Source organism: Micrasema longulum, unplaced genomic scaffold, assembly GCF_059751315.1.
Source record: "Micrasema longulum isolate JH-2025_06_02 unplaced genomic scaffold, ASM5975131v1 h1tg000250l, whole genome shotgun sequence".
In the NCBI taxonomy this organism is placed as follows: Eukaryota; Metazoa; Arthropoda; class Insecta; order Trichoptera; family Brachycentridae; genus Micrasema; species Micrasema longulum.
The window spans coordinates 1,415,636-1,559,814 of record NW_028277455.1 but is presented as its reverse complement, the minus strand read 5'-3'; the positions used below and the strand labels follow the sequence as shown (position 1 = coordinate 1,559,814).

The window sequence follows — 144,179 nt, the reverse complement described above, 5'->3', positions numbered from 1 at the left end:
ATAATGACGGACAACAAATTACGACACTAGGCAAAGACAAAAAACAAAACTTCTGCTACCAAAGAAAAAAACAAATTACGGACAAAGACACTTAAATTTTCTGGCCCCTAAGCTACACAACTTTTTAAGTATGAACATATTGGTAAGCAAAATGAAAAACATTGTTTTTAAAGCTCTTTTAAAGGGACTAGATAGGAAGCTGAGGAATTTGTTTCGTATATCGAAATATAATTTTAATTTCATGTTCTTTCTCATTCTATTTACGTAGGTGTTTTAAGATCTTTTTATAAACGTATATTTTTTAATTTTTGCACCTATAATATTTTGATGTGAATAGTAATGTATGTACTATAATGTATAAAATAAATAATACACAGGCGCTCTGGAACGTGCCTGGGGCCAGTGGAGTGGCTACATACATAAATAAAAAGGAAATGTTATTGAACGTATCTATTAGATAAACATATTTTTTGTAAACTATGTATTTGTGATATGTATTGGATTAAATAAATATGATAATAAAAAAAATCATAGCATCTTCACAGTGTACTGCGCTAGTAAGGCTAGCAACTTTGGTAGTTTTATTCCTTCGATTGAACGCAAACAAAAAGAGGTATCGAAAATGCCTCCTTTCGTCTACATGACATTTCATTTTGAAGGCTTGAAATCAAATAAAATAATATAAGTATCGTAAAAACAAGTTCTGCAGTGCAGATTTGGAAACACAAGATACACACAGATTTGTGTATGTGATGTTTTACATCATAAAAGAAACCGCATCCTCGGGGGACCACTGGTTAAACCAGAAGATGTTAAAGAGGTCACCCCTCACCTAATAGCCCGATACTTTACGGACCTCGGTTTGGAAGGGGAGATTTAGCAAAATGAGAACTCTCGCCTTTCGCACAGTAGCCAGCAGGGGCGAATCGTCCGAGTAAGCGATTATGCAAAGCTTACCATTACACTTATATGTTTATAAATTTGTTTAAACCACTTTAATTAAGAGTTATACTTCGACCGGTTTCGAGGTTACTACCTCATCGTCAGGAATTAAACTAAATTATAATTACTCGCGTTGCTATATATATTATAAATTATTGTATGAAAGAGACAGAAAAATGAAAGAAAGAGAGAGAAAGAAGATAAAATGAATCATAAAGGGAATATTTTTATAAGAGGACTCGAAGTTAAATTTAATTGATTATTTATTATTTAAAGTTTTTGATTAATGGATTTACTAATTTCTAATTGTTCTAATTGTCTAAACGAAAACCATTTTTATTGACATGCAAAATTTCTTCACCCGTTTCTTGATTAAAATTATGGTTTTTTGGAAACCGGTTGAAGTATAATTCTAAATTAAAGTGGTTTATACAAATTTATAAACATTCTCGTATAAGTGTAAAATGTCATACCACAGAGTGAAAAATGTTTTTGATAACAATAAGCTTACCATTGCATTTAATTTTTGATAATAATGTTTAAAAGAAACTATATTCGTGGGAAAATAAATAAAATAATTGTTGTTAATTATAGATCACCGTTGCCGTACTAACGGATATTAATCTTCCAATAAAAAAATATCCATAAAGTGCGCTAACGTGCCCGTTCTCAAAAATCGATGAAACCAGCTGATAACCTAAGCTTATTTCTCGATACAAACAAATTTTTAAAAATATATCAGAAGGAAAAAGTAACCAATGCTATTTATAAAAATACACGATGGATAAATTTTGTGGGCATAAATCCTCCTAAACACAAAAATTTTCTTTCATTTTTTTGTTCCTTGGTCTGTAAACTTTCAAATTGCGATTTCTCAAAATGATGTTTCTTGGGTTAATTACTTTTGCCTGAACGACGCCGATGACTATTTATTAAACAATCTAAAGCAATCGAATAATAAAATGAATGTTAAAGAGTCCTACAACGCCGGTGGTACAATATATCAACGCACGTTTCTATGACACCACAAGTATAATGCGTAATCACTTCTGTAAAAACATACACATCCCACACTGTAGCGTGGGGTAAAGTTGATCGTCCGGGTGAATTTTTTATATTTTTTGGAGATACTTCTTCTTTTAATTATCCGCTATTTACGTACGTAAAATTTTATAATACTTATGGACTTCATTCAAAGCAAAAAGTGGTAAATCAATCTGAAAAATCACACGATCACTACACTAACCAGACGAGACATAAAACGACTGGACCATATACTATTTTTTTATATTATTTTATGGAAACAATATCATAAATAAAAAAAAATGCATCTATTACCTTATTACTGTATGGTCCGAAAGTCATTGCCGTATGTCTTTTGTCATGCGATTAACATTTATGAGTAGGTAATATAGAAGTCTAGGCATTTAGAGATCTAATGTCTTGTCATTGACTAGTTTAAGTGCCCACTTTACTCACTATATTACATTCACCATTTTGCATATATTTGAACGCCCATATTTCTTAAATTATTCTACGTATGAATTTTTGTGGTGTTGTCTGGGTAAAATAATCAGTCGTATGAATCTAACCCGCATCAATAATGGTTTTAGCTCTTCAACTTCACAAAAATCAACACATTAAGGAATTTCAGAATTACGGATGTTCAAACATAGGCAGAATGGTGAATGTTAAACGGTGTGTAAATTGGCCGCTTAAACAAATCAACAATATATCCATAAGCTCTGTAAATGACTAGACATCCATATTTCCTCATCATAAATGTTTTCCATCTCTGTTGTAATACGTTTTTTTTATCCATCCAGTCCTTGTCTACAAAACTTTGGACAAACTCAAAAGATTTATAATAATGGTCGTCTCTATATAATTATAGTAAACGAAAAAAACTATTAAAAGATCATGCACGACTTTTACTGTGCTTAACCAATAAAAACATAATAATTTGATTTAACAATGTCTTAAAAGCAGTTTTTTTTTTCTTATTTGCAGTCTCAATCCTGGGGATTAGTTTGCAGCAAAGTCCTGCATCTCGTCCTAAACTACTCTATATTCTCTGCAGCCCTCTTCGGCTCAACATTTATGAGGTGCAGTTCAAATCCTATCTCACTTGCTCCAAATACTCCCGAATCCGTTTTATATTTGTTTTAACAAAACGATATCGTATTGCCCCTTGAAAAAAAAGTCTCCCCATTGAACGGTAAACTTCGAATTATGATCGTGTCTACAGGTTTCTGCCTTACCGTCCGAGATGTCGGTAGCCAATAATTATGAATTAAACGTACAAAGCATTAATACTAATATGCGATCTCATTTATGAATTTCATTAGAAAGTATTGACTTTATTATCAAAAGAAAATTAATTGGTTTCTATAATTAATTGGGGACTATGAAATATTGTAGTGCAAAACCACATTTTTTAATAAACATTTCGTATCAACATGGCAGGCAAACACGCTGCCTATTGTACCACGAAGCGGACAAATACAATAATACTAATATTAATGAATAAAATAATAGACAAAAGTCCGCATTATTCTGTAGCGGTTGGTGCGTTCGCCAACCATTTTTAGGGTCCCGGGTTCGATTCATGCCAGTATGGAAGTAAAATATTTGTATTTAAGGTTGTTTGAACTGCAATATTTCATTTAACCTGGATTTACCTGGAAGTGTTAGTTACCTTCATATTATAAAAGATGATCGAAATACGATGCATTTTTAAAATTTTTTTTTTATTCATTAATAAAACATAAAATACAAAAAGTTCATATTATATTCCCAGGAGTTATTAAAAAAAATTCATTTGAGACCATACTGCTCATCGGGCAGTTTATTAAATTCGGAATGGCCAATATTTTCCAGTGACCATCTGCCAAACTTTGTTGAGCGAAACTTAGAGACATGAAGATTCCCTGAGTGACGCGTATTGAAATTGTAAATATTAAAACCAAATGTGTATATTAAATTTGTGTGAGCAGAAAAGTTAATGATATTCAAAACAGTATTAGTTATATCATGCAGCGGCATCACCTTGTAAGGAAGTATTTTTGTCCCTCGGTAGATATCCTAGACATGGGAATCCCATTTCAGTCGAAGAATGCTTCTCAGAGCTCTGTTCTGAAGAACTTGTATTTCGGAGATTTGACTTTTGCTAGCAAAATCCCATATACATGTTAGATAGGATAGATGGGAATGAATCATAGCGTAGTAGACCTCAAACAAAACGGAACGAGGAAGCAAGCCACGAAGTCTATGCAATACTGATGATAAAGATATGAACTCTTTTTTTCTATGATTTATTTTGTTGCCCTTTAATAATAAGGAATATTTTTGTGTTTTTTTTAAAAATATATTTATTTTCTTTTTTGATTACTATTAAAAAAATACCATATTATCTTTTACAGAATATTAAAAAAAAAATCTGATGTTACTCAAAAATATTTTAACTGTCCATAATATTATAGGATCAAAAATTCATTAACATTTTCTTGTATACCCACGAACAGGCCATGCCTTTGTGGGATTTTTTTGTTAATTATGCTTTATTTTTTTAATACTTTGTTTTATCACTTATGTTTATTGTAAATAAAAAATACGCAAGTTACCGGAGCAATTTTTGATTTTACATGTACTGTTGCAGAACCCAGTAAAAATAGGTGCGGACAGTATGATAACGACCATAAATATCTCCAACTCATTGCGTTTTTAAAAATAAAATATTTTTTTATGCAAAATAGGGTTTCGTTGCTTTCCGTTCGTTCAATCGATTTACAAGGAAATTGATACTAAAACAGTGCTCTCAATAATGTCAATAAGGTTTAAATTGAATTTAGTCAATTATATTAACTGAACACAAATGGATAAATAATAATAAACCTATTATACTGCCCTCCGTATGAAGAGTACAGTATCTCAGTTAGACATGTTTCTGAGAAAAACGCTATGGCAGAAAAAAAAGTTATTTTCGTTGTGGTTTCGATACTGTGCATGTCATTACTATTTGCCATGGGTATCGTCTTATTGGTACTAGAACTTGGCAGTCGTGTTAATCGAAATGGAGAAAAAACTATTTTGATCAAACTTTCCTTTTTTTATCTTACGAATTTAAAAGTCCAGCAGTAACAACCACCCTTGAACCTGTAGCAATTGCACAGAAATCTTTTATTCGAGTAATTTAAAAAAAACATTTCGTTATCCAAGTGACTTGCTCTTCAAATAATTCCGAGTACAGAATATTATTTAACAGTATATAATGAGAACGGTAGTGGTTACACACATAAATAGAGACATTTACCCAAGCGTCAACCACAACCATAATACAAGATACTCTAATAGGGATCTGATACGAAGTGAAGGGGTCAACACTGTTCTGGCATCGAGACAACGCTATTACGTAGGCAAAAAGGTCCATAACCTTTTGCCAGAATCGTGGAAAGACAGGAGTGTTTTCAAGTTGCGGAAGGTGTTGACCTCGCTCTTTCATGACATTGGTCGTAGGGAGTCAGAAAAGTTGATGCAGGCCACGGATCGGAGATTTTTACTGAATGTCGAAAATAAAATATATTATTTATTTTTTTACGTGTGGTATGATGCGCAGTGGCCATTTCAATATACGCCCCTTTTTCTTTTTTTTTACATTGTTTTTAGTAATGTATAGAAAACTATAATTGGCCAATAATTTTGTTTTATTTGTAAATATTTATTTTTTGTTGTAATGGCTGTTGTTTTCTTTTAATAAATAAAATAAAATAAATTAGTAAATAAATATTTTTTAAAAATATTAATACGCCTGTAAATAAATATTGTTATTTGCATGTCCCTAAATGAGTAAAAGGAGTCCCTAAAGGAGGTTGCAAACTTTGTTTAATACTTTTTGGTTAAAAAGAAGCGTAAAAGCAACCATAGATGAAAATAATAACGAATTAGCCATCCATATTTTGTATGACAAAGGTTACCAGTTAAGTATCCGGAGAACGACAGCGATCGGATAACCTGTTATTATACAAAACGATTCGTTGTACCCCGGGGAGAATTATCGAGAGGAAATGTTTGAGCTGTAAATCAAATTCCTTTAATTCATATATTTGATAATCGGAATAACAATTAGATTTCAATATTTAATTAAGATCGGCTTAATTGATGGTTGTCAGCTGTATGTTGTCTTTGCTGAGAAATTTGGGTATTGAGGGATCAGAAACATTATAAATTCCATATAACATGGATGAAAATTAAAAATGCCATAAAAATACCATTAAAAATATTTTTTAGGTAGATTTATTATTTCTGAGAAAAAAGTAAGGAAGTTTATGCATTAACAGGGCTTATGCGCTGTCGTTGATTACTTTAAGTGATCATTTTACACACTTAGTAATATTTGTCATTATTCCTATCGATATGCCTAAAACATCGATATTTTTTGAATAGTTCCACATGTATTGGTGGCTTCCAAATCATTCCGGTGAGTTGATCATGTCCAATCAATTTAAATCCAGCCGATGAAGAATTTACTTCTCTCTTTTCCTCAATCTAATGAGATACATATTGTGTACTTTGGGATAACCTTATAAAGACGAGGGCATATACGGTGGGTCAAAAACCTGCTCAGAATGTCTTAGATAAAAGAACTAAGGGACAGAATCCGAAATCATAGAATGAGACGGACTAGCGATATCCAAGACATAGTACGGTGGAGCAGAATAAGGAGAAGATTCTGGAGAGATCTCGTCGATCGAATAGACAGCTTCAGTATCTCCTATACCGTGGCCCAAGAAATTCCAGCTGGTCGCCATCTGCCTGGAAGACCACCAAAGGTATGGAAGGACAGCTGGAACTCAGCGTCTCAAGAATCACTCTCTAGCCGACAACAGATCAAACTATCTAAACAGAAAAGAAGGGATAGTCTTCTTTTAGAATAAATGTGCTGAGGCTATTATTCTTATTTATATTATATTGTATTGGGTAGAGTATTGGGACTCAGTGCAATGCAAGCTCCTGATAGCACTGTGACATCTGAAGATCTATTGTGGTGGATCCCTGGGAAAAGTTCTCGCCCTCCAAGCCCAGGTCTGTAAAGAGCCTGGCTACTGTGTGGAAGGCAAGAGTTTACATTTTGCTAAATCTCCCCCTCCAAGAGATCCGTAAAATATCGTCCCTCATCTGTTGATGCATTGCCCATTTTTCAGCATTCAGAGAAAAGAGCTGAAAGCGCGATGCAGAAGCCCGAGTGGTCCATTTTTTTTAAATATAAAGCTTGTTTATTATAAACAAGGTAAATAATAACGAAACTTTCGTATATTTTTTTTTTTTAAGTATCGGGCTTTTAGGTAGGGAGCGAGCTCTCTAACATTCTCGGGTTAAACCAGTGATCCCCTGAGGATGAGGATTCTTTTATGATGTTAAGCATCACCTTCACATATAATGTGTGTAAGTATTTCCTCATCTGCACTGCAGAACCTACATCTAGAAGTTTCGGAAAGGTTCGTTCTATCAAGGTGTTCGTTCAATATTCAGTACCCTTGCCAAGGCTAACAGATTACAGAGAGCTCTTTAAGGCAGCTTTTTTTAGTTTGGCAAAGAGCAATTTTTCTTTTTATGTGGGCACCGCTAAGGAGTCATTAGATGCGGTGTGCGGTGTGTGGTGAAAAAACGATTGATTTCTGTGAAGTAAAAGAGATGACACCCTTATTGATGTGAGTAGGATCCTCCAGATTTTTGTAAATCATTAGAACTTATGTATTTATTTTTCTTTTTAGTCGCCTATTTGGTAGCTCACTAATTTGATTAATTTTTAAAAATATATGTCTAATTAAAGGTAATAATCACCTCGCGTGATCTGAATCCACGAGGGAAGGTATGTGAGTAATGTGTGAATCAGATCTAAATACAAAACCCACACTTCCCCAGCCATTATTTTATGTCTAATCAACCCTAAACCCTAAAACCAGCCCCTTGATTCGAAATATCGTGATTAGTTGAGTAATCATGGAGCAATAACAATATTGAATGCTAAAAACAGTGCCTTCTAGTATTGATGGGAATGTTTTGGGTTTTTTTTTTCTAATTTAATTTTTCTTTATTTTTTAATACATCATCTTCCCCTTTTTTGTATCCGTGGTACATAGGGTATAACATTGGTAAACCAAATGCGGTGTTGTTCGATTACATGTTTAATACAGTTAAGATTATCAGTCTTACGCATCAGATGGTAGTCTAGGAACAATGAAACATTGCAGTTAAAAAACCTGGTAGAGAACCCTGTTCCTATTTTTCACACAAAACTGTATTTTTCATCCATCCAGACTCAGACTAAAAGAACATTGAAGATATGTAAATGTTTCAACATTTGCAGTATGGTAAATATAAAACATTTGTTAAAGTGATCACCGAAACCAGCAAATGAAAAGTAATAAGTATAATTGCTGTAATTTAATATATTTTAATAAACTCTGTAAGGGGTGTTAAATTATGTACCTACACGTTTTACATTTTTTTTCATCATTATTACTAATTACATTTTTTTTAACTATTATACCTTTTTATCTTTTACATCGGCGTTTCCAATTATTTTAAGATTCTTTCCTAACCTATTTTTTTTATTTAAATAAAGGTTTTTTTGTGGTAAAACTTATTCTTAAAACTTTCATTACTAACCTTTTTTTTTCTATTTTGTAACTGTTGTTTTGTTGATATAACGTTTTTATTATGCAACTACATACTTTGTTACATATTTTTTTATTAACGTATACTACTTGATATTTTTTAAAGTAATATTTGATGTAATTTTTCATTTATTATATTTTTGAAAAAAAATTGGCCGAACTACTCTGCTAAGTCGTTTCTAAAAAAAAAACACTTTCCTTTTGTTTTGTTTTAGATATTCCATAGCCTCACATATTTACTAAGCAAACAAGTTATTTCTTTGTAAAAAAAGATGAAGTTAGTCTTTTAGCCTTAGCAGGGCAGTGCATAGGTAGATAAATAAATCAAACGTTTGGCATGCTTATATTAAAATATGTATATTGCTAATGTTCAAAACATTTTAGAAGTTTCAATTTTCTATATTTGTTAATATACATAGTTTTTTTTTTTTTACGAAAAATCGCCCCCCGGGACAAAGAAGCGTGAACGCCCTACAATTTAAAGTAATTTACAATTTATCCTGCTGGAATAAATAATGATTTGATTCACATTCAAACGTCGTCACATTTAAAGCAATTTATTTCCTACTGAATCCACTCACCCCTTTATACATACGTAATACCGTCCTCAGTTGTACTAATCGTCTGTGTTTGATATATCGTCACATGGAGACCACTTCCGCCCTTGCTGTCCTGAGCCGCCAAACCTTTGGAAACAGTAAAATTAGGAAAATAATTATATAACCTACTAAAAAAAATACGTTTCCAATAGAATAAAAACTGTTAGTGAAATTGCAAATAGCAAGATAGAAATATTTCAAGATCCTTTCCCAACTTAATTTAATTAATTAAGGAAGAGGGGACCGCAGATCACGTTATATTTAACTGCAGATTGTTACCTAATGACGAATTTTCGTTAGACATTTTCTTACCGGGTCTATTTTTTGCACTTAATATTCAACATTTTCTTTCCTTGAACTGTCCTACGGTCAATAGTGTGATAGTCAAACATTTAAGGAAATACAAGAAAAATATCTAAGACGAGAAGTATATATTCTTACAAACTAAGTAATTTACGTTATTCAAATTATGGGAATTAAAATTAAATACATTACTTATTATTAGTTTAGTGTTCAGCCCTGTTTTATAGGTTCTTTACGTGTGATCCGCTCGTTAAATGTTGTCAAATCTTTCGTTGATTTGCAACAATTTTGCAATTTTGCAACAAAAACATTGGTAAATTAAGACATGTATCACTCAAAGTTGGGTGCATTGCCGAGAAAGAAAAAAAAATTTAAACTAATAATATTCTACAATTATACATCATGAACAAGTTATTTTATTTAATAGATATTTAAAAAAAAAACAACACTTGAATTTGCAAATATTATTCTATCTATTGCGTGCAATTCCGGAATGAGTACAGTGGTTTGTTTTTTTTTTTTTTGTTAAAATACTATTAAACGAAGCCAAAAAAATATTTTATTTTTCTGTATCGTATAACCAGAGCCATGATTTTTTAAAGTGTTGTATTTTTTAAATTGTTTCGCGTGTGACATATAAAGTTCTCTTCCCCTTCTTCTCGACGAGTTTAACTGATTTGTCAGTTGACTTACCGTAGACCGGAAATCTATTACAACTCTCATATCATTGGTTCATTGATCAAGAATTCAAGCACCATGACATTTAACAGTATTTTGTTGCAAACCAAGAAATTTACATTCTACCTACGTACTTTAAAGGGGATTTTTTATATTATTTTATTGGTAATACTTAAAAAAACGTAATTATCATTATAATGCATTGCTTGAAATAATTTATTTAAAAGGATTTTTTTTCTTCAGCATTAGAGAGGCGTACCTCTGTAAAAAAGGTTCCCTACACATTTCGCTTCGTTCACCCTTCCGCGCTCTTTGTTTGAGCGCTGTTTGCATTCCGAGCAAATAATGCCTAATATGTAAATAAACTCCAACTAATGCTTCTGTAAATATGCGTTTAAACAGTTTAAGTCTGCTTTGAATAAAACGGCACGAGCATCCCTTTGTTTGACAACAGACTGATGTTTTTTATTCAGTAACGTTTTAGACGTGTCAAATTTTGATTTAAGGTCAGACCTCAAAGGCCTCACAAAAGAACACCCAATTTCATACTCATTATTTTTAACGCTTCACTTGAACTACTATTATTCTAGTTCTCATGCTTGTACCTCATGGTGCATGGGGCACTTATTTAGGTGTTAGAAAGTTGCTTAATTTAAACAAGTAGCTACGTATGTATATTGCGCGAAATACATCTCCCATTGTGAATTCAATTCAGAGGTATCGTTTTATTGTATGCAATCCATTACACTAATAGTTGACACTAAATTTAAGCGATGTTAATAATTATAACAATGAAGAAGGTTCAAAATATTAGATTTTTGTTATTTATTGGCAATTCTGATGGAATCCCATTAAAATGATGTAATAGTTTATATTTAAGTACATTTTTTTCAGTATGTCCAAATGCTAACAGGCTGGCTGAATTTCCTTCCTACCGAGTTATTCATATTTTAATTTGTTGCAACAGAGAGGGAAAACATTTTTAAGAAAGGAATATGTAAGTCGAGACATTTACAGCGCTTATGACTGGTTTAAGTGGCCAATTTACACACTGTAAAATCCACCATTCTGCCTTTGTTGGAACATCCACATTTCCTCAACTCTTCTACCTGTTGACTTTTGTGAAGTAAAAGAGCTGAAACCTTTATCATGTGGGTGAGGTTCCTCCGGCTGAACCAATTCACCTACTAGGCAACGCCCGAAAACAATTTTCCATTTTTTATACTTCTTCTTTTACCTGTAGCTCAATCATAAATATCTATCGCCGTGCTTAAAAATATGCTAAGCATTTGAGCGATCACAATGAACAATATTGGACATGCTTAAGTTATCGCGGTCATAAGTCAACGCGTGAGTAATTTTTAAGTCAACGCTCGTGTCGGTTTGTTTTTTTGTTTTCCTCGTAAATAAATACAGTTCATTGCCGAATAATCGGCGTTTACTATAAAAAATAATACAACGTATTGCATTTGTAAAATAGTAAGGGGTATCTTATACAAAAAAAGTTAAAATTAAATTACAATTACTATGGCGACTGCCTTTCTTGACAATGGCTTGCCAATCGCCGGCTAAATGCAATAAATAGCATGATGAATAATAAATAAATAAAAATAGCAGTTTTGGAATGTTTTCCATATTTACACCGGTGAAATTCAAATATGTGATTGCGCAGCAGGATTATACGTCGCGAAACGTAAATATTTTGACATTTAATATTAGGTGTTCACAGATGTTCCATTGTGATCGCCAATACGATAAACAACCATGGTGAGAATATGTTATCACGTTGCTTATTAGCACGTCGATAGTTATTTGTGATTAAGCTACAGCTAGTTAATTCAACAATGTTTTGAGTATGTCCAAATGTTTCTAGACTGGCTGAATTTCCTCCCTAGGGAGTTTCTAATATTTAAATTTGTTGCAACAGAGAGAGAAAACAATTTTGCATACTCAAATTTACAAATTTGTTTAGTCTCACACCAGTCTGATGATGTCGGTCATGACGATACCCGGTCACTGGAATAAAATATAAATAAAGTTTGAATACAACTATATACGTTTTTTTATTATTATAATTGTAATGAATAGATTTTAACGAATTACTTCAACATGTCCATGTTCGAGTTTGGTAGATCTCTAATTGAAATAATTTTAATAAGGTTTGTCACATCGATGAGCTTTGGGACGTCTCTTTGAGGTGCACTCCATTGTAAGTATTTTAGTATTTGTACTGTAGTTTTTGTAGGTGGCTGAAGTATTTGGGAGATTCTCATATCATCCCTTTAGCATATTCCAGTAATTACCATCCCTTTGTGATAAGCAAACCTCCCCCACTCTGTCAAAGATAAAACACCTAACCGATCACCGTGTAGTCCGTTCATTTGTAAAATAAACATAAAATAATTAAAATAAAAAAAAATAAGAAAAATGGAGTTGAGAAAAACGTAGGCACTTTTTTTATCTAAATGATTTCGTCAACTGTTTTATTATTTATTCGTCAAACAATATTCAGAACATTGATGGAAATTGTCAAAAGAAGCTCTCATATTATTTATTTTTTCACATTCAATTCAATATCAAATATTTTATACGTGTTTCAGGCTTGGGAAATGATTGATATACTACATACGTACGACAGTTTTATTTTGTAGTTATACATTAAAAGAAATAAATTAGATTGTTTTATTTTTAATAGAATAATTATACATTTTTACAATTTAAAAAAAAATTCACTTGTTATATTTTTACTAAAACTAAAATCCCACCAAGCCACTTTTTGTAACTTGTTGTAATCACAGATTTATAATAAGTGTAATTTAACCAAAGAAAATGGCTGAAAAACGTTATTTCCTTAATAAATAAAAGAATACAAAATTAAATTCTGAACATAAATAAGTAGGTTATATTGGCAGCGTGCATTGGATTCGTAAAACGTGTAGTTATCCCTTTATATATGTATGTATAAGTATATTGTATATATACTCAAAGTGTTGTTCTCGTTTTTGCTACTGTCTGCAAATTCTTAGCGGTCACCCGAATACCTCATTTTACATTACCCATATTCTACTTTATGGTTTGTGGCTTATGTTTATACCAAAAGCAATAAAATCTCTTAAAAACATTTTAGGTCGTCAATAACAATTTTTGCTGCTACTTGAAGTCAATTTTACTGGAGCTATGATTTTTTTTATGTAGGGCCTTACTTATTAAATTTCCTTATACCAGATTTATACTAAGAAATAACCATACCCGGTTTAATTGTTTATAACCGATATAAAAAAGTCTCACTTATAAAAATATTTATTACCTAGAATAACAATTCACAGGTTATTTCATGTTTATTTTTTTTAAAAGTGAACACTGATATGTGCGCGTGCGCAGTAACTTTTATAACAACACAAACAAAAGTCAAATCGAGACTACTATCAGTGTAATCGAGAACAAACATGGGGAAAACCGTTAAAAAAATAAATCAAAATTAGTAGGAAGAGGAAAAGTAAAAAACGAATTCTATAGTTAATTCGTGTTTCTTTTTTATCACAATGAATTAAAACACATACAAACATATAACATTTTAGATATTATTAAAAGAAATAACTAAAAATCACTTGAATCGCATTGAGAAGGTTGCAGGACTTCGAAATTACTAAATTAAAAAAAAAAACTGATAAACCATCCATTTTGATTACCGAAAAATATGACTTTTGACTGATCGCGTGCTTATTCCAGCGTTATACCCCATAATGTGCAGGTATAAGTTTCTATGGTTGCTATCCCAGATTTAAACTGATTTTACCTCAATGTTTATACTTTATAATTATTTATATTACTCTAGGTTTATAAGTAATACTTTTAGCTATACCATCATGATTCTACCACTATTCTGAAGCTTTACTTTATACCCGATTTATAAGTAAAACCCGTAGAGAATACTATTATACACATGTAAAATACAATGACATACTTGGCAACTCAGTAATAATAACACGAAATAAACATTTACCCTCTATTTAGCAAAAGGTTAAGAGTTATTAACTATCGATATTACATAGCGCAAGTAATTTTATTCTAAACAATCTTCTTACGTATTAGGTAGATAGTTGATAATGTGTTTCAGCTTTTAAAAGTCTGTTATAACAAAAATTGCATCCAAAAAAATGTGTAGTGGTAAGCGCATTCTACTATATTGTATGAGGTATGAGGTACCATTTATTTGTGTATATAAATCTGAAATATTACACAGTACATATTTTATTATTATTCTTAGAAATACCTACGTAAAGTATGTGTGAGTACGCAGTACAAGACAACAATATTTATTTTCCGAAGCGTCTGGCAATAAATATGATTATTTCTGTAAAAAAAAAGCATAAAAAATTCAAAAGAATCTCCTGTATTTCTTTGCAAGTAAAATTAATCAGTTGAGTCTTACACAAATTCACAAAAAAAATAGTTCGTTCAGTTTACAACAGTTTAAAAAAGATGTATTTTTAGCTGTAGAAGTTTAAATATTCGACAGTCGATAGCTTACATTTTAAGCAAAAGACAAGATATAAAAAAAAACCGATATTAAATAACAAAATGTACTTTTTAATAATATATTTTCCAGAACGTATAAAAATGATCTTCTTAAGCACCTTGAATTATAGAACTATATAAGGACATTCAATCCATCTAATCTTCACATTCGTTGGAAAATGCCCTAACAAGGCGAAACAATCGTCACGAAATTTTTGTTTTTATATTTGTAAAAATAAAATAAAGTGTTCAGTAGACTCAAATTAGTGTTTGATTTCTAATATTTTAAATTAAAAAATAATCATATAATTAAGACCTATTATGGAAACATATAACTTTACTATTTTTAAAAAATAAGTATGAAATCTAGCCATGGTTACCAATACAGCAAAAATAGAGAATTGAAAATAATAGTCGCTTTAATTGGATTATTTTTCTGTAACGGACCTTTTAACAAAGTGTTTCGAGGTAACTAATGAGTTGATATAATGATATTTCAATAGGTTTTTATTGTTTATGTATAAAATTATTGTTGTGGTTCAGGTACTTTATTGTCCTATCTCAGTGGGGCTAATGACTGTCAATTACGATGTCTGAAAAGGATTAAAAAATAATTAGTAAAGTTATTATAATGGGAATATACATAGGTTAACTGTCCATTAAGTAATTCTGCATCGGGTTTCTTTAGTCTATTGATTTTAAGAATTTTTAAATTATCTCATTTATGGCCTTTGTGGCAATATGAATTCTCACTCAGGAAAATACTTTGAGAACCAAATTGGTTTCGCATGTTTATTTCATTAATATCAAGTAAACGAACCTACGAAAATATAAGTGATTTTCGAAGTATGTTCCTTAATAGTTTTGAAGACAAAATATTCTTCCGTAAAATACTGTTATGTCAGTACGATGTTTTACCAATCATGGCTCGATGTATAAAATATTTGATTCTATGTAGACTTGAGTGAAATCATAGCCACAGAAGAGTTATATGTAGTTGTTGTCTATAAAACTTTGGAAAAAACTGAAAACATTGTTAAATATTTATACGTTGTTTAAACCTGTTTGGACCAACTCTCTACCAAATCCATATCTACCTACCCATCTTTCTCTTTTCCTAGCGCACTCCACGCAACAATAATTTTACTTGTGAGTGCCGGTAACAACATTCAAATTGTAGTACTAATCGAACATAAACCAAGTTAAGTGTGTGACAAATAATTTATCGAGCGAGCTGTGCCAGCGTCCATTTAGACTGCCAGCTCCATACGAGCTGTGTCAGCGTCTCACGACCGCTTCACCAGCCAGGTTTCAGGTTCCAGCACACATCACATCTCATCATCAGCAGGTTAGTGGAGTTGTGCAACCTTCCTTTTCCAACAATACAGTCCACTTTTTTAATTTTCCTCCTCCTAGGATGAGGTATTCTTCACACCTCGTCCACTCCTCAACAAAACCTATTTTCTGTACGATTTAATACATTTTTTTAAATGCGAACGTACTGTACTCGGCTTAGAACAAATACATACGTTGAATTCAGCAGTCGAGTCGTATCAATGTCCTATAGCAGTGAGTTGATTGTGATGGCATTTGCAATCTGTTCGATTGTCAACTGCGGAGCATCGGGAGCAAACACCAACCACTCTTTGCTTCTCTATGGGGCGCTGATTGCTTTGATGACCCTTTGTGATTAAACAAATGCGTTTTAGATAACCCGAGAATGTCCAAAATGCGCTTTGTACCAAAACCGGCAGAACGTACACAATAATAATACTACATAGTTAACAAACAACAAAAAAATCAGCATCATTACACTCTTATTCATACCTAATAGTGCATAGGGCACTGCACTTATCTCGATAATCTGTTACACGAAAGTAAGGTAATATTTTTTTTAATTTAATTTTTCTTCAATGCAGGTATATTTTATACGCTTATTGAAAAGAAATATCTATATAAATAAACAAAACAACATAAAAAGATAGTCAGGTTTCAATTAAAATTAACAGAAATAAAAAAATATTGTCACCAAATACTGCCGTCTTCCATGTACTCATTTAGTACATAATAGGCCTTTTTTAGAAGTACGCCTTTTATATAAATTTTGAATTTATTTTCCGTCATAATTACGACATTGTCAGGTATTCTATTGTAGAAGCGTACGCAGTGCCCTACAAACGATTTGCTTACCTTACTTAGCTTTGTCTTTATTTTTAGTATTGTAATTATGTTTGTCAATATGTTTTTACGCACACACATAATATTATCATAAATATACTGACTATACACCGTCATAATGTTTATTTCTTTAAAAAGATTTCTTAAGGAATCGGGAAAATGTAAGTTGTACCTCTCACTGCCTCAAAAAAAGTAAATGGTAATAACAAAAATTAAATGGAGTTGAAACGTAATTAAAAATACATATGAAAACAGTGTAAGAAAAGAAGAACAGTTTTGTATCGAATTAAATTAAGCTTCAAACACAGTACTTATTCATGAATAATAGGAAAATATTACACTTATTTGTTTATAAATTTGTATAAACCACTTTAATTTTTTTAACTATACTTCGAATGGTTTCGAGGTTACTACCTCATCGCCAGGAATTTAACTAAATTAAAATGTCATACCACAAAGTGAAAAATGTTTTTGATAAAAATAACATGGAAAATATTACGTTTATTTTAACATTTAAAAAATAATATGGTGTATGAAATACTTTCCAGTAAAAAATATTTAAAAAAAATATATTATTGGTATAATAAAAATACTTTTAAATTTGTAATTTTGAATTCCCGGAAAAACTGTGATTCCATTGGTCACGCCCCCAATACGTCACGATTCATGTTTATTTGTTCTTGCCATTAAAATTTGTGTAGAACAATATCACAAATCTTGAGGTCACAACAACCAAGGCCAAACACGTCGCATTTTTCTACGAACGTATTTTATGTATATGTATGTAAACATGTCTTTACAATATCCATATTAATTTTGAAAATACAATTAATTATTCTTAATCCATTTCATATGTTTTTATTGGGATTCGTAGTATGTGATATTTCCCTAATTTCGTACCAAAAATGTCTATATCTTTAGTCAATTTGTTGTTATTATTATGATAAAGTATGCAGCTGTTTGGCACCGATATTTAAATGAGCTACAACTCCAAATAGAGCATAGTCCTTCAATTTTTATACAAAGTATTTTCCCACGGGCGAATTCAATTTTTATTTCTCAGCAGGAGCGCTATGACGTCTGTGTTAAAGTAGGCAAGCAAAATAATCTCACCCCAAAATCTTCTAAAATCGTGAAATTTGTAAAAACCCCCCACAAAATCAGCCCCTGTATCTGTCACACTCCCTCCCGAATCCAGCAAATCAGCAATGAGCGAGACAGTAGCATAAATATTGGAAGCAGAAGTCAATAATAAATGTATCGATGTCGATCGGTTTTGTTCGTTTATCTTCGTGTGAGATCTACATCGAAACGGAAACCAGAAAAATAAACAACAATTTATTTGTTATCGATGTTACTTTTGTAAATTGTGGATAATGGCGTATAATTGCTTATTTTCTCGGGAAAGACTGATTGCGAAATATAACACAGGTTGGCTAGCTAATCCTGTTTAAATATTAGCGTTCATTTGAATTACTGAACAATTAAGATTATCGGAGTTATTTTTAAACAGTCGTAAATAACCGTGCCAGAAAATAGAAATCAAGCCGTGAAGTGAGATTCAAACCTCAGACCTCTGAGTCGTTAGGAATACGTAATTTTCACACAAAAATCTTTATTATTTAATATTAAATCAATTCAACGCTTGCTTTGGGGTAGTCAAAATGGTTTATTAGAAGCGTTAAGTCGTCATTTTATTTTATGTATCATAGTTTTATGAAGAGTTAAATTAATCATCTTGCCATCAACTAAAACATGATTAATACTACTCACAATGAATGCAGTCAGGTGCATAAATGCCTGAAAGAATGACAAGACATTTAGGTACCACCGTTTTGTAGCAAAAATTCACGGACAGTGTATACTTGTAATGCTGTATTGAACAGACTTCATGAACTCTGCAATAGTTGTTCCCACGTATCGGATATATTTAGTGTAGGGTATGATTCCTATAGAACAAACCTTTTGAACTTTTTTAAACATGATGAATGGTAATTTTATTTATTTATTTATACATTTCATAATATATATACTATTTTTTGTTCACTTTGCCCAGCTGTATGAAACAGTAATATACAATTCTCTTGTTATATTACTTTAAAATATTTTATTATTTAATTTGTTTTTTACATTTATTCTTAAATTCTTTAAACTTTCTACTGCATATGTTGTATAATTTTTAGGTTTATATTTTTTTTTAATCTTGCGTAATGTTTAGGTTTAATTTTTTTATAAATCTTGGGTTAAAGAAAATTTATGTTTTTTTTTTTTTTAAATACTAAGCCAAATATGCTAATATTAGAAATTTTTGTAAATGGCAGATTTGCCGTTTATGTTAATAAAATTTAAAAAAATAACTTTGTAAAAATAAAGCTTCGAAAAAGAATGAAATAATACCAGGATTTCAATAAAAAGTTTTCTTACTTCTATCTTAATAATAAATACATTAAAATCTTTAAAATTACTAATTAATGTCTGTGCTCCCGAAGGCAAACTATTAGTTAAAAGTTACCCATTACCACTACTACGCATTTTAGATTACGCTGATGTTTCCATGAATGATTTAAGCTGTGAGCAACTCGATAAACTTGAACGATTTCAGAATACATGCATAAGGTATATTTTTGGTCTTGATAAATATGACCACATTTCTGATTATCATAGGTAACTGAAATGGCTCAAAATTAGACAGCGGAGAGACTATTACTCCCTTTCACTTCTGCTAACCATACTTTATAGTCCTAACACTCATATATACTTCCGTAAAAAAAATCTACGCTTATCAGTTCATGGTGTACCTATTCGTTCTTATTCTCAAAGTACCCTCTTATTACCTATCCACAATTGAACGTAGTTATGCAGAAAGCAGCCAGTCCACAATTTTGAAAAAATGAGATATTATTGTTATCACGTGCAGTAAGGTCAATTCTATGTCCAGCTAAGAACAGTAAGACCGTTTTCATACAAAAAATGTTTTATTCACCCTTTGAAAATGGTGTCCGTCACAAATGCGGCATTTCTCAATTTGCAGAAAACACCCACAGCACTAGAAAAATCCAAACGAATTTTGAAAATTATTAAAACTGGTCAAATACATAATTACATTCTTGTTTGTAATATAAAAAAAAACTAATATATTCATTGTTTATCATTTGTTTAAGTCAAGAATATTCCAACTGTTGTGTAGATTTGTTTATTCACTCTTTTCACAAAGGTGCTATTAATCTCAGTTTCACTTTTCTATGACTGGCTGCTTTCTGCATAACTACGTTCAATACTTCCTTCTTCTTTTACTCATATAGTGTCCATGCGGCTCGACTGTGGAATCATCTCCCATCCACTATCAGAGATGTTACTACAGTATTTTTGTTTAAATCACGTCTGAAGAAACAACTCCTTTCTCTTCCTTAATCTCTCCTCCTTTCCACTTTCATCTTTATTCCTTTTCTACATTAAGTAAAAGTATTGATTTAAGGTAGTTTATGTACAAATATAATTAATTTATAATTTATTCATTTATTTTTTTATTCACATATTACAATAAAAAAAACGTATCCCAAACTCTATGAGATCAAGGGCCCTGTGTTGAGTTGGAATACAATATAATGGAAAGTAAAGCACGTACATAATAAAAATAATTAAAAAAATACGTAAACTTACAAATATTTTAAAGGCCATCCGGACAACACGCTTGATAGTATATAAATCAATGCAATATCTCGCAGCAGTCTCCTGCAATGCTCTCTTCCCTTAGACAAAATCCATACTTGTATACTCCTCCTGAAAATTAAACAATCATTTCTTTTTTCGTATATCTTTAGCTTTTTTATTTTTATTTTCTATTAAATATGTTTTGCGACTTGAATTATAAAAATCAAAATTTTATTCAATTGGTTGGTTGTAAAAAATTCCATTTGGCAAAAAGCCCGCGGATGTACAATTAATATATTGTACAAAAAGTTAAATAAAAGTTTATCGGGATGAAAATATGTATACTTTAAACATTTTAACAATGTATTTATATGTTTTTCCAAAAAGATAAAAAACTATAAAAAAAATTAAGAATTTAAAATTAAGAGAATCGAAATCCGTTACAGATTTTGAATAGGGATGAATCCAAGTAGCGTGTTTTCCAATCCGGTTTTCAGGTTTTTTAGCCAAACGAACCTTTTAATAACTCGATATCTCCCACCGGGCTCGAGCCAACACCGGTCGCCATCAATCAAAGCCGCACGGAGGGCTAAACCTAATATCCTCAAACCGCACCCTCGCATACGACCAGACGTGTGACCTGCGCGCCCCTAATGAGTGTGGGAATCCCTTATAGACAATCAGCGGAGTCATCGCTAATTCTGCTCAGTCTATCAAATTGGTTAGATCGGTTACTGGGGTATCCCCTGCTTCAAGCTATTTCGGTTTTCCGAAGATTAACGAAGTGATATTGAAAAGGTACTTATAAAATTAAATTTTTTTTATGTATTTTTTTGTACTACAACTGGCTGTAGGCCCAATTACAGTGTTGAATTGCAGCATAGAACACCGAGGCCTAAAAAAAAAAAGTGTTCTCAACTGGAATTGAACCCAAAACCTTCCATATGTAAATCAAACATTTTATCAATTTCACCACAAAATACGTCATATTATCTTTATTTATAAAAAATATACATACATTTAACATCTAAACTGCTACACTTCGTAAACATGGCATTTCTTAGATTCGTTAAAATTCTTTTCATTATTTATAATTTCATCAATTTCATTACACATTTTAATTCTTTTACAAATTCAACCATTTTGAGATGCTGAGTTTCACAAATATGGGAGTAATATTATATTTTTATTTCTGATACCATAATTTTGTAGTTTTTATTACAAACTAATTTATGAATAAAATACGTGGGACCTCGATTGTTATAAATCTTATATACTTTTACCGTTACGTATTCACACAAATCAAAAATGTTTTGAGGATATCCAAATGTTTGTAGACAGGCTAGATTTCCTCCCTAGGGAGCTACTTAGATTCAAATATGTAGCAACAGACAGAGAAAACATATTTGAGAAGGGAATATAGAAGTCTAGGCATCTACGGGGCTTATGACCTGTCATTGGCTGGTTTAAGTGGACACTTTACACACTGTGTAACATTCACCATTCTGCCTATTTTTGAAAATCTATGATCCTTCAAATCTTTCGATGTTTGTAAAGTTAAAGAGTTAAAACTTTTGTTGATGCGAGAAAAATTCATCTGATAAAATTATTTCACCCACATACTAGGCAACACCTGAAAATATTTTGCAATTTTTATACTTATTCTTAGACCAGGTAGATTTATCAACAATGTATTGAGTTTTTCCAAATTTTTGTCTGCTAGAACTGGATTCAATCCCCTAGGGAGCTGTTAATATGAACTTATTACAACAGAGACGGAGAATATGTTAGAGAAGGGAAAATATAAGTCTAGGCATCTACAGGGCTTATCACCTGTCATTGGCTGGGTTAGGTAGGCGCTTTACACACTGGGTAACATTCAACATTCTGCCTATGGTTGAACATCTTTATTCCTTCAATATTTCTATTTGATGAGTTTTGTAGCCAATGACAAGTCCTAAGCCCTGTAGATGCCTAGACTTCTATATTCCCTTCTCTAAAAGGTTCAACATCTCTGTTGTAATACGGTTATATTAACGGCTCCCTATGGGGTTGAATCCAGTTCTTGTCTACCAAAATTTGGAAAAACTAAAAATTTGTTAATTTATTTAGGTTAAATGTCATTATTATACAAAATAAATTCAAGTTTATAACGTCTAAATGCGGGGGTATTAAATCAGATTAATAAACCATCGAGGGTAACCAATCAAAACATTATCAAACCATCGGCAATAGGAGAACATCTCTAATACTCTTATCTACGTCCATCAATTAACCCCGAAGTGACGTAACGATTTTTTATTAGGGCAGACAAAAGGGGGCGCGGTGGACCTCAGCGGCGGCTGTGGGAATCCGCCCCCCTAACAAAGCTACAAGACACCGGATACTTCATTATGTTGTGATGTTTTGTCTGATCGACAAAGGATCTTCTCGTATTTGCGGCAATTCGGATGTAAACCATTGCGTCAAATGGCGCGGATGACAATACAAATTGACATTACACACTCCAACATGACGTAGGCATTATATTTTGATGATCTTTTAACTATGTGATAGTACGCTTAGTAAAACCTCGTCCTTCGGTTGTGGTGGCCATTACATTTTTTAAAACATATTTTTTACTTTTACCTAAGATGTTGTGACGACATAATATGAAATAGTAGCATTGATTAAAACCCTCCATCTCGGCTTTATACAATTCTAACTCTAAATATCTCGAAACAGCAAAAATACGAGTACTTGTATCGTCGGCAGGAGTACCACTAAACATACGAATGAAGAGTTTACGCATTCATGGTAGCTTGAATGTCACTGATAAAAACAGTAAGCTGGAAGACTAAAATTAGTAATAAGTTACTGAGTTACATTTGGTTGTATATAATTCAGCTTTTAGGTAACAGCCTGTGTTGAGCCGAAATGTTTTAAAATTTTTTAATATGATTCAATACTAAATTGGATCAAACATTGTTGATTACAATACAATTAATGAGTTAGAAACTAACTTAAATATATCTTCTCTTCAAGACCGTCGAAATAAATCCGACCTTTTAGTCCTATTTAGAATTCTCAACTCACTCTTTGATGCGCCTAAACAACTCAGTTAAATAAAATTAATTATCCCAACTAGAAACCTCATACAAAACTTACTATTTCATACCGATAACCATAGAACTAACTATGGTTTTCATTCCCCTATGCCTAGAATTCTTAGGTCTGCCAACAAACATACCAGTCTTGATTTCTTTGAAAACAAGTTGTCTTCTTTCAAGCGATCACTGAATCAAATTCAATTATAAACACCTCTCTCCCGCTTCCACACCCACAAAGTCTACTATATACCATTGAGTCTTTCTACTTTTTTATAATAACTTTCTTTGTATGAACATGTCCTTAAAAATGCCCATTAGGGATGCATAATATATATAAATAAATAATACATAATTTTTAAAGGATAGCTTAATTAATCAAACATACATATAAATATACAAAAGAAAACAGAAAATATTATTAAATAAATTATTGCTAATACAATTACCTAACATAAAAAAAAACACAATATTTTTAACAACGATAAAGCAAAATGAAGCCACAAAAAGTAATTATATAAAAATCCTTTTTTGAATACTATTATTAAACTATAAACGGAACTTTCAAGCAACTAATAGCCATACACTTTACAAACTAGAAATTCTCTAAAATAATAGATTAAAAAATAAACTCGACGTGGAATTATTTAATGCACAGATAACACACGTGCATTTTCCATTACTACACCTATTGTAATATTTTTACTAATGACTTTTCATCGTTTGTTTTTCAGAAATCACAATTGTCAAAAATCACACTCACGAAGGATTGGACACTTAAAAAAATAAATAAATATATATATATATACACAATACTAAAACTCCTTAAAATAGCATTATCTCAACTTATTAGTTAACCCGAAAAAAAAAGTAAATGATCCTTAAGATATAATAATATTATTTAATTTGCTTTCATACAATTTTGAATTCTCTATTCTTACCTCTGTTTTGTATAAATACATTGAACTCCTTAATAAAGATACCAGTCTCTAAGATGTCGCAAAAGTAATGAAACCGGTGACTGGATTTTAAAAATTTGTGGATTAAAGTATCACTCGTCTTTTATTTCTATAATAAAGAACTTTCAATTTTTTAATAATTGATGAAAAAATAATTAAATATTTATTTTTAAATACTAAAAGTAATTTAATTTAAGACTATATAATAGTGAAAGAGGAACAAAATAAATTAAATGACCAATAATATCTGTTATCAAAAATGTGAATCAAATGATGAAGCAATTTTACAGTACTATTTTTAAACAAAACAAAGTTGCATATAATTAACGAAACCATCTTCAAATGTTTCATAAAAAGATAGGACAAAAAATAATAACAAACTATAATATCAGTCATTTAAAGCAAAAAAGAATTGTACAACAATAATGAATAAAAACATTTTAAAATGTAATGATATAGAAAAAACATAAATATATATGTATACAAAATACTTCTATATATTAAAAATATACAACAAAATAATTTTAAAAAATAAAAAGATATCGATAGATAGATAAATCAAGCTATGCAGATATAATCGAAATGCAAATTTAAATTACTTTCAGTACACCATTTAGGGACATAAGATGGATAACTCCAGATAATACGGTAAATCAGGCAATGTCTTTGGATCTTTTTCGACAGCTATTCTGAGAAATTCCTGGATAACCTCCAAAATACTGCAAAGGAATGGCTTGAATGAAAGTGACACCCAGAACCGAAGGACATACAACTTGAGAACGAGAAGACTCAACCCCAACAGCCTACCTAGGCAATGAGCTACGACAGTGCAAGGAAGAACATCTTGCATGTGCAGGCAGAATAACAAGTTACACGACACGAGAAACACTAATATCTTTGGATACTGTTTAAGCGTTTTAAAGAGGAGAACGTTACAATTTGTCTGTCCTTTAATTGATAGTACATATCTCATCTTGCCAATAATTCCATTTTGCCTGCAAACAACATGTAATAAGCTATTTCACAAATCCTTTTCATTTGCTGACCGCAAAACTGCGTCTACGAACACACGTCGCCCAAACGAACACGCGTAAAAAGTAATACAATATTTGAACACCCCCTCGATCATAATCGAACACATTCAAGCTGAATACTTCCAATAGATCCGTAATATGAACTCATTGGTAACGGAGCATTATTGACCAATTGTGAATTTTTTACAGATCTGACAGACAATGGCCGACGCGACGCGCGACGAGGAGAATGTGTCCAAATAAAATTTATTGGTCAACCATCAATGGCGGCAGGATTTTGGAGGGAAAACGAAACGGCTCGTTTTTCATGGAGAAAGGTGATTATATTTTATGTTTTTATGTATTTTTTGTGTATTTTAGAATTTCGTGAATATTTAATCAATATACTATTGTAAAAATTATCAGATAGCTTTGAGATTTTATGTAATCGTAAATTTTATTTGGTGATGCTGATTCTGCACAAGTATTATTATTACAGTAATTGCTAATAAAAAATATGTAAATCGAAGCTAAACTGCACAGCGGAATTTAAATTATCTAACATTTATGTTTGGAAGTGAAACATGGGACTGGCAATGTGTACGCGGTCGAAATGCGATCCCTTAGACAAATGTGTGGGAAATCAATGTACGACAGAGATACGAATGATGAAATCAGGCGACAGTGCAAATATGAGAAGGATAATTGATAAGATCAAAAAAGGGTCTCTGAGATGGTTTGGTCATGTAGAACGAATGGACGATGAAATGAATAATGAACGGTAATGGGGGACGAAAACGATCAAGTAAGATGTGGCATGATCTGATAAACAAAAATCTTACGTCTGGTCATGTCAAAAGAAATTTATGCAAGGATAAACGTGGGAGGCAGCTTTATTATTTTACAAAAAATAATCATAAATTAATAATATCTTTACCGTACACTGCGCAAATATCGCGAGCAGCTTTAGTTACATTATTCCCTCGATAAAACGTGAACAAAAAGAGGTATCGAAAAACCTCACTTTCGTCTACGTGACATTGCATTTTTAAGGCTTGTAATCAAATAAAATAATTTATGAAAAATATAAAATAATATAAAAAAAATATTAAAAACTTAGTCAATTTTACCCGTAAAATTTGTCATGAAATTTCGCCGATAATCAGTTTGTTTCGTTCATTGAGGGAGGTGGTATTTTTATTTAATATTATTTTATTATTTTGTTTTATAACTATAAATTATGTTTTTGGAATTATCTATTTCAATAATCCATTTTTAATATTTATAAAGGTTAAATAAATACAGAAATACTAAATGAATAAAAGAGAACAACTAATTAAGAAGTGTTACAACATAATCTAAAGAATAAAAAATAGAAAATGTTTTTAAAAAATTCGTAAAGTTCATGTGTTTCCGGTTGAAACTTGAGTTTAAATCTGACCAGTATATTCATATATGTAAAAAACATCACCTACTGCCTCTGCAAAAACGTCGTGAAATAGCGGATATAATTTATTTACTTAAAATTGCCTCTGGTTCAATTGACTGGTCTGAACTACTTTGCAAACTTTCTATCAATGTTCCTTCCAAAGTTTTAAGAAATAACCCTCTTCTTCACATACCTCTTGTTTCATCTAATTATAGGCAAAATTCATATTTATGGCGAACTTTTAATAATTTTAATGTAATAAATAAATCATTTAACATAGATTTATTTGAAAATAATCTTAATAACGTGCGGCGTTTGCTTTCGAAATAACTCGTAATATATTTTTTTCTTTTCTTTTAAATTTACATTTAATTACTATTTATTTTATGTTCGAGAATCTTTTTTAACTTACTGTGATGCTACTTGTGAAAACCTGTAATTGGCTTATTTGTTATTTGTTTTGTTATATAAATATGAAATAATTATAGCTGTTGGTTATCCAAATAAATAAAAATAAATAAAATAAAATAAATTTTATTAATTAACTAAAAAAAAATTTTTTTATAAAAAAAAAGCCGTATCTGTCAAATACAAAACTTATTTACTTACTAACTACTGACTTCTAATTCTAAGTAACTCTTCACTGGTGATATCTACCTTCTAATAAAATTTACTAACTGTTACTTGGTCAATTCTTTGGATCTTAAATTTACTAATAAAAATGACTGGCGTGTGTTTGTCAGTTTTACTTGTCAAAAATCTGTGAGCTTCTATCAAATGGTCACGCATTTTAAAAACTAAATTCTTTTTGGAGTGTCGGATCGACTGATGTCAAAAAGTCAATTATCTCAATTTCGTCATTTTTGCAAATGGTCACTTTTACTTGTACAACCACGGTATGTGAATGGATCAATACTACATTACGTGTGATCTATATTAAGTAAAACACGGGAAATAAATTGCTTTAAAAACGACCAAAAAATAATTTGCTGCAAAACTTTTAAGCTAGCTCATGCCCAAATCAGAAAGTTACATTAAAAACACATAAGACCTTGAATCAGCATTAAAATAAATCTTTTTTATTACTATTTACTGGTTTTAAAAAAACAGAATCAATCGAACAATGCGGCTGTCAAAAGTATTGGACATGGCTGTTCTTTTGTGAGCGGTAAACGTAAGTATTTGATTTCCATTGTGGTAACCCCTCCTTGTACCACATTATGTGGGGTATTATTGTACCCGGAGCTTTACAGTTTTATATCAACCCGATAGCAACCGGCTCAAAGGCCAGTTACTGCTGGAAAGGGAGAATCGCAACAAATTGGGTGTAAACTACGGATCACAGAAAAACAATTAATATTTTAGTGGCGTATTTTATGTCAAAATTCACGTGTGGAAAATACTAGACATATTTAGTGTTGAAATGAGATGAGTCCGTTGTTTTTTTTTAAAAATTAAATATTGATCACCAGAAGTAAAACAAATGGGAAAGGTTAAACGTCATTACAAAGAAAATTTTCTGATCTATTTCTGTATTTGGTTTTACGTTACATATATTATTTTGTTTGATTGCAAGCCCTCAAAATGGCATGTCAAGTAGACGAAAGTGAGCAGTTTTGACACCTCCTTCTGTTTGCGTTCAATCGAGGGAACAAAGGAGAAAACAAATTAGGAAAATACATTATTGATTCGATTCAACCTTTTTATGTTGTATACAATCCGTTTTCTAGTGAAAATCAATGATTATTTGTTTGTCTTTAATCTTTACTAGGAAACCAATCAATCACGTTAACAATCAATGCAAAATTGTAAAGAACACTCTGGCCTAAAACCTGAATTAAATACATAGGTAAATGACGGTGAAAATCCACGAATCAAAACAATTTACTTTTATTTTATTTTATTTATTTATATATGGGCATTTTTATGGACACATTTATACAAAGAAAATTATTATAACAAAATTAGAAAGACTCAATGGTTTATAGTAGACTTTGTGGGAGTGGAAACGGGAGAGAGGTGTTTATAATTGAATTTGATCCATTGAAAGTTTGAAAGAAGACAACTTGTTATCAAAGAAATCAAGACTGGTATGTTTGTTGGCAGACCTGAGAATTATGAGCACAGGGGAATAAAAACCATAGTTAGTTCTATAGTTATCGGTATGAAAGAGTAAGTTTTGTCTGAGGTTTCTAGTTGGGATATTTAATTTTACTGAGCTCAGTAGTTCAGGCGCATCAAAGAGTGAGTTGAGAATTTTAAATAGGACTATAAGGTCAAATTTATTTCGACGGTCTTGAAAAGAAGATAATATATTCAAGGTAGTTCCTAACTCATTAACGTATATAGGTCTCTGGATAAGCCCAACCTCCAGCCTATCTTTCTTAAAAATCAATGTTGAACTGATGCAATATTCTTGATGTGTACATCATAATATGGAGACCAGATAACAGAGGAATACTCCAGGTGCGGGCGAACTAGGGAACAGAAGAGAGTTTTAAGGGTATTGATATTTTTGAAGTCACCTGTACTTCTGTTAATGAACCCAAGAAGTTTTAAGGATTATTGATAACGTGTTTAATATGAATTGAAAAAGAAAGTTTAGTGTCAAGTATAATTCCCAAATCTCGTATACTAGACACAGATGATAATATTTCATCGTTAAATATATATATAATCACTTCTTAAAATTAAAATGCAAACTATTACCGAATTATGTATTCACAAAGTGGTTCACTTAAGCTCAAGTCATGTAAGTCAGGGTGACAATGTATCCAAACAGGATAGCGGGAAGTACCTTTTCCTCAGGTATAAAGTCAGGAACACGCGACTAGCCAGGTGTTCCATAAGTCACCCGTAACGCGTATTATCTGCGCATGCGTACGGCTGACACGTGTTACTACACGTGAATAAACTAAACATCTTCATAGTACCTATGCATTCGAATGCCATTCTTTTATTATTTTTATTAGAAAAGACAACATTTAAAAAAAAACATTTAAATTTTTTCACAAATATGAATATGGTAGAAAAATTAAAAGTCAAAAAAGTTTAAGGAGCATAAATTCTTAAAAAATCAAGATAAATTTTTAAGATTTATTATCTTTCAACTTTCGATTGAACCTTTGAACTAATTCATTATAATTCAATTAATGTTTAAACTTATTATGCAAAATTATCTAGTGGAAGGATAGTCAGTGATTTGATAATTTTATGTATAATTTTAAATAGCTGGTTGGACGTCTACGAATCTCATAAGTTTTAATGTTTTTAAAATTCGTATACCACATACTCAAGAAGCGCTATTTTATATTAACAAATTTAGTACTGATTACATACATATTATTATATTCACTCGCCTAATCAGAGACTACATTAATTTGGCAATAAATTTAGCTCGATCTTTATTTTTTCATGTGCAATATCAAAACTTTAAGAAAGACTTTTACGAACGGTGAAATAATTTATTGGATCATTTAGCAATTTTGTTTTTTATATTTTTGTATTTACATAATTAAGAAAAAAAACACTTGTATTTTTGTAATTATTTTCTTTGTATATCACTTTGCAGTTTTCAAAGATATAAACCTGCTAATGTAGTATTATTATTTAATGTAAAAGGCCAACAATAGCGTTTAATTTATATAAAATAATAATAAATAAACAAAATAGTTGAAACCTAACCACTGGTGGTTTTCTGAAAAACGAGACGGACCCAACTTGACTCGTTTACCTTTTTTTGGATTTTTATTTAAGAGTAGACATCGAGTCGAAAACGATCTTCCAGGGTTCTGATTTTATTTCAGGTACAGAAAATTGTAAATATTGACATTTTTGTATTCATATCTAAATCCTAATATGCGGTGAAGGGCTGAAGAAATACGAATATTTAAATATATACGAGTACTTCCATATTTTGTACCATTTTCAAAAAAAATATTAGTCGCTGATAATTTATTTGTGCATTTTCCATTTGATTGCCATAATTGCTATGTTTTGTGTGTGTGTCTATTTTAATTTCAAATAACCTCGGTTCCAAACTGTCACATAATAAAATTCTCAGGTATTCTCGAGGTCGTAATAAATGTTTTTACTAGTGCATCTGCTTTTTTCATACCGTGATTTACTAAAATATTTTCACATTAACATTAAATTACAATAAATGCACAAAACGAGGAAACATGTATTCAAACTCTGTGCCTATGAACTTTTCCGACTTGCTAGAATAAACTGTGTTGAGGAAAGGCCTTTTCTATGGTGATTTGCACCCTAACAGTCATAAAGCCGAAAAATTAAAAAAAAGGGAGCAAATGTATTTTTATTTTTTTAACCATGGGCAGAATGGTGAAAGTTACACTATGTAGCAGCTTAAAACAGCCAATGACATGTCATAAGCCTTGTAAACGCCTAGATTTCTATATTCCTGTATTAAAAATATTTTACCTCTTTGTTGCAAGAAATTCAGATATATTTAGTTTTCCATTTTTCCCCTCGTTTGTCGTGTTTGTTTTTTGTTTTTTATAGCAAAAATAAATATTCAATTATTTAATCATATTAATTTGTTACTGTATTTGATTCTAAATAAACACTTATATCTGCAACTGATAACAGATTATTTGTAAAGAAATTCATTGTAAATAAAAAAGATTTTTGGGAATGGAATATGAAAGACTAGGCATTTACAGCTTATGGTCCATCACTAGCCTGTTCAAGTGGCTCCTTTATACGTTGCATAACATTCATCATTTTTCCCGGGTTTGAACATCCACATTTTCTCAACTGTTTTATCTGTTGACTCTTGTAAAGAAAAACAGTTCAAATCTTTATTGACGTGGATGAGATTCATCTGACCGAATTATTTTACCACTTAACTTAATCAACAGTATTTTTAAGATCTACAAATGCTTGTAGACTTTAACAAGGAAAAAAATATGGGAATTAAAGGCATACTCAGAGTATCGTTGATTTATCCAGTCGAAAACTATTTTAGGCCACCGTTTAAGGTTTTTGTAAAAAAAAATGATCGACATAATTTTTTTTTTGAAATAAGACTAAAAAAAACTTCACCAAATGTGATATAAATAACTCCATGTCAATACATGCACATAATTTTGAGAATTTAATTCATTTATGTCGCCGGAGTAATTTTTCTCTCTTAATTCATTAAACGTGAACAAAATTGAACTAACATTTTTCACTCATACGTAAAAATTTCAATTTTATCGCAAAAAGATAATATTATTTGATGATGATCTATTTAACTGTTGACCAACACAAATATAGTAATTAATAAAAGCTTTTATATTAAGGATGACGTGCTTATTTTAGTACTTCTTACCCTCTTTTATTTCAATTTGATTAATTCAAGACTACAATGAAAACTGACAAGCGATAAAATTGAAGTAAATTTCGGAAAACAAAATGAGTTTACGCTCCCGTTCATGTGATCATGGATTTGATTCCCGCCAAGGTTGAAATTTAATTGATTCCATATTATATTAAATTTTTGTTTGGTTAGTTAGAGGTAAAAAATTAGACGTTTTTAGGAATTCTTTTGAACTGCTTTACAATGATTTCTAGCAAACCAAGAGTTCTGGACGTAATAAAAACTTCTTTTAAAGGAGATCTGGCTTAAGGTTCCGTCATTTTACCTCTAAAAACCTCTATTAAAGTAAACGGGAAAAACTCCGTATAACAGAGTCGTTGTATTTGAATTGACCTTTATATAAGAGAGAGCTGAAACCGCGAAAACAGTGTTTGGTTTGCAGATGTAGCCGCATCATAATTGTTTGTGCACGTGCTAAAAAGTTGACAATTTTTATGATTTATATCGACTTTATGTACCTCTTTCCCCAATACATACATGTGTCATGTACTTTAGTTTTTTTTTGTACCTCCTTTGTAGTACATATTTATATCAATATGAAGACTATTTATGTTTGAAGACCTCTGTAAAAGAAGTATATAGGAATATAAGAAATACCTCCTTACGAGAAAATAATAGCCTGATCCTTAAGTGGTTTATCTAAGATACCGCAGTTTTTTCGTCATTCATTTGTTCTACATTTCTAAGTCAACGCAGAATTTAACAGATTATTTTTTTTAATTCAAAAAGAATTATTTCCGTTCTTATAATTTTTACCAAATATTTTAGGGTCAATATTAGAAAATGGGAATACAGTTGGGGTGGAGAGGGGTTCGAACCTCACTCCTCTGATTTGTGAGTCCGTAATATGTACTATCCACGGGACCACAACCCAGTCTCGTAATACACAGATCTCGATATTTGTGCACCTATAATACATATTTTTACCAAGCATTCGCCAAGGAGATTGCATTACGACTGCATGTAGTCTTTTGTATTGTTGTGTTTTTTTCAATTCAATATTTCACTTCCATACACAAGTGTCGGTATCAGGACACCAGGTATTCGAAGATGTATTGAAAACGTAACAAATACATCATATTATTGCAGTACGCTGTACCTCAACATTCTCGGTATAGGAGAATACTTTTAGACTACTTTTAGGAACAAAAAAGTTAAATGAATTTTGAGAAAACTTAAAAGAAACGGTTCATTGTTAGGTCCTGTGGAAGTGTTGCAGATTTCAGGTCAGATGATCAAGATCAAACTTCGATTATTAACCCAGTTTTTTATGATATACGTACTAAAATGGTCTCAAAGCTTAAATTCGAGTAAATAAAAATCTGTTGTAAAAACGCACGTTTCCTTAAAAACTACTTTCTCAAATAAATTGAAAATATGTTTTTCTCTATGATTGAATTCAATTAAAGAAAAGCTTAATCTTACATAAATTGTTTGAAAATATTGTGGCAAATAATTATAATAATGGGTTAATATTATTTTTAAACATTTAAAGGGTATTCCGTTATTAATATAACAATTGTACCAACGGCTACCCTTTTCTTCTCATTTCTGCATTATAACAAAACGGTTTCACGCAATAGATTAGTGGACGAACTTACCCGCCTCAAACCTCGAATGGCCAGTTTATCGATATTAATTTACCGTTAATAAACATTGAGAAAAACGTGTATGTACATGGCGGCCTCGTGATGTGGTCAGCGTGATTGCCTACCGTGCGAGAGTTCTCGGGTTCGATTCCCGATATGGTCGAAATGAAATATTTATTTAAAAAGGTGTTTTTACACTCGAATATTTCATAGTCTTTGGACTGGCACCTGCAGCGTAAGACTGATCATCTAACCTTCATGAATAAAAAAATATGAAGATACGCTGAAATAGGTGTATTAATGTAGTGTCTTATGCACCATTAGATGCAGAAGTGGAATGATGATGATGTATGCTCATGAGAAACATGTTACGATTACATACTTAGTTTCAAAATATAATATATATATATATATAAAAGGTTGTTATGTTACCCTAACGAGTTTTTAAAATTATAAATAAATATAATAAATTTAAAAAAAAAACAGTTACTTCATATTTTCATGTGCCTATTTTATTTTACACTATTCTTGTAGGTAGTGAATGTTACGCAGTGTGAAATTGTTTGACTACCATGTTTCCTTCTCAAAAATGTTTTTCCTGTTTTTTTGTTTTTTATTTTTGACTGTATTGAATCAGCGTTACACAAACTAGTTAGAAAGTTAAAATAACTCAAAATATTTTTTTGAAATACGATTGAAAAACGCGCCCCTTTCATAACTGTTCACATTGAAAGGGGTAATATGTTGCAACATTGACAGAAAAAACAGATCGGTAAAATAAAAAATACAAATGATTTCTTTGTACTTTATGCGACACAATACATTAGGTAGGTACTGCAGACAGCATACTTGTACATATTATATCAGATCACTCTCAGTCACACAATTATTATTATACGGGTTGAGAATTGATTTTGAATATTAATGAACGATTCAATCATTGAATCTACTTGAAAAATAGTTTATTTACGACAGCAATCAGTATTTATCACCCTGAGAGACGAGACTGGGGTGATGTATTCAGTAATGCATTTACGTATATGAGTTTAATAATATCTCCAACTTTATGGGGTTAATTAAATATTCACGGAAATGATCATCAATTTATTGGTTAATTTGTTATTCAGAAAAAAAAAATATTTACTGCGTTCTTTACAATTTTAAGATTGTTGTTATTTTATTTTAGTTATTAATACAAAGTAACAGATTACCAAAAATAATAACGTATCCCTAACTAAATGAGGCCGAGAGTCTTGACGAAGTGTAAGCTGATTCACGATAGCAAGTAAATAGTATTTTTTAAATGTTACAGCGCAAATGGATAGCAAGAAAATGGTGGGATTAATAACAATAATAATAATGGTTTATTAAAAAAAATTACAATTTCTTTATCTACTATATACATACTTATGTAATAGCTTTCTCTGGATTATGTCTAGTCTTCCTAACTAGGTACAACCTGTTTTAAGGCAGACATTTTTAGGCAAAAATAAACAATTACATGACCACCTACTATTTAATTTATTATGAAGTTATACAATATTTATACCATTTATTATTCTCGATATTTTTTAAATATTTTTTTATATTTTTAGAATGGATTGATATTTTTGTAGATTTTTCTTATTTCTCTTGATTAACTGCTTGAGCGGCAAAACTTTACATTAAATTATCTTAGTTTTCTTTGTCACGGTAAATTTATTTTTATTTATTATTAAATATATTTTTCGCGGTGGTTTGATTAATTTTTTTAAGAAATTTATCCAAATATTTCAATTTTGGGGGCGTTCGAAACGCGGTGTAAATAACTCACTATTACAAAATGGGAATTAAAATTTATTAATTGATTTTGTATTTTGCGATGCGTTCTTGTACCGAAAATCGATTAGCGATTAAACATGTACTTCTGTCGAGGTCAAAGCGGATACTGATTTCAGATGACAAAAAAATATTTTTAATTTGTATTCCGAAATCTCCATACCTATAAAGTCCAATCAAATTAGACAAATTGAGGGAAAATAATTCAACTTTATCACCTTTTATTTTGAAATTGAAATATGTTTCGGCAGCAATGATAATTTCTGAGGTTTATGCGAAAAACTGAAAAACGGTAACTTTAAACTTGAAACCCACCCCCCTCCTCGAGCTCACCCTCCGCCTTTAGGGAATTTCGACACACATCAACCCAAGTCATAAGAAAGCGTTCAAGACCATTTTCAAAACCCTAGGATATTTTGAATGAATGAATATATGAATGATGAAAGAACGGCTAAAAAGATTTATGATGCGAATGTGTCTGGTTGTAGAAGTCGAGGAAGGCCGAGAAAGACATGGCATGATCAAGTACAACAAATTCTTGAAAGTGGTCATGTGAAAAGTCGGAATAATCGTCGTGCGTGCATGAGAAGATGTATGAATGTGAAGGAAGCAAAGGAAGTGTGCCATGACAGAGTGGTGTGGCGTTCTATCCTCTCTGACTACCCCTCCGGGGAAATGGCGTGATGGTTAGTTAGTTAGGATATTTTTCCTAACTTTTCCTTTATTGTCTAATTTGACTGGGTTTATAGATGCGAAAGGGATAGGATTGAGTTTTGGCGAGAGAAAAGGAGACAGGTATAGGAATTAATTCATGCTATGACACATTATCAAAAACGGCCTAACTAAGTATTGTGTTGAGTTGGGATACAATCTAGTGGAAAGTGGAAGCATGCATATTAAATGCATTATTAAAGAATAATAAAAATAAAAATGACTACACAAACATACATTTTAGTAAACATCTGAATAACATGCTTAATAGTATATGAATCTATGCATTGTCTCGCAGCAGTCTCCTGCAATGGTCTCTTCCCTTCAACAAAATCCAAACTTGTACATTTCTGAAAATGGTTTTCGTTTTGGAGAACTTAATATTTTTATCCAGGGCATTGAACGCTCTTGGGGCTATTAGAAGGTAAAAGTACGAAAAAGAAAAAAAGAAACAGGTATTCATTGACTTTTACCATTTAATTAGACCATTTATAATCATTACACATTATCTCCGCATACTTGACTTCACAAAAGTTAACAGATGGAAGAGTTGAGGAAATGTGGATGTTTAAATAGGCGGAATGATGAGTGTAACACAGTGTGTAAAGTGGCCACTTAAACCAGCTAATGACATGTCATAAGCCATGTAAATGCTTAGACTTCTATATTCCCTTCTCGAAAATGTTTTCCCTATTTATTGCAACAAATTTAGAACTAAATAAATCTTTAGGGAGGAAATTCAGCTTGCCTAACATTTGGGCATACTAAAAATATTGTTATTTTGCTATTAATCCTACACGAAGCATAAGGAGGTGTTTTTTAAATGTGAAATTCGCTTCATTTTCTTTATGTGTACTTTTGCCTTATGTATTTATTTTGTAATTTATATAACCGTTAAATAAATCAAATGTGGTTTTCATCCCTGTTGTAAAATAACGTTAAACAAAAATGTTTCTATAATCGCAGGTTTGGGGATTTATAGTGGCACATTCATAAAACAGAGTCAAAAGCTATTTTAAAGACCTCACCAAGTATGAAAGAGTATACTACCCGATAAGTGCTAGTATTTAGTATACCAACCAAACAATAAAAAAAGTATCCAAAAGTCGCATTGTACGCTTGTTATTTTCATTGCCCAATGAACACGTATAAAGTATCACAAAAATACCGTTAAGTGAAATCTAAATTTAAGCATGTTAATGCAAAATTTTGTTCGAGAGTGGCTGTAGCGCCCGCATGACTGAAAAAGATATAGGTACAGACATAAATAATAATATAACATATCCACATTAGTCCCATACTAATGCAGTAATTTAACATAGGTTAGCAACAATTGCACAATGGATGGTCCAAAACGCTAAGGTTTTATTCCCACACTCGGGTTTTGATCAAGGATCTATCGTTTATCGCCCTCGCTACAGATTTAATAAATAATTTAATAGTAACTTAATATTTCTTATTCAAAAATAATGTTTTGTTAATTATTATGACACAATACATTTATTGAATATATTGAGTTTTTCTACTGACATTTCTTTGTTTAACTGCATTTTAATTATAACAATAAAAATACTTTATAGTTTTATTCCACTTTTATTTATAATTATTTTATAATTTTTTTACCAGTGACCGGGTTTTGTCGTGACCGACATCGTCAGACTGGTGGGGGACTAAACAAATTTCTTTGTATATACAAGTGTAAGCAGGGGTTGTAAATCATGATTTTATATAATCATGTAAATAAAAGAATTTAAATTAAAATCATTTAAGTATAAGTTAATAACAATTATAAGAATATAAGTTTTGTTTAAGTGTTTATAATAAAAACTGGTGTAAAATATATAATTTTATGAAGTTTTATAATAAAAATTAATTTTAATTACATGTATTTAAAATTAATTAAAACTATAACAGGGGCCGCTGGTTGGTAGATTTTATATAATTTACATAATTATATAAAATCATGATTTACAACCGCTGCTTGCACTTGTATATAACATAGAAATTTGTTTAGTCCCCCACCAGTCTGACGATGTCGGTCACGACAAAACCCGGTCACTGGTAAAAAGTTAATAAAATAATTATAAATAAAAGTGGAATAAAACTATGAAGTATTTTTATTATTATAATACATTTATTTATTTAACATTATATTTACATATACAATATATTTACATGTAAGGGCGGGCATATTGCCGTAAGGCAATTTCTTCATACCTACCTTACTTACTATTATTGTTTATTAGTGTCATCGTTATTTTATATTTTTGAACAGTGTTACAGTTCTACGCATAGCACGCGTTTTTATTGTACCTTTGACACTGAAATAAAAAAAAACAATCATGACAGTAAGTGGCTGAAATATGCAACACAGATAGAAAACATTTCTGTGAAGGATACATTGAAGTCAAGGCATTCACAGGGCTAATGACCTGTCATTCGCTGGTTAAGGTTAATTCAAAATAAATGCATACTTCAAATAAATCATATTTTCGTAATTTCAGCATATGATAATTTAGTTTTTCTTTTATTCTCCTTTTCTTTTCTTTTCATGGTCATGTCATACCATATATATGTGCTATAAACTTTTTAATAATTAAAAAAGGAATGGCCCACGCTCAGACGCTGTAAGCATTGTGGGCATTTTTTCAAATTCACGTTATAGCTTAATTATAAGATGTATTTTTCTAAAGTGTATTTTTGTAATTACATTTCTATGTAAATATTATGAGTATGGAAAAATAAACAAATAAAAAATAAAAAAATAAAAAAGTGGCCACATTACACAAAATGTAACATTCATCATTATGCCTATATTTGCAGATAACGCACAACATCTAAAAAACAACTAGGGACCGACTGAAGTTTCGGTTTCCGTTTCGGCCAGTTTCGATATCGGCCAAAAATTAGCTGAAACTTCGGCTCAATCGAAACCTGCGTTCGGGTTGTCTCGGATTACGCTCGGCTGTACTCGGGTGCATCTTATGGCTCGTGACTCAAGTTTTCGTGAGTTCTCACATTTGTATATTTGGATTTCCTTTGTATTTCATTCGTTAATGTTCTTAAAGCGTATAGTGAAGAACTGTTATATATAAATTATATCAACAATATTTTGAGTTTGTCCGAATTTTTGTAGACAAGGACTGGATTCAACTCCCTGGGGAGCTGTTAGCTAAAATGTTTTTCAAATATGTTGTAATATGTTAATACAAGTTGTATGTATAATAAAACAATGAACCAAAAAGCGATAAAAATAAACAAACTCGCCCATTAAATTTATGCCTTTTAATTATTGTGTAATTAATTTAACACTTGTTTTAATGAACTCGTAAGGTTTTTTTTTAAAAAAGCGCCTATTTTTGAGCGTTTTGAAGTGAGTTTTAACTTATTGAAATAATTTTCGTTTCCGGCTGAAAATCATGTTTCGGTCGGGAACTAAAAATAACATGACGTGTGAAAGGAGATAGCAATCTTTGTCAGGATAATTGCATAAGGCGTTTCATCCTCTCTTCCTACTCCTATGGGAAATGGCATGATAGTAGCGGTTGTAGTAGAATTATGTAACAATTGCGATGATCAACAAATAAATTTTAATTTTATTTGTGACTTTCGATATTTTCCCAAACCACACTGAGTAACCAAATAACATTATTCGATATAAAAATAACAATGCATCGAGTGTTATTCAACAAAATATGTTTTGATGATGTCAGATTGTGAAAAGGTTCATCAAAAAGACATTTGGGACCCCCGAGGCCCGCGGGGTTGGATACAGGGCAGAGAATAAAGGGAAGTCAACTTAACTACAAACTGCCCCCCACGCCCACGATCAAACTCTATAATAATTCTGCTGTTATGGAATTTATTGTGAAAATATGATAGATAGTACGACATAGGTACTGTTAACAAAAGAAACAGAATAGCCACGCTTATAATCCAAATTGCGTAAAACTTTTCTTAACAAACCGTTAATTTAATGCATTTTGGTTAGGTATTAATGTATTTTAACGCCAAGTAGGCTTTTATATGTTTTACATATGCATGAATTAAGAAGAACAAGAAAAATGTTTTAAAAAAACCATGTTAACATATTAGTAAAAAATATATGAGTACACGGGTACATAGAATATAAACTTACTATATACTGCAGTGCAGAGAACACAATTGCATTTTTTCAGTTATATGAAAAGAATCGTTAAATTAGAAGGGTTAGAAAAATAATCATTAAGAATACAAATATATGTTAGTTTGGGGAGGTAAGAATATATTGCCTTACTGCAATATGCCCACCCTTATGCATGTGTATAAACTGTATATTTTTTTTATTTTTTATTTTTATTTATTTATTTATTTATTTATTTGTTTATTTATTTTTATTTTTTTATTTTTTATTTATTTATTTATTTATTTATTCATTCATTCATTTATTTATTTATTTATTTATTTATTTATTTATTTATTTATTTATTTATTTATTTATTTATTTATTTATTTATTTATTTATTTATTTATTTATTTATTTATTTATTTATTTATTTATTTATTTATTTATTTATTTATTTATTTATTTATTTATTTATTTATTAATTTATTTATTAATTAATTTATTAATTAATTTATTTATTTATTTATTTAATTATTTATTTATTTATTCACACTCTTTATCAAAATACAATTCCATGTTCACTTTGCCCAGCTAACAAGGGTACTACCCCGTTCCAAGCTAGGCAATTACATTTTAATATATTATAATAATTAACAAATAATATAGAGCGCAGACAAACAAAATATAAACTTATTCGGATACACATTTTGATACATATACATACAGACATACATATATATATACATATATATATATATATATACACATATATACACATGTACATACACACACACGTACATACACCCATGCGCATACACATATAAATATAAAGTGTTTAAAACATTTAAGTTTGTAAGTGAAAATTCTTGATGGAAGTTTATTGTAATTTAGTATATAAATAAAATACGAGTGATACTTTAATCCACAAATTTGGAATATCCAGTGACCGGTTTCATCGCTTTCGCGACATCTTCGAGACTGGTACCTTTATTAAGGAGTTCAATGTATTTATACAAAACAGAGGTAAGGATAGATAATTCAAAATTATATAAAAGTAAATTAAATAAAGTTATTTTTATCTTAAGGATCGTTATCAATTTTTTTGTTGGGTGAACTAATGAGTTGATATAATGCTATTTTAATGAGTTTACGCATTTTTACTTTCATATAATTTTGAGTTTTCTATCCTTACCTCTGTTTTGTATAAATACATTGAACTCTTAATAAATATACCAGTTTTAAAGATGTCGCGAAAGCGAAGAAACCGGTCACTAGATATTCCAAATTTGTGGGTAAAAGTATAACTTGTCTTTTAATTATATAATACAGTGTTTAAGTGAATAAATAATTAAATAAGAGGCACACAATTCAAATTAACAAAGAAGTATTAAGTATTTAAATTTGAAGATAATGAATTGACCCTGCCTTTTAATATTCAAACGTGTTTTATTCAATATATCGTTATCATTAGCGTATTCATTTGCAAACGCATGAATTTTAAAATTTCCTTTAATCAATAATATTTTTAATATATTCAAATGTTGTAATTTGTTAATCTTAATAACTCCCTAGGGGGTTAAATCTAGTCTATTGTCTTCAAATATGTTTACGAACTCAACATATTGTAATAATTCACTGCGTTTTTTCATATGTTTCAATTCAGATAACAAATATAAGCATATAATATTACTTCTAAATACAATTTTTATATTAATTCAATACTAATATTTACATTGACGTTTCCCATTACGTAAAATATAAAAAAAAACAATTCTTGTGTACTTAATGGGGAGTGACGTCTTACAATAGTTTATTTATTTTATTTTTAATTTTTAATATTTTTAGATAACATGTAAATTTAAAAAAATAAATAAACGGTGTTTTTAATCAGTTCTACACAAAAAATAATTATAAATATAACTTTTCACTTCTTTCTTAAATATGTTGGATTCCTGACTGCACTTTTAATTTTCTTTGTTTATTTCAGTAAAGAAAAATATTCCTCTGTATGTAAAGGGCTAAGTTTAAATGACCGCGCGTCGCGGGGGTAGCATTCACGAGATAGGATATGTACGCGCGGCAGTCTGGCATCAACATTGATAATTCGCTACTCATTTTTTTTTTATCTATGCGTACGCCCGTCTCAAACTGCGCGGATCAACTGAACAGGTCGATACAACGGTTATGTAGACGATAATTGCAGATCAAATATTTCTGTTTAAACTAGTAAACAACGTCGTAGTCTTCCCTTTACTTACAAATTCTTTATAGTATCTTGTACCCAACAGAAAAAGACTCCATACTCCATTTAATTTGCCAGTACCTAGGACTAACTCAAGGATAAACGATTTTGTCTTTAGAGCGTGTCATTATCATAATACTGTTCTCTCCGATCACGCAGACATTTTTCATCTCTTCTATATGAAATATAGAAGATTCCTTATAGACAGTTTACCCACTTAATTTTATGATGTCAGTAATTATGTATATACTCGTATATTCATTATTATATTTTGTACCTTTTACATTATTATTATATAACTTTTTTTATTTTCTTTCTCTTTAAATTTAAATTTATCTTGTTTCTATATACTTTACTTTTATTACTGTATATAAATATATTTATTTTTTAAATTTTATTTGCATCTTCTAAGTGCTTAAAACTTCTTAATTGTTAAATTGCTTTTATTTTGATACCGATAATGTACTAAATCAAAAGCTTACACCACTGAGGAAAATTTATATTGACTGTTTTCACAATTTTCATTTATATATTCTTATTTTCTGTATGCAGTATATGTAAAAACTGTTGTTTTTTTCCCAAATTAAAATAAATAAATAAATAATACAGCGCGGTCATCTGAACTTAACCTAATGATGTTGTGCTGTAGTTGTTTTTAATTTGGGAATTAAGATGTTACCACTTGTTTTAGGTTGCGTACTTACGTTTTGTGACGTAGAAACAAACGAGTATTATACTATTTATTTTATATTCATGTATTTGAACTAAACAATTCGTTTTAAATAACAATTTTATATCTATAACCTTAATTTTCTTAAATAATTGAACAGTGGGAAAATTAGACAGTTTTTTAAAAATAACAGTTTTAAATTATAACATGTCATAGTTTTGTGTGCAAACATATTTTTTTAACAGTTGCAAGTTACATGCGCTACATCTTATGTCAAATAAATAAATGAAATAATCTGCGTCATAATATAATGAGCCAGACAATGCTTTCCCATAAACATCAATTATGATATTGCGAAACTTTGGACGTGCCACGTGACCCACTGATATTTTAGTGAACGATTGCGTGTTTATGCCCATGTGCTACGTCATCACACCATGCCCATGTGCAACGTCATCACACCGTGCGGTTCTGAAAACCCCATTCGCCGTTGCTCCGTCAGATATCATCCTCCTAAAATCGGGTTGTGGTCTTGTGGCTAGTGTCTAGGACTCACGGACCAATGGTGCGTGGTTCGAATCCCACTCTACTCCAGCCATATTTCCATTTTCTAATAGTGAGTTATTTACAACTCGTTAAAAATGGCCCTAAAAATTAAATATTTGGGTAAATCATAAGAACGCAAATATTTATTTTTATAAAAATTTAAAAAAAAAATTATAATGTGACGAAATGCATTAAAAACTTTTAATCCCTTTTTATCTTATTCCGGTTATTTATAACAATGTCTTTTTTCCTAGTATGAATATAAACAGTTATTTTTCATGTGTCTAGGTCCGTTCCTTCATTATTTTTTTTCATTTTAATTACTTAAGTGTTCAGAAAGTCAATGTATCTTTCCATCGTGGCTTAATTTTTATTACAGTCTAAAATTATAATAAAATAAAATTTAAAACTACTCATTCACGACCAGTCGCCACATCACAATAACAGTCTAAAATTATAATAAAATAACATTTTAAACTACTTATTCACGATCGGTCGCTACATCACAATACGAATTCGGATTATTGTATTTAACCCACGACCTCTACAATAGCTGATCTATGAGAATTCCACCCGTTAGGGGTTAAGTTCAATAAATTCATAAAAAAACTGATGTATCGAAGAACTGTCGTCCCTCTCTCACATACATAAACGGCATTTATACAAAGCGAGAAGTATGTCGGATTTAATAATCTATTTTTCGATTATCAGAGAGTTAAATGATTGATTGAAATAGATTGACACTCATAGAAGAGATTTTGTATTTTTTTCGTATTGGGATACAATAATGGTCGCATTTATTATTTAATGACCATGGCATGTTCAATGGGCTTAGTAGAACGTTAGGACCATGCTCAATTTATTAAATGATTTGATACAATGAATTGCTCATACGGCTAATTTGAAACCACAAAAGGTAAAAATACCATTTAAACTTTTTTCTGGTGTGTGCGATTGACACACTACAAAATGATCTAAACAAAGAATATTATTTGAAAGTAAAAATAGGAAGTAAAAAAGCAGGAGAAGTAGGTGCCAGAAACAGGGTGACCGGCGCAATAAAAACAACCTAGGCGCAGAAGATAAAATAAAAAGTTCACTCTGTATAGTCTTGGTGCCTATCCTTATGTTAGAAAAACGGGGATGAAAGTCGACTATATGCTGTCGAAATGCAATCTCACAGGCAAATGTGTGGTAAAACAATGTATTATAACACTAATAAAACAGTGCCGAAAATATCAATGCTTTATGTAAGACTTTTTTTATATTTTTATGTTAAAGCTGCATTTTTTTCACCTTGCCTATGTACGAGGTTTATATTTACTTCAGGAGGATCGTTATTTATTTGTTTACTTCAAAAATCAATGTTCTTTAATTCAATTCAATATAAAACTTTATATGGTTCTAATTATTATTATTATTTTTTGCACTAAAACAGGCCAGGGGGCCTAATTACAGTGGCAAATTACAATACAGAACACACCTAAGCTTGAGAAAAATCACATTCATCATTTTTTCTTTTCCGCAACTAAAGGTGCATTCGAAGTGCCCTGAATTGGTACGCCAATCTCATTTTTGTTACACGAAGGAAATATGACAAGTCTAACGCTTCAGACGTCATTCCAGGGACTATGAAATATTCTAGTGGTCAAACACCGTTTTGAAATAAATATTTCATATCAACCATGATGGAAATCGAACCTGAGACTTCTTACATGTTAGGCAACTCAAAACTCTCTCACGCACTGACCACTTTCACCACGAAGACGACAAAGTTAATATGTTAATAATATGTCAGAATCTGGTGGGATGTTTAGGCTGTGACCTATTTTAAGAGCTTCTCCGTATATTTGCTCTAGTACGAGAAAACCACAGAAAACTCGCCAGGAGAAGGCGAACTGTTGGAAGGTGTCCTGCATAATGTATATATTCTATTGGCTTTACTATATTTATCACGTTAAATATTACCTCTCTTGACAAGTCCTTATGACTAATCAATATTTGAACATCGTGTACACCCTCATTTAGACTTCTGCATAGCGAAAGAAGGGGCAATGCATCAACAAATGGAAGACATCTTAGGGAGTAACATTATCGCATGGACAGGTGGCTGATAAACCCACCATGTCCCGTCAGAGCTTGTGTAAGTTCATATCCTGCACACTGCAGTTACTAAAATCAAGAGCAAGCTAAATTGATGGAAAAAAACATTATGTAAGACTGAGACACGCATTATCGACAAAACCCAGAAAAAAATGCTGGGTTGGCTTGAACAATTGAACAGATAGAGTGAATAGACAACGAAAGATCGGCTTAAAGGATTTACAATGCAAATGTTGATGGATGCGGAAAAGTATCGAGAATGAAAAAGACATGGAATGACCAAATGCAAAGATAATTAAAGATGGACACGTCAAAACCTGGGTAAATAATCGGCATGCGTGTAAAAGCAGATAAGTCTGTATGCAAAGACATTGATTCAATTCAATTCATTTATTTAAAAATAACACATTCATTCCAAACTAAAATTCAAGACGTACATATTAATTAAAAAAAAATACAATAAGAGGTTCTTGACAAAGTAGTAGAATCCTTCACAGGAAAACCCTTTCAGATACATGGAACAGATCATCCAGAGCAATGTTGTTCAGCATAACGGTAGCCATTCCAACAGGCATAACCATCGGCTTGTTGATCCTGCATATCTTAATATGAAACAATCTATGCTGACGCTGTCTTAGGCAATTATCAGGAACAAACAAACCAATGCTCATCATAATCTCAGGATTATCTATCGACCATCCTCCGCAACAATCGATAAAAATATGTAGTCAAATACTCATTCCTTCTAGTATCCAAACTATTGCTGCAAAGCATACCCTGGAGAAACTCGATCGGGTAGAGCCAAGGATAATACCCGTATTCTCTCATGTAGAGATATCTCAGAAACTTCTTTTGGATTTTCTCTATCACAAGATGTGAGGTTTTACCCTAACGGGGTGATGGTTTGTTTCTGTATATATTATGGTCTGAAGTTCTTTTTCGTTGCTTAATAAACATTATTCTTTAATTAGGATTTTAAAAATACTGTTAATTTCTTTACTTATCATGTACCTAAATTTACTAAATTCTTAGCTATAATAAATATCTATGTATACATGACACTAATTTATTCAAGTTTGATTGTCTATGGTTAACTGTTTCACATAATGCGGGAACAATCTCTTGTAATATTACCTCAATATTTAAAAAGTTATTCACATTTTATGGGTTTGCGTGTAACAGAAACATTATTTTAATGTCTGAAATTATTTCCTAGAATTAATTTTACCTTATTATACATGTAAAAGCTTATGTTCTACGGTATTCTTTAGAATGACTGTAAAAAAAATATAGGTTGTGCTTAGAAAATTATTCTGGTACTATTGCGTTATAAAAAAATCCCACAACGCATACATATCTACTTCATCGTGTTTTGATTTTACATATTTAAAGCATATATATATTTTTTTTTTAACATGAGAATATAGAATTATAGAAAGAAGACACATTGTGTTTTACAGTCATGTTCTATTCCGATCTTATGTGTGTGTAATAGAACCATAATCTTGGTCATCCTTGGCAAATATTTGTGACTCGAAGGCTGCTGTCAGTTAAAGAATTTAAAAAAGGAAATCGAGTAAAAAAACGTTCGCCAACCATGCTTGAGGTCCCGGGTTCCATTCCTGGGAAAGATGCTATTATTTTTTTTGTTTTAAAGGTGCTTTTACATTAAAGTAGTTTATTTGTTGCTAGACCAACACTTGAAGCGTAAGACTGATCACTTTACCTTACTGTAACATATGATCGAGATACGCTGCACTTGATTTTATCATGCAGTGTCCTATGCTTAATTGGGAATGGATAATGGTTTGATGATATAAAAATGAAAGTAAACAATATAGCAGAAACAAAAAATAAGAATAGGCTTCAAAAAAAAAAATATACAAAAAAAACTTTTCTTCACTAAATTTGAAATAAAATTTAAATGAAACAAAACTATTATTTTTTTTCAATTTGTGGTTATTAGCTTATTATTCTTGTCTTGCGGATTAATTATTACAAATTTGAAACAGTTTTGTTATCGGGGAGTGTAGATTTCCAAGTAGAAGCTCCAAAAGTATAAAATACACATCCCTGCAAATCAAATCTGATAGATACCTTATTGTATGACGTTTAGTGTGAACGTTGGTTCTAGATTAGGGGTTTAGTGGTTGATTGGTTCCGGCCATAACTAGACACGTGTACTTTATACTCCATAACAGTATACCACCAGATACATCCATCAATGTTACCCTTAAAAGGTGGTTATACACTTTGTGAGAATTTGATTTTAACACACTATATTTATTAATTCCACGTCACGGGACTAATACATTTATGTATGTACCAAAAAAACACTAAAAAATGTTTATTTAAACACAGTTAAAAATCATCAATTTTAAAATGGCAGTTATAAAGTACAGGATGCAATAGAAGCGACAGTTATTATCATAATTTTCTTAATTTAATCTAGTGGTGGATAATACACTAAATTGGAATTTCGATGGCTGTATAGCTGAGATTATGGTTAATATGATTTCCGATTCAAGCTCTGGTCCAAAGATTTTTCCCAGGATTTATACTAGAGAGTATCCAAACACTCGTTCAGGATTCTGGTTCCCGGCTCTATACATATTTTTAAATTTAATAAATTTTAATGATTTACTAAAAGTAAACTACCCCATAAATATTAATAAATGCACCATAAAATTTTTTATGTATTTTGGCTTTTATTCATAGTTGAGTCGTATGCTTGAAAACTATTTCTGATATTATTAATTTATAGATTGCATATTTTTTGAAATAGTACTTTTTTATTATAATCATGAATTATAAAAAAGGCGTAAGTACGTAAAATCTTGAAATAAAAAAATCTCATACGCTACGTTTAATTTAAAATGAATTGATCGATTTGATTGATCGAAAGCGTTGCATTTATAAGCTTACGAATTTCATTTTGAGGATTATTATTATAAAAAAATATTATATGAATAGTCCAGTAGAAAAAAGGCAATGGCGGTTAGAAAACCCAATTAAATATCAAATAATCGGATTACAAAAGGCAAACACAATACGTATTATTTTTCAATGAGCCCACTAGGCGCCCGTATACTGCAAACTCGATGCTCAATACACGCCAATATTTACTGACCAGTTTCACAAAACGTTTTATGGTGTGAACCAAAATGTTATACAATAATAATTAGGTACGCGTACTGTACGAGCGTGTCAGAAGTTTAAAAAAATATTTTTTATTCTGTACTAAAGACGTTTTACAAAAAGTACAAATAAAATTATGCGTATGACAGTGAAACTATGCATTTAATTTTTAAATATTAATATTGCCTATTTTTTATCAAAAATAATAAATATTTTTCGTGGCGGTGGAATAAAATAAAAGAAAAGTAAATAAATGAAATCACCGAGGAAAAAGGTTACATTTTGAAGAAGCTTTACTATCTTTAAAACCATTTGATTACGTCCGCCCTGCTAGGAATCGAACACAAGACCTCAAGAATGGTAGGTAAATGCGCCAACCACTTCACAACGAGGCGGACTTATCTCGACTTGATATCCTTACTCAGATAAAAACTTGAGAGCAAACATTGAATCGAAAACATTCGCCCATGGTTCTGGTTCTATTTCACACACAGAACTGTATTCTTCATCTGTCTGGACATAGAAAAATACATAATAAACTCGATTGTATTATGATTATTTATTTTTTTCCTAACTACTTTAGATATCCTTTGTTCTGGTTGGCTGATTGGGCATTGCACTATCCGCCCAATTGGGCTAGAATAAAAATATTATCTTTGTGAGCGTGCATATATGTAAGTACTGAAACATATTTTTTTAATAAATATAAATTCCCCATGGATATATTTCGCAATAAAATTGCAAACAGTGACTTTGATTTCCAATAGAATCGTGTGATAATTCAAGGGACATCGTGTTTTCATTGTCTCCTTTATTCTGGGCTTGAACAACAAACATATTCATAGAAATCTCTTCGGGTGCATCAATCTTCATCCCCTGGACAAGAAGCATACGCCCGCCTACCCTCCGCACTGTCACAATACGAGGGGTGGGATCAACCCTAATATTATATTGTATTCCATACAAGTTAGAAGTGGTATAATCCGCCTCGACGGTTATAGACGTTTAGCGGGGGTTGTTTATTTGAATAACTGATTTTTATTCACTAGTAAATAAATACTCTTGCTGTTCATTTAAAGTAAATATTTATGTGTGTATATTAGTTTTTTAAGACAAGAAAACTAATCATCCACTAATTTGAACACAAATATTAATGAAACATTTCTTGTTTCATAATCTTTATGGATTTCATTTTACCCAGAAAAGTCAATATCACCAGACAGAGTAACATCGATTATTTTCACTTTCCAAAAACTTTGCCTGGTAGAGTTTGGCACGCTGATGACACGGTCATTTTTGACGACTCTGTCAGGGACCTTTAAGTCATTGTTGATAGGGTAAAGAAAGGTTAGAAAAATCAACATCATGTGTAAATTTTTGTGCCTGTTTATCATTGAAAGGGTAGAGAGTTTTAAATGAATACCTGAATAGCACCTGTTCTCCTCTATGGATGCGAATCGTGGCACCTGATTATGGCCCAAAACAGCTTTATATTGAATCTTGAGAATAACTGCCTCAGAATAATACTGGGTGTGTGGATGGCTTCGTCTGAAGAGATTCGTGGATCATTGGTTCGTCAATTGAATTTGGACTTACACATTCTAACAGCTCAAGATAATTTCATTTAAATTATTTATTGACAATTCTTGATGGAATTCCATTGTAATGATGTAATAACTTATATTTACATCTAAGTTATTAATTTAAAAGATACTTGGTACACTTTCACTTATTTATTTTGACCAATTAGCGCTTTCACCCTCTAAGGTATTTTTTAAATCAATAACTTATATGTAAATAAAAGTTTTTAAATCATTACAATGGAACTCCATCAAGAATTGTCAATAAATAATTTTAATGAAATTATCTTGAACTGTTAGAATTTGTTAGTCCAAATTCAATTGACGAACCAACGATCCACGAATTTCTTCAGAAGAAGCCATCCACTCACCCAGTATTATTATGTAAATATAAGTTTTTACATGATCAGTTCAAAATAACATTGTAGGAAAAGTCCATATAAAATGTGTGCCGCTTTTGCGAAAAGTAATTTTGGTTGCCGTGAGCAAATGCTCAAACCCATCCAAAATACATTTTTATATAAACGTAGTTATGCAGATAGCGGCCAGCCATAGAAAAATGAAACTGAGATAAAAGCACCTATGTGAAAAGAGTGAATAAACAAATCTCCACAACAGTTGGAATGTTTTTGACTTTAACAAATGATGAACAAGGAAAATATTAGTTTTTTTTTTTTATATCACAAACAAAAGTTTAATTATGTATTTGACCAGTTTTAATGATTTTTAAGTTCCTTAAGATTTTTTAGTGCTGTGAGTGTTTTCTGCAAATTGACAAATACCGTTTTGGTGATTGATACCATTTTCAGGGGGTGATTAAAACAACTTTTTGTATGAAAGCGGTCTGGCTGTTTTCAGCCCAACATAGAATTGACCTTACTGCACCCGATAACAATAATATCAATTTTTTCAAAATTGTGGATTGGCTGCTTTCTGCATAACTGCGTTCTTATTTTACCTTGTATCTGATACACTATTTCTAGTACATGAAATAACTAGTACCGACTTTCAATTATTTAAATGACAATATGTTATTGAATCAACTAATTTATAATTGAATTCAACCCCTAATAGTTCCGCAAGGCATAAATGGCTGCTAATAAAATGGTACATTAAAAAACGTGGTGTTATTTTGTAAAGACCGCCGCTGTTCATCCCCTTACTTCCTACGTCATTATTTTTTTTACTGTAACATTATGGAACTCTTCACAATCGGATATATCGAAATTGTTTTAAAGTAACGGGTGCATTGAAAAAAGAAAACCTTTCTAAAATTCATTTAAATAAATAAATTTTATTCAACTAATTTTTATATTCGCTTTCAGTGCGAGTAATATTATGACTACATTTACATTTTATTCTAGATTATAGATCATTTTGATTTATTAAAAAAAAATTTAAAAAAAATTCAAATATGATATTTATAAAATGTGATCATTACAAATGTTTATTTACTGTATCTCATACTTGGGTCAATTTATGTTAAAAAAGTATTCGGCAGAAAAAATAAAGAATCCATATATTTATTAATAGATACCAAAAATTGATATATAAAATGCAGCTTATTAAATGTCAATAAACGTGCATAATGGCATGGCTTTTGAGCATATGAACACGGGATATGATGCATGAATATAACCCTAGTCAGGCAGTTTTCCCACCACATACGGCACACCGCTTTGAGGACTTTGAGGTTCCTTGCTAGGGCCATGACAATCAAGGAAAGAACCAGTGACGTCCTTCAGAGTAGTACATTTTTATTAAAATCATTTTTTTTTCTAAAGAACTTCGCTGTACAATTTGATGCTTTTGTTTTTACCGCGATAAAGAAAATCCATTTTATATCCAATTTCCTGTAGCACTGAACTTTTTCATTGAAAATACGCATCAATTAAATGACTGAGAACAAAAAAAAAATACAAATGGGAATTACTTTCGTGTGATGTAATGCGTCACAGCGATCCCTGCTTCATTGGTAAAAGTATCAAAATTAATCCGCGTAGTATTTTTGGTCCACACGGTATTTTATTAATATCACTTCTGTGAATTATGCTGGTGTTAAAAAATCTGAGTTATGACCTACAACCGCTTTGATCCGTGTGAATTCGGAGTTGAAGCTCTATCAGCGCGCTAGTGCTCAGTTAGTATATAAAACTAGGGTTGTTCTCAAAACATAAATTAAAACTGAGAGAGCTTAAATCTCCCACCCCGGGGGAGTCAAATGATAAAATATTTTATTGTACTTTTCTCATTAAGAATAATTATGATTCAATTGTCAAAATTACATCTATTTCGAGAGCTTTGTTATTTTTAATGGTATTTTTAAAGGTATCTATAAAATAAACTAGTTTAATAGAAAAACATATTTGTTGATAGAAATATTTTTTACTTTACGACGTAAGTCATATGTAAATATGCACGCTATATTTAACCATACACGCTATATTTACAATAACATATGACGTAAGTCATGGTTAAACCCTGGTTGTGGTTAAACCCTGCCAATAATCAGTATGGCCACGATGATATATTTAGGAAATTTAAAAAAAATATTTTGAATATTTTTTGAATTTGAACTAAAAAAATAATAATTAAAAAACCAAATGGTTGCTTACTTATGGAGGGGAGAAAATAGAAATAAACGTGTTTTTTTACGAACTTATCAAGATCAACTCTGCTTACTTCAATTTAAAGTTTAATTATTATCAACACTTCTTTATTTTGATAATACTCAGAAACACATTTGAATATTTTATTTCTAATTTTTAAACCCGCCCGTAGTAATACAATCAGCGCGGTGCGGTGTTGCACTTAATTAATTAATATTTAGGTAACTATTATGAATATTACCTTAACACGCAAGATTTAAAAAAAAATGTTTGAGTATATTTGGTTGAATGGAATATTTCGTCCATCTCGATCTCCGAAAAAGAAAAAATATCGAGTTGTCTAATTCAATTATGTATATCTATAAAACATTATTTTGAGAAAAAGAGAATCTTTATCTTATTAGATCACTAAACAAGACAAAGATATTTTTATATGTTTTTTAACTTATAATAATTTATTTTTATTAAGCTTTTTTTTCATGAATTTTTTTAATTTTATTTTTATTAATTTAATAAAATAAACAGTTACATGTGTTAACAAAATAAATAAATTTTAAAAAACGTAACGAAGTACCACACCAAAAAAAAGGCAACCTTGCTGTGGGATTGTTTATTTATTTATTTATTTTTGCACCACAACAGACCAGAAGGCCCAATTACAGTGGTGAATTACATCACAGAACACCGAGGCTTGAGAAAAATTAAATTTTAATTTTTGTGTTCTCACCGGGAATCGAACCCGGAACCTTCCGTGCGTGAGTCAAGCGTCTTGAGCACTACACCGTGGAGGCCGCCATTAATATAATATCAAAAGTGATAGTGATTATCAGGCGATCATTTTCTAACCTACTCGTAAGATGACCTACCACGCGATAACTAGAGGGATTTTTTTCACCGTTTATTAAATACTTGACTCCCATTTCGCTTTTACGAAAATAATCTGCAACTTATTTGAAATATGTTATATATAGTTAGGCACGCGTCAATTACACGAGAATAAGTTTTAACATGTTTTTCCGTTAACCCTTTCATAGCTGAATTAATTTCTGGGGATATAAAAAAAAAATATGTTCTGTAATGTAGCGTTGGAATTATTTGAAAAACCTTGGAACGTTTTTTAAATCTTTACCTTAGAAATTATATAAATTTTATTTTTTAAGGAACAACTGGTCTCAAACTGATTATCAATCGGTAATATTCACGAAACATCTGTTGTTATCTTAAGACAAATCGTAATTCCATCAAATTAGTTTTTTTTTAAATTTAATTTCGCTCTAAAATAAATAAAATAGTCAGAAGCCAGACGCGTTTTTTAAAAAATGTAAATTCTAAAAAACGCAAAGTTTTAAAGCAGCGAATTTGTTTTAGAAATGTACAAATCCGAAAAGAGGCCACAAGACCTCTAAAAGACCTCTAAAACCGTATTGTTTGGGACTCGTTGCACATTATTTATTCAGTGCGTATGAATTAAATTAAAAAATAAAATGCTTTTTTTTTAAGAATAATGATTTGAAATTTACCATACTTTAAAAAAACACAATTTATAACATTTCTTGACTTAAATATTTACAAAAATGTTTCGAAAGTAGGTATAAACTAATTTTTTTAAATTAATCAAACTTCCTACCAAGCTCTTTCCTGTACCCGTTTCAATATAATTACAAGTTTTTTTTATATACTTACGCACCCAAACCCCACACACACGCACCATCTCCTTCATTCATTCACACATACACACATGAATACAAACGTCACACACATACAATTACGTAAACTATTATCTTACATAATATTAGATTTACAGTGGATTTTTTTAATTGGCTCTGGTATTGTTCATATATTTCTACTTAATATTTAATGTAATAGCTGTAAAAAATCAAAATAAAATAAAATAAATAAAAATAAAATAAAGCGGATCCGGGTAAGTGGGTAGAAGGTGGTAAAAAGAGTAAGAAGCGTAAGGCTGATTACCTTACCTTGATTTACTTATTTTATTTATTTAAACGTCTTGTTGGCTTTTACATGTTTTACGTATATTTATACATAAAAAACAGACATATATTTTACACAAAAGGAGCAAAAAATTGAAAATGAAGTAATAAGAAAAAGAAAATAAAAATATACATAAAAACTAGTCTTACATATAGTACAAACATACATATATTCCAGTAGAGAGAACAGAAGTTCATTTTTTCCCATCGGTTACATTAAAATAATCTTAAAATTAGAAGAATGTAGAAAAATATTAATTATGAATAACGAAATAAGTTAGTAAAAGGTACACAATATAAAACAATATAATATTATTTTAGTATTTAAATTTGGAGATAATAAATTGATACACTACCTTTTAAAATTCAAAAAAATTGTATTAAATATATCTAAATAATTTGCGTATTCGTTTGCAAACACATGAATTCTTCTTATAGGCGAGTGTGCAGTGTGCACTGTAGTTAGTTGTAGATACATTTGTATAGAATTGAATAACATGATTGGTTGCCCTAAGATTCTGTCACTTATTCATTTTAGAGTCCCAGTAACGCAGACCAGAAACCAATCTCTTTTCAAAATTTCTAAATGTAAAACTAAATCTTTTCAAAATTCATTTGTAAATAGAACCTGCCATATGTGTAATCAGAAATTAAATTGTATTGATATTAATAACATATCTTTAACTTCCTTTAAAAGTGAAATTTCCAAAAATAATTCAAGTTATGATGTTGCGCCTTGAATCCGCAGCCTATATTATGCAGGTTATGTGCAGTTCTGTATGTAGGCACATAATAAATGAACACTGTATGGTCAACTATAGTTGTATTATTTATTATAATGTGCAACTGTGTGACCAATATTCATTTACATTTTTAGTAATATTATAAGTTTTGTATGATTAGTTATTTTATGTTATGTATAATTTTTATGTGACAACATTTACAATAATAATATTATGTGGAAGCCTCTAATTGGACTTTATGATATGTATTTATGGTATAATTGATTCTTATAAATGTACAAATGTCTGTTGGCTTTCCAATGAAATAAAATAAAAATAAAATAGAAGAGTTTATTAAATCGAGTTATCCGGCCAGGCACTCGCAAGTTAATTAGTTTTAACAGTTCGGAAAAGTCAAATATTGTATTTAATATTGTTAATAAAAATAACAAATCATTTAACTTTCTTCTAGTTTTTAATGTGAGTAAATTTAAATATTTATTTTAGTATGTATAATTAATATGTTCAACTGGAATCCATATTTAACGGATGATCGATAAATTGCTTTACTTTTGCTGTGCCAATTTTACCGTCTTCCTATTTGATATATTTACACCCCATTTGAAAATGCACCCGAGCTCAAAGGGATAAGTTTATGACCATAATTTAAAACACGTTATATATTTTGTATTGCACTTTATTATCTAAGTATTAGTGCGCTCGTGCGTGGTGCCTACACAAACTCTCACTTTGTAGTTGCCACGTGGAGTCGCCCGCGCGTTACACCTGTACGAGATACCTGGAGAATTCAGATCAAGAATACTAACTAAGGCCCGGAAGTTTGATCGTCAGTAAAAGTACAGTTTTACTATAGTTTATAGTAGGGCCAATTTCATAGGTCACATTTGACATTATTTGATGTCACTTAAAAACATCAATTTAATTGAATGAATCGATTCGGACTTAAAACATAATATATGTGAATTGAATTCAGTTACAATGAAAAAGTGCTTATAGGTACTGTAATTTTATTTTAAAAATCATAAGTCGAATCCCTGTCCCATTATTATATTCTATCGTAAATTTAAGGAACAAAATAAGATAAGTACATAATTTAACAAAATTATCAACATTCGATTTTTCTGGGTAACTTCCCTAGTGTTTAAAAAGAAAAAGGGTTCACTGATGCAACATTGTAACGACGTTTAGAACAGAAAAAGTTTATTATGTTTAGAAAGGTTTATTAGTGAAAGTAAATAATAAAATTACCTTCTTTTATCATTACTACAATAAATATGTAATCGTAATTGAAAAAAGTTCAGCAATTTTGCAGCTCTAAATTCGAAAAAATAAAAAATATTTTATTACCGCCCTTACAATGTTGTTGAATTTTGATGAAGTATCAAATGTGACCTATTAAATTGACCCTACTGTAATTTACCAACGATTTCGGTTTTACTATCGTTCTACTATCAGTGCGTTGTTTCACCCTCGTTTTTACTTGAGCAAAATGTAACTACTGATTTTTCGATTCCAAAGCTCGAAAATGAAATGTGGCTTTGCAAGCGTCAAAACAGCTAACAAATTAAACCACGTGATAACATGGCGTGGGAAACAAAACAAAATGATATAGGTAAACAGAATCTTTTAACAATTTAATATATTTAAAGCCGAGTTACAACAACAATAATATAATATTTTATTTTAAAACAATAATGATAAGAAAAATTAAATGACAACTAAAACATTGTCAATCCAACAGAGTTATAATTTAAGTTATATTCTTTGTTTATGCCATTATTTATAATTCATAAAAATATGCAATATAATTGTAATGTTTGCTGTATGCACGAGGGGATAGCAAAGACTAATGTGAATTATCATCGAAATAATTTGTCAGAAAAATATTTTTAAAATTTTGACCCGGATTATGCATAAAATTACATCAATATGATTAATGACGAAAAAATATTAATATCGGAATGTTATCTCGGGGACCCTAGATGCACCCCTATTAGGCCCAGCAAAGATTAAAATATTTCAAAGCTCCATAACTTCACTAAAATAAACACAGAAAGCCCCAGCCACTTACCCGGATCTGTTCTAAAGGTCTTGTGGCCTCTTTTCAGATCCGCACAATCCAATAACATTTTTTTTTAGCTGTAATGAACGGTATTTTTTTTTTCTAAAAATCTTTGTTAACAAAAGATTTGCGTTACTTTATTTTTTTAAATTCACATTTACTGTTTTTAATGCCCCGATCGCCGTCAGAGCAACTTGAGTATATACAGTCAATTTGTTTGTCACCCTCAATCAAATTTTCCCAATTCTGACGGCGTACAATGAAAGCATCTACCCCTTTCCCGAAACTGTTCATAAAGACTTAAATCTTTCTTCAGTTTCGCATATCAATATCATTTTTTTTAAAACAAATTAAGCGAAATTTTTTTTACAATCAAACCGCGAAAATAACAAAGCAAATAAACTTCAAAAACTTTCATTGTACCCCTCACTGCAGTATTGTCAGTTTCTGATCAATCAAATACACATGGTCAGCATAATCACCTTTTCCTAATTTCCCAGTATGACAGTGGAGGAATACAGCGAAGGAAATCTGACGGCGTAGGGTATGTCAGTTCCTTAGCGTATTAGTAAACCGGAAAAAACAAGTCTGACGGGGAGAACCAGAACCGTTATCACCCCTCCACCGGCCAAATAATTAAAACCTATTAAGCCAAAAAAAATAAAATTATCGCTCGTAAATTCGCTCTATTCCTAGCACCACCCTATTCAAACTCTAGAACCCTAGTCAAGACCTATCAACTGGCCTATTAACCAAACTAAATCAACAGATGAAAGAATTGAAGAAATATGAATGTTCAAACATGGGCAAAATTGTGAATGTTACATAGTGTGTAAAACGGCTACTTAAACCAGCCAATGACAGGTCATAAGCTCTATACATGCCTAGACTCAAATATTCCCTCCCCTAAAATGTTGTCCACTCCTGTTGTAATTAGTTAATTTCAATTTTGTTGCTATAAGAAGTTGTAAATAACCCACTGATAAAAAATGGAGTCCAAGTCGTAGCAGAGCAGGGTTCGAACTTCGGACCTCTGATCCACGAGTCCGTGGCACTACCACGGGAATTCAACCCGGTTATTGAAGAACATGGTAGTCTTACCATTTGAAACGATTTTAATTCGTAATTGGCTTATTTTGTTGGCTACTTTATACGCTGCGTAGCATTCACTATTAGCCTATGTTTGAACACCGCGTATCTTTAATTCTTCAAACTTTGTAGTTCGAAGAATTCAATTTTTGTAATAACATTTGACTAATGTTCTTTTGTTCGCAAAAATACATACATCCATAATTTTTGCAGGGAAAATAATCCTTTGTCATTTCCTACGCGAGTTATCAATGCAGCTCGCGACAAAAATGACAAACGAATTAACGACACCTGGATCTCCGAATGATAATAATATTATGCAGGTAAAGAGGCACAGGGGTGATTATGCACTGCATAACTGCAACAGAATAATGCATTGTAATAAATGTATTATATTTTTACTAGAGAACTTTAATGGTAAAGGTACACGCGTTTGGCGTGCGCCAGACATAACATTTTTTGTATCTACCTACTTGGGTTCATACATTATAATCATCATCATACCCTCCCTTTTCACTAAAATAAAATAAAATTGAGTGGAAATAAATATGCTTTGTGGTGTAGCTGTTGGCGCGTTCGCTTACCATGCTTAAAAATCATGGTTACATTGTTTTTTTTTCGAACTTTAAGTTGTAGGTAAATTGGTTCAGCCGGAAAAATTTTACGCACATTATAAAGGATTCAGCTCTTTTACTTGACAAAAGTCAACAGATGGAAGCACAAAGGTAATGTGAATCCTTAAACGCAGGCAGAATGGTAAATGTAAAATAAGCCAATGACAGGTCATAAGTCTTATAAATCCCTACACTTCCTTATTCCCTTCTCAAAAATGTTTTCCCGCTCAGTTGCAACAAAGTTAGATGTAAATAGCTCCCTAATATTCAGCCAGTCTGCAAACATTTTGACATACTCAAAACATTGTTGAATCAACTAACTGGGAAAAGGAGAAGTATGAAAATTTAAAAATTGTTTTCAAGCGTTGCCAAGTGGGTGAATTGGTTCATCCGGATGAATCTCACCCAAATGATAAAGGTTTTAGCTCTTTTATTTATTTATTTATACTTTAAAAATTTTGTTTTTTTTAGTCGAATAATGTTCCCTTACTGGGATGTCCCGTGCCGAGAGAAACATTTTACAAGCGGTATAATGAAGCATGCCTTGAATTAGATATTTAACATAGTTAACATAATAAGAAAATAAAAACGTAATTAATCTAATAAACTTAATTATCAAAACATTTTTGTGAAGGAAATATAGAGGTCTGGGCATTTACAGGGCTTATGACATGCGATTGGCTGATTTAAGTGCCCACTATATACACTGCGCAACTTTCCCCATTCTGAATATTTTTGAACATCGAAAATTCTGCAATATTATTCTGTATAAAAAAAATATTGAATTATTCTTATGCGGGCTAAATCCATAACTGACTTGTTTATAAGGATTTAGACCTGCTTAAAAAACTGTTAATGTAGAAATCCATCCATTGAGGGGCCGGTTTCTACACAGTTAAATTGTGTATCCGAATCTGCGAGTCTCCGACCGGAAATAAAAAAGGTTTTATTTCAATTATAAAGAGAAGCAAACGCCTTGCACCCGCATGGTGATGTCTGGTGGAGTGACGTCACAGGAGTGGGGAGAGGACGCAAGTGGCTGGTGCCATTGTTGCTCCCTCAACAACCCTTGCAAACAATTAAGATAATTTCCGTTACTAGCACAAGATAAAAACTTTGCAAAGGGTACGTTTTATACGACGATACATCATTGCATGCGCGTTCATTTTATAAATTTTGATATCAATATTTTTTCCGTGTCTGGCCATATGAAAAATATAGTTTTAGGTAGAAAGTAGAACCAGGATTTAGATTTGATGTATTGAGTTCGATTCCTGGATACAAAAAATATAAAAAAACTGAATATTTTCGAGTTGACGTTTTTTGCCAGTATACCCACGATATTGTGTTGTGTACATATTGAGTGCTGTATGGGCTAATGCGTTTTGTAATATTTTCTAAAAATAATATCAATGGTGCACAATATAATGTGTACATAAAATAAAAATGAACACTTTAATTTTTCAAAAACAAAAGTAATCTTCAGGTGGAATATTCAAAAGCAAATTTCGTACATGGGAAGAGACGGAAGAGATCATTGCAGGAGACTACCGCGGGAAGTTGAAAAATTAGTTTATTTTAAATCTTAAAATAGCACATATAAACTATTTAAGGGTTTGAAATTTACCCGATTTTTAATAATGATAAAGAGGCATTTCAAACAAACAAATAAACCATCACGCCGTTTCCCCGTAGGGATAGGCAGAGAGGATAGAACACCATTCACTCTATCTTGGCATACAGACCTCGTTTCCTCTACATTCATAACTCTTCTTATGCACGCACGCCGATTATTCTTACTTTTGACATGTCTATCTTCAACTCATTGGTGGACTTGATCGTGCCATATCTTTCGCGGTCTTCTTCGTTTGCTGCATCGTTGTGAACTGCTAGTTAAGCCTCCAGCGATAAACATTTGTTTGCCAAAGTAGATTTCGGTGCACCGTTCACCCTGTTCCCGACACTCCTTTTAATATCTTTCTCGGTCTTTCCATCCCCAGTAAACCATACTTCCCAGATACACAAATTCTTCTACCTGATTCAGAATATCTTGGTTCACACCCAACTATGCCACGGCGCCTTTCACTTGTTATTTTTATTATTCTCTGCACAGTAAAACAAGACATATTTTTATTATATTTTTAATATAATAAAAATTAATATAATTTTTAGATTTAATTTTATAATTTTTTAATATATTTTTTATCGTTCCCCACATTGATTATTGCTCCAGTATTTTATATTTAAGTAATGAAGGAGATCTAAAAAGACTCCAAATAATACAAAACAAAGCGATGAGGATAATATTAAGATGTGGGAGACGAACAAATGTTAAGAAAATGATTCAACTTCTAGATATCATGACAATTGATCAAAGAATCAAATTCAATGTTGCCAATGAAATAAACAAAATTATTAAAGGAAGAGTTCCGAGATATTTTCAAAATAAACTAAAAAATAATGAGTTCTTTCATAACTATGCAACAAGAGGATCTAAAAATATAAGACTGGAAAAGAAATCAAAAGCAATGTCCCAGAACTGCCTTATGTACAAGGGAATAAAACTATTTGAAGAAATGCCAGAAAGCATAAAAGATGAAATTAATGTAAATATATTTAAAATTAAATGTAAAAAGTATATATGTGAAAAATATTAGGTAGTAAATAGTGTAAATAGTGAATATAATTAATGAAAATGTACATATGAAACAGTTAATATTATAAATTAGGATACTAAGTGTATAAGAGTGATAAATAATGTTGGAATAAGTATAGATGTAAATATTGTGTTGTAAATATATATTAGACTATGTAATACATAGAACTAAATAAATAATAAATAATAATAATAAAAGGGTATTTAAAAAATATGTTTAACACAAATGTTGTACGATTTAATTTTAGGTTTTCATTATTTATATTCATACTTCATACGTGTTTTTTAATATATAAAAAATGTCTTTATTACCCAAAATGTTTAAATTCATATTTTTGTATTTTAAAATATGTTTCCGCTTTTTATTGTTTAAAGGTAATATAGGTAGGAATATTATTAAATAACTTACTTGAAATGTTGCGCCTTTTACTTTATATTATACATTGAGTGACGATATTTACGAAACAAATAGCTTAAGACTGAACACTGAACACCCTCGACTGGAGTTTGCTTAATTTCCCACCAATATCAATTAAGCTCAGTTGGGGAGAGCCTCAAAGCTCTCGTTACTTTAATAAGGAAACAATGAAACGCCTTTGTTGTGAAGATCTACTTCAACCTTACACAACTTTATTATGACAACTTTTTCCAGAGGAGTTTATACGGACAAAAACTGTATGCGTTTTCGTTCGCTTGTAATGTATCATAAAAATATTGCTTCCAATAATATTTATAGACGATCGCTGGATTTTAAACGTTAGCAATTTATTTTATTAAAATTTATTTAATTCACTATATGGCTATTTAAAATTCGGGAATTACACTGGCTACGCTTTAAACAGTGGGTGGAATGCTAACTCTGTTGGGTTATGTACAGGTCATTGCAAAATGCTGCAAAGATTTAATTTTTTTAAATCCATATCCGTCTGACCGTATATGTAAGCAGCTCAATCACATTTTTTTAACAATCCAATGGAACATTGGCTAAATTTATCGATCGGGAATATTATTTTTTTAATATTGCAACACTTCAACCTCATGCGTGGCAACACTCTTATTAAATGTCATCACTCAAAAAATTAACATTTTCCAAATTGCGATATATGGCACCATTTTATAATAGTATATTATAGTATCTTCTATTTATTTAAATAATTAAACGTTGTAATTGTGCGCAATTTATCATATTATATATTATACTTTTTAAACTCAATTTGAAACGGAAATAAAATGAAACAATAGTTAATCACGGTACATGATATTATAACGACAATGTCTTCTTTCTTCTTCTTCTTCTTCTTTCTGAAACACGATTTTCAGCCGAAAGCAAAACCGAAATTAATTTAAACAAGTTAAAAGTAATTTTTTCCGTGTCTGGCCATATTTGGGACGCCACAAACAACTTTTTTTTTCAAACTTTAAGAATTACTCATTAACATAAACGTTAAATGAAATACACAATGAAATAAAAGGCAAAAAATTAACTAGCAGGCAACAGTCGGCTATCGCCGACCGTTACGTGATAGGGTAATCGGCCCTTCGGGCCTCACTTTATCAGCCCTGCGGGCCTCAGTTGATCGGCCCTTTAGGCCTTAGTTGATTAATTAGGATCTCGGGCACTGTGAAATTTCACCCATTGGGGAAATAAAATTAACAGACAAACAAAAAAGTTATTGTGCATATGATATTTTTTATCTCCACAGGATGAAGGAAAATTAGACTTAACGCTCCACCACAACTTGGTTCCCATTTTCTAATAGTTAGTTATTGATGGCTATTTATTGTCTAATAGCGAAACTGACCCGTACATGACAGGCGCAATCAGTCATTTTAGAATAAAAATATATAAGATGAGTAAATTTGTTTATTTTTAGTGGTTTTTTGGTTCGTTGTTATGTAATAAATAATATAACTTTTACAGCCAAAGTTAATCCGGCCGCTAGTTTCGGCTGAGCCGAAGTTCCAATCAATGTTTAGTTAAAACTCAAACCGCAGCCAAAACTCGTTTCATTAGCTGAAACTGATCGAAACCGAAACTTCTGTCGGTCACTATTTGGCATTTGACCACGTAGCCACGATTAGCTAATCCGCTTCCACTGTGATCGGTCAAGTTAGGTTAGGATTTTTTATCGACGTGACGAACATCTGTCATTGAGTTACAAGCGGGTTGAGAAAACAGGTTTGGGTGTGAAATAGAATCAGAACCCTTGGTGAGCGTTTTGGACTTGATGGCTACTATGAGGTAAAAATATAAGAAATGTAAATCGACTGACGATATATCTCCCTGGACTGGCACCGGAGGCATTAGATCACCTCACTCTAGTGTAACAGAAGATGGAAATACGCTGCATTTAGTGCTCTGATGCAGTGCCCTATGCATCACTTAGTGCGAAAAGGGAGATAAATGACAATGGTGAAATTTTCATACTAGATAAGTTGTTCAACAGTAAAAAACACAAATTAAGCGCTTTAAATATTTGTTTAATTTATATATTCATAATAGAAAAAACTGAACATAACTACGCGTAGCAAAGATACTGTAGTCTAGGACAGTAAAATAATGGTTTGCACGTTTACGCTACATAAAATTATTTAAATAAAACACCATATACATTTGGTGGTGATAAAAAAAAAACCATATACACAACGTTTATCGCAGGAGGCAAAACTAGCAAATCAAAATGGAGTTCTAGTGCCAACTCTTATATATGGGAGCGGAATGTGGAATTTGAAAAATAATGATGATAGTAGGTCAAATGCAGTTGAAATGTGATCCCTCAGGCGAATGTGTGGTAATACGATGTATGATAGGTGCACAAATACCGAAATCCGTGAACTATGTAAGGCTAAGACTTGCATTATCGAATCAAGAAAGGGGTGCTGCGTTGGTTTGGACATGTAGAGCGAATGGACAGCGAAAGAACGGCTAAAAAGATCTACGATGCAAATGTTGATGGATGCAGAAAAGAAGAACGAGAGTAAGACCGAGAAAGACATGGCACGATCAAGTCCATCGGATACTTGAAGATGGACATTTCAAGAGTAGGAATAATCGCCGTGCGTGCATGAGAAGATGTATGAGGAAGCGAGGTCAGTATGCAAAGACAGAGTGATATTGCGTTCTTACGTCTCTGCTAACCCCTACGGGGAAACGTGTAATGGTTTGTTTGTTTGACCATATACATATGAAATCGTATGTGTCTCGGACTCACGGACCAAAGGTCCGTGGTTCGAATCCTACTCTACCCCAACTTGATTCCCATTTTTTAATAGTAAGTTATTTACATCTCGTTGAAAATGGCCATCAAAATTAAAAATTTGCGTAAATCATAAGAACGCAAAAATTTCTCTTTAAAAAAATAAATAATAAAATCTCGAGTTAAGCCATGTCAATCCTTCTTTTATTTTCTATTTTATCTATTTATTCAAATTAAATTGAGCGACAGTATAACTTTAAAACTTTTAGTTACGTAGACTGTTATTTAGATAAAATGTTTTTTTTTTTTGCAATTAGCTTTCAATTACATAAAAAATGACTAACAAATTAAACCGTTTTGTAAAATAACTCTTGGTCATACGAGTACTTTTAAACAGCATCCTTGAACGGGTTTATCTCCCAATTGACGCTATATTAATCATGTGAAATGAAAGCCATTATTACTGTAATTTCTGCTCCCTCATTACACTGGCGACAGGTAGCACCGAGTCGATAATTTGATAATTTCCGCGATAATTTAATTTAAATTCCTGGCACGCTTAAACTCGTTACTTTTTAATAAATTATATATAATTTGATTGCGCTTATTATACGCGGACATTAAGATAATGGGAGAATGACATAGGATTGAGATTCTTTACAATTATCAGTAAATTGTCAACATCCTTACCTTGTTAAAAGTGACCTATCACACATGTATAATTATGTCCTCACAATAATAATTTCTCTGAATTCGCAAATCACCTAATCAATTTAAATCATGACTTTAATAAAAATGCAGGAGTTAAAATTTTACATACAAATAATAAAGGGTTAAAAGTAAATAGTATGGAATTATTTCACATTAGGAAAGCTTTAAAAAATAATATTCCTTTGATCAATAATTAAACAAACTTCTAATACAGTCCTATAAACGATGTTCCACTGTAATGGTCACCCTATTAAATCTATAAACCTTACCCCCTCCCTCCATCTCCTCTACTTATTTCATAAATTCTCAAACAAAATAATAGTTTCAAAATTTAATCAGTGCATGTTTGTCCTAATCAGTGCATGTGCTTATCAAAATGCATGTCGTGTTGGTTTTATATTTTTGTGCAACAACTATGGTGAAGGTGTACAGTGGGTTTTGCATGTTGGTTTGCATGTTGGTTTGATTGGTGTCCTGACAAAGAGACGGGTACGTCTCGAAACCGGTAGACATAGAAAAGTCGGTAAGTGGTTATGTACAAATATTTAATAACATTTATTATAATTATTTGTTATGCGAAAATACCACGCGAACATTTTCTGTTCGACTCTGATAAAAAAATGTGTAATTTTGAAAAAAACATGTCAAATTTATTCTGCTTCTTCTTGTGTCATAGGTGTCTCTGGCGATGGAAATCACTTCTAAAAAGGCCTCTGTCTTGCGCTGCTCGGAACAATTCTTCCACACATCTAAATCCGGCCAGACTCTGATGTTGATTTTATGTTGCGCAGCCAAGACGTTTGCCTTCTGCTAGGTCCATGTTGTCCTTCAATCTTGCCTATTAGAATAAGTCGGAGGATTTTATACTTCTCTCCACGCAGGATGTGACTCAGATAGGAGATCTCACAGACCTTACATTTTACGATTGTCTGTTGTAATTACATATGTTGCTATCCTCAAGACCCCTTCATTACTGACCAAATCTGTCCACGGGATACGAAGCATTCTTCTGTGAAGCCACATCTCGAATGCCTCCAACCAGTTAATAGTGCGTGCTTTTAAAGTCCAGTTTTCTGATCCATACAACAAAACAGACCAAATATAGCACTTTACCGTTATCTGCCTAAGTTTTAAATTCAATTTATTATCGCAGAACATTGTTCTCATTTTGTTGAATGTATGAATTTAAATGAATTTATTTATTTAAGAAAACTAGGAGGTAGCTTTAAAAAAAATCAGATGCTAAATGCAAAAAGCGATGAAAGCGGTCACCGGTTATTCCAAATTTGTGGATTTATGTAGAATCACTTGTCTTTTATTTCTATCATAAATTAATTTACGTTACTAACAAATCAAAATAAGCAATAAAAAAATACTATTTAAACAGGTACGTACGCATTATTTAATTAGTGTATCATAATACAGATAATGAGAAAACACAGGTGAATTCAGTTCACAAAAGGAACAAACTTTTAATAAACATACCTAGATAGAAAATAGGTATCAAACAAATGCTTTGTAAAGGCTTCTATTACGGCTGCCTTTTGTTCAAACAAAAACTTCTAACGCGCCCTTCTCCCCGGTATTTCAAAGCTCCAACCAATGCGGAACGAGCAAGGGTGTGGCTTAAAAAACACTCGAATTCGATTGGTTAGTTAAATAAAGGGGTGCGAATAGGCAGTGCCGCCGTAAGAGCCTTCGACTTGCGTCAGTTGACGCGCAGCTCCGCTCGCCGAATGTTGCGTTCGTTGTTACTGTCCACACGGAACTGTTATTTTACTTCGTAACTATTATTTATTAATTGAATTTCCATACATTATAAAGATGTTTGGACTCGTATGTACCATGGACATGCTGTGAATATATATATATATTATCTTCGGGTGAAAAATTAAGACTTTTCTTATTCTAATGTTGTGACGTTTTGAAGGAAATAAGTGTCATCAAGGATATTATTTCAAAAGACCCTGCAATGGTCATTTTGTAAGTACATTTAATTATATAATCAAAAGTATTTAAGAATTTATATTATCTAATTGAAGTTTGCACTTATCTTCGCTGGATATTTCAAATGGCATTATATTTGATTTTTTAAAAACTTACTTTAGATATATTTACGTACCTCATAACTAATCACTTAATTGCAGAAAAAATAAAATATGTATTGAATAAAATAAATAAATATCCAATCATTTGAAATTAAAAAGAATTACATTATTTTGGAATTTCGGAAAGTACCTACCGCGAAAGGTAACTTAAAAATGGCAAAAAATATGCATAAATAATGCAAAAAAAAAATACTTGTCTATGTCCACGTGCACGAGAAGACACATTAATGTAAAGAAATAAAGATCTTGGATAACTATAGAAAGGTGTGACATTTTTTGCTCTTTACCTACCCCTACAGAGATACGACGCGATTATTTATTGTTAAAAAAAATCTTTACATTTTTAATTGATTTTTGTCCCTTAGGTGAATTGAAATTTCGACGAAATGTTTTGATAATTGCAATATTAAAAATTACATTTAAATACAATATAAATTTTGGTCTTTACAAATTTAAATGGTAACATTTTTGGTACGTGTTTTCACTTTTTTCGTAAGATTGGTTACGTGAAAAATATATTTTTTAATGTTCTTTTTAGTTGTATGTTTTTACTTATTTTTTTTAATATCTGCCTTTTGATGTCTGTTATACCCAAATATTTCGAATGTTGGGTATATTATTAGTTCTTAATAAGTCTTACTCCACTATTAAAATGGCAATCACGGTAGATCGGGGTTCGAACATCATTTGATTCGTAAGCCCGTGACACTAACCACGGGACCACAACGCAGTCAATATAATATCATTTTATTTTAGTAAATGTGTTCATATTTCACAGGGGGTTCCAATGAAACCGGACATGCGTGGGTGGACATGGGGGGTGGACAAGGGGGGGTGGTATGGACATGCTATAGTAATCGACACTCTAAATCTGATGGTCAAAAATAAGTAAACGTATGAGTTTATCTCCACCATAAAATATACACTTTTTTGTGTGTTTTCCTTTAAATGAACGCAGTACATTCATTTATTTTTAACCTTTAGATTTCGAATGTCCAATTACTGTAGCATGAACAATTACGATAGCGCTCACCCAAGTAAACTTTTATGTTTATTGAAATAGTATTTTTATTAACAACAACAACAACGAACCATCACGCCGTTTCCCCGTAGGGGTAGGCAGAGAGGATAGAACGCCATAACACTTTATCTTGGCATACAGACCTCGCTTCCTCTATATTCATACATCTCCTCATGCACGCACGCCGATTATTCCTACTTTTGACATGTCCATCTTCAAGTATTTGATGGACTTGAACGTGCCATGTCTTTCTCGGTCTTCCTCGTTTTCTGCATCCATCAACATTTGCATCGTAGATCCTTTTAGCCGTTCTTTCGCTGTCCATTCGTTCTACATGTCCAAACCAACGCAGCACCCCTTTCTTGATTCTGTCAATAATGCATGTCTCAGCCTTACACACTTCACAGATCTCGACATTTGTGCACCTATCATACATCGTTTTACCACACATTCACCTGAGGGATCGCATTTCGACAGCATTCAACCTACTTTCATCATTATTTTTCCAATTCCATACTTCGCTCCCATACATAAATGAAATTTTTATTAAAATTTCATAAAATTATAACTTATTAATACGTAACATCTTATCCCTAATTAAACTCAAACAATTATATTTTATTTTATGTAACTCAATTATAACTTATGGCATAATAGGATGGGGAGGCACTGATAAATCAATATTAAAACCTCTCGAATCTTCTCAAAAATAAATAGTTGATATAATTTTTAAAAGGCCCTTCAGATACCCCAGCGCCAAGTTATTGGAAGAATTGGAGATCTTAGATATAAGGCACTTATTACATATTATTAAAATAATAATGTTTGTGAAAGCAAATTATTCTACCAAATCCCAAAAGAAACACTCCCCACTACCAGAAGTCAAACTGGAGGGTGGGTCATGGGGTCTACCATAAACTCTGAATCGGGCAAAGAAATTTCAGGTTTCTGGGCCCCAAAATATTTTATATGTTACCCGAACATTGTAAAACCATAACCCGGATTCAATTTTTTTTAAATTATAAAAAATTGTTAATAGGTAGAGAAAAATCGAAAAATTTACTCAAAATACATTCTTAAATAATAAATGGTATAAATTGATATTGTATAACTGTATAGTAAATTAACTAGTAGATAGTAATGTTATTATTTACTTTTGCATAAAAATGTCTGCCTTAAAACAGGTTGTACCTAGTTAGGTAGACTAGACATGATCCAGAGAAATCTATTACCTAAGTGTGTATGTAGTAGATAAAGTAATTGTTATTTTGGTAATAAACTTTGATTTATTATTATTGTTATAATTTCATGAACTTTCAGGACTCGTTTAAATTAAAGTTATTCATAGTTATTACATAACGAGCGTTGTAATCCCGTGAAATAAATATTTTCTCGCAGTTTCGGGATAGAAAAACCCCTTTAAAAATAATATTTTTTCATACATACTAGAACTTACATACTTACTTAGTTTTCTACATACAGTTAGATAGATGGATATAACAAATAATTTGTCATACGATCAGTTTGAAATAACATATGTAACTGAAAAAAAAAAACATAGTTCAGTATTTTTACACCAGTTTTTATTAATTAATTTTAGTAACAACATTTTTGAGGAACGTCCATTTTAAGACCATAATTTACCAACCTAAAAATAGTAAAAAATATATATCTAGTTCAGTAATTTAAGATTCATTTAAGGTATGTTTATGTCCATCCATATGTTTTTCTAAATGTTTTTATATTACAACCAGTTTAACAAATTAACAACAGGATATATGTATGATTTTAAATATAGGTATTTTCCGCTTTTTGTTAAGTAAATTATTGGTACATTTAACATGAACTGTCTTTTTACCTTAATGTAAACTCAGTATCTTTATTATCAAATTGTTAAAAATAATAAATAGGACCATACATTTTTTTAGAGCCTTATGTCCTTAGTTATAAGTAAGAATATATAAAAAAATATTTGAACAGTTACAATGAAATTAAAACTACATAAATTATTAGACCAAATATTACGAAATTTCCTTACGGAAGAATAATTCCTGTCCGCCCTGTCAACGATGACATAAAATACGAGTGCCTATTAGTAACAGCACAAACGCAATAATCCGAACAAAGCCTTTGTAATTCGCGTTGCAACCTTAAAGTCACACGACCGGAAGCATCTGTAAGTTGCACAATCAACACACTTCCTAAACACGCTTCTTCCTTTAATACAATCAAAGTCTACAAACCCGAATGCAGACAACGGTCAAACGTAAAAAGCCCTGCTACAGAAAGCTCAGTTCAAAAGCTCTTGTTATTACGTATTGCATAACTTTAGCACATTGAAATATTTCTTATAATGGTGGTCTTTGATTTCTGAGTATCTATTAAGGGTGTTTAATTGTATAGGATTTAGAAAGGGAATAGCCCCTAACCGCCCTCCATTGCGGACAATAGCAAGGTGGGTATTATGAAGAGGGTTTGGAGTTTGGGGTTTGGCCGAGCCGCAATAAGGAATTTCTTTGAATTGTGAATGAATGAATTATTCCTTGACGATAGTGTCATCAACTAAATGGTAAATATACATGTAAACATTCACGTGCCATTCCGTAGCGTTTTATATAGGACGTGAATTAAAATTTCAATAAAATAAATATACAAAACCAGACAACATCTTTGTCGTTTGGAAACTTTAGGCATATGGAAAATTGGATACATAAAATGTTTTTATAACCGCGGTAAAAAATAGAGCATAAAATAATACAGTAAAGTTTCTTGAAAATGAACGAAAAAAATATTTTCGTCCAAACTAACTACTTTGAACGACGTCACTAGTTCATATGAATCAACCAATATATTATAAGAGAGTTGTGAAAGATTTCCAGTTTACTTACCGTCAAGGGACCAATCAGCAGAACTGACTGGAAGAAGCGGAAGAAAACTTGAGACGTCACACGCGGAGTAATTTCAGAAATACAACACTTAAAAAAACGTAGCGCTGATAATACTACGCATTTTTTTTTTTTAATTGGCTTAGTTTAATAGTCTATTAACAAATTCAAAATTCAAAAAAATGTAGTGAATTTCCTCATTGAAATACAACAAAAGATCATAAATTGTTGGAAAAGTTACCCTGTTCCTCTGAAAAAACAAAACAAGTTGTTTTATAATATATAAAACAGTGATTTATCAATGGTTTTAAAAAAATATATATTTCGTAATAAATAAAATGAAATTACTTTCGGCTTAGACAAATTCGTTATGAGTATTTGCACGAATAAATATTTTCCATTAACAATAAAAATGACAGAATGAATAAATTTGTTGTTTAAATAACAACGCATATGCATAAGAATCATGTCTAAAAGCACGTCGCGAAAAATTTAAATTTTAAATCATTAGGTTCACAACATGACGTATGAATACTTTTATGTTTATTGTCTGCGTCTGGGCGGATGAAGAATGCAGTTTTGCGTGTGAAATAGAACCAGAATACTGAACGAGTGCTTTTGACTCTATAGGTTCTCTCAGGTAAAAATTCCGAAAAAGGAAATCTAGAGAAGAAAAGTCGGTTTTGTAGTGTATTAATTGCGTGTCACCTATCATGCTTGAGATTTTGGATTTAATTCCCGGGAGGGTCAACATGAAACATTTGTTTTTTCGATGGTTTTACAGCGAAATATTTTAATATACCCGGACTTGTACTTAAAGTGTAAGAGTAGTAACCTTACCTTCCTGAAAGGGACGAGTGTATCTGTTTTTTTTCTCGTGATTATTCTTGGAGCTTAGTTTTGTATAATGGTGAACTTGTTTCAAATTTGTCGTGGTTTGGTAGGATAATGTGCCCCTACGGTGGTTGGTGTGTGGTTGTGTTGTAGATGGTTTTCCACGAACCCTTATCAACAATTCTTTTGGTTCTTCCCAAAATCAACATTGTTTCGTTCTCTGCAATCTCTTTTGTTACCACCTTAGTGTTGTGATGAAAAGTTGATAATTAAACAAACAAACCATCACGCCGTTTCTCCGTAGGGGTAGGCAGAGGAGATAGAATGCCACATCACTCTGTTTTTGCGTACAGACCTCGCTTCCTCTACATTCATTCATTCTTCTCATTCACGCATGCCGATTATTCGTCCTCTTGACATGTCCATCTTCAAGTATATGATGGACTTGATCGTGCCATGTCTTTCTCGGTTTTCCTTGTTTTCTGCATCCATCAACATTCGCATCGTAGATCCTTTTGGCTGTTCTTTCGCTGTCCATTCGCTCTACATGTCCAAACCAACGCAGCACTCCTTTCTTGATTCTGTCGATAACACAGTTCACGGATCTCAACATTTGTGCACCTATCATACATCGTTTTACCACGCATTTGCCTGAGGGATCGTATCTCGACAGCATTTAACCTATTTTCATTATTATTTTTACAATTCTCTACTTTGCTCCCTTACATTAGAATTAGCACTAGAAATCCATTGTGAATTGCAATAAACATTTGGTTGCCAAAGTAGATTTGAGTACACGGTTCACTGTTTCCACCCTCCTTTCAATGTCTTTCCATCCCTAGTAAACATACTTCCCAGATACATGAATTCTTCTACCTGATTCAGAATATCTCCGTTCACACTGATCTCACATTTAGTAATATGTAGTTTAATGATAATAAATAATGAAATAAGTTAAATGATATAAGTTAATATTAGGACATTTAGATATTATAATGTTTATACTTTTTAAAGACAAAAAAAACTTTACTTGGCTAATGCAGTGACATATGCACCATAGGTTGCGGTAGGGATGAGATGATGATTATAATGTATTTAAAAAGCTTACGGCTTAAAGGTATTTATTTTGTGGTCGACAAAAAGCAAAAAAAAAAAAAAACTCGAAATTAGTTTTATAAGCCGCTTCCTTCTCAAGTTATCTCCAAGAAGCGAATTTACTGTTATTATTTATGTGCGCATCGCGTAAAATATAAAAGTCAAGCGGGGTAAATAAACCAAATAAACTTTAATCAATTCAGTTATATTAGCAATCCACTTTGGGGTTTAAATGGTTTACCGCTTACCTAAGGATAATGATGCCCTGAAACCAGTTACCGTAAAATCGATTCAATAGACCCCAGCACTTAATATTTTGAATTGTTTAAAAATTATACATCTGTTGCACAAAACATTTATGAATAATAAGTAAGCCATGAATGAATGAATATATTACAATTTTGTTTGTCACACACTGCTTCATCATATTTTTTTTTGTTTTTTTAGATAAAATATGAACATTTTTTTTTCTATTTTTTTTTCTATTTTTTTATAATATAACATCAAAACCTCAAAAAGTTTATTTTTAAACTGCCTATTTGAAAAAGGTGATCAGTTTAACGCTACAGGTGCCAGTAAAACAACAATGAAATTTTGCAATAAAAAACAAATTTATAAGTTTTCGTAGGACTTTTTCAATGTACAATACAAAATTTAACAATATAGATTATACAAACATCACTCTGTCAGATTTAAAATTTACACTAAAAATGTATTATGTAACTTAGTAGACATTATAATAATAAATATGTACATCTCCCCCCCCCCCCTCCTTATCCTCTCTTCAAGCATTTTTGTCCTTATCCCACCCAATTTACAGTAACTTAATGTTCTTAAAATTAATATTTAAAAAATCTTTGATTATTGAGTACATGAAAATAACATTTTTATATGTATAAATTGTATGTATTTATTTGATATGTAATATTTATTTTCTTTACTAACTTTGTATACTATGTGGAAATCTGTTATTAGTTCTGAGTTTATACACTATATCTGTTTGTTTACTCAAAATATGTATGTAGAACTGTTGATATCCCTAATAAAATAAAATATAAAAAAATAAAAGTCTATATTTTACGTTCACACTGACAGGAATCGAATGTAGGATTTTTACTTTTGAGCAGACATCGAATCGCCTATGCTCTTCAAGGATTCTGGTTCTATTTAACACACAACTGTTCATTTAAAAAAAAATACTAACTAAAATATTTAACTGATATGGAAATGGAAGAAAAAATATAAGTCTATGATCTCTACCACCCGAGCAAATATTTTTAAAACGGGGTACTCTTTTAATCAAAAATGTCCGAAAGAATCTTTATTAAATTTTTGTAGGCAAGGCTGGATCACTCCCCGGGAAGTCACCAAGACAATTTTCTTCCAAAACCAATATATTACACTCTTTAAAATGATCTCCATCTCTGTTGTAAATGTTAATCTTCGAGATGAAACATTGTCCTTGTCAACAAAAATTTGATCAAATTTAAAACATTGATGATTAATCCAACTGTGCAAGATGAATGATAAAAAATCAAATATAAATGTTCGAACATAGGTAGAATGGTGAATGTTACACTGTGTTTAAAGTGGCCACTTATACCAGCCAGTGACATATGATAAGCGCTGTAAATGCCTAGACTTCCATATTCCATTTTTTATATGTTATTTATCTCTGTTGTAATATATCCGCTTTTTTTTCCTTTTTCTCTCCTTTTTACAGTGCACATCATTTATTTTTTGAAAACTATTTTATATTTTCTTCATTCATTTCATTAATTATCCCATTTCTGCACCTTATGGTGCATAGGGCACTGTATTGGTTCATTAATCGCAGCGTATCTTGATCAGTTTTGCTACATGAAGGCAAGATGATCAATCTTACGCTACAGGTGCCAGTCCAGGGACTATAAAATATTATTGTGTAAAAACACCTTTTGAATCGGGATGTGGTCCCGTGGTTATTGTCGCGGACTCGCAGATCAGAGGCCATCGATTTGCAACACCCCCAACCTTACTTGATTGCTTGATTCCTACTTTCTAATTTAAGTTAAGTTATTTTCAACTCGCTGAAAATAACCACCAAGATTGAAATATTTGAGAAAATTATTAGAAGGCATTTTTTATTTTATTTATGAGAAAAATCATTTAACCATCGTGAATAAAACCCGAAACCTCTTGAATGGTAGAAAAACGCGTTGACTATTACACTACTTTCGCACAAAAATTATATTCTTAGTGTGTAACTAAATTTCTAAAAAAATATAACTTGGTTGTGGATTGTAGATATGTATGTACTTTTTTTATATATTACGTATAAAATTAACGCATTTGACTAAACTTTAATATTCCCTTGTAAAATATGTTTTAAGTCTTTGTTGCAATCATTTTCAGAATCTTTATCTTTCGGAATAAATATTTATACTCTATTTTATTATTTGTGAATATAAAAAAATACTAGCCGCAATAGCATTGTCACAAGTTAGGCATTTTTCAAACATGTGTCATTTGAATACAACAGATGTCACGGTTTTTCTTAAATTCATTAGGTAAATATGCTGCTTTTTCAAAAAATGTAATTAATATTCTAATTAGCTCATATAATTATTTGCGCGAATTAATTTTCTCTTCATCTGCGTAAATCAAAACGTCTCCATCACATCTTTTAAAACACTTGATACAGATCTGTTGGGGCAATTAATCAAAAAAATAATGGAAATCGTCTAATTAGTATGCGAATTTACTGGAGCGACATTCTTTCTTTATTGCAAAAGCACCTTTGTAAATATTTACTAAACATCTAGTAAGAGTTATTTTATTTTATCGTTGACTTTACATTTATCAGTCAGCGACTTGTTTTGTTAGTCATTATGATTTGGTCATCACATTAAATAATTTTGTTGAAATATGATTAATCAATAAGAAAGGACCGCAAGTATTTAAAGTATTTTTAGGGTGTGAATAAATGTGTCGGTGGATATAAAAATCAGTAAAAAAATAAAAATAAAATAAAGTTATAATATTAGAAATCAAACACTGATTTGATTCTACCATACATTATATTTTATTTTTATAAATTTAAAAAACATAAAAACAAAAATTTCGTGACAATTGTTTCGCCTTGTTAGGGCACTTTCAAACGAATGTGAAGATTAGATGGATTGAATGTACTTATATAGTTATATAACTCAAGGTACTTGAGTAGAAAATAAAAATAATCTTATGAACTATAGCATATACATTAATCATAATTGAGGGAAAAACCAATGGTTAAGGGCGAGGTTAAGTAATTAATAGATAATGGGAATTATAGGTATTTATATTTGAATTTCGGGAAAAATGTAACAAAGCAAGTATTTATTGACAAATCGTACATGTATGTATTGTGAGATAATTAATGAAGCTTTATAGTTTTATAACTTTAGATAATTGTTGTCGAAAAAATATCAATAATATTATAATGGGTTGCTGTTCATTTCAATTTTAAAACATGATTGAAATATTATAAAGTAATTTATATAAACATATTTATTATACAATATTTCTATTTATATTTTTTTATTTTTGTAAAAATAAAATAAAGTGTTCTGTAGAATCAGTGTTTGATTTCTTATATTATAAGTTTAAATATGGAGTTTTACAAAATAAACACCAAATCATTCAATAAAAAAAATATTGATTAATGCAAAAATATGAGAAAATTAGGATTACATAGATTGTTGTTGTTATCTAATTAAGAAAGATCCAAAGTTTTACTCTAGTTATTCAAGTTTAAAATTTAATATAAAATCAAAAATTTTAACCTACATACCTACCATGTTTTATTTCAAAACCATCAACATGCGATGTGGCAGATTACAGTGGTGCATTATTTCAGTATTTTATAAAACAGTATATGTTTGCATTTAACAGTGAGCTCGTGATGACTAGTTGCTTTTGTTTTTAATTTCCTTTTAAGTTAAAATTTGTTTTATTTTATTTCTAAATACGTATTTTGAATAGTGACAACCTTTAAATAGACAAGAAATGACAGGATGAATCAAAGTTCTGTAAGTTGAATAATTATTCTTAATATTTATCTTGTCGGCCTACTGGTCTAGTTGTCAGCGCGTTCGCCTACCATGCAAGAAGTCTCGGGTTCGATTCCCGCCATGGATTACATGAAATATTTTTTTTTTTTTTTTTTTTTTTTTTTTTATTAAGTTTTATTCATTTTAACAAGTAAATAACATACAAAATTGTATTTTTGTTCCCGCAAAGCCGAAGCTTGTCTGCGGGTTACATTACATTATTTTTTTTAAAATTTATAAGTAAGTACATAGTTTAATAATAATTAAAGAATAAGATATATTTATACACTTAAGTTTCACTTGCTGTTTAATAATTTTTTGACTATTTTTTTAAATGAAATTAGGTTTTTTTCTTCACGATTTTTGGCTGGTATTAAATTGTACAGTTTTGGTACTACACTACCCATTGTTCTGTCACCATAGTAGTTTTTTTGTCGTGGTACCATCAGCTGCTGTGCCGATACTTGTCGGGTCGATACTTTAAAAAGATACGTTTACATTTGGATATTTCATAGTCCCCGGACTGGTACCTGAAGCGTAAGACTGATCATCTTAACGTTCTTGCTCTAACTATAATGTATTTTTTCATCTTTTGATATATTTTACATGCCGCTTAATTTATTTAAAAATAAATTAAGACTTATTATTTCTAGCTTGCTATAAAATCCCACTTACTATTTAATGATTCACACGCCTGAACACTTACTCCCACACTAATACACATTAACACACATCTACATTTACTCTCATACAAATACACATAAACAAATCCTTTTGCTGTAACACAATTCAATAATATGTATGATTTTTATTTAGAAACCTTGCTGGTCTGTCTTTACACTGTATTTAAAAAAAAATGTTATTAAATCATTGTCGACTGTTTGTTTTTAAAAAATAAATAAATAAACTTCATGTAACAAAAATGATTAAGATATAATGAGATTGGTGCACCAATGCAATGCCGTATGCACCAACAGGTGCGGAAAGGGAATTTCGAATGTTATTTATTTATTTATTATGGAAATTATACAGTCTTTTAAATAAAATCAAGGTACAAGAAAAAAAAAAAATTAAGACCAATTACAGATTTCACATAATTTTATTATGAATACAGAAAGAGAGGTAATAAATTTAAATACTAAAAAAATAAATATTTAAAAAAATAAACAAATAGTACATAAAAGCAAGAAGATATGGTATAGTTCCAACTTTACCTTCTTCCCCTTTCTCTCTGCTTCCACGAGCATTTATATTTATTATTCAAAAAATCACAACCAACAATAATTAATTAAATACAGGTAGTAGATGTATGTAAAAGTAAAAGTGAAAAGTCAAGCAGGAGATAAATTTGAAATATCTTTAACAGATCTGATAAAACTATAGTAATTACAGTGTAATATGTCGATGTCACTAAAACTGTCATTTTAGGTAGTCTGTATTCTTCGGAGAGTGCTATTCTTCATATTATTAGTCTTTTAGCTCGGAATGTCGAAGAGTACAGAATGACGAGCTCTACGGACAGTTATTGAACAATTTTTCTTAATATCTTTTGAACTATACAAAGAATTACTAAAATAATATAAATATTGAGATGTGACGTTTTTACACTTATTTTGATATTTTTAGTTCATTGATACAACTTCCTTTCAATTTGAGTTTTTCTTAGTATTTTTATATAATTGCCCAAATTTTAACTTCACATAAATTTGTATGAATTTTTTTATTATTAATTCAACCTTTATCATTCCAATTTATGGTTTTAATCACTAGTACTTTTGTACGTGATATCTACATATATTTAAGTAATAACATTTAATTATTTTTTACTTCCTAACCAACAAATCAATGTTGAAATGGTATAACGCAATCTGGCAGAGTCATGAACAAACGATCAATTGCCAATAAATAATTAATTACAGTCGCCCGCCCAAACTTTAACATATGAGTAAATAACGAATATATAATATTGTTTTGATACATTTTACACAAACTTCAACGTCCTACGAACTGTGGTAATTACAATTTAAAAAAAAGATAATGATTCAGGTGTGATGAGGATGAGAATGATCAAAATTAAATAATTTCAAAAGAGTGGCTTTGCATAAATGTATATCTTATACTACTTATTTATATTCGCAAAATAATACCTATGGCTTTATAATTATTTGACTTAAGTTATTAGAAAATGCCCTAGGCCTGCCCCGAATCTTTTTTATATTAAACAACTTTACAGTAAGACATAATTTATTGTGTTTTAGTATGTTTGATTTAATTTGTAAATAAAACCGAGTTTCATAACATTTGGTATAGGTAGTGTTAATTTCGAGTAAGTACTCCCACTGAAGATACCAATTAAAACGTTTGTTAATCAATTTACGTCATAATTATAGCAGGTAGATACGACAAACATATTATCTTCGAATGTACTTATAAAGTTGAAAATGGTAAAAATGAATGATCGTCAATAGGAATAAATTAAATGCATAGTTATTTGAAACATAAACATATCATAAGCATACATTCGCTTGAACAATATTTTTGTAAATTATCTTACGCGGCAGGTTTTAGATCCAAAAGATATGTTTTTCTGGGTTATAATGCTGTGTGTTGTTCGTCCTTCTTGACAACGTTTTGAATAGCATTGCAACATCTATCGTCTGAGGTGATGATATCAGCATTAATAAATGTTTATTGCGTATGCACACAATTGGTAGAATTCCATATTAAATTTGGTAATGTATCCAAAATACAACAAATTTATTTGATTCTTCTTTATTGTTCTATTTTACTTTATCTTTTTTAATATACAAAGGGTATTTTGTGACGCGTTTTGTCTTGTTAGGACATTTTCAAACAAACTAACTTAAATATTTACAAAGTTTCCTTATATCCTAAAAATAATTGCTGCTTCATGATTGTGGATTTCTATACATAAACAATAAACATTTATTAATGCTGATATCATCAGCTCAGACGATTGACGTTGCAATGCTATTTGAAACGTTGTCAATAAAGTAAACTTATAATCCAATAAACTTGTATTTTGGATACATTACCAAATTAAAAAATTAACAAATGTACCGTATTTTTAGACATCAAGAACACTAATCCAATTCATAAATTTGTTCAAAATGAAGATACCTGTATACTCACGCGCCTTTGAAAAGTATTGGGTCTGATACTTATTTAAACTGTTAATAATGCATGATAGATATTGCAACAGAAATAATGAAATTCACTGAAAACGGATGCGCAAACTCGGCCTTTTACATTTTTAATGTATTAGTTTATGTGATCACTTTTCATTATGTAATATTCCTTTTTATCTATCATTGAGCTTCCATGGGGATGTTAAAACACAGAGAGAATGATACATAATGATATTATACAATGTAATAAGTGAATACAAAACCAGCCAATGGCTGCTCTGTCTGCGCCTGGACTTCCATATTTCCGCCTCGTAGTCTCCATTTTATTTATTAATGGACATTGTTCATGTATACAATTTATGGGGTTCAAATATTACAATAAAAGAATAGTTTAAAACATTTTTTAAAAAAGCAGCGTTGACAAACCTTAGGGACATCGAGACAAGATCTGGACTATTTATTTAGAGCTCGTTTAAATCGTTGTAAACTTAAACCAAAAAAGTCCAGATCTTGTCTTGAGTTAACAATACGACAAAAACGGGTCATTGGAGAATTAAGGCCATAGTTTGTTGCAATACGAGACAATCCTTATAAATTCCTTAAATTATTTTAATGCAAATATTTTTACGCAGTCCAAACATTATAAGCAACTTCTTTTATGAAAAAAATGTTGTAACTTTGACACTATTGAATTGAATTTTTATTACCTTTGTTCTTTTTTTAAATTAAAATGATTCAATTTCTCGTTGATAATACAATACCTTAGTTATTGAGTAGAAACCTGTCTTCGTCTTTCAATTATTGTTCTAATAATTAACTAAATTCGATCGTTTCATTTAAAATCGTCAATCAAAAACTAACCACTGGATATTCCTTTTAATACTAAGTCTGTCTGCGCTTTAACAAACATCATTATAAAATACCTTTGATAATTGTTCAAAGAGAATTGGTGAGAGTTCAGAAATAACAAATAGATAAAAATGATCAATGATCTCTCGATCCAAATCAGTTAGTAATGCTAGGTTTGGATTAGAGATTTATGTCTGAGTAATTGTAATGATTTAATTATGACCGATGAAGCTATGAATAAAACAATTATGGTTACCTGTTTGGTTTTCAAAACGTGTTTTAACTATAGTTATATTATTCGGAACGTGGTTCTGGTTTTACCTGAACAAACATGTAATTGAACCAAAATCTTACACCCACAATCCCACACAAAACGATTTATCATGAATCATCATTCTTTTCTCCGTATTTAATGGTGCATATGGCATTTTTACGATCACCGCGTAAACAGTACCATCCGATAGTCGTCCTGGCGGACTCTGTCAGAAGCGCGCAGAGGAAAATTAACAAAATTATTCCTAAGAAATCAAAACTCCATGTAGATGGTAAGAGGGGACGAGGGCATGTGAACAGAGGCTAAAACGTGGGCCCCACCACTCAGATTCTCCAAAAGCCTAAATTACTTATAATTAAAATGAGATACGAAAAACTTACAAAAAATAATAGACTACACCGTCACCGTAAAATGAAAATAACTTACGTTATATTGAATGTGAAAAATATATTCTCCTTTTTTAAATTTGATTACCTAAGCTTAATTAATGTAAACTTCATTTTTTTCCTACACCGGTTGTAATTTTTTATGTATCTACTAATACATTTAATTATGTATATACCTACTTTTGTACAGAATTTTATGTTTGCATAATGTCATTTAATACAAAAAAAAAAGTGTTTTTTTAGATAAGTACTTACATATTAACATGTTATACCAAAAAACATTTGAATTTTGATTGTATACATCTCATAAAAAAGCCCTCTGGGCGCATACAGATAATAAATAAATAAACAAGTAAATAATATAGGAGTAGAAGGGTAGTACCTACCCCGTAGCTCTTAAAATACTCTAAACGTTGAAAAAAATAGCTACCTGGAAATCGGAAATCTATCACAGTACATTATAACGCTATAGTTGATTGATTATCGTTCACAAGAACCTGTGACGTTACAAAGTAGTTCATTTTTATTTAAACCATTTTCATATTTTTTTTCATACATTTTCGATAACTTCACAAATATTTTTTATGTCTAATTTCCCGTAGCACTGAACTTCCTCATTAGGTGCAGTAGTTTTATTGCGAATCAAATCCGAGACTTAAGCATGCAAAGACCAACGCACTAACTACCACGAGGTAAACTATTCGATTTCCTTTTTTACCTAAAAGCAGCTATCGAGTCAAGAACACTCTTCCTTCTATTTCTGAAGAACACAGGACATTTTGTCTGGACACGGGGAAAATAAAAAAGATTTGAGGTCATCCACCATAAAAATACATCAACGCATGGACGAATTCGAAACTCGACGTTTTATTGTTTAATAATATTTATATTTGACGTACAAATGTTTTGTAACATAGATTTGAAGAAAAATCAACAGAATCGTCTATATAGACCCGTAATCGGCAGAACAACGTAAGCGGCAAATAGTGAATTGTACAGGGGAAGGTTTTTTTAAAATTTTGGTTCGATATATATATTTTTTAATAATTCGGTAAATGCCAATACTGAAATTACAACCAAATAGATATTAAATACCTTCAGCTTTTAAGATAGTGGCGGTAACGCTGTTTTGCCTATAATTCTGACAGTGATGCAAGCTAGCGTAACCGCCTACATTCTCGTCGGTTACGTTGTTTTGCTTAGCTTAAAAATAATATGTCAGAATATCTATATTTTTTTAAAGAGTGGAGTGACTCGAAGTAATACATACAAAACTATAATTGGCCTATAATTTTGGTTTATTTGTAAAAAAAAATGTCATAATGGCTGTTGTTTTCTTTCAATAAATAAATTGAATAAAAATAAATATCCTTAAATGTGGCAGGTGATTTTTATAGAGCTATGATGTTTTTAACACTTGTTCAGAGAGCGAAAAGTAAAAGAAAATTCCTTTAAAAAAACGCAATTCTCCAAAAATGACACTTACGTTGTTCTGCCGATTATGGCTCGATATATTATGTTTGTGATTCCGTTTTACAAATCATTATGCCACGATTTTTATTAGGATATTTTACTATAATACAGTTTTGTCGGCTTCTTTCAAAATGAAGTGAATATGAGAACACAACAATTTTGATTTATTAATAACACTTTTACCGTACCCTGCGCAATTTTTTTTGTGTATGTAAATTAATTTTGGTTTCTTTTATTACTTCTTATACCTTTTTATTTTCTCTTTTCTTTTATTTAAAAATAATTAGTCTTTTCAACGATGTTTTGAGTTTGTCCAAATTTTTGTAAACATGGACGTTTGTGAACGTCAACAGATGGAAGAATCGAAGGAATATAGATGTTCAATTATGGGCAGAATGGTGAATGTTACACAGTGTGTATAATGGCCACTTAAACCAGCAAATGACAGGTCATGAGCCCTGTGGATACCTAGACTTCTACATTACCTTCACAAAAAAGTTCTTCATCTCAGTTGTGATATTTTAATGTTAACAGCTCTCTACGGGGCTAAATCCAGTCCTTGTCTACAAAAATTTGGACTAACTCAAAACATTATTGATAAATCCACCTGGTTCAAGAAAAAGTGTAAAAATGAAAAAATATTTTCAGGCGTTGCCTAGTATGTAGATAAAATAATTTAATCATATAAATCTCACCCGCAACAATAAAGGTTTCAGCTCTTTAACTTTACAAACGTCAACAGATGGAAGAATCCAAGGAATGATGTTCAAATTTTAACAGAATGGTAAATGTTGCACAGTGTGTAAAGTGGTCACTTAAACCAGCCAATGACAGGTCATAAGCCCTTTGGATGCCTAGAATTCTACATTCCCTTCCTTAAAAAATTCTTCATCTCTGTTGTAATATGTTAATTAATCTTATCTCAATTTTTATTTTTACTCAAATTGATTCATTTAATCCGCATACTTATTTTATCTAACTTATGAAAGTTGATAAAGTTCTGTAATTGAGGATATATATGAAGACGATACCAATGCTTACTTACAAATTGTATATATTTTATGTATCCTTGTTCAACTTCCGAATGAAATAAAAAAATATAAAATATCCCTCGATTGAATGCGAACAGGAGGTATCGAAAATGCTCATTTTGAAGGCTTGTAAGCCGAAAAAATAATGTATTTAATGTAAAAACAAACACAACATATTGTAAAGGAGAAACATTTCTTTCAAATGATGTTAAACCTTTACCATTTTGTTTCACTTTTGGTGCTCATTTTTATATTTGGAAAAAATGGACCCAACTTATGTTAACATTCAGTATTTGAATTATCCTTTAGCAAAATCTATGAGTCTAAGAAGTCCAAACCCAAAGAAAACATATGTTTCGTAAACATCTGTTACTCAGTCTTAATTACCCAGGTGCGAATATCAATTAATCGAAGAAAATATATTGTATGTAACTACATAATTCACGTGTAGATTTATCATCATCATTCCCTTTCCGCACGTAATGGTGCATAGGGCACTGCATTGGTATTCAAATCGCACCGAATCTTTATGGTTTTTTTTACATGAATTTGTCTTATAGTCCGGGGACTATGAAATATTCAGTGTAAAAATCCCTTTTTAAATAAATATTTCATTACAACCATTTCGAGAATCAAACCCGAGATCTCTTGCGTGGTGGGAAAACGTACCGAATTAATTTATTTTAAAGTTACTTAATTTATTAATTACTGTAAATTAACGATTGAAAAAAGGAAAACCTAATTTATTTCAAATGAAACACTTTGTAATTTTTACCACATAAGAGTTTAATATATTATAACAACTAGTTTCAGGTATTCTAAATTACCCATTATTCATCATATAGGTAATATGTTTATATGTACACCTGATGATGGATAATTCAAAATACCTAAAACTAGTTGTGTTATAATATATTTTATCCGGTTGTGGTCCTGTGGCTAGTGTCTCGGACTCACGGACCAAAGGTCCCTGGTTCGAATTCCACTGTATCCCAACTTGAAACCCATTTTCTAATAGTGAGTTATTAAAAACTCGTTGAAAACGGCCCAGAAAATGAAATATTTGGGTTAATTATAAGAACGCAAGTATTTCTTTTAAAAAAACATTATATACATTAAACTCTTATGTGGTAAAAATTACTAAGTGTTTTCATTTTAAATAAATTCAAAATGTTTTTCCACAAAGTAAATGCTGAACCAATAAATAATGTAAGGAAAATTTAATAAAACAAAAATTATTAATTTCTTTCCAGGAAGCGCACCCTGTCTCCCGTCACGTCGATGAGCACCCCCCGGGCGTCCCCGCAGCGCGCCCCCCAAGGAGCAGGGGCGGGCGTCGGGAGCGCCGCCCCCGACTGGGACATCAACGACACGGCCGTGCCCCGCGTGTCCTCCTTCGACACCTTCGGCGAGTGGGCGGACGGACACTGCCGCCTCGTCTACCCGCCGCACAGCGAGGAGGCGAAAAGACACGCGTCAGGTAAGGAAGACCAATCCCATTTCTACTTTAATCTTAAAACTGGCCACGTTGTCTTCATGTCGATCCTCCAGTTAATTAGCTAACGTTAGTGAACCGGGTTGTGGTCCTCTGGTATTGTTGAGGACTCACGGATCCAAATGATTGTCCTCACATACCCTTAGCCACCAAGGCGCTCTTGGGCTTATTGGGTTGGAATGTTTTGAACCACCTAAACCACAATAAAACCAACTGGTACAAGAAGAAGTTCAAAAATAGGAAAATTCGATTAGATAAATATCTTCGCAAAAATAAAGGTTTCAGCTCTTACACTTCACTAAAATCAACAGATGGAAGAATCGAATAAATATGGATGCACAGACATAGGCAAAATGATGAATTACACAGTGTGTAAAGTGGCCACTATAACCATCCACCATAACCATAAACTCTATATTTAATTCCTGAATATTAATATTATTGGATATAATAGGTCACTTTTTCGCAAGGATTTTTTCCAATCCTCGAAACATTTCTGCTTTCAGTCTATCAGCGATTCAGTCTTTATCTCCTCTATAGTCGCGAAACGTCAGCCGTTTTTAGGCCTCTTCATATTTTCGAACAGAAAAAAGTCGCAGGGGGCTAAGTCCGGTGAATGCGGTGGCTAGGTCATCAATGCAGTCTTCCGTCATTTTGTTCTGGATCCTGAAAATTCGCCGATCACACTGAAATTCGTCTTCCTAGTTTGTCTGTCGAAAACCAACTTCATCGCCCAAAATTGCACAAAATTGACATATTAATAATTATAAAAACACGCTCAACCAATCTGTGAAAGAAAAAGGCTCTTACAATGACGTATTTAATTCGAAATTAATATGGTCCAATTTTTTTTTATCAAACCTCGCGTATAGATACTTATCCGCATAATTCTGGCACATTTTATTGACAACGTTAGATTTTAGGCGATAATATGTACGAATTATTGTTTTTAATATATTACTTTTATTAAAGCGTTTATTATAAAATTTCACCTATGATACAACGTGTAATAAGTAAATAATGTGTAATTTTTTTTTTCAGGCTGGGCGATGCGGAACACGAATAATCACAATGTCCACATCCTGAAGAAGAGCTGTTTGGGTGTCCTTGTCTGTTCTGTGCGCTGCAAGCTTCCCAGTGGAGACAGAGTACACTTGAGGCCCGCAATTTGTGATAAGGCCAGAAAAAAGCAACAAGGTATATTTAATATCAAAATTACTTTTTATTGTTTGATTTTTCGTGGGTCTGTTAAGAGTCATGTTGAATATACAGATCTGGTGGCTTCTGAAAAAATTCAAGGCGTTTAAAAAGTTCAATCAATTTAATCTCAGTCAGTGAAAAATTCACTTTCCTCTTTCCTCAATCCAACGAAGTGCATATTATGTACTTCTGGATTACCTTCTTTCAGCACAAGGATGCTAAGGCTACCAGATTACTGAGAGCTCCTTCTGGCAGCTTTTATCGATCGGTGACGAGCAACTTTTCCGTGTATGTGGCAGGGGCGAATCGTCAAAGTAAGCAATTATGCACAGCTTACCATTATATTTGACTTTAAATAATAATAAGTTATAGTAACCATGTTTATGGGGAAAAAAATTAAGTAATTGTCATTTATTATAAATCACCGTTTATATCTTTCTACAAAAAAATATCTATGGAGCGCGCCCAGCGCCAGCGCCCAGCCCATTCTTACTGAACGATGAAACTAGCCGATTACCTCAGCTTATTCTTCCATACAAAAAAGTACACTGTATTTTTTGTCTTTAACCCAAGTCGGCTTTTTAAGTACTAAAACAAACTTGCAGATTACAAATATTTTTAGAAGATTCTCTATTTGGAAACTAGTATTTCGAACATTATTTCCGAAGGACTATTTTTCTTTGATGGGATACCGTTGACATATTATGTATCACATAGGACAGGTGGCGTTCGCAGTGGCCGTTTTAGGCATTATTCATTTTAAAAGAAATCGGGCAGTGCTCAAGTCTTGACAGTACTGTCAATGACAGATCATAATGGAAATACCTGCGGAATGTCATTGTGGTATTTGTTAATAAACTTTTGTGCAAGTATGGTATTAAAATAGTGTAGAATAAAACTACGTTTATCGCGTGTTTAATAATAATTGTTGTTTGAGTTGATTTTCACAGAATTACAAAAAAATAGTCATTTATAATTACATTACTTACGTGATATGTAAGTACTTATATGTAGTATAAATTAATGAACATTTTTAATAGATTACCTATAAAATAAAGCACGGCTCGCCACTGGTATGTGGGCACCTCCAAGGAGACTTATGTCCTCAAATGTGTGCGGTATGTGGTGGGCAAGCTGTAATTAAATAGTACAGCTTGAAGCTGATATGTACACCTTGTTTTTTTTTTGTATTTTATATAAAACAACATAGTTTTTTCGATTAGATTAAATTCTTTAACAAACTTTTGATTTATGTTAAATTTAAAATCAATTCAACCTCTAAAGAAATGACCATACCAAAGCATTGGTTTTAGACTAAATGATTAATAAAATTAATAAAACAACTTTGTTTTTAACCACTATTTTTTTTTCCACCGACCGGTTTCAAAGCTTAACAAGCTTACTTTCTCAAGGTATACTTAACTAATGAATTCCTTCCCATTTTATTTTATCAGTAAGCTGCCAATGAAATTGATAAATCAAGTATTTTTCAATTTTTCAAGAATTACCATCATTTCCAGACCAAAACATTTGTAAAATTAATATCTCGGCAGCTACTATGAATATTACCATGATTTTTTGTAATCTTCAAAACACACAAGAAAAAAATTATATCATATTTTTAGGAAGATTAAGTAATTTTAAATTAAATGTTTTGTCCATCAAGATATCCGAAAATGACAAAATATCGAGTAACAATTTAAAAAACAATCATTTTAATGCAAGAGATGAGATATAATTAGATCACTTAGCAACAAACATATAATTTTAATAAGATGAAAAGAGACAGTGATTATCAGGCGATCATTTCCTAACCTCAGGTTATCACACAGTGACTCGAAGGAGTTTTTTCACAGAGTATGTTAAAGGTTCAACCAATTTACAAATTAAATATCGGTTACCACTCACTTCTACCTAGAATTCAAAGAACATTTAATCATTTATACAAAGTTGATTAGAGGTTAGATATCTTTGAGGAATCTAGTCAGTTATTAATAAATACATTGTGTTTTTTACTAAATCTATTTGCTAAATATTTTGTATCTTCTGTATTTGGGAACATGTGGGCAAGATGTTTTCCCTATCATACAGGAAAAAAAAACTTTGCAATTGTAAAACTATTGCAATTTGTATTGCATTGCATTTTTTATCGCTATGCGCGAACAGGGGTGTCGGGTCATAATAAATAGGATTTTAGATAATATTAGCTGATTTGGAATGCAATTGGAGCTCCTACACAATCTCCCCGGAAATACGGTGGTTTCGTATCAACGCAGACCATCCAAATGAGGCGGCGCGGCGGTGGAGCAGTAAACATTCCACTCGCACTGCAGAGTAGAATTGTGTGAAGTTTTTTTTTTGGTTTTTGGACATCAACTAGTAAAAAGTAAAAATTATTTTTAAAAGTATTCCATACTACTTTTGGCCCTTAACCGAGGTTTGAAGTTTATCGCTGTCTGAACATTTTGTTAATTATCTAGATTGATAAAATTATTTTTTTGTTAGTTAAGATATAACTTATTCACATCACAAATTCGAACACGTTATAGAACTACCGAAATGCAAAAAGTTTACACTCCGCGGAACTGATTCCATTGAGCGCCTGGCTAATATAGACGAAAACAATGGCTCATTAAAACAATGTTATTACGAAACAAAGTGCAACGCACGCCCTTAGATGCTTATTTAATAAGGTTTAGTGCACAACATTAAATTTAATTCGACTGATTTTCTTACTTAAATATGAAATGACAGCCGATTTAGCGCAAAAATCGACTTTTTCATAAACTTCAAGCTCTGGTTGAGGGCCAAAGGGATTATCGAATATTTTTTTTGCATTCCGAGTAATCCAAAAGGCAACTTTTAAGACCCCTTTCATTTCAAAATTCGGAAGAGAAAAATATCGGTCCACCCTTCTGCAGAGTCGTCTAAACAACGAAATTTTGCTATTGCAGGAAAGCCGTGCCCGAACCGGCTGTGCTCGGGAGGGCGGCTGGAGGTGCTGGCGTGCCGCGGCCACTGCGGGTACCCCGTCACGCACTTCTGGCGGCACACGGAGCACGCCGTGTTCTTCCAGGCCAAGGGCGCGCACGACCACCCGCGGCCCGAAGCCAAGGGCGCCAGCGAGGCGCGCCGCTCGCTGGGCGCTGGCCGCCGCGTGCGCTCGCTCGCCGTGCTGCTGGCCAGGGAGACTGCGCTCAGCAATAAGGTAAATAATAACAGAAGAATATTTGTGACCTTAATCTTGTGATGTTTATGACATTCAAGACCGTCAATAAATAACATAATAATAATGCGTCCTAAATATTTTGAGGTTAAAAACATTCAAGGCCACCCATGAATAACATAATTACAGTTTGACCTTAATCTTGAGAGGTTTTGAACATTCAAGGCCGTCAACGAATAACATAATTACAGTTTGACCTAAATCTTGTGAGGTTTAGGACTTTCAAGGCCGTCAATGAATAACATAATAACAGTTCGTCCTAAATCTTATGAGGTTTTGAACATTCAAGGCCGCCCACGAATCACATAATTACAGTTCGACCTAAATCTTGTGAGGTTTTTAACATTCAAACAATAGCACGCATCCTATCAACACGTTGACGTTGATTTAAAATATTTGTGTGACTACTATGGTCCACCATCTTCAGATGTGCAGTGGGATTTACATGTTAGTGTAATTAGTGTCCTGACGAAGAAACGGGTACGTTTCGAAATTGGTAGATCCAAAAAGTCGGTTACATATAAATATTTACTAATATTTATATATTTTTGTTTATATCTGCGATAATTTATTTTATTTCATGAAAGCAACACAGTCAATTTAATAAATAATGCATACAAAATAACAAGAACAAAAATATGAAAAAACAAAACGTACAGTTCGCTAGGAGAGAAACGCGTTTAAGAAAAACGATTATTTTAAGTATGTCCGAATGTTTGTAGACAAGGCTGGAAGATTGATATTTATTGCAACAGAGAAGGAAAATATTTTACAAAGAAAATAGAGAAAAGTGAATGTTTGAACATAGGTAGAATAGTGAATGTTACAGTGTGTAAAGTGACCACTTTAACCAGTCAATGTCCGTCGTGAACTCCGTAAAAGCATACACTTCCATATTCCCTTCTCAAAAAGGTTTTCCCTCTCTTTTGCAATATATTACAATAAAAACGATTATTTATTTTCTTAGTCCTGCGCCATATAGCTACTAAATGCGAACGATCCATTCATTACAATGGAATACATGAATATCCAAGTAGGAATGTCGGTAAATATCGGCTTTCCGAGCGATCAACTAATGAATTACAAATGTAAAACGAGAGTCAAATGCCTCACGTGGTAGGCCGAGCAATCGACACTTTAATTACACACTGCTCCTCGCTATTTATGGCGCCAAATCTCATAATTCGAACGATTCTCAGAATGGATATTGGGTGTAGATGTTTTTCTAGCATTGTAATTGTGGGGTTCTTTTCCAAAACCGACTATTTCCAAATTTGAAATTTTTACTTTTATTTTTGAAGTAAAAAATGAAGATGCGAATATTGTTGACTTTTATCTTGGCAGAACGAATAAATTATTTTTTTACGTATTTGATGGTTGAAAAGACTTCCAAAAAAAAAAAATATTTAGTTTTAATAAAAAAATACTATGAATGGGGAAATATCACTTAGTACCTACGAATACCGATAAAAATATGTGAAATGGATTTAGAAAAAAAAATGTGTTCTAAAAGTTAACATGGACAGTGTGAAAAAATGTTTTCATACATAACTTTTAAAATAACATTTTCGTCCGGATTACCGCGATCACCGAATAAGATCCGGATTAGCGAAGCACTACTGTATTTCAAAATTTGAACTTTTTCAAGAATCGAGCTATTTTTTTTCGTTAGTACTGCTTAAAGTAAAAAATATACAAAATGCGGATACTGTTAGGAAGACATTACAAGTATTTTTAGTTCCTAAAATGATTAGGCTGGGCCACTAAATACAAGAAAAAATATTTTAAAAAAATAAATTTTTTTCCCCAAAACTGACTAATTTCCGGAAATCATCAGGGGCGCTATTCTGAATCTTCTCGCGGGGGTAGAAAATAAAGAAATTATGGCGACTTTAAGAATTACCTAGAAGACTTTATCGGGTTTTTTTTACTTATTATAATTTCTCTTTTGCATTTACAATAGGTATAAATTAATAACAAATTAAAAAAATAATATTACATTAATGTGGCCTTAAGCGGGCAAAAAATAAAAATCCACAAGTCAACCCCCGTGAGAAGATTCAGAAAACCACCCCAATTACATAGATTTTTTTTTCCATGGCAAATTATTTCTTATATCTCCGTATCGGAAATAGTTTTAAAAATAATCAATTTAAACTAAAAATACGTAGATTGTGCGTTTTGGTAAAAATTAAATAAATCAACATGTTTTGCGTCCCCTAACCCAGTTGATGTGATACAAAACTCGACATGCCATATTTTGGGTATAGTCAACTTTGGAAAAGAACCGCACAACTTGCCTAAAGCACAGAATCGTAATATTTACATATACTACCGTGAGACAAACATTCGATTCTTTCCTAGGTAAAACGCCTGCCTATTAAAAAACAAGAATAGTATTTGGTTAAGAATTCCACCTTACTGTTTTATTAGACATAAATCATAGAAAATTGTTTCTCCAGTAAAAAAACCTCAGCGCGATTTCATGTTAAAAAAATAAAAAATATTGTTAATGAGGTGCCGAAATTTTACTTTTGAATGGCGCGTTCGTCAACCATGCTCGAGGTTCGATTCCTAGCAGGGTCAACGTGAAATATTCATTCTAACAGATGATCGAAATACGCTGCATTATTATACCAATACAGTGCCCTATGCACCACTGGATGCGGAATGGGAAATGATGATGATTAATGGATATTTTTTTACTTATATGTGTGTAACCGTAAACATATTTATATTATAACAGAGATAAAACATTTTAGAGAAGGAAAGTCTAAGCATTAGCAGCCATTGGCTGGTGTAAGTGGTCACTTTATTTACTGTGTAACAATCATCATTCTGCCTATGTTTTAATATTCATATCTGTTGATTTTTGTGAAGTTAAAGAGCTGAAACCATTAACTCATAAATTTTTTCATCTGTTGTTATATAGACGCTAAAACATGAGCAAAATGGTGAAATTTACACAGTATGTAAAGTGGCCATGTAAGTCAGCCAATTATTCTTATTATTAAATATAGACAGGCGCCATGGCGCAGTTGGTTAGACGGCTAACTGTGAGACTGGCGTCGCGGGTTCGATTCCCGCCAGTTGCAAGAAACAAATCCAAGAAAGATTTTTTCCTCAATTGGTCTGGGTGTTGTGGTGTATTTTTTATTGCTTCCATCCATATCCCCTCTTTCCTACCTGCTGACAAGCCTTTGAAATAAAGGCTTAGCGGGTTATTCCTTTAAAAAAAAAAAAAAAATAAAAAGAAAAAAAAAAACTTTATATTGGATTCATTGAATCTCTTATAATCGTCAATAAAATTATAACTATAAGATATAAATCAATAATTCGTAATTTAAACCTATCAAACGAATAAATTTGAATCAAAAACACAATTAAGATCAGAAAACTAAAATCAATAAATTAAAATCAACAATCACGAATCTAATGCCGAGCTGTCTTGTTCCGCAAATATTATTCGACTCTATAGTAGCTCTTTCCAAACAGGCTGTGCTAGACAAATCTTAAACTTTTTTGTTGGCAAAGCCTAATTTTCTAGAGGTACCTTATTCTACAATATTCTAGAATAGACAATGACAAGTCATAAGCCCACATAATTCCACATCCCTTATTTAAAATGTACTCCACCCTAAAGGGGAGAATTTCAGTTTAAGTCTACAAAAATTGGACAAACTAAAAATATTTTTTCTATCAATGATTTAATTGTCCCCACATAGAATAGTCCCCACCATACGAACTAAAAAAAAACAACAAAAAAAAAATTCCACGCAAAATGGTACATATAGCAATGAGGTACCATCGACAATCATTGAATTTTGCGAAATAAGTTTTGTTTTAAAAAAACAGCAAAATTGACTTAGCTTTGCCCAAAAGTTTTTGTTCAATTACTCTAAAAAAAAACAGAATCACATATGTAATGTAATGTATTTATTTAGATAGTTGTAGGAATTTTTTTTTAACACCTAGTTATACTACGTGGGCATAATTCAATTATTTATAGAATATTATTAACAATTATTTATTTATTTTCCAGCTTTTATCATTGCGGGTCCCAAAAAGGCAGAGAGAGAACACAACTGCCATACTGATGCCTCCGCCATTAATAGCTGATAGCTCAAAAGGTTTGTATTTTTTTTACCGAGGTATATTTATAATTAAAAACAGTAATTAAGGAGAAAAACTTACCTGTGGTCCATTAAAATCTTTAATATCCTCTGCTTTACGTGTGCGTAGCAATAAGTTTTCATAGAAATCATTCTGGTGTTCCTACTAACATTCTAACACCCTGTACCTGGGATTTTTTAAGCCAATCAACAGGCTTATGAAAGTCACAATAGATTTGCATTAATGATATATATTACAATGAATTGACTTAGCCTTAACAATCTTACAATCTACTTAAATGTACAATAGGTATAGTCATGGCATGATCTAGGCAGACATGGCTAGTGTGTCATCTCAAGTCAGAAGTGATAACGCCGCTTGCTTCTTGAATGCTTGCCTTTGCCATAGGAACACAACGACAGTACTGTTTAGTGAGATTTTGTTAACTGTTCTGAGGATCCTTAGCAGAGGGGAAAATAATCCGATGTTAGTTCTAAAATTTCCCACAGCATTGGTACGCAAGTTACAGTGAGGTACATTGAGGTTGATCTGGGCTGGTATTCCAAACGCTCTCGTGGCCGTATTATCTCAAGTATTTACATACAAAATACACGAGAAAAACTGTTTTCTCGTGCCATGAGAGTGGTTCAGAATAGCACCCCTAAGCGAGGATATAATGGGCATCTATATAGTTAGATATTAATTTGTGAAAGAATATTAAACCAGCCAAAACCCTTCTGAATTCTAAACTGAAAGTGTGAAAGTATTCTAGTTTATCTTTGATACATATCAAATTTTAAAATATACATTTCATACCCATATTCATTAAACATCTCTTACACCAGCCAATGTTAGGATAAGGGTCAGAAGAACCAAAAAAACGTAATCGTAAACAATTTACTTTGTCCATTTTGGCAAAAATTAAAAAATTATTTAACTTTAAACTTTTCTGACTTTACTTTTTATGGTGCACCAGTTGCAACTGGGCCAAAGTCCTACGAAAGTCTAGCTAGACCAGCGGTTCCTAAAAGGTGTTCCGCGGAGCCCGGGGTCCTGTGGAAGGGTCACAGGGGTTCTGCAAGTTAAGGCATATTGTCGTAGAAAACAGGCAGTCGACCACCAAAAAATTTCATTATTTGTAAAGATTTTTAATTCGAAACATATTCTTTATTTTCAAGTCTTACATTACAACATGCAAACAGTAAGGTGTCACGGGTCTTAAAAATATCATTTTTGTCAATTTGCTTTTTTATTGTCGAGATGGGGTTCCGTCAAAAGAAGGTAGGTCAATTTAGGGTTTCATAGCCAAAAAAATTGTGATCCGCAGGTCTAGACTTCCATTTTGACTTCCCAAATAGGCTTTTCATCTTCGTTGAAATATCTTTCAAGGTTCATTATTAGTTAATTAAAACCAAAATAGTTTTTGAAATAGGCAGATAAGTAAATATGTGAACATAAGAGATTTATAAAACAAATATTTTAATGAATGACGCTTTAATCCACTTAATTTGATAGACCAATAACCGGTTTTATAGCTCTCGCAACCAGGTAACAATAGTATGCTTTTTAAGAACTAGGTACAAACTATACTATACTTACACTGTAAAATTTAAGTATGCATGGAGGGGGTGATAATTTTATAAAGTAGTTAGAACATATTGGCCAGTTTAAAAATGTTTACTACAGGGCAAAACTGTTCATTAGTCAAATAAATAAACGCAATTGTACCTACAGAGTATTTTATTAATAACTTGTACGCAAATATATAAAAATTATAATGTTTATTCTAGGTTACTCATGCTCCTGTTCCCCATTCGAGTGTATGTGCGGACAAAATAATCAGAATAATAATAGCCAATATTATTCGCACAACAACTTGTCTCCAAACTACATGCAGCACCAACAAGTTGACACCGCTTACTGGAGCGCACAAGATCAGCCAATTCACCCTCAAAATGAACAAATCCTCCCTAATTACCAATACCACACGACGAATAATGAGCCAGTTGAGAATCAGAATTTCGACTTTGTGCCAATGACCGGCGACATATTCCAACCGGAGGAAATCTTTCAACTAGACCAGCCTCTTCGACCGGACTATCCTAACTTTCCGGAACATAATAGTGAACTCGCCAACTCCCCACCGACGTTCATCGACCTCGGCAGTGGAGCCATACACAAAGAGAACTTCAAGGCCGAGGAAACTTACTGGATGCAATGCCAACAGAATTCCCAACACTTTATCATATCAAACGACGACTCGAATAATTCGAGTCAACTTAATACCAGCTGCTCTCCGGAAAGCTACATCCAAAATGATGTTCTCGAACACCAACCGGCCGCTCTCTCTTGTAATACGAGACTGCAGTTCAACCCGGACGAAATCCACCAGAGTAAAAACATGAATATGGTACCAAATAACTATTATTCTCAATTTCCAGGCAGTGAACAAGGAATAACATCACCGAGAACAATGGAGAGCCTGCCCCAAGACCAAAAATACTTTTGTTCGAATGCTGAACAATATTCTGATAGCTACATTAGAAATGATTACCAGTTAAATAATTGCGAAGATAAATACAGATTTTCCTTTGATAATAGATTACTAAGTAACAAAATGGAGGGAATAGCAAACATCCCCATTGAATCGGAGATTGATATACCGACCATAGATTACCACCAGTCGGGAAACGGGCAGTATGTCTATGAATCTATGGTCCATAACATAGAAACGCCTAATTTGATCTCCGAGAGCTGTGAACCTCTCATGGACGCGTGTTACCAAACTCAATTTCGATCTCCCCACCATTTTAGTCAATTCGCGGCAGTCAGCCATAATTAGATGTTATTAATTTTAAACCATGTAAATACTAGATTATAAGATGTTGAAAAGGAAAAATAAAAGAAATATTAATTTGTATAAAAATTTATTGTTTTTTTCAAGGTATATCACATACCCTTCACTCTATATTAGCTACATTGCGATTATTGTACCACTGTTTATAAGAGTAAAATTTCAATATTTTCGAATGCCAGCTATCATGCAGGTGTAAAAACTTACTTTGGAACAGTGATAAGTGGAAAATGTATTAATAATCAATAATAAAATAGCATTTACCAGTCAGGATCATAGTTCAAATGTGAGTAATTACTATTATTATATCTATTGAAGAACAAGCAATTGAAGAGACTTGAAAATGAAGAAACTCTAAGGACATGCATATGTAAAGGTGTACATAATAAGTTTGTCAAATATACTGGTATATATATATAAATTTATAAGCAATCATTTGAATATTATATGTATTAACAAATGTGAAATATGTATTATGATATGTTTTATTGCGATTTCCATAATGATTTGAAAGGAGAAATGGAATACATATTGTTAAGAAAAAAAGGTGCAAAAAACTATTTTTTCCTGACTGGTGAGTCAAACAAAATATTTCTTTTTAATGGGTTTAATAAAAAGACAGAATTTATGAGTCATTGAATTTTTCGGATAATTCTAATTTAAAACTAACATAAAGGGTAAAAAAAGACCATCGAAACACCTATGTTCCATAAAGCATGAATTTTGAAAATATTGTGATTTCGACTAAAAGTTAGAAATGTAAGATAAAAAAAAAACAATATTTCAATCAACGATTTTTAACCGCGTGAAATTCTTAGCAGCTTCTACACAACCAAACACAAAACATGTATGACACGTGTTGCATACATTTGACAACAGTGTTAAGAACTATATTACATGCAGTAAGCTACGGAGGCACAATGTTTCATACATAATACAATACACGATACAAAGTGAAGCCGGCCGAAATCAAATCCTACCTTAAAGTTTATTAAACCACATACAAATATCAGTGAGAAGTAAACTGATGATCCTAAGTGCCGATATTCAAAAGGACGAGGAAACAGTATAAATCAATTTATAACTCAATAAATAAAACTTAAGGGATCAACAAGGAAATATATTATAAATATGTGACCCTTAAAGTTTGAACTAATATTTCTATTTTATCATGGTTAAATCATTTAGTGGCTATGTTTCGTTCAAACACAACCCCCGAAAAGGCGTACAACAAATACATATATATATTCTGAAATTTTGAAAATACACAAATAATTACATGTCGATTTTTATATCTATAAAAATATACATTACTCTGTAGTCAATCACATACACGTAACACAATCATTTCTGCATATGATTGCACTGGAATATTAAAAGTAAATTGAAAAGTTCCCATTTAAAAACGGGATGCAAAAATCTAAGAGTGTAAGTGGTATTTTAAATTGTGAATATTATTTGAGTAGTCTTAGACTCGATTGCGTTTTAGAACAATGTGATGAATTCAAAAGACGCGTTTAATTTTATTTTCACACTCATGCTTTATTTGACAATCACAAGATTCAACTATGCAACTATTTCACAAATATCACAAGAAATCAAAAAATGAGTGATCGATTGTTTGTTTATTTATGGTTACAAAACCAGGCAGCACTCTTCTGAAATCTAGGTGTAAGAATATCAGGTTAAGCCACAGCCATTTGAATTTGAAGGTATGTAGTAACTTATATTAAATTAGTGTAAATAAAAATACATTGTGTTATTGACTATCCTTCTTTATACACATTCGTCTTTAACTTATTAATAATATTAGTCATAAAGAAGAAAAATTGAATGAATATGGAATTGTGAGGTCAATAGAGATTACAATGATTTCTTAAAATAGAGAAATTCAGTAATGTCATGAAGATAGTGTACTTGAGAGGAAAAAATTAAGCACTAACTAAATAAACACTTATTCGACGTCTCTAATTTTCCAGGTCAAAAAAAGTCATATTCCTTAAAAGAAAAATGTTAAATTTGGGTGTTGTAAATAGGCAAATGAAAGCTTATTCTAAGGTCTGAATTTTACACAAGGTTTTGAGTATTGAAAATGATTATTAAATTGATATTTTGGCACAATCAGTGTAAAGCTATGGTTTCCTAGGAAAGCGGTGCCGGTGTCATAATATACCGTGATTTGGAGGGCGTAATAAGTTGCCCGTCTTAGCAGTGTCCAGAGATGTAAAGTTTAAAAAAGCAGTGTTATTATGCGGTGGCTGTGACTACTTATTTTGCGTATTTTTGACAAATTTGCGCTGGAATACGAATGAAACGCTCTCTAGGAAACTAGCGGCATTGCTTTGTACAGGCAACGTTTTAATGACGTCATCCACCGCTACATGACGGCCACTAGATGACAACACTGCTCTCTCAGGAAACCATAGCTTAAGTCAAAACTGTCTAGAGACAAATTTCGAGTTTAGAAGGCCTAAACTTACAATACTGATAGAAACAATATGTACCGTACCATACAAAAGTAAACTGGCGACAAAATATTATTATGTTAAAGAAAAGAGTTTTTTAAACCAGCAACTAAATGAGGGTACTACTTGCAAACCCGGCAAAATCCATCTTTCTTTATTTTGAGCAAATCGCAATAAACTGATACAATACTTGACTTCAACTTTTTTTTAACTTCAATTTTTTATTATAATCAGTAAATGTTTTACACGTAAGCAGTGGTGACATAAGCATGATTATGTCAAGAAACAGTAGTGAAATGATACATTTAAATCATACATTCCAACTTCACAATACTCAAGTAGAGGTTGCCATGTTTGCAACAAACCCTACAATTTAAAAGTAAAGTTATTACAAATAAAGCCGTATTTTTAACTGACAATGTTATTGTAAAAAATTGTATTCTGAATAAGTTTCAATTAATATCTCACTTTTTTTAGATTGTGGATTTTGCCAGGTTTGCAAGTAGTACACTCAAATGGAAATGGACTATTTTGAATTTAAACCCCACAATCGCAACTGACACAAAAGTTTAAAAAAACAATGTCATATACAACAAGTCAAATCGCTACAGCGAGCACAAGATAAAATAAAACATGTCTCTTTTTCTATCACAAAAAAAAGATTAAATACGCATCAAACAATATTCCAAGCAGTCTTTCATACATACTATATTGCGAGTAAATTGTTTTGTTTGGCGATCCGTTCAAAAAGACCAAACTGCACTTTATATAATTATTTTTTGTTAACAAGCAAGATTACCAATATTTAAAAAGAATATGATTTAAAGTAAAAACGGTGAGAATACTGATACACAAAAAATAAGAATGTGGATAATGCGGTTAATTCTAGAAGAAAACGTAACCTAGTATTACACAAACATTCTCTATCTCCGAGTTATTTCAGAATTACATTTACAATAAAATTACGTAATTGCATAGTTGAGATATCACGTCCATTGAGAATAATTATTATCACTCACCATACATCAAGCTGGATTTCAGTTTGATATAAAAATTAGAAAATTAATGCCAAAAATGACTTCAAAAATCACTTATACTGTTTAAGATACCCAAAAAAATGTGATAAGAATATTTTAATCCAATATGTTTATTTACTTAATTGTTTTTTTTAAATATTCAATAGAATTCTAAATGAAAAATAATCGCTCCAGCACACACTTAGTAAACCGTATCTAAAAAAAAACTCTAGAAATTCCTTCAAAGTGAATAACAAATTTTAAGCATAAGACATTTTTATTAAGATCAGTCACTTTATGCTGCTCAATGACCAGCATTAAGAAATACCAATAACCGAAAGCACCATCAGATTTGGGTACAAGAGACGCGAGACGAGGAATTTCGAGAGGATTATTATCACTTTACGGAGTGGCTTCCTCGGCCACTTCAGAAATTAAATCTTCGTTAACACGACTGTCCTTGGAAATTTCATAAGGCACACTTTCTTCGGGGGTGGGAATGGTAGTCTGGATACTGCGGGAGAGCTGGGACATCGAGGATCTGTCGATTTGGGAGCAGGGAACTAGCTGGTCATCGTTGGCGGGACAAGGATCCGGATTATTGATTTCTATGGAATCAGGCTGCTCGCTGCGATGCTGTTCTTCTGAATCTTCGGAGATGATGACTTCGTTGGTAGTTTCGTCCGTGCGTTTCGTGGACTGGGATGACTCGGCAAGGATTGAGTAAAGGCTCTTGGTCATGGCGGAGTCTCGATTCCTTGAAGTGCCCGGAGCAAAACTTGCGATGGCTGACACGCTCATGCCCCTAGAGTGACTAGATTCTGCAATAAGAATTAGTAATAATTATTAACCTATTATTTTTTAATTTAAAAAGTTTTTTATGACATGACTGATGACTTTATTTTTTAATCGCGATAATTTCCTTATCCACACCTAATGGTGCATACGGGACTATGAAATATTAGTGTAAAACCACCCTCGAATAAATTTTGACTTTGCCACAGGAATTCAACCCGAGATCTTGAGCATATGTACATAGAATGCATTGACCACTGCATTAAGAAGTGAACTAATTTCCCCCCACTTTGCTTTTCCTTGATTCCCATTTTCTAATAGTGAGTTATTTTTAATTCGTTGAAAATGAACCCAGAATTGAAATATAAGGGTTCTAAGAATGCAAATTTCTTTTTTTTTTAAGAAGATGCAATACTTTATTCATTTTTAAATAAATAAGAAATTTTACAAACCTTTTTCTTTTAATAAAGATATATCACATCTAAACAGTTGATCCTTGTCAACGATCTCGGAAGATTTTAAAGGTCTAACCTTTACTCTATAGAAACGGGAACCTTGAGCAATATTGTATCTATTGCGAACCTGAAAAATGATATTATTTTATTGATACTGGTATTACCGAGTTACAATCATAAAAAACATGATTTTGGATCATATTATGACACTAATTAATGAGATTTATTAGGGTACCCGGTAGCAGAACAAGACGGAAGTCTTTGTTCTTGGAGGTGCCCGGTTAAGGCGGTAGTCTAGTAAAAAGTAAGGAAATAATACAATTTAGCCATTTTAAAAAAATTAAGTTAACATGCACTTAATAAAAATAATATATTTTTTAGGCATTCTACCAAATGGCTTGATGGTTTGTGTTACTTTTACACGATAATAAAGAATAGATTTTATCAAGAATGTTTAAAGAGGCAGGATGTGATAGAAAAATATTTAAAATTTTACTTTTACGGTATAGAGAGGTCTGTATTCTTACTACATTTTACAGAACATAAAACCTTAAATTATTATTAAAAAATTAAGTAAAAAAAAAGAAACAGATAAATACCTTGACAGCGACACAAAAGTCCTTGCTTTCAACCTTGCCGATATAATAGTGAGTTTTAGTTGCATCCTTAGATGGTATTTTGAGGTCTAAAGTTGTTAAACAATCTATATGGAGAAGGAAGAGAGACGGTGAATCCTGGAAAACATAATTAAACTAATATTTCTTATCCATATTATATTCTGAATTCATTTTGATGAAATAATAGTAGATATATTTTTTTCATAATAAGGTACGTATGTAATAAAACTTAAGTCTAATTCTTTTTAAAAAGGATTTTCAAAACAGTCATTCAATAATTAAATTGTTATTTTAGAATTCGGACATCCCAACAATTCATAAAAGTGATGAGGAATCTATTTTTAGTAAATGCAAAAGGAAGATATTTTTAAAGTGAGCCAGAAAAATACTTTTAGGGTAGTATTTATAAATATCGTCTTAAATGACAACACCGCCAAAGTTATTTTTGTTATTTTTACAGGACAACAAAAAAACTGCTTTTTTAATTGAAAGCTCAACTAAATTATGCCTTTCAATATATCAAAATTGGCAGCCTATGTGGTGTAGTGGTTAAGACGCTTAACTCACACACGAAAGGATCCGGGTTCGATTACCGGTGAGAACTCAAAAATTAAATGTGATCTTTCTCAAGCCTAGGTGCTCTGTTTTGTAATTCACCACGTACTGCCATGCTAAGCCTAAAAGTCTTAACTTAAAAAAAAATATTGTTTAGCGTTATCTTTTTCGTAATTGATATTCAACAGTCTCACATATGTATTTACTAAGTCAACAAGTCATTTCTGATTCTAAATATGAGATATTCTCATTAAAAAAAGTTCAGATTGGCACAGCATAGAACAGTAATGTACTGCAAATTTTTCAATTTAGCAGATACGACTTTTAGCCTTAGCAGGGCAGAGTAATTAGGCCTCCGTGAAGAGAAAAAAAATGTTTATTCTTAAACTGTCACCTATTAAAAACCAATTCAATAAAATAACCAGTTTATACTTTTTGTATTAATTCAGTTGTAAATTTTATTGAAAGATAAACACAAATATTTTACCATAAAGTGTGAGTGAATAAAATCTAAATACAGTAAAACACCGTTTTTACGTTTTTCAAGGGAGCAAGAAAAAAAGGTGTAAAACTGATGAAAACGGAAAAGTGAGGAAATTGAAAATGTATGGAAAAAATAGTAATTACATTAAAATAAAATTAATTTGCTACACTATAGTGTACATATACTTCCAGAAAAGTTGTAATAATTGGGGACTGTTCATATTTTTTTGATTTTTCAATGATTTCACTAAAAATATTTTTATACTTTGTATTTTTTCAAACAATATTTTGTAATCTGTTTTTTTGTTTGATTTAAAAACAGCGCGTTAAACATATTTTATGTGTAAATAAAAAATTACAAAATAAAATTTCGGATTTGCATAAAACACAATACAATATATGTACAATATTTTTTCCCCTAAATGTCGAGAAATTTTATTTATACGGTATCACTTTATTTTCTATGGTATCACTAAAAACAACTGTCATATAGATTGCTGCTTAATTGTTTTACCCTTTTATTGCAACTTTTTAAACCAGCTTTTATATAACTTTAAATATTTCATTTGTAATGTTTTAAACCTCGCGATTTATTGATATTAAAACTTTGTGGTTGCTAAACGTTAGTCAACTGCATATCATACAAATCAATATGACGTTTTTGTTCAAATGAAAACTAAAACTAACCCTAAAGGAAGACACTTAATCAAAAATGTAAATTACACTGCATCTGCTTTGAATTTAGGTTGAGACAATAATTTGTCCTTTATTAGTTGTTTACCTGTTTTTATTCTTCACGTTGCGCAGACCGTGGCACCATTATTATGACATAATTTTGGCTTTTTTGATACATCAAATGAATTAGAAAAAAATTTAAACATAAAACCGTGATGATAAAAAATGAGTGCTGAACATTTCGGTGTAAAAAGCGGGCAAACGTAAAATTGAGGAACGTAAAAACGAGGTTTTACTGTGCTATAATTAAATTAATAGATTTATTTATTTACCTGAAGAACGGAAAAATTACTATATTCTTGATCCCAAGTAATGAGAATGATATCTCCATTGCTACAAGAAGTGGAACTGAATATGGATAAGGGAAGGCTAACAGGTATAATACTTTTACAAAGTTTTTGCCGGCTCTTGGAGTCCGGATTGGTGAAGGAATCTTTCAACTCGACGATATCACTAAAATAAACAAATAATTCATTATGACAATAAATTGAGCTGGAATTTTACATATTATTTATCTAACATAAATATCAATGTTATAGTAAGACATCTCAAAAATTGCCATTTTGAGTTAATAGCTAATGGAGGTTATTCGGTCATAACTTAAAAAACTTTATATTAACCACCAAAAGAATGAGTTTTTAGTGAAAAGGGAATTGCTGTAGTTTTATTTTTAAAAAAAGAATTCCACATTTTTCTTTAAATATTTACACCTATCGATGACATTGCTACGTCCTTTTTATGAATAAATGAAATGGAATATTTTTGACAAGCGACGCCGTACAATATATGCCCATACTCCTTTATGCATTAACTATTTGAGACGCACATGGTACAACCATAATCGCTAAAGGTTAATTGTTTCAAGTAATACATAAAACTTGGCCTCACATTCAGCGCCATTTCTTGAAAGTATCTAATTTATGTTTCCGTAAAAATTGAGCTAATTACATATTTTAAACTGACATTTATAATTTATTGATACATTTGCAATGTGAATAAGTTTAGTAGCCGCAATGCCATTTTTTTAAATATTGGCCGCACCTAGTTTTATTTTAAGTTGGTCACTCCAGCATAGAATATTTGGCACCTCTTGTAATAAGTTCGAAAGTATATATGATAAATGGCCATTAATGAATATAACTAGCAACCAAAATAATAAAACAACACAATAGGGAAATATCACATACTACGAATACCGGTAAAAATATATGAAATGGACTTAGAATAATTAATTGTATTTTCAAAATCAATGTGGATATTGCGAAGAAATGTTTTCATACATAAGCTAGGAAAACGGACGTGTTTGGCCTTGGTTGTTGTGACGTCAAGATTTTTGATAATGTTCTTAACAAATTTCAATGGCCAGGAACAAAAAGACATGAATAGTGACGTATTAGGGGCCAAAGGAATGATCGTTTTTGTGGGAATTCAAAATTGAATTTTTTTTTCATGCTATTAGCACAAAATTTTTTTTTTACTGGACAGTATTTCTTAGACCTTTATTACTTTAAAAATGTAAAAGAAAGTGATATTTCCCTATTGTGTTGTTTCATTATTTATTACAATATTTTGTGCAAATTAAAAGATTTTCTACTGTTGCATTGACATAACGATTTCGTTAAATTGGATTTACTCACGTCTGTTGTTCCTTGACAGAAGTAGTGGGGATGATGGATTTCTCTTCAAGTTTCTTTTCTAAGAAAGTTCTCTGAGTTTCTAAAGTATCAACACGCGCCTGAAGAAAGTTGATATTTTGGAAGTCACTCGTTTCGGGATCACTAAGTTGTTGGATAATTTCTTTATACTTCATACACTCCTTCTGCAGATGGAATTCCCTTTCTCGGCTCTGATCCAGTTGGCGTTCCTTCTCATCCATTATTCGCCTGACTGCGTCACTGAGGTTAATAGGTTTCTCGCACTCCGCTGATCGCTTCTTAATTTCTTCTGCCATCTTCTTCTTTGACTCCTCTTCTTGCTTCTCCAATGCCAGTTTTATGGCTTCTTCCCTCTCTATTTCCATGTCTTCCTTGGTTTGGAGAAGTATGGCTTTATGACTGGCGATTTCGATGACGTCGGGCCTTTCTATTTTCTCTAAGCTAGATTCTGAGGGTGAGCGATCCATACTAGTGCAGGCTACAAGTTTGAAGCGAGATCTTAAAGTTTCTATTTGGGCTTTGAAATCGTGGGTAAGTTTCTCTTGTAAATCTTTCATGGCTTTTTGGTGAACGATTTCTAGCTCTTCTATTTTTTTACTATGTTCCTTAGCTGATTCTTCGTGAGTTCTAATAACAGTTTCAAAATCGGAAACTTTGACATTCATTTCTTGTGCCATTTGGGTGTATTTATTTTCTAGGCTTGTATATTCTAGCTTGTGCGTACTTATTTCGTCATCTCTTTGCGTTAAGGTCTTTTTGATATCGTTCATTTCTAATTCGTGGTCTACAGTAAGCCTTTGAAGAGTTTCTCTTTCTCTGACAGCATTTTCAGAGTTACACTTTTCCCACGCTAATAATATTTCGTCACAATGTTTTTTAAACGTTACTTGATTATCTAAAGAATCTGTTTTTAGTTTGCCGAGTTCATTTTTTAATACACATATAGATTGAGAACACACATTTGACACGGAGGACAGTATTTCTCTAAGACTTTCTACTTCACTACGTTGCGATCCGAGGTTCTCCTAAAAAAAGAAAAGAATATTAATGCAGAGTAGTATCTACAAATTTTGGAGGTAATTTACAACTATAAAATTTGGACATTATGTCACTCAAAAGCGATTAAAAATGGTAAAATTTATGCAAATCATGCAAACATAAATAATGCTCGTTTCACATTAAATAAACAATATTTGCAGCACTAATCGAACAATCAGATCAGATTTTGAGGGATAGGAAAAGGATTCTCAGAGTAAGGAAAGGGCCACCAAAGGTAAAAATAATCTCACCGATAAATAACAAAATAAATAAGCCGAACAGCTCAACAGGACGATGCACCAAGGAACTACAGAAAGTTGTGTAAACGCAAAATACGAAAAGGCCAAAATTCATTGCGAGCAGCAAAACTTTTACAGCGAAATATAACATGCGTTTTTTCACCAGTTAAAACAAATCTTATTTACATTGCGTATCAATTTATATTGTAAATGATTGTGAACATACTTACTCGAGTATCTACTCATTTTTAAACACAATTTTATTATGTTTCATTTAAAATCAGACAACGCTATGTTGATTCGTAAAATAAACCCTTTAGAAAAGATTACCCAAATGTAAAAAAAAACTGTGATTTAGGTGCGCTAACTATATTATGGAGATTTGCAAATATAAAAATTGATATGCAAAATATGGGTTGGATGAAAAGTGATTTGTTTAACTGGAGCTTGGAGCGTGCGCGGATGCCAAATGCAGGCTATACGGTGCATCATCGTGATCTGTCTACCTGCAGCAGAGAAGCCAGAGTTTGCGGCTCCAGGGGCGAGGGGGCCCAGTGGAGGCTCGTGGGCGGAGACTCCTCGATATAGAACTCGGCCGGTTCGAAATCGGCACGCTCGCCGAGTGCCCCTGTCGGGGAGGATGGCGAAGGAGGCAGCCCGGGGTGGGGGAAAGAACAACTCTCCGCTTCGAGAGGAGAGAACGAACTCTGGACGAGGAACGGAGACGGAAGAGGGTAATAAGAGCTCGATACTTCCGAACTAGCGTACTGTAAATTCGGCGGGGAGGAACTAGGCGAAAGGAGGCAGTCCACATCTTGTTTTCTCAACGGAGAAAGGATTTCGGGAATGGGAGCGAGACTGTCGATCTCTTTTCTGGGAATAGTCTTTCTCGGGGGTTTAGTTGGCGGGTTTGGTCGCACCTCTGTGAGTGTGGAGACATCGCAAGCGGCGGGTGAGGGAGGAGGTGCAGTTACAGCCGGAGTAGCGGTCGCTCCACTAGACCTATCGAACATCGGACTTTGGCCAACCTTTTCGAATTCCTCCGTATCGGTTTCTGATTCCACACCGCTGAAATCAAAGACAAGATTTAATGCGTTTCATCAATTTGGAAGCGACATTCAAAATTAAAATAAGTTAAGACTTACCGATCTACACCAGCTTCAGCCGATAGTCTTTCATCAACTACTCGGGGTTCAGCAATTTTTATAGTAGTTTTTGTCGGCCTAAAATAAATAACATAATTTTAAAAGTTCGAACTAGTTTTATAGCAACTCCATAAACACCAGTAATAAGTTCTTTTCCAAATATTGTAGCAAATAAAATCAATGTGAACAACTGAATAAAACCAAACTTACATGGATTCAATCAGTACCCTTAAAGTTTTTATCGAAAAATAGATTACAAATTTTCATTGACATTGAAATATCGTTGCCTTAATTTGAATATAACACAAGTAAAAAAAAATGATAATTTTACAGGAGACAAAAAATTTTTAAAGTATCAGTAATTTAGCCGGTCGTATTATGGAGAAAACCATTAACAAAAATGTTAATGAGTGTTTCTTCATTACATCCGAGATCTCGGTATTTATAAATATATATATATTTATAACCAAGTTTAACTACTGTAATTCTGACCACCTACTGACTTACGCTGTATTCCAAGGAATATAGATCTTCCTTAAGATATGTGTTATTAAAAAAATGTGTTTTATCTCTTTTCTGTCAAGAATTTCTTTGTTCAAACGACAGAGATAGATGCTATTTTGTATGATGAAAAACATTCAATCATAATCTCAAATAAAGAAAAAAAAAATTACCGTGTATTTAAATTAAGGCAATGATATGCACATAATCAATGCAGTTTTAATTTATTTGCAGAACTTACCTAATTGCAAAGAATTGAGTTACGCTGCTCATATCGTAAGGGGGTATTTCTGGCGTCAGGTTGGGCATCCTAGTGGTCAGGGTTTGCAGGTCTGAGGCCGAGAGCCGCGGCAGGCGAGAGTCGAACTCGGGCGGGGGCGACGTAGCAAAGGGGGGAGGGTTATCCTCGGTACCGGGAAACAGCCCGTTGAGGAAGTGCCCCGAGAACAGGGTATTAAAGGTCCTGCGACGGGAAGTCTCCTCGTTGTGGATGGTGAGTAAATGGCGAGCCAGATCTGACGCCCACTGGAAGAGAGATATTAAAATTATTACTAACTGATCTATATGGTGTACCAACATTGAATTAAATATTTAAAATCATTAAAATTTAGCACAGCCTTCGTCATATCCAACCCCAAGAAGTACTTTTTAACTAACCTAGCTATAGACTAATTAAACAGTCTTTCTTAAGAAATAATTTTGGTCAATGTACTCTGGATGAAACCTTTTTTAATACGTTGTTTAATTCAATATAAAATTTAAAAAAAAACAAGGTGTACATATCAGTTTCAAGCTATACTATTTAATTACAGCTTGTCCACCACATACCGCACACAGCATCTGAGGACATAAGTCTCCTTAGCGGTGCCCACATACACGGAAAAGTTGCATGTTGCCGAACGAGAAAAGCTGCCTGAAGGAGCTCTCTGTAATCTGGTATCCTTAGCATCTCTATGCTGAAAGCAGGTAATCCAGAAGTACATAATATGCACTTCATTGGAATAAGAAAAGAGGGAAATGAACTATTTAATTACAGTGAAACCTGGAAATTACATCCCCGAAATTGATGCGAAATAATTTTTGAAGTCCTGAAGAATTTAGAATTTTAAATACATTTAAAACCCAGTTTTACATTTTCCTTTTCCCCGCAATTAAAGTCAGAAAAATTTGCCACCCGCACTGAAAACTGACGCTCAAAAGTCTGAAGTTAATCTCCATCATTATAATTTATTATATAAATAAAAGATGAGTGATACTTTAATCCACAAATTTGGAATATCCAGAGTTCCAAATTTGTGGATTAGAGTATCACTTGTCTTTTATTTATATAATAAATTACAATGAACTTCCGTCAAGAATTTTCACTTACAAACTTAAATGTTCCATCATTATACTAATTTGTTGGTACGATAAATCAATACATAGACGAAATGCTGCCATTTTTGTGTTTTTTGGTTGTAATTTTACCAACAGTTAATTGTATTTTAAGAACATTTATTGCTGCCATTTTCATGTTTCAGTTGTAATTTTAAAATTGGTTTATTGTGTTTCAGACATTTATTATTTATGAATACAATATTAAAAAAAGTCGCTGTAAAAAAATGGTTTAAACATTGATCCATAATTTATTTTACTGCCCTCTATTTACCTTTTTTTGTTGGTCCCTTGAAACACATAATTAAGGGTTTTACATTTTAATGAAATTTAAAAAAAAATGTATTCCCTATATATATAAAAAATAATAATTCAATTTTCAAATCATTTTCTCAGTGACCAAAATGTTTTTAAGCCCATAATAGATGGCAATGAAAGTAAGTAAAAACTCACGGCAAGGAAGGCTTGTGAGAACGTTCTCCGCCTGACGATCTCGTGCACCGCTGTACAGAAGAGTTTGGGGGCTTTGTGGAGCTGGCTGATGACGGCAAGGTGACGCTTCAGGCGAGATAGAGACCGGTAGTAGAACAAGAGGCAACTGTCTGTCTCGAACATACGATTTTCTACATACACTATCCATCTGGAAATCAACGTATCATTGTTAGTTTCGTAATGTGTATAAACCACTATTTTGAGATCAACGTCTCAACACAGACGAAGGAAATAATATGATAGAATAGATAGAACTGTGACTATTACTGGTCGTTAAATTTATGTAATAAAATTTACAAGCTAAATAAATAAATATAACTTTTGAACCAAAGATCCATATTTTTTAACAAATGGAAAACAAAGTACCTATAGTTGATTGAAATTCAATACCATTTATGCATGTCACATGAAATTCAATGATTTTCTGTAGTAACATAATTGCATATGAAATGCACTAGTAATTTATTCTGAGAAACCTATTATGTTACTCGTAAATCAAGGTTGGAAAATAACTACAATCTAATAAATTAATGATATAAATACATTTTGTCAGCAAATCTAAGATGATCTGTATTTTTTTTATAAAAAAGAATAGATTTAAAAATAATAAAGCAACTTTTGAAATAAAATAAAAACAGCTATCCAACATTAAAAAGATAATGAAAAATAATCTTAACTGTGTATTTTATGAGGAAAAAAAAAACACCAAACAGTTTTAACCCTTTTGGAGCCGATATAAAAAATATTTTTTATTCCGTGTGTACTAAAAGAAATAGGCAAGGTGTACTATTTGAAAAATTTTGGCACTTTTAATGTTTTTTAATCTTTCATACTTTAGAAATTATATTACATTAATTATATAAACAAAGGGTCTCAAAATGATAAATAGGTTTTATGCTTTTATAAAAATTATTTTTGTATAAGTAGTTTTAGTTGATAAATGAAATAAATTAAATTATTTTGAAGTCAATTTAATAAATAAATAAACATATAAATAGGTGCGAAGGTTTTCACAGCCACTGTTATCAATATGTTTCTTTATTGGGTAAAACCGTGTTTACTTGAAAATGGCTCCTGCAATGGTAGCCGAAACGTCGGAACAAATCCAACACACACGCTTACACCCAAAAAAGAAACATATTAAATAAACTTATCTTGAAAATTTAACTTACTTAAGCCTGTGGTAAAGATTAACGGCGAGTTCTTCTTTAGCCTTGGCGCATCTTCCCCGAACATCCTTCAATTTCTGCTGGTTTTTCAGCATGGATTGAAGCTGTTGGCAATGTGACTCACAGAGCATCCGGAGTACAGACACATCACCGAGGTGAGCAGCTTTCTGCTGGTTCTAAATACAAGAGAAAAATCAGTAGCTGAACCTCCAATTAAAAAGCTGCAGATATAAAATGAACATGAATAAAAAAAAATAAACTGAAAAATGTATACTTTAGTCCTTAAAATATAGCATGATTAGAATAAGAGTTTTCAGCAAAAGAGGTGACATAACTTTGTAGATGACGTAAGTCTAAGGGGTGATTTATATTGACACACGAAAAATCATTAATATCTGGCGTGTTCATTTATTTTTTTTTTTACAATAATGCTTGACATAAAAATCAACATAATTATATAAAATCAGCTTTAAAACTAAAATAAACCTAATTATTAATGACGTTCTTACAAGGTTAAATAATTTTGGACATATTTATCAATGTAAATCGATCGAATAAAAAAAATATTCTTTGACGTTGTTCATGAAAAAGAAGTATGAAATGTCTTATTTTTGGTGAATAATTGTCTTAAACACACTATAACAGGCTTGTTTTTGCGTTTAAATGTACATTTTCAGAACAGAGTTTCATGTTTGCATGAAAAAACAGATAAAATTGATTTGATCAGTACATGGTCCGTGATCAGTACTTTCCCACCACTAGTCACATTAGTTTGGCAGCTGTCATTTTAATCAAGCTATATTTTAAGGACTAAAATGATAATGTACATTTAAATCAATTTGAACCGGCTTAACATTTGGCAGTTTAGAACACAGATTTTATATTAAAAACATATTTAATATAATTGACTTTATGATAGAATGAAAAAATTAAAATATTGGACTTTTTACGTGGGAGGAAAGGTTTGATATAGTCAAAATCATATTACGAGAAAATTTAAAAGAAAATACAGTAAAACCTCGTTTTTACATTCCTTGATTGTACATTTTCCCGCTTTTTACACCGAAATATTTTAGTCCCATTTTTTTCCATACATTCTCATTAAATTTTCCCATTAATTAACGTTTTTTACGTTTTTCATAACCCCAGTTTTACGTCGAATTTTTTTTAATAACTCATTCGATCTGTCAAAAGAGGAGCCGCGCGCCGCCGCGTGAATGGAGAATAAAATCGAGGTAAATAAAAAAATGTGTAAACTATTGTCTCAAACTAAATTCTAAGTAGGTGCAGTGTAATTGATCATTTTGGTTAAGTGTCTAATTTTGACATTTTACAAAATAGTGACATGCAGTTGACGCATGTTTAGGAAGAATAAAGTCTTTACATCAATAAATTACGACGCAGAAAGTTAAAAAAAATTACAATATAGATCATATTCTGATATGGAGAGGTTTTTAAGCATATCAAGTCTTGAAAAACGCAGATGCATTGCAGATATAATCTGCATGTATAAAATTATGAACTGTCTCATTGATGCCCCTGAAATTTTGCAAAAGATTCTTTTTAACGTTCCCACCCGTAGACTAAGAAATAATGAAATGCTTTTCCTCGGTCACTACAGGACCAATTATGGTGCACAGTCGCCTTTGCCCAGAATGATCAGGCGGGTGAACGATCATCAAGATCTTGATTATTATGGTGTAAGGATGTCTTTCTTTACAAATCAGCTAAAGAATCTGTATAGTTAGCCTATGCTTTTTACTTAATCTAAAAATCTATCATCTGTCTTTGCTGCTTATTTCTGTTCCTTATATTTTTTTATTCCTTTGTAAAAATTTCTTTTAATTGTAATGTTTATAATGGACTTTGTCCGTAAATAAATAAATAAATAAATAAATAAATAAATTATTTGATGTTATACACACATAATGTGAAAAGGAGATAGTTGAAAACAGTTATCATAAAAGTGTGAAACAGTCCGCGATGTAAATGTCAGTTGAAATTTTGTGGTGCCATACTAAAAAAAGTGATACCATATAAATAAAATTTCCCAATATTTAGGGAAAAAATCGTTGTATGCATTTTATGCAAATAATTTTTTTTATTTTCGTGTTTTTAAGGCTAAGTACCTAGACAAAATTATTTATGCATGTATTTTTTTTAATTCAATAAAAAATAACACATTGCAGTATTGTTTGAATAAATACAAAATATTTTTAATTATAGCATTGCTAAATATGAATAATCCCCAATCATGACAGATCTGACAATTTTTCTGCAGTATATTTAGTATAGTCTTGTACAGTAATAATATTTTAATGAAATTTATTTTTTCCATACATTTTTCATTTCCTCACTTTAAAGTTTTCCTCAGTTTTACACTTTTTTTGTTGCTCCCTTGAAAAACGTAAAAAAAGGGGTTTTACTGTATAGCGTAGGACTTAAGAATTTGGTTCCACTGAAGCTCCTAATCCTTATTCAGAGTAGCCGAAGACAAAATAAAGGTTTCCTCCATGATGGCTTCCTCATGATAGCAACCTCCAACGAGGAGTGGCACCATAAGAAAAGTATAATATTAAAATTTGAGCAAATAAAACACTATCAATATTATTTCTCCCAAATATTTATGTAGTTCATGCGGTAATTAGTCTAATAAATCTATTTGTTTCATTAGAGTTTAATTCATTAGTGTCAAATAAATAGTGGGGTTTATTTGTAAACAAATTTGTCAAAATCATTGTACAGATTCCACTAATGATTATCAGTGGATTTTTATCTTAGTAATTACAATCGTATGTAGCAATTAATCAATAATAATTATTCAAAAATAGTTCAAAATAATTATCTATCATATCTAATAGTTTCATGACCATGGAGAAGATAAACACGAAATCGCTGATGGAACTGAAGGTCATACAAAAAAGTGATTTCCAGAAGTGTTTCGAGGATCGGAAAAATTGCTGGCTACTAAATTGTATCCGATGGTGATAACTTGAAAGGGGACAATATTAATATTGAGGAATAAATAAAGATTCTTTTTAAATATACACAAATTCCGTGAATTTTTAAATCAAACAACGTATTGCAGCGTATGTTATACATTATAAGATGTTTAATAAATGCATTATTGTCCCCAAACAGTGAGCCCTCATATACAGTTTTAAAAAATGTCCATTCCTGGAAAAAAAAATTGGCAGTTAAAAATAAAATAATTTACGGATAGAATTAGTTCACCAACCAACCTGGACAAAGGAGAAGGCGAGGTCCTTCTGTTCCAACTCGATACGCTTGGCCTCCACCATCAGCTGCTCGAGGCCACTGAGGCGTTCTTCCAGCCCCTTTATCCTCTTCATGCCTTCTTGTCCGGCGCTGTCCCTGGCCTCTGCCACGTCTCCCTGCAGCTTCATCATCACACTGTCATCCAGCTTGGGCGAGAAGAAAAGTTACAAAATAGAAAAAGGTAGTAGAAATGTAACAACTGTTATAAATGCGTGCGATGTTCATTGACAAATAGATTTTATCCCCTAAGGATTTTTTTTTGATTGATAGATATCTGTCAACGAAAAGCGGACTGTATTTTTTATTTTGCTAATTAATTCATTGTTTAAAATATTTCATTTTCTAATTACCGGCCTTATCCATTTTGTTACAAAATAATAATTATTGATTGAAATATTTAAGATAAAGGATAAGACTATGGGAATGGACCTATCTTTAATACGATGACAATTCGCTACGTTCTTTTGGGATGGTGAAACTAAAGAACAATCACTGTAATTTATTGATTTTAATTATGATTTTCACTCGCACCAACGATTAGATCACAATAGTACATTGTCAAATTTGAAAGTGTTCAAAAGTCTTTTCTTTTTTTTTTTTATTTAACAGGTTCAGATTACTCACAAACTCAAGTGCGTCCTTGGAGTACTTGGCTATGTCCTTGAGCGACTCCTGGTTTTCTTTGGCTGTGATCCAGTGCAGCAGAGTGAGGGCCTCCCGGGTACCCCCCCACCCCCTCCCACGGCCTGCCGTGGGCCTGCCCGCCTCCGCGTCTTCGTCCCCCTCGGACGCGGTGCTGCCCCCAGCGCCCCTCAGGCTGGAGGTCTTGGACGACCCGTCGTTGGACCCCGTTGTGCCTGGAGATAACCAAAATTAAATAAGACAAATGTTACAAAAAGGTTCAATTACACAATCTAAATATACAGAAAACCTCGTTTTTACATTCCTCGATTTGACACCGAAATGCTCAGGACCCCCTTTTCTTCATACATTCTCATACAAATATTGCCCCCAATCAACATTTTTCATAACCCCGGTTTCACGCTTAAAAAATTTCAGAATTCATTTGATGTGTCAAAATAGCCAAAATTATGTCGTAATAATGATGCTGTAGCCCGCGCGCCACCGCGTTGTGCCACGCGAATGAAGAATAAAAACAGGTTTACAACTAATAAAATATAAATTATTGTCTTAACCTAAATTCAAAGAAGGGGCAGTGTAATTGACCCTTTTGTTTAAGTGTCTTCCTTTAGGGTTAGTCTTTGTTTTCATTTGAACAAAAACGTCATATTGACTTGTACAAATCATGATACACAGTTGACAAACGTTTAGAAACAATAAAGTTTTAATATCATTGAATTGCGATGTTTAAAACATAACAATAGAAATATTTCAAGTTATAAAAAAGCCGCGAACTATATGACAGTTGTTTTTAGTGATGCCATAGAAAAAAAAGTGTTACCATATAAATAAAATTTCCCAACTTTTAGGGGAAAAATTACTTTATGTTATTTTATGCAAATTAAAAATTCTATTTTCGTTTTTTTTTTTTATTTACACGTAAAATAATTTTAACATGCTGTCTTTAAATCAAATAAAAAAACAGATTAAATAATATTGTTTGAAAAAATATTTTTAGTGAATTCATTGAAAATAGGTAAAAAAAAATATTGACAATTTCCACTTATCACCGTTTTTACCATTTTATGGAAATATATGTACACAATTGTGCAGCAAATCAATTTTATTTTTATGTAATTCCCATTTTTTCAATTCATTTTTCATTTCCTCACTTCAGCGTTTTCCTCAGTTTTACACCTGTTTCTTGCTCTCTTGAAAAACGTAAAAAGGAGGTTTTACTGTACCTGTAACTTATAAGGGTTGAAACAAATATTTTAAATTTTGAATCCTCTTATCAACCACCTGTTTCAACAGAATGCATTCAAAGAGCCATCAAACATATATTTCAAAGAGAAAACCAAATCTATACCTTGTGTGTCCGTTTGCACAATGCTATCACCCGCATTCTCTTTCTGCACGCCCTCCAGTGACGGTAGTTTATTTTCGCTATCCTTATCATCTGACTCGTGTCTCTTGTAAGACTCGCTGTCAGCGTGAAGGTCATCAAAAGCCGTGAAGGGATTAGACGCGGCATTTAGACGCAAAGCGGGCAGAATAGGTATACTGGACAGGGTTTCCAAATCCTCATTGAACCTGTTTCAAATATCACAGTTAAACCACTTAAATAATGATTTGTATAATACATAGTTTTTCAATCATTACAAACCTGAATTGATTCCTGTGGATATAGAAAATACTTAAAAAAATATATGTACGAGTGAGGGCTAAAGGAATTGTTAAAAAATTTAAGTTTTTTAAAAAACTTGTATGTTTTAACATTTTAATGAACATTTAATAAATTAATAAAGTCCATGAAACTGTTTATTAGATAAAAATGCTAAATTAAATTATGTTATAAAAATTATTTAGACGGACGACAGTTCGCTCCCAAACAAACAAGCGAGCCAGCTATCAAACTTAAAACTAAATTTTCTGAGTTATGTAAACTACATATTAACTTAAAAAAGGAAAAAAATAAAAAAATGGAGACATATTTAGAGAGTAAATAAAAAACAAACTCGCCACTTTTAAATTTGGATATAGGATTTATATGGCCCTATTTTGAAGTGAGAATCCTTACATTATATTCAGGAGTAAATAAATCCTTATTGAAGTACAACCCGGGCTGAAGAAATTGAAATATTGAAAGTAAGAAGTTAAGGACTGTAATATATAATTTGTAATATCTTACTTTGAAAGAAATTCAGTGTATTCATCTTTTTTCATAAGATGTTCTCTGAACTTCTGAACAAAATCTTCAGCTCTCTGTTGGAAATCACTTGTAACATCTTCCATATTCGCAACAACAGCTGCCCAGCCCTGGAAAGTATAATGCAAAAATTACACCATTACCATATTCCATTCAAATTTTTTATTTATTTGAAATGTTTTGTAACTCAATTAGTTGGAACAAATTGATGAAACGTGGAATGAAAACTGGTCAAGGTGCCAGGCTCTGGAGTGAAGAATACTTTTGAGAAACAGATAAAACATTACAGTATTTGTTTTTTAATTTTTGTTTAAATTAACAATTCAGCACTGCTGCCAATTAAATTAGATTATAAAGGTCCATAAAAACAATAGTTAACAAAGACGAATAAGTCACTAATACACATTATGATACATAGTTAGAGAGGAAGAGTCTAAAACTGGTAATCCCAGCATGGAAAAGTTCCACCTCTCTCAGTAAGCTGTTCAACAGACTAATCATTCTCCCCACAGGCATCATCAATGGTAAATTTGTCCTGCATTCTGGAAGAACAAATGGTCTGTGTTGCCTAGCTCTTAAAAGGCTTTTGCGAAATCATGATACGAAACATCAACTTGTACCCTGTTATCCAAAGCGGTACACAAATTGTCAGTAACTACCATTAGATTAGTAATTGTCGATCTACCATATCTGAAACCATGTTGTTGGTTAATAATCAATGGTTCGGTCTTCTGATGTACTACAGTTTGGATTATTATTTCAAATAATTTCGCAAGTGAGGACAAAACATATATGTATATCCATTGAACCCTAATTTTCCATCATATCATCTCTTTTGTTTCCTGGTTCTTCTCCATCTCCTTCCAAACTCCTTTCCTGATCTCACATCGCATACATTTCTTAGATCATCACGTTTGTTTTAGTTTTAGACTAGAATGTAATATTTTATCTGCTTAATTAGATTTAGGCAATTACCTGTTGCTGAAGATGTTGGTCATGAACTAGCTTCTCACAGGCGTGCATGTGATCACGGGCTAGTTCGTAGAACCGCTGTGCTAACGCAGAACATTTAGCTACCGTGCTATAGTTGGGGTTAGCCGCCGCCATCGATATGCAGCTTTCCACCTGGTCTCTGAGATCCACATCTACAAAAATAAATATAATGAAAATGGCGATACATAAATTATCCCGACTGTAATGAATGCAAAACAAGTTATTTACAAAGGCTGGAAAGTTTTAAACGAAGAAAGAGAAAGCATCTACTGCTTATAGAGCCTCCCCATATGCACAAAAATTGATCTAAGATTATCAAGTTAGCTACAGATTGCAGCAAAACAATGGGCCGTAGGTACTCAGGTCAGAAATTGACAAATCGGTTTTCATTAAAAGGTAGGTATTATACCTTGTAGCTACATGTCGCTTGGTAACTTTTTTCATTCGAGCATCCATATATTTATTATTGTAGAGTTATTCTGATTCACATTTCTATGAAATTCTTATTTTATTATTATGATAGGAAAATTTCTACATTATTTATGAGCAAAACCAAGCACAGTAACTTTTGTTCTATGTAATAAAGTGAAATGGCATCTCTATAAGCGGGCAGTGCGTTATTACTCTAAGGTCTCCGCTTTAGTAAAAAAAAATACTATTTCAATAAAGAAACGGGCTTAGAAAATTTGTTTAGACAGTCTTGAAAGATTCTAAATAAATAGAACTATAAAAAAAAATTCAACTTCAAGCCCTCTTAAAAATATTCCTGTTTTACTTTAATTATCTTCGTTCTCTCTCTCTCTGCTTCATTATCCTTTTCATTTAATAATATGTAATATAATTCATTCATGTTTTAGATAGTTCATGTAAATTTAGGCATTGGCTCGTCACAAATAAACACATTTAAAATTATCATTTACTAAAAAAAATATGTTTTTATAAAAAAATGTCTCCAAGATGTTGCGAAAGCGATAAAACCGGTCACTGGATATTCCAAATTTGTGGATTAAAGTATCACTTGTCTTTTATTTATATAATAAAATAAATATGTATTTATGTTTATTTTCAAATTTCAAGCTACAATTGGAGAGAAACTCTATTCCACGCCCAGCCTGTACGGCAGTTGAGTGCGTAATAATAAATACTGTTTGTTACCATTTTTCTAAAGTAATTTTAAAAACCAATCCATCATTATTCTTTACTGTATGCTTTTTTAAACAATATTGCATTAAACAAATCCAATGGGAGTCTGGTATAAAATTAAATATTTTCTAAGAAATAAATATTTTTATTTATTGGATCAACTAGGTCTTTCAACTTAGAACTCATTTCTAGACGTGAATGGAAAAAATATTGAGTCATTCACATCACAGCGAAGAATCTTAAAAATAGTAATTTTGCATTAAGGAGAAATAGCCTTTCTTGGGACAGCGCCAAGTGTTTTAGTAATGTCTTAAAATTTACACCCAATGTAAAATAAAGACCACATCTTGTCTGAAGTATTTTGATCCCATATTTAATTCAAAGCATTCTTATGTAACTCTGCACAAAAATAACACTCGAGATAAAATAAATAAACATTCCCCGAGGTTTGTTTTAACTTATTTACGTGAGGAAATGGACAATTTCATTAAAAGGTCAGTTAGAAATGCACCTGTAGATAAATTTATAATCATTCAAAATTATATAATAACGGGTGACTGCCTCTGGCATGAGTATTAATTGTTAAGCAGTGATAAACTGCATATGTGGATTTATTGCAGTTCTTTAATGGTTTAAGGTTGAAGCACTGAAAATCTAAGGAAGTTGATATGGTTTATGGCAACACAAGACAAACTATTATTTATTTATTTTATTTTATTTAATACAATTAAGATGCATCTTTTGGGACATATTTAAGTATTATGTTTTTTTAAAGCTGTTCTCTCCAAAAAGGGGGGACAAGCTATTGTGCGTAGAGGGAGACTTACACTAATTTTTTTTATTTAAATCTTAAAGTAGGGCACACATATCATACATATTGTTATGTGTGTTCTAATAATAACATTGCAAATATATTTAATTTATAAATTGTTTATCACATATGTCTTATGTGATAAACAATTTATATCTAATTATCTAGATCTAATTATCATAATTAACATAGTAAGAATCTATATAATAAAAAATAATAACTATCTTTAATATAATAGTATTTAGTTGATTTCCTTTAATTTTATTTTTAACATATTTATGTCTTTTATTTACTTATTTTCTAAAGGGAGGTTATTAAAGTTATTTATGTATAAATATACGTAATTTTGCTGGAATTGTTAAGTATTTGTAAATCTTAAAGATGAGCTAGTTTTAAATTTTGTTATATCGTTTTCTTTGATCAACTGAATTTTTTTTTCTGTAAATATTGTCTACATCAGGAACTTGGAATAATGAATTGTGTTTTTGTTGAGAATTTTAAAAAAAAATTCTACTTTAAGAATTGTTATCTGTGCTACTTTTAATGAGTTCACTATATAATTATACGCTCCTCCCCACCCAATAATCCCACACTGGAGAAATAAATTCAAAGTAGCATATTTCATAACATAACATAAAATTTAATTTAGAATATAAAAAACACTAACATATGTTGTTTGTTTACTACTGTTGTTGTACTACTTGTATTAAATTTAAATCAAAAGTAATACCTACTAGTCATTTTTTTTTAAAATAATATTTTTTGTGTCAAAAATTGAGTAGGTACTTAGTAATTATTAATTCCGATTATTTATTAATGATCAAACAATTGGTTCTAAGATGATGAGAATAAATAAAAGATTACAAGTTAAAAAAAATAATAACAAATATACAAAATCATAGTGACATCATCATCATTCCCTTTCCGCACCTAATGGTGCATAGGGCACTGCATTGGTGCACCAATCGCAGCGTATCTTGATCATTTTTGTTACATGAAGGTGAGATGATCAGTCTTACGCTTCAGGTACCAGTCCAGGGACTGAAATATTCTAGCGTAAATTACCCTTTTAAATAAACTTTAGCGACAATTAAATAGAAATAATGAATGTTTAATTTGTAGCAAACGAATATTCATATTTTTTCCCATAATTATTAAAAAGAAACCATAAAAATGACCGGTCACATGTGTAATTAATACATAAAATAATAACAGTAGATAAACAAATCCATATTAAGATATTTTACACATAAACAACAATTTATTATAAATAACATTAATCCAAATACTCAGACAGTCCTATAAAACGGTTTCTTTATCTTCCTAGTACTATCAGAGGTAAATGACTGAATAAGAAAAAGTGTACCAGTCCTCCAAGATACAAGTGACTTGTTTATTCACAATAACAGCGATAGTGGGATCAACGAATTCAGAACAAGTAATAGAAATAAGACACCCACTAATCTCGTTCAGCCACGCATTGCAACCGTGATGCAACGAGACTGCATTTAGATGAATGGTGTCAAAAGTCGGACAATGTGCATGTGAACTCTATTTTAATCAATACATTACGGCCTGTTTTGTAACTTAAAACGTGGTTTATTGCTATAAGGAAGTTTATTTTTACGAACGGTTAGAGATATCTTTGCGTGCACTGGTTTTATGCAAAAAATTGTTTGATCTTTGATAACCTATTGATAAAATTTGACACAATATTTATTACAGTTATAATTTATTTATTTCAATTACTAAAATTCCTTTAATGTTTATTTGAGAACTACATAATATTTAGTGCCTAGGTTGTTTTTCAAATGCAATCGAAACACTTAGTGCTATTATTGGTGGTGTCGTTTATGAATAAGAGTTTTCGTCTATCAGAATTTTCTCGCTTCTCCCCTGCAGAAGTAAGCAACCATTTGTTTTTTAAAAATATTTCATTTAAAAAAATCTTTGTTTTAATTTTTTTTTTTAATATGCTTATATGTCTTCTTGCCCATACTGATCATCATGGTTTCGGATGTGACAGGGTTTAAAGAACATCCCGTATATATACATATTCTTATCTCTTAAATTCTATAATATATAAAAAAAACTCTTATTACTATGGAAAAAAAATATATGTATTCCCATGTGCATTGGAAATATGTTACACGTAGAGAAAAAAATTGTAGAAATAAAAAAAGAAAAACACAAAAAAAATAAACAAAAAAAAAGCAGGTTCGAAAATCCTGATTTTTAACATACGTCTTTCTTTTGAGCCTGATAAGTTTTTTTTTATTTTTATATTTAATGGGAGCATATTATACATTTTTGGTAAATTGTACTCAAGTGTTCTTTTCCCGTATTTATTATTGAATTTAGGGAGAGCTAGTCCATCTACAATAGTAAACCGGGTATTATATACATGCTCCAATTTATTTCTATATTCAAATAGAGATGCATGCTGAGAAACCAGCTTAGACCATAATAATGCTCTAACGGATAAAATATTTATAGATTTATACAATAGAATAAGAATTGGCTATGCACTATAAAGCCATTTTGCTGGAATAAAATAAATAAAAAAATAAGGATATTGGAATATCGTGTCGCTGACAGTACAAATTTTTTAACATTAATAATTTGATTATTATTTATTTATTATTGGAAAAAGCCCATGAGGTTATAGCGTATCTTATATTGTCGCTCATTGTTGATACATTATATATTTTTTTCATTCCGGATAAACAATACGTATCCTATTTTATTTCTCACCTCTCCTGTTATTCGTATGCAAAAAAATATGTCAATCGAACGCACCTTCGCATTTATAAAATTAGTATTGATGTTATTTAGCTACTAAAAAAGTTATTAAATTTTTTAGATTTTCATGGCCAATCAGATGCACATTGACGACGTCAACTTGAAGATTGACGCTACAATGCGATCCGAAACATCGTCAAAGAGTGCAAACGACACAATAACACAACACCCAGGAAAAACTTCATTTGTACCAAAAAAGTCATTGCACGCTTCAGAGGCCACATTACAAAGAGAAGGAAAGTGATTTACTGGTGTTAGTCAATTCGATCCTTACAAAAAAGAATGCTCATATGTAATTTTGGTGACTGGTTAATGATTAGTAATTAGTATATAATGGACAAAGATAACTGCAAATTGCATATTGCGAATATTATTATGTCTATATGGCCTGAAGTAACGTGGATTGAATGACAAGTGTAACTCAATCAACCCTGAAGAGTAGGAGACAACTCACCGATTCCAAAGTCGCATGACGAATGTGGGGGTTCGCACGACTCGATGATATTCTTGCTGAACATGTAGATGGGGTTAGTGTCGGTACCGGCGCTGTAGGAGCACACGCGAGCGTCTGGCCGAAGGACCTCGCCACCGCTCACCAGTAACACCTGGGCGCTGGCCGGAATATCACACACTTTCTCGATCTTCGTTTTCAGCGTCACCACGCTGAAACAGAGATTAAAGCTAGCAATCTTCGCACGGTACAAATCAGTAGTGCAATAACGAAAATTGTGGGGTAAAATAGCGCCAAATTTTATATTTTACTTGCAGATTTTCTCACATTTTATGAAAAAATTAATAAAATACAACAGAGATGGAGAACATTTTAGAGAAGGATAAACGGAAGTTTAGGCATTTACGGGGCTTATGGCCTGTCATTGGCTGGTTTAAGTAGACTAACATATTTCCTGCTCTTTTTTCACCTCTGTTGTAATTTGTTAATATCAATTAATCACTAAGGGGTTACTGGCAAACTCAGTTAGTGAAATTATAAAGGTTTATGCCATATTTGATTCTATTAAAAATATAAAATGTGGTAAAGAAAATTGCCAATAATGTAAAGATTACAGAAATTAAGTGCTAAAATTATTTACAATGTATAAGTATAACATAATATAATGTTTACATTGCGAATTTTGTATAGTTTATTTCTTTGTCGTATTTTGAATAACTAACACTTTACTTTAAGACGGTTATGATATATCCTGAAGATGAGTCATTTGACCAGAAACCGATATGAATAATTCAAGTTGTGTAAACAAGCATATAAAATTCATTACAATTAACGTTGCCATTCATCTTGATTCAATAAAAAAAGTTTTGAATGCATATTATTTTATTGCATTGACAATTATTACTTTCTTTAAACATTCAAAGTGATAGATGCCGCAATCGAAAGTTAAGATAACAATGAAGTTCTGCATGAAAAAGGTTAAGGAGCAATTTTACGGTTCATAATATCAAAATACATGAAATCAAAATTACTCAGAAAAATAGTGACTGAAGCAATGAGCAACTGTGGTACAAATGTAATATGCAATGCTTATTATTTATTACTAAACTGGATATGATTTGATGCAAGATAACATATTGTTTCTGTTCAGTAGACATATGATTTTAAGTAATAAAATAACAATTTCATAGCAATACTTATGTATGTAATCTTGTTTTGTAACTCATTATTTCACAACAATATACAAAACCTGCCAAATAGTTTCACCTATTAGAAGGGGACTCAACTAAAAACGATCGCTTCAGATATTAACATATTCACATTATTGCTTTTTTTTTATAACCAAAAATTATGAGCATTGAATAATGCTGATTAATTATGATGATTTTGCTTGGAAAAAAAACACTTTAAATTGAAAACTGTAATGGAAAAATACTTTGTAGTTTGACCTAAAAATGAGATTTTACTGTTATTTATTTATCGTTGATATTTATTCATTTTACAGAAACACAGTCAACAATTATTAATTACATAATAAAGATACGGTTTAAAGACAGACCAGTGAAGTTTCTAAATAAAAATCGTACATATTAAATTATGGTACATTTTTAAAGGTATACAGATAAAATCCTCTAAATCAGGGCTGCCCAAAGCACAGTTCTATATTTGTTGTTGGCTTATATTTGTGCGGCCCGCAACATGTTTTTGATCTACCGCAAATACGAACATTTTTCTTTTGCAAAATTTATTTCATAGAACGTTATTTTATTTTTATCCCAAATAAATTAATGAAATATTCATTCATATGGCAACAAGTTTTCTGTCACTAGTGACTAACGAATCTTGGCTTAAAAATGGGATCGATGATGGGCAGTACCTTTCTTTGTGGAAGTTCAAATACAACTATGAATTTTATAAAATCTAAATATAGATCTTCACTGTCAGATAAGTCACTTACACTTGCGCTGCATATTTACTTTTTCTTTAAAAAGTTGAAGTGTTTGTTTCTGCGGCCTCTAACTTACTAAGTTATTTGGATTGGGTCAGGATCATATCTGATTTGGACAGTCCTGCTCTAAATGTCAAAATTAGAGAAAACAAGTTAAGTATAAATTAATTATCTGTCATTTTTCGAGCTTCATCAACTGGTAAAATCATCTAAATCCTCTGAGGTTTTTTTAAAGTTATCATGTATAAACACTGATCATTTTTTTTTCTGGGTTTTCTGGTTAAAACCATCAATTCTATTTACTAGATATTTTTTTGAAATCTCATCCATTGAAACAATTTTGAAGAACTTATATGGTTTCATGAGTAAGTAACCTATCCAAAATACGTCAAAAAAACTTTTGTTGAGTCAAACATTGTAAACGATTTTTTTCAGTATAGTCAATAATGCATTTAGCGAGTTTACCCTTAGGGCCTTACTTATAAACTTGGTATAAAGTTATTCCTTGGCATAGCGGCAGAATACAGATAAAAAACCTTATTTTACCACTATGGCTAGGCGTAACTTTATACCAGCTACTTTATACTTTTTACGCCACTAATACATACATACATGTAGAGTCTGCATTAGGGACAAAAACCATAAAAAATCAAAAAGTTAGCTACAGTTTACAGCAATACAACGAGCCATAGGTACTCAGGTTGAGAATTTCAAGTGCAAACTGAAAGCGTCCGTTGCACATTTGTTGTTAAACCGAAAACCAAACTAAAAATTTGGAACGCGTTTGTTTTATGCAATACTTTGCAATGCAATGCAAAAATTTTAAGCGGTAGTGAATCATAACTCTTGAGGTTTGACAAACTGACGATATTTAATCTTAAACGAATACGAACATAATTTATGAATGCCCTAATATTAACTTAAATCTAATTAACAAAAAACTATATATTAATAAACAATATCACTACGCAATACACTTTGCACTTTTAAATAAATATTTAATGTCAACCGTGTGGGGAATCTAACCTAAGAATTATAATTTCATATAGATTATAATATTATTTTAGATCACCCTAAAACATTTTTAAGGGATATTTTTCTTTACATTGAAGGACGTAGTCTAAAATTAGATGATGATGAATGTAAAGACTGTAGAGAAAGTATCTCACAAAACTGTGACTTAATAACTTATATTAAGCAACCAGATTTATAGTGTTTTTATTATAAAATAATATCTTTAGTGATTAAAAAAGACATGCAAGAATCTGTGACCAGTTTAGATAGTAAATTGGTAATTGGATGTTAGCTTCAATACGATGGCTATCATTATTGCACATAATAAGCAATAATATGTTGAGCTGCATATAATATGTGCTATATGCATGTGTAATCAAGAAAATTTACAAGAATAAACATTATGATACAATAAATATAAAGCAACTTTGTTTTTAACGGCTTATTTTTTTCTTCTTCTGAACGGTTTCAAAGCAACACAAGATTCTTTATCGAGGTATAATTTAGTAACAAATCTTATTGTATTTTATTTAACAATGTTTACTAAATATTAAATTTAAACACAAGACTGGGATCTCTTTTTTCAGGTGGGATATGTTAAATGCAGTACCGTGTAAAAAAAAGTATACTAAAAAAGAACAACGGTGGATTTTGTTTCCTTGTACAAAAACAAATTCAAGATATCAAAAAAAAAATGTTTATTATTTACTGTACCTTTTTTTTATTAATTACAACAAAATACGATTAAAAATCGTCACTATTATTCCGACCAACTCTCAACAAAATTTATATCTATCTGGGCTGGTATTCCAAACGAAATTATAGCGCGGTATAGCGCGTTTTTACGTACTAAATACGCATTATAGCGCGCTGTAAACGCGTTCGGAATACCAGCCCTGGTGTTCCTAACACAAACTACAAGAGAATTGTGCCAGCGCCCACCCAGGCCGCCAGCTTCTCCATCGGGTTTCAGCACCACGTCACGCCTCAACACAACAGCGGGTTATTTGATTAACCTAACTTTCCCTTTAACCATACAGTCCACTCATTTTCCTCCTCTAAGGCGAGCTATTTCTTCACACGTCATCCACTCCACAACAACTATCATATATTATAACACCTAGTAAGTAAAAGAGCAACGCAGGGAATTTCAAAACCAAACAGTAAAATCATATTAATATAACGCATTGCAGAAGATGGACATTTTTTCTTTTAAAAATTCAACCAATAACTGGGGAGCGATTTATGGTCTGATGCATCTTATCGTCCGCAAAATATGGCAAATTAATGTTCAAAAACTCATTTTAATTTTTACATTAGTTATTTCAAAACAGTGTAAAAAAGGTTCCAGTGTACTAGCATATTAGTATTATACAAATCAACACAACTCACATTTAGATAACAAATTGATTTCTATTTTGAACTGAGAACTTTTATAAGTTAAAGAAATAGATTTTATTGCAATAAGTTATGTATTTAGCAATAGCATTAAACTCCTTCTCTGGGTCAGATAAATAATACCCTTAGCCCCGAACAAGTATTTCCGACTCCGAGGCTCCTTTAAAATAAAAATCCTGGTATAGGCAATCAAGTGGGAATAAGTCAGACTCATTAAAGTGGTTGGCACATTTTTAAGATCCCGGGTTCGATTCCTGGCAGGGCTGACATAAAATATTTGTTTTGAAGGTGTTTTACATATTTTTATTTATGTTACTCTTTTATGTTTAGATGCTGGCTATCAAAATGTAGCTTACTTGACTATAAACAAGGTGTGTTCAGAAAATAAAGGGAATTTTTAAATTTCGCAGGTTTGGAGAGTCCGATTGTCATTTTTTTTTTCCAACCAGCGGCGAATGGAAGTTGCTCAGGTGTCACTAAATGAAGTCAACGATGATGCAGAATTACTGAAACGTGTTATAACAAGTGACAAAACATGGGTTTACGGATATGACGTCACAACTAAGGCTCAATCGTCCCAGTGGAGGCATTCTGAATCGCCAAGACAGAAAAAGGCTCGACAAGTGCGGTCGAACGTGAAGGTGATGCTCACTGTGTTCTTCGATTTTAATGGCATAGTGCATCATGCATTCTTGCGACGAGGTCAAAAGGTCAATAAAAAGAACTAACTACAAGTTCAACGCCGTTTGCGTGAAGCAATCCGAAAAAACGCCCGGCAAAATAATTCATGGCTTTTGTACCACGATAATGCACCGCTCACACTTCATGGCCATTTTGTGAATTTTTGGCCATAAACAATACTGTAACGATGCCCATCCATATTCACCAGACATGGCTCCGTGTGACATTTTCCTATTTAAAAAAATAAAAAGTACCTTAAAGGGCCGTTGTTTTACAAGAATAGATGACATAAAAGTGCATCGCTGAAAGAGCTACAGGCGAGATCGAGTTTAAGAAGTGTTTCGAGGATTGGAAGATGCGCTAGCACGAGTACATAATATCTAATGGGGACTATTTTGAAGGCGACAACATTAATGTAGACAAATAAATTAATATTAAAAAAAAAAAACGAAAATTCCCATTATTTTATGAACTGCCTCGTACACACTAATTTAATTTAGCTTATTAGAGGTAAAAAATGGGCCGTAACAAAGAAAGTGCAATGACATTCAATATCAACACAGGTGAGTCATTTATCACATGATAAGTAGAAAGTAAACAATAAAAAGAAAGAATAAAAACGAGCGGAAATAATTCGCGCTAATAACCTATAAGCAAATTCTATAAATAAACCAGGAATTCTAGAGCAATTGCTATTTTGTTGATTGACCCACTTAACAGTTTGAAATAAAATTCAACATGGCAAAATGTGGATTTAAATAAAAAAGATAGCTCCCTGAAAAAAGTCAGAAGAGTGTATTTTTGGAAATGTTGACTTTCTTTAAGTAAAAGAGCCATAGAAGAGTTGAGGAAATGTAAATGTTCAAATATAGGCAGAATGGTGAATGTTACACAGTGCGTAGTGGCCATTTAAACCAGTCAATTATAGGTCATAAGCCCCGCAGATGCCTAGGCTTCCATACTCCCTCTGTTGCAGTAAATTTCAATATCGACAACTTTCCGGGGAGTAAAATCCAGCCTTGCTTACAAAAATTTGGACATACTCAAAACACGTTTTTTAATATTTTAAGTAAGATGTCCTAATGTTTATGGGCAAGCGTTGAATTCGATCGGCTCTTAAATATTATACGTTTGAAAAAGGAAACAAAAAATAAAATTTGCAATAAAACCATCAGTGATTTCCATCAGATGATTCGTGTGAAAAATATCAATTTCAAACTGTGGTGTAATCTTTAGAAACAATTTTAATGCAGTTAAAATAACATATTACAACAGAGATGGGAATATAGAAGTCTAGACATCTATCTACAAGATGAATCCACCTGGTCCAAGAAGTATAAAAATTGAAAAATATTTTCAGGGGTTGCCTACTACGTAAATGAATCTCTCCCACATCAATGAAGGTTTCAGCTCTTTAACTCAAGACTCTCAAACTAAGTAAAAAATATACATATTTTTATGTATCATATTATCATAGCTATGATTTTTTTAAGTTTCCTAATTTTATAATTACTCTGCCTGTGATGACCCTATTTGTCGTCAGTGAATTGTCCTAAAATTTGAATAATGAACCCCGTACGTATAAAAACACGGAAATATATCAAAACACACAATTGATTGGCTATTCTAAACATCTGTAGAACGTGCGATGTTTTAAAGTAGTTCATTTATATTAAAAGATATTTTTATTACATTTTTAAGAAGCTTCGCCAGTACAACTAAATGCTTTAATTTTTACCACGAGTAAGAACACATTTTTTATATACAATTTCCGGTAGCACTGAACTTATTCACATACAAAATACCTGCAATACACAAGTACTTTATTCATTTAATAAAACTGCAATGTTTGCTATAGCAAGTACAAATGATAGTCAAGGTAGGCAAGTACTACATTAATAAACGCACGTATGTATGGAACATAAAAATTATCTTGAATTATCACAAGAAATCAGAAACATAATTTGGCGGCCTACGTGGTGTAGAGGTCAAGATGCTTGACTCACGCACGGAAGATTCTGGGTTCAATTCCCGGTGAAAACATAAAAAAATTATGTGATTTTTTTCTGTTCTGTGCTGTAATTCACCACTGTAATTGGGCCTCCTGGCCTGTTGTGGTGCAAAAAAATAAATAATCAAAAGTTTAAAAATAAACATATAATTACCTTTCTAGAGCTAGATTGATGTCAAACGTCATCATGGTGCCGGTATCCACATGGAATACATACAGCATTTTGGTTGCTTGTTATGTTCTACAGTAATAAAAAATAAATAAATGCATTAACAATGTCAGCTGTCCCTTCGTAAATTACTTATGTCTATCTCTATTTGTCAGTGTCCTTCAATGTCATCTGCAACTGCTTTTACTGAAAAGAAAATAAAAACAAATTAGTAAATATGCCGACAAAACCTAGATTAATCATCGTACAGGAAAAAGCGTCCGACAGCAAAATCAACCATGTTAAGAAGTGCATGTTTGTGAATTTCAATCAAAAGGTTAAATCTAACAGGAGTCAAATATGACTACAGTCAACTAGATAATTGAAAAATACCACTTGTTTATTAAATTTTCAGCCTTAAGATGTATCCTTGTAACCGAACATTTCCATCTTACATATTGCTAATTTTTTTTCAGATACGAAACAAACAAACCATCATACCGTTTCCGATGGGGGTAGGCAGAGAGGACAGAACACAATATAACTCTGTCCTTGCATACAGACCTCGCTTCCTCTACATTCATACATCTTCTCGTGCACAACTGCCGATTATTCTGACTTATGGCATGCCCCACTTCCAAGTATTTGTTGGATTTGGTCATGTCATGGGTTCTCCTCGTTTTCTGTCAGTCATGGGTCCATCAACACTCGCATCGTATTTTTTTTTGGCTGTTCTTTCGCCATTCATTCGCTCTACATGTTCAACGAACGCAGAACTCGTTTCTTGATTCAGTCGATAATGCTTATCTCAGCCTTACATAGCGCACCGATCTCGACATCTCAACATCTCAACACATCCTACGTACAACTGTGTAACTGCCTCATTCACGGTTATAAGACTGTTGCATTTTTGAAATCTACACCTTTGAAACTTTAATATCAATAATTAAAAAAATTGTTGGAACATGTTTTTTTTTTTAAACTTATGTTTAACTGCATATATCTAAAACAAAATCCGAGGAAAAATTAAGTACGTGCCAGCTACAGACTATTACGCGGGGGTAATGCGGCGCGGCGCGGGCGACGGAGATCTGCCCGTCGCTCAGTTCTACCTCGGACAGCGAGAGAATGCTAGAGAGTGCGCAGGTTCCGCCAAAAATTTGAAAAAATCAAAAAACACAGGTATACATATCAAAATAATGAAAATGGTTTAATATTAATGTTGTGACAGCGATACATAAACAATTATAAGAAAGTATTAATTATGATTTTTTTGGTAAAAGCTGTGTATGTGAACATTTTAGGGGAAGATATCAAATGAAGTACAGAGTAAAACTATGTAACTAGGCAGATACTCGCGAAACATTTCAATGAATCCCATTGAATAAGTCTGTATCAGAGACTTACAGTATTGATGACAGGTTACGTAGCAAAGTAAAAGTGTGTATGTGATAAAACAAAATCTAGTGATCTCAGAAAGAACATTAATTTTGTATCTTATTAAATAAATGAATTAAAAGCGTTACGCCAAATTACACAGCATTACTACGTAAGAGCAGCGAAATATCAAGAGTTGATTATTATAAAAAATGAAAACGCTCTCCTGTAAAATTTATTTTTTTTAGTTACACAGTTGTACATAGGATGTGTCGATCTGTGCACCTACCGAACATAGTTTTTCCACAGATTTATTTGTTAACTGTGGAAAAATTGAGTTTCCTAAAATGTTGTGTGGAAACTTAGGCAATGTTTGCTACTATTCAAGTTCTCTCGAATGACTATCAACAGTATTATCAATATTAAGAATTTTCTCCAAGTCTAAGAACTGACAGTGAAACGTATCTAAATATTGCAACATAAAATAAACAAAGAAGATTCAAGTATGTAAATCATATTTTAAGAATGCAAATACATAGCGTCGGCCGGCATGCTTTACCATAAATCTACTGAATCAACTTTTTCCAGGAGAAAGTAAAAACTGTTTTTAAAATCAAATCGAACACATTATTTACTCTGATCCGCGGTACTGTTCTTCTTCAGAAAGCTCACTTGCTATTGGTCTTACGCTTATTATATGATTTGGGAACATGCACGCCGACAGATGATATAATATTGCGGGTTAATTACTACAACTAGGTATCTTCAGAATCAGCGTTTGTGAGTTACCCACTAAAAACACACTTTTTTATACTCCTCCATGAATGTTACAAATAGGCAAGTAGTGATTCATTACAATCATATTATGATGATTTTGATGCATGACTTGCCTATTTGTAGCATAGCCTCCATGAATGCTATAAATAGGCAAGTCACGCATTAAAATCATCATAATATGATTGGAATTAATCACTACTTGCCTATTAGCAGCATTCATGGACGAAGATACAAATATGTATGCGTTTTAGTGGGTGACTCAAAAATACCAATTTTGAAGTTACCTAGTTGTAGTAATTACCCCCCTAAACATTAGTACAGGTAAACGTCGTTTTGCGCTGGTTTGATTTATGTCGATTTACAATTACGCCAGTTGGTGCCGGCGTGGGATTCCCCGGTTCCGCCGACACACGACAGTAGGCGCTGCGATTCTAATAGCAGACACACTTTTACACGTTGTTCTATTATATTACCGTGAACTCGAGCAGCCTATTGTGTGTGTGAAATTGTTTCCGAGTTAGTTTTTGCTTTAAAATAAAAAGGTATGATTATATTTTTTATTTTGTTATTATTAAAATTAAAAGAATATTCAAATATTTGTAGTTAATGTTATGATTCAGCAAGAAAGGAAACAACAATCAAAACAAATGAAATTGGATGCTTTTTTTTAAGACGTTAAGTGTGATAATTTAATTTAGTACCGAAAAACTGGCGAGTTAGTATTTATTATAAAAAAATTCATTATTCTTTATTTTGTAAATGAATTTAAACTATATTTATTAAATACATTTATAAATTATTTTGAATTTAGGATTAGGATTATTTTTATAGGATATGTATTAAATAAACATGTTAGATTGTTCTTACAATTTTGACACGGAACCTAACCTTACATCTTCCATTATATTTGTGTTCATTTTACGCCGGTGTCTCTCAGAACGGAACCCCGGCGTATAACAACGTTTACTAGTAGTTTGCTTTCTTGAGGGTACTAGATATATCAAAATTTACACTCGTTATCATTATTGTCACGTCAGTAATTAAACTGCACGTAAATATTCACAGGTTTGCCATTCAGAGAGGTGTAAGACAAAGCAATACAATATCTCTGAAACTATTTATGCTGACTTTGGAAAATGTATTTAAGAAGCCTAACTGGGAATATAGAGGCCTGAACATTGACGGGGAGGGGCTTCACCACCTACAATTTGCAGACAATACTGTCCTGATTTCTGAGAGCGTGGATAAGATGACTGGGTTGAATAATGATTTAAAATTGGACTTAAGATGAACCTCAATACAACAAAAATAATGAACATCAATACCAAAGGCAGAATACTACCTGTAGACAAGGTTGACCACTGTATTTACTTGGGTCACAAACTCACTGTCGGAGGGGATGATCGAACCAGAGAAGGAGAAAGAAGGATAGGTCTCACTCGTGTGGCATTTGGTATATTAAATTCAACACTTAACCAAACTCTCTAAAAAAGACTAGAGTTTATTATAATAAGATAATGATCCTTAAGATAAAAATAATTTTATTTAATTTCCTTTTATATGATTTTAAATTATCTATCCTTACCTCTGTTTTGTATAAATATATTGAACTCCTTAATAAAGATACCAGTCTCGAAGATGGTCACTGGATAATCCAAATTTGTGGATTAAAGTATCACTAGTCTTTTATTTATATAATAAATTACAATGAATTTCCATCAAGAACTTTCACTTACAAACTTAAATGTTAAAGACTAGAGTGTTTAACCGATGTGTCCTACCCGCCATTACATACGGCCTGGAGACTATGATTCTGACCGAGCAGTCTTCTTATAAATTGGAATATGTTATACTTGGAATGACATTAAAAGATAGAAAGAGAAACGATTAGATCTGCAGCCAAACCAAAATACGCGAAGTGGTGGAAAGGATTGGGTGGTTGAAGTGGAAATGAGCCGGCCACGTCCCTCGAATATCTGATGATATTTGGACAGTGTGTTTTCGAGCGGAGACCAAGGAATACGAGGCCCCCCCAATGAGATGGTTGGATGATATTCGGAGGATTGCCGGTAGACAATGGACGAGCAGAACCAGGAGGAGTGGAGGAGACAGGGGGAGGCCTATGTCCTGCAGTGGACCAACATGGGCTGGTTATGATGATCATCATTAAGATTTTTATTCTTCATGTGTCTATGTCCTGCAGTGGACCAACATGGGCTGGTTATTTATGATGATCATCATTAAGATTTTTATTCTTCATGTGTAAGTTTGTTATGTTTACTAAAACCATTATTTAAAAAATATATGACAATAAGCTATACAACTTTTTAAGCAAGGACATTTTGGTGAACAAAATGAAAAACAATATTTTCAAAGCTCGGGTCCATAAATGGATTGCTAAAAAGACTAGACAGGAAGCTGAGGAATATGTTTCATATATCAGAATATAATTTTAGTTTCTTGAAAATCCTTTCTCAATTTATTGATGTAGATATGTTTTAGAATATTTTTTTTATTTCTTTTGAATTTTTACACAACAATTGACGTGAAAAGTATGTACAATTTTGTATTAAATAAATAATACACTGACACTCCGGAACGTGCCTGTGGGGCAGTGGAGTGGCTACATCCATAAATAAAAATTATATTGAATGTACCTATTGTATACACATTTTATTTTGTAAACTATGTATTTGTATTTTATATTGGACTAAATAAATTAATTTAACAAAACGATATTAAATATTGTGAAAATAATATTTGTTATTAAGATTACTGTTACTTACATGGCTATTGTTTCTTGGAAGTACTTTTCTAACATTTTTCATCGTGAATGCTGATTCAATAAGTACGATAAACAAAGCTATTATTTGTTTAATAATTAATATGGTCAAATGTAAATTAAAGCATTTTCAAAACATGTGTTTTAAAAAACTTTATAGAAATGAACTAGTCTTATTTCAATGAGATAACAAACATCAGTTTTGGATGACAGTTTGCTTAATCTACGCGCATATCAACACAAATTATCACTAATCATTTTAGATTCGCGAAATACCAAAATAAGAATCTGAATACCATATTATAAAGACTTTCAAATATTATAATTATGTTTAAAGAAAATTTCGCACGATATTATAATGTATCATTACATAATTTACAAATATAAACACACGCAAACTGTGAAGTTAATATTTCCGATTGAAATGCTGGCTCTGTAGACTTTGAATCAATAAAAATGACGTAGATTAGTTGTTTTCTATTTCATTTCCTCTATTTTGATACATATTGGGCTTTGGGCGGTTGGCTTCGTAATGTCAAATTAGCTGCCATAAACCTAATCCGTATAAATAATACGCTTGTATTTACAGGCCGTGACAGGATGGTACAAACTACAAGCATAAAAGGCAGATACCTGATCACAACAAAGGTAAAAGCACCTTAAACTCACTAAACAAAGAAATCATCTCGGAATATGGAACTGACCGATGAAAATAAGAATTAATGGAGATACGAGTTACCGAAAACACGATACCCGACGAACAAAAGGATAGACGAAATACACAATAACGTTATGTGAACTTACATTTTTTCCGAGTATTTTGCAGATTTCCAGCCATTTCTCGACGCACAAACTACACGGCATCGCAAATGGCAATATTCTAATAATTTAACATTTGTTGCAATAGGCTTGGTCACTGCCGAGAGATATTACAATATATTTCGCGAAGCACAAGTTTACCATGAAGACTGAGACTGAGGTCACACAGTACACACACGGACATCAGCTGACGCTGTTCTTTGTTTGTAGTGTCAGAAAACCACTAGTACTCCAAAAAGCCGCTAGATGGCGCGTGAAAGCAAAAACGACTGTGCTGCTGATATTCCACAGTGGTAGTTTTTGCAACTAATAAATGTTGTTTACATAACATTTTTGACGTTTACGCGTAAATGTATTGATTTTTATGTTGAAAATCACGAAAATATTCTGTCATGTTTATATTTTTGTAAAATAAATTTCATTCTATTTTTAACACTTTCTGATCAGTAACTAGACTTGAAACATTGTTATACTTACAAGTAATTCGCACTATCTTCATACGTAAATACTTGAAATGCCATCATTCTAATGTTGTTTACATCAAATATCACTGCATTCTAAGTTTTTTTATTTGTATTTTGGTAAAAGTTTATATCAAAAACTACACAAAACACACGACGGTCGAATAATTAACACAAAAATAAACTATGACGTAAAGTCCGACAAGTGTATTTTAATTTACGTATCTCAGAAATTATTATACTAGCCCCGTCGAGGACGAGAGATGCCAACCGTACGTTGCAATATTTTCAACTGAATGAGACGAAAAGCGGTCGTTTCGTTACTTGCCTGAGCTCGGGTATGTTCGATATGCGTCTTGTTTACATCAAACAAACTAAAGATTAGAAAAATAATATTTATATTATATGTGACGTTGGCGATTTAAAGTTACCTGAATTTAATGCAGATAACGGCGTATTTTTTTATACCATGAAATTAATGGTTAAATTTCACATCTACTTGTTATCAATACACAAACATAATATTTATATTTGGTAGGTACTTTTGGAAAAGTGTCATGTTTTGAAACATCGAAATGTAGGTACTAACATAATTAATTACCTATTATCAATTATTACCAAGTTAGCAAGTTGAAATTTAACTAAATATTTTTTGTCTCCACTGTTTATACTTATCATCTGTTGCAATGAATTTCTTTTCATGTTCCTAACCATGTCACCAGAAATCAAAATCTGCTATTCTAAGAGCAACTTTTGTTTTTACATCCCAATATCCATGGATGGTATTCTGAACGCAAAAGCGCGCGTAGAAACTCGTATTTACATACCAAATACAATCTTTTCGTAATAAGGAAATATAACGTTTTGTTTACATTTTAAAAGTAATAAAGGTCTATGAAATACTGTCCGGCAAAAGGGTCATTTTTTGTTACTTATTAGAGGCATAAAAAATATTTTTAAATTTGTAATTTCGAATTCCCGTAAAAACGGCCATTTCATTGGCCACGCCCCTAATACGTCACAATTCATGTTTATTTGTTTGTGACCATTCAAATTTGTTTAGAACGTTGTCACGAATCTTGACGTCACAACTATCAAGGCCAAACAGACGCGTTTTTCCCGAGGCGTATTTTCATAAAATTCCCTTTTTAAATTGATGTATGAAATTATTTCTCCACAATATCCATATTGATTTTGAAAACCAATGAATTATTCTTAATTCATTTCTTATCGGTACTTATTCGTAGTACCTCATTTCTCTATTCTGTTCAGAATACCAGCCCAGCCATTTAAATACAAAATACGCGAGAAAAAAACTTTTTCTACGGCCGCGAGAGAGTTTAGAATATCACCTAAGGAGACTTATTTTACCACAATTTTGTTTCGTAATTATGTTTTTTCGTCATATATTCAACTCACTCTAACGCAATGAAAATCGTATTTCCCTCTCCCTCTGATACGATGCGAATGAATTTACGAAACGAATTAGTTACAGAATAAGGCCACAGAATGTGTAGATTAGTCAATTCGTCACACAACTTGGCATTTTTTAAGATAGATCTTCCGGCTTTTCGTAAATTTCTTCGCCACTAAAACAGTGATTGATGAAGATGGATTGGCATGGTTTAGCTCGGAGTCTTACATGTTAATCGTGTTTATGAATATATAGTATTCCATTATTTTATTGCCATTGTTTGTCTTCGCTACACATATATTTACGTTCCTTTTGTTCGGTTTCTTGTACATATGTTTCTTAATACAACTATTGTAATTGGCTTAGGCCATATAGGTATATAATAAATAAATAAATAAATATATTGCTGCTAATGTAACTATTTTGCTATGATTTATACATGTGCATTACAACCTTTTCTTGGGTACTTTTAATGTAAAATATAAGAAGTGTTAATTTTTTATTTTTTCATAAAAAAAAAAAAAGCTTTTTATTCACTGTATTGCTATAAAAATAACCGTGTGGGGTCCCAGGCTAGATCCCTGGGCCGCGATTATGAACGGCTATCTTCATCGGTATATACTGAGACGGTATAAACTAATATCAATATTTATGAGACATGGCGAAAATGAATCAGATAAACCAAAATCTTAATTATGGTCATGTCAAAAGCAGACAGAACCGAAGGGCATGTATGACAAGATGGATGAATATGGAAGAAGCTAGGAATATATGCCAGGATAGACGTGTGTGGCGGTCCATTCTCTCTGCCTACCCCTACGGGGAAATGGCATGATGGTAGTAGTAGATATTTATGTATTAAAAAGTGTATCTTTGTATGAAATTTCAAAGTATCTTTGTCGGTAACCGGTAGTTGAACATGTTTAGAAAAAAAAATTGTGAACATATTTTATTTTTCATACCGAAAACTTTATTTTACTTTTTAAATGAAATTGAAGATAAATTTTATCTACAAAGTAAAATTAAGTTTTCTGTATGAAAAATTGAAAATAGTTACAACTTTTTCTCTAAACATTTTCAATTACCGGTTACCGACAAAGATATTTTGAATTGTCATACAAATAAACACACTTTCGCACATAAATATCAATATTATTTTATACCGTCTCAGTATATACCGATGAAGATAGCCGTTCATAATCGCTGCCCTAGGCCTCGATTATGATGGGAATGGACATTTATATAAATAAGTGAAAATTGGTAAAAATGTATATCCGACATTGTAAATAGAGACCATCGATATATTATACACATATAAACACACACATACATAGGCACATATATACATATACGCATACACAAATGCACATACATACGCGTACATATATATCATCATTACCTTTCCGCATCTAATGGTGCATAGGGCACTGTATTGGAACACCGATTGCAGCGTATCTTGATCATTTTTGTTACATTATGAAGGTAAGATCATCAGTCTTACGTTTCAGGTACCAGCTCTTTGGCTATGAAATATTCTAGTGTAAAAACACCCTATTAATAAATATGTCATATCAACCGTGTCGGGAATCGTACCCGAGGCCTCTTGCATGGTAGGCAAACGCGCTGACCATTACACCACGAGGCCGTACATATGTATAATTAATAAGTAAATAATGAAAACTAATACATAAAACGATAAAAGAATAGTAACTAAAAATTTTGCTTTTTTGACGTCTACAGAGATGCGATAGCGCAATTTTGATATGTTTTTTAAAACAGTATTTTCTTTCGTTGAAAAGATATTTCATGCTAATTTTTTAATCGTATGACAAGCATACTCGATGAATGTATTCATTCAGTCTGTTTTCTAATTCAAATGTTTTGTATATTTTCAATTCTTTTTGTATGACAATCATCAGGATTCCATGTGATAGAACCAAATTCTAGTAGACTGCGCACATATAAAAAAATACAATAAATAAAACAGGTATGTCACTAAATGACTTTGTCACTTGAATTACAAATCCTGGCATTTTATATGCCCTTTGAACAATATTATCAATGTGGCTAACATAACTTTATTTCCCGTCCAACATCAATCCTAAATCCCGGATTTTATTCACATTATTTAACAAGCATGAAAGCGTGTAAAAACCTTTCGGATAAACATTGCATGAAGAATTATGTAACTTTTTATTTGTAATTTAAATTATGGTTTGTCAAAAATATATTATCTTTAAATACGGAAAAGACAAAAATCATCCCATTTTTTATTAACAAAACAAATTTAGATTCAGTAGTAAAAATAATTATTCACCAAAGCAGTTGCAACAAAACTAACCGCGATCTAACATGTTCAGTACTTGATACAACAGATAAAATTAAATATCTTAGTGTATACATAGACCAAAACTTAAAATGGAAAGACCATATTAGTGAACTAGTTAAACGAATTAGAAAATGTATAAACATATTTAATAGATTAAGGAATATTTTAATAATCAATCATTTAAACATAGCTTATTACTCAATTGTACAATCTTTGTTGCAATATGGTATTGTAGAATGGGGTGGTGTGTATATAATATATTAAACCCCCTTAAAATAGTAAAAAGATCAATTATTAAAGTAATTTGAAAGAAACCCTCAACATTCAATACGGAAAGTATATAAATAATATTTGAGATTCACACAGTAGACACTCTTTATAAAATAAATTATATTATACACATTTATGAAGAAGAAAAAATAAAAGAATTTGAGATGATACCAACATAATATTAACATTCCTAAATTCGACACAAGTCATGGTCACTATAGCTTTGTCTTCAAAGGTGAAAAAAAACAATCTCCCCAATGAACTAAAAAGTATTATAAATAATATATCCATAAATAAATTTAAAATAAATCTAAATAAATTTGTTGAACACGTGTAAAAACTACATTAAATTTTAAATTAGTATGAACGTATTATTGTTTTATGTTTTTTTCTTTATACATCCTATGTTTTTTTTTTCTCATGTACCGTATATTTAAAATTATATAAACTCTTATAAATAAACAACTAAAACAGTGTATGTCACTCTCCAAGCACAAGAGTTAGTATCTTATTTTGGACAGTTACAGTGATAACATTAACTAGACGTATAAAAGAAGATCTGTGTAGAATTCTAAAAAAACATCTACATTTTATGAAATTTATTAACAAAAAAAAACATTTGTTGACGGCTGATTGACAAAGCATATAACAAATAGTATTAAAATTTAATGATTATTTTTTGTAAACGTCAAACTACGCATAACGGCGCAATTGCTAAGTTATTCTAACACCCGGGATACACTGATAGGAATGCGTTTTTAAAATATGTATAATAAATATGAGTTAACATATTATTATTTTCGTAATTCCCAAAATACAGTGAAATAAAGGAAATGTTAAGAAAAACATTATTATTTATTTTCAGCTTCGTTACTCGTTACAGATAATGAATCTAATTATAGGCACTAATCGTAGACACCACACGCCCCTAGCGTAGATAAAATGACAAATCAGTAAAAAAAGGTCAAGACATCTCATTCCATGACCTTAACAACTTTTGAACGTTTCGACTTCCTAGTTTTATATTACCATACTCTGTATTATTAGAGTCA

General features: G+C 31.6%; 2 protein-coding genes and 1 long non-coding RNA gene across 4 annotated transcripts; 2 read left to right on the top strand and 1 right to left on the bottom strand.

Annotated features, from left to right (window-relative positions):
• The first annotated feature begins 68,302 nt into the window (after positions 1 to 68,302).
• Positions 68,303 to 98,727, top strand: LOC148283298 (uncharacterized). The gene is made up of 6 exons (XM_088223743.1): positions 68,303 to 68,575; positions 87,021 to 87,247; positions 88,304 to 88,459; positions 91,417 to 91,670; positions 95,731 to 95,818; positions 97,592 to 98,727. Exons 1-6 carry the CDS (start codon positions 68,565 to 68,567, stop codon positions 98,641 to 98,643), a joined length of 1,788 nt encoding a protein of 595 aa, XP_088079869.1. The 5' UTR covers positions 68,303 to 68,564; the 3' UTR covers positions 98,644 to 98,727.
• Positions 98,728 to 101,269: 2,542 nt separating this feature from the next.
• Positions 101,270 to 139,414, bottom strand: Atg17 (autophagy-related 17). 2 transcript variants are annotated; one of them, XM_088223742.1, is made up of 18 exons: positions 138,639 to 139,414; positions 132,905 to 133,105; positions 125,702 to 125,910; positions 120,474 to 120,643; positions 119,481 to 119,608; positions 118,659 to 118,882; positions 117,293 to 117,525; positions 116,632 to 116,814; positions 113,393 to 113,565; positions 112,182 to 112,368; positions 110,596 to 110,879; positions 109,854 to 109,931; positions 109,629 to 109,776; positions 107,414 to 108,456; positions 106,049 to 106,229; positions 103,986 to 104,120; positions 103,384 to 103,513; positions 101,270 to 102,957 (listed from the first exon to the last, which is right to left on the bottom strand). In XM_088223742.1, exons 2-18 carry the CDS (start codon positions 132,970 to 132,972, stop codon positions 102,539 to 102,541), a joined length of 3,993 nt encoding a protein of 1,330 aa, XP_088079868.1. In that variant the 5' UTR covers positions 132,973 to 133,105; positions 138,639 to 139,414; the 3' UTR covers positions 101,270 to 102,538. The 2 variants fall into 2 exon arrangements, with proteins under 2 accessions (XP_088079868.1, XP_088079867.1); XM_088223741.1 differs by having other exon boundaries at positions 139,131 to 139,414.
• LOC148283297 (uncharacterized) lies at positions 123,946 to 126,573 on the top strand. Its single transcript, XR_015821885.1, has 2 exons — positions 123,946 to 124,349; positions 125,309 to 126,573. It is a non-coding gene; the product is annotated as an uncharacterized LOC148283297 (long non-coding RNA).
• Positions 139,415 to 144,179: the final 4,765 nt, after the last annotated feature.

Coding starts and splice junctions, on each gene's coding strand:
- LOC148283298 (XM_088223743.1), top strand. Junction 91,671..95,730: donor AGACTGCGCTCAGCAATAAG/GTAAATAATAAC, acceptor TTTATTTTCCAG/CTTTTATCATTGCGGGTCCC. Junction 95,819..97,591: donor AATAGCTGATAGCTCAAAAG/GTTTGTATTTTT, acceptor TGTTTATTCTAG/GTTACTCATGCTCCTGTTCC.
- Atg17 (XM_088223742.1), bottom strand. CDS start 132,972: ATGCTGTATGTATTCCATGTGGATACCGGCACCATGATGACGTTTGAC. Junction 112,369..113,392: donor AATCTTTACCACAGGCTTAA/GTAAGTTAAATT, acceptor GTTGATTTCCAG/ATGGATAGTGTATGTAGAAA. Junction 106,230..107,413: donor TCTGTCAAGGAACAACAGAC/GTGAGTAAATCC, acceptor TGTTTATTTTAG/TGATATCGTCGAGTTGAAAG.